We start from the raw sequence: 144179 nt of genomic DNA, 5'->3' as shown, positions 1-144179 counted from the left end.
AATTACCTATATTGATGATGGGCTGTTGTTTTCCTGGCAAGGTAATAGAGAATCTCATTGGGGTGTCTTAACAAGTCACTTCTAGAATACTTTCTGCCTTTGAATTTTTTTCTGTGACAAATTTACCTAAATGGCTTGATACTCATCAACTCCTTTCTTAAATAAGAATGAATTGGAGAGAACACTTGAAAAATATTTGAGGATAAATGTAATTGGGCTAAAGACTTCTATTTTTTAAGAACTCAGAGAAGTTGTTCAGTAATTCAGCAGAAAAACACTAAGGACCTTGTAAGTATCAGTCATAGTAGTCAGATCTTATGAATCATGAGTAAGATGGTTTGTCTGCTGATGGGGGACTTTGAAGTTAAGGTGACAGATATGGGCCCACTTGCATGGAACCCAGTCTAAGACTAAAAAATCATAATGGCAGTAAAAGCTCGTTTTCAGTGGATGCACTAAGCAGCTGAAGGTCTGGCTTAGTCACCGTGGTGAGAGGAAGTGGCCAGCACGTCCAGGTGAGCTCTACCAGGCAGGTTTGACCCTGAAGTACGGGAGCTGTTGCTGTCCCTCAGGAGGATCCATTGCACCAAGGATGCCCACATGCGACCACGTCAGCAAGAGGGGACCACTGTGTCCTGACTGTGCCAGGACAGAGACCCCAAGGCCCACCAGAGGCAGCCTTCAGCAGTAGATACCCCCAGAATGGACCCCACCACATCTCAGAGGCCATCATCCCAGAGCAAGCTCTGATGACCAAAGATCCAGGAATCTATTTTCTCCCAGCTTGAGAAGGTAACCCCTCTCCCACAACTGGCAGTTTCTGTTGAGGGGGAAAAAGTTTGGGGTCTGAGGACTGGAGAAGAGTTTGAAAAATCATCATCTCTATTGGACCACATTAGTTAGCAATGATGTCCAAATTTAGGAATTCATTAAAGATAAGCCCCCCAAAACTGAAATTTGGTAGGTGGAGGCTCATGAGAAGGGTTTACTAAGTAATAGGGAAATGTGAAAGGCTGCATTTTCTTTGCACTCAAAATGAAAGTCAGTCTAGGATGTTTTATGACCCACTCCCTTTGCCATTTTTAGCCCAGCAGTCGTAAAAGCAAATTTCTATTGCCTTGAAAATGGATGGGTCCAGGGAACCAAGATGCCCCAGACCCAGTGCTTTGGGGTCAGTCAAATAGGGGAGCCTCTCTCTGCTTCAATTCCAAACCTCTTTCACAATTTATTTACATTAGCTTTCATTTGAATAATTTGCACACCTTTTGAAGGTCACTGCCTAGTGAAGAATTGACTAAGCATGGTTTAAAATATTGTCTCTTGCCCCATGCACACCCGCACCCATGGGACTGTAGAATCTTTCCTTCTGACATTTGAAAGCATTAAAACAGCTCCAAGACTGAAGGAAACATTTTGCCTGTAATCTCTGAGAAGTTTAGTTGCCAAGGAGACCAAGACCTCAGCAACCAGGTAAGAAAGCTTCTGCAGTACACTCACTGGTTATTCATAAAGGGGTGGGACGCAAGGGGTGATTGGAAGGAAGAAACAGGGTTTCCCAGCATCTTATACCTAGAGGCTCTTTTTTTATGTAATCAGAGGAATCCTAAGCTTCAAAAATGGTACTCTTTTTTGAAAGGATTGCAATCTAGGTTCTGTACCACCCTGACTCGCTGTTATTTTGAGTTGAAATGCAAACATTGTCCTCAGAACAGCTACTTAACCAGAGAAGAAGGGATCTGAGAGGGGTCCGTTTCATATGAGGACGGGATAAGTGACAGCCGCCCGACAAGACTCTCTACTCTCAAGGAAGGATGTCAGGACCATCTTTCTGTAGTGGAGCTCGGAACAAAGCGAAGAGCTGGGGAGATGTGAAGAGAGTGCAATTCTGAGAAAGAAAAAGAGATTGGGGAGTGGATGGAACAAAAATACAAGGCAGTTCAAGTTTTTTCAAGCACCTCTGTCCAATCTTGCTTGTCCACACTCAGCGGCTTCTGCTTGCTCACCTTCCTTTCACTCTACCTTCAAAGAGTTGGTTAGAGTAGGTGAAGGTGCATGAAATCCACCCGCCTACATCCTCACACGCCCGCGAAACACCCCACACTATTCCCAGCTAACTTCTGTTTGGTCAGAGAGGAAAAGAGGGTGGCAAAGGAGCCGAGAAAAGATTCGCTGTGAGGCGACTTCTCAGTCAGCTGAAAGTTTACTCATCCTTTAAGGTGGGGTGAACAAGGCTGGATTATTTATCTATTGAATGTTAGAATGGGGCAGTGAAATAGATAGAATGCTGTATATTCTAGCAGGCTGTTTTCCATCGCAAGGATTAACAGGGCCTTACCATTTTACCCTGGACCTCTGAAATTAGCACATCAAGTTTTGAAGGCAGAAAAGACTCCTCATCTTACCTCGCCTGCCTCAAGTGCTCTCTCTCAACATACTGAATATTTTAAATTCAACAAAACCGAAATGCTAAACTCCCAGGAAAGGAGAATTCTACCTCCTGGCTATAAGTGCATCTAACTGAAAGCCGGAAATGGTTGCCTTTGTAATAGATAGCCTTTGTCCATTTCTTTCCGTTTGACTCCAGCTTTCTTAGATGATCAGCAAAACATCATTCTAGTAAACTGGCTCATGAGGAGATCTGAGGTCATGCAACTACACTTATCAGAAGAAAATGAATTATGCAATTTGAACAAAACTTACTGAATACTAATTTTAGTCCCTTTTTAGGATAAAAATCCAGCCACAATTCATAGGCATGCCACTGTTTTTAAATCAAATTCTTAAGCAGTGGAACCTGTGGTAGATATGATATATATTTTCCTGCCTATCATAATTATTTATTTAATTAGAATTCCAAAAGACATGGTCTTGGGGGCTCTAAGGCTGCAGTTTGTTTTCCTGAAAATTTGTGCTCATGAGTACAGTAGACACAAGGGAATCCTTGTGTTTTTTTTCCTAACAAGAATTAAGAAGTGGCAGTAGGAAATAAAATTATATAATAGTAGACACTTAGTAAATAATTAAGTAATTGATAAATATATAAATGTATAAAACAATACAGTTTTTCCACAACATGATTTTAGCTATTATTTTGCAAGGCTATTTTGAAATTTTTTTTAATGTATTGATATTTTTAAAGAATTTTATTCTGTATCATTAGCCTGAAAACTTATCAATATGTTTTTTGTGTGTGAGATAAATCAGTTATTAATGACATTTTCAGAAAGATTGAGGCTGTGAAAACAGCCATATGTATGCCTATAGGTAAAGGGCCACATGAAGAAGGTAAAATGACACACAAAAGGCTACAGAATGACTAAATGACAGTATTTTATACTTTGTATTAAGAATTGATATAGAGTAATAGTTTTCCACTAGAATAATCCCAGAAGGATACCATTTAAGCAAAAGTTTGAGGTTAAGTGGGTACCTGAAACTGTTTCAATATTTTGACTTATGATCTTTTGACCCTCTTGAAGACTGTGGTCTTTAGAATCTATATTTTTTGAACAAGATGCTAGCCCAATTAGTAGTGCCCCTATAACAAGTCAGGATTCCTTTTTACATAACTTTTGGTTTCCCTCATATAGATCAGAATTTTTCAATTAAACTCCTATTTAATTTTTCTCTTCCCTTTAGAATACTAAACAGAATATTGTTTTCTGATTCTTCTTAATTGTTCTCTTTTTTCTGATCCAAATCAATTGAAACATCATAACAGCCTCAAAATTAATTACACGATTTCCCCTCTGCTTGGATAGATATGTGCACATCTCAGAATGTGATGACTGCATTCATGTTACTAACTACCCATGCGACTGTGTGATGGCTGTGTGTCTGCACCGGCCCAAGTGGAACAGCCTACTTTATTGGTGGTTGTTTTGTTTAAAGGGGGGGAAAAAAAGCACAATAGAAAGGCATCGACAATTTGGGTTTTCTGTGACTGAACAGACTCTACTCAGCCTTTTGCCTTACTAGCTCAAATTTGTGTTTAAAAATAAACAAACAAACAAACAAAACTCTACTTGTGTAAAGAGAAGCCAAACATTTGACTCTAGAGAGTAATAAACTGAAAAATTCTGAAGGAGATGGGGATACCAGACCACCTGACCTGCCTCTTGAGAAACCTGTTTGCAGATCAGGAAGCAACAGTTAGAACTGGACATGGAACAACAGACTGGTTCCAAATAGGAAAAGGAGTACGTCAAGGCTGTATATTGTCACCCTGCTTATTTAACTTATATACAGAGTACATCATGAGAAACACTGGGCTGGATGAAGCACAAGCTGGAATCAAGATTGCCGGGAGAAATATCAATAACCTCAGATATGCAGATGACACCACCCTTATGGCAGAAAGTGAAGAAGAACTGAAGAGCCTCTTGATGAAAGTGAAAGAGGAGAGTGAAGAAGTTGGCTTAAAGCTCAACATTCAGAAAACAAAGATCATGTCATCCGGTCCCATCATATCATGGCAAATAGATGACAAAACAGTGGAAACAGTGACAGACTTTATTTTTCTGGGTTCCAAAATCACTGCAGATGGTGACTGCAGCCATGAAAGGTCCATCTAGTCAAGGCTATGGCTTTTCCAGTAGTCATGTATGGATGTGAGTGTTGGACTATAAAGAAAGCTGAGCGCCAAAGAATTGATGTTTTTGAACTGTGGTGTTGCAGAAGACTCTTGAGAGTCCCTTGGACTGCAAGAAGATCCAACCAGTCCATCCTAAAGGAAATCAGTCCTGAGTGTTCATTGGAAGGACTGATGTTGAAGCTGAAACTCCAATACTTTGGCCACCTGATGGGAAGAGCTAACTCATTTGAAAAGACCCTGATGCTAGAAAAGATTGAGGTCAGGAGAAGAAGGGGATGACAGAGGATGAGAGGGTTGGATGACATCACCGACCCAATGGACATGGGTTTGGGTAAACTCCAGGAGTTAGTGATGGACAGGGAGGCCTGGCATGCTGCGATTCATGGGGTCACAAAGAGTCGGACACGACTGAGCGACGGAACTGAACTGACTGAGGGGGGAAGAAGAGTCCTTGGTACATAAAGCCCATGGTATTGATCAGTTGTTGACTAATTACAAATTTAGTTGAGTCCGAAAGAACTTAAAAGTGAGCTGGAAGGGCTAGTTTAGTCTTCAAACAAATCCCTACCCAACTCCCACCTTGTGCTCCAGCCAGAAGCTCTGTAATCTTCCTTGGGGCTATCAGCTCATCAACTGGTAATTTTCAAATACCTGGGACATCACTTTTCAATTCGTATAAAGGTGAGATTTTTAAGTGTAATTATGCTTTGGAAAAGCATATGGGTTTGTAGGTATACTTCCAATAGCTGGTATTATATTGTTCCCTAAGAATCTTGCATAAAAGACAAGAGGGAGAGAAAATAAAGCAATAGGTGCCTGCTATGAGGGGATGGATGCAAAGAAGTAAAGAAAAGATTCAGGGAAAAAATGAGCCCAGACAAGAAAAATAGCCTTTCTTTTCAGACTGTATTTCACCTGCAGTAAGTCTTCATATCACAGCATGAACTCAAACCTGAAATAAGGCCATACACACACCAAGAAAAAATAAATAAAATAAGCAAGTTTAATTAGACATAAACCATTGGTATTCTACTTCTGCCAAGTATTTGGGTGGTTTCCTGTAGTACTCAGCTGTATCATTGCTATGAAATTGCTAAGTGTAGAAGAAAACCACCATTTTCCATCCCACAACAATACACTCCTTTACAACTCTCCCCAAAATGGGCTCAAGAGTCCTTTGGGTATAAAGATTTTCTAGTTCTTCATCAGACCTATAATTCTTCAGCCTCCAAAATCAAAATTTGTGTTCACTCGTGAAACTTACTGCTCAGCCAAGGAAAAGAATTAATTAAAACAAGCCCAATATATTGTCAATGAATAATATGGTTCAGAAGTCTGGGATAGAGAATCTATTTGTAACAACTGATAACTGAGTTACAAAATTTGATTTTTGTTGTCATCCTCTTAAACTTCTATTTTGGACAACGACTGAGGAAAGTCAAAAAAGCAAAGAGTAACTGAAAGCTTTCACCTACTCAAAAAGACTTTCTGGTTTTACGTCTATATGCTATAAATTACAATGTTATAGTTCATGCTACAAATAGCAGGGGTTCAATATCTGCCAGAATCACTTGTTATTTCACTGAGCCATGCAATCTTAAGAACTCATGACTGATCAGTTCAGTTCAGTCACTCAGTTGTGTCCGACTCTGCGACCCCATGAATCGTGGCACGCCAGGCCTCCCTGTCCATCACCAACTCCTAGAGTTTACTCAAACCCATGTTCATCGAGTCAGTGATGCCATCCAGCCATCTCATCCTCTGTTGTCCCCTTCTCCTCCTGCCCCCAATCCTTCCCAGCATCAGGGTCTTTTCCAATGAGTCAACTCTTCGCATGAGGTGGCCAAAGTATTGGAGTTTCAGCTTCAGCATCAGTCCTTCCAGTGAACACCCAGGACTGATCTCCTTTAGGATGGACTGGCTGGATTTCCTTGCAGTCCAAGGGACTCTCAAGAATCTTCTCCAACACCACAGTTCAAAAGCATCAATTCTTCCGCACTCAGCTTTCTTCACCGTCCAACTCTCACATCCATACATGACCACTGGAAAAACCATAGCCTTGACTAGACGGGCCTTTGTTGGCAAAGTAATGTCTCTGCTTTTTAATCATGACTGATAGGTACCCTAATAAGACGGTCTCCTGATTTCTTCTCTTCCAAGTGTGGTCTTGGAGCCAGCAGCCTCCACACCACCTGGCAGCTTGATACCAAAGCAGATTCCCTGGGTCACAGCCCACTGTCTGTCAATGTAAATTTGAAGAAGAACCCTTAGAGATCAAAGTTTTGCCCAAAAGGGGGTAAAAAGGAACAGCTGTCAAGGGAAAAAACATCCAAAGTTCATGGAAAATTTTCAACTCTGAAGCCCTTCGGGGCCTCTTGCTTTACTCGGGTTGAGTTCTGAGGTAGGATCTTGTCTTCTTCTGCTTGGTTTGGTTGCTTGTTCTGTTTGTTAACTTTTTGTTTTGAATTGGGGTACAATTGCAAAGAGTCAGACACCACTAAGCAACTAACACACACACACAATTAACTAGCGAGGTTGTGTTAGTTTCAGGCGCCCAGCAAAGTGATTCAGTTACACACATACACGTGTCTAGTCTTTTCCAAAGTCTTTTCCCACTTTGGTCATCACATCACATTGAGCAGAGCTCCCTGTGCTCTGCAGGAGGCTCCTGTGTGGAGTTCCCTGGTGGCCTAGTGTTCAGGACTCCGTGCTTTCACTGCTGAAATCCCTAGTGGTGAAACTAAATCCCACAAGATGCATGGTGGGCCCCCTCAATAATAATTTTTATTCAAACAACTTGACCTGGGTTGGGAAGACACCCTGCAGAAGGAAATGGGAGCCCGGTATTCTTGCCTGGGAAATCCCATGGACAGAGGAGCATGGCAGGCTCCAGGCCATGGGGTCGCAGAGAGTCAGACACAGATGGGCAACTGAGCACATACAGCCTGCCCCAGCTCGACTTCTGGCCCAGGGGGAGAATGATGAAGGCCACAGGAGAAACCTGAAAACCTAGTGTGGCCAGCGTCACAGAGCCTGTCACAAGAATTCAAGGAAGGTGAATTCCCAGGAACAACAACAACAAAAAATTTAAGGGCTATGATGCAAGCAAAAAGCATTTTCATTAGAAGATTCATGCTGCATAATAGGTGCTCAATCAATAGTCTCCAATATTCTACTTGCCAGCAATAATATCATACTTCCTGAAAGAAAAGAGGCTAAAAAATAATAAATTTCCAGTATTGAGTGTCTACTGTGTTCCAAATGGGCTTCCCGGGTGGCACAGTAGTAAAAAATTCACCTGTTAATGCAGGAGATGCAGGAGACTCAGGTTCAATCCCTGAGTTGGGAAGATCCCCTGGAGGAGGGCATGGCAACCCACTCCAGTATTCTTGCCTGGCAAATCTCATGGACAGAGGAGCCTGGTGGGCTACAGTCCATGGGGTCGCAAAGAGTCAGACACAACTGAGTGATTAGCATACACACACACATGTTCCAAACACTGTACTGGACGTTTTTAATTCTTTTAAAAATCAAATTTATCTGCAAGAAGTGGCCCTGCTGAATGTTCCTGCCTGATGAGCTCCACTGCACTGCTGCTGTCTTCCTTTGACCAGAATGGGGCAGGTAAGCCCATCTCTGGGCACCTGGAGTGCCTGCCCCTCGGTTTCGTCCTGACCACTGCCTCTACATCTTCCGGGTTTATGTAATCTCTTACCTGCGACTCTCTCCACTTCTAGTGCTAATCATGTGCATTAAAATAAGATAGCAAAACACTGAGAGGAGCACACACTGCAAAATGATACTTGTAATATCAAGCACTTTCCAAGGGGTATACTATTTGCATTGGGTCATCAAACTGCATTCCCTGCTGAGGAAGAGAGCTTTTGTTCTCTGCCTTCACTTAACGTGTCTCGGCTCTCACAAGTGAAAATATCCTTGTCTCTACTAAGGCATTTTTACGGAATCTTCTCCTTGCATCTGTTACTATTCATAGGGGAAAATAATATAATTTTATATGAACAGAGATAAATCCCAAGTAAAAATATATTATAACTGCGCTTGTCTGGAGCAGTGTTCCCTTTAAACATGCGGGTAGAGGGTGCAAGCCTTCAAATACCTTCATTGTTTACAGGTCCAAAACGAGGATTGCTCAAAAGTGCAATTAAACAGCATGCTCCGAGTCTAGCTGGATACCTTCCACCATGTTACTTTAAAGAATATGTTAAAGAGGAGGGGAAGGCAGGTGGTACATTTTTAACTGGCAGCTCAACATTTGCTTGGCTTAAAGCCAAATGAAATAACATAATCCTAACTGACTGGTACACTTTTCCCTGATCCCTTTAAATTCCTCTTTCTTAAATTCTTTATGACATTTAAATATCCTTAGAATTAATCAATGTTATAAAACAATGAGATTGTTATGAATGAAGATGCTTAGCATCAATAATCATGAGATGGCGACCTTTTCCTAAGTATTTAGGATGTTCTTTGACTTTATGTGGATCATCATCCATTCCCCCGAAAACTTTGTAAGAGATGTAGTATTATTCCCATTTTATAGATGAAGAAACTGAGGCGGAGAGAAAAAAAATGATTTGCCCACAATCCCAATAATAGATAGAGGGAAGACAAGATTCAAACTCAGTTTTGTTTGTCCATCTGTCTGTCTGTTTTGCTCCAAAGCTGATGTTCTCTTTACCTTGGTCCCCGAAACCCATGTTGTTGAGAGCCCCTTTCTTTACTTCTCTGTCTGGGTAGAGTGCTACCTAACACTTTCCAGGTTTTCCGGCCGGGAAGAAACGCCAGTGAGAATATCACTAGGAAATGACTGTTTCCAATTCCGCCGTTCCCAGGCTGCCTCCCATGTGGCTGGTGCTCAGTCAACGTTAAATAATAACAGTTCAAACCCAGTAATGATCAAGCAGGAAGTGCCTCCCTCTTTATACTTTTTAATGACTTCATAAGGTTCTTTTTTGTTAATTGTTTAATCACAAATTTCAGTTATTGCTATTTACATGCTCTTTTTCAACTTTTGAATACAGACTTATTTCTATTTTGCCAAGCTTTCGGAAACACCAAATTAGAAACAAGCCTATTGTCTTCCACACAATTTCCACACTGGGAAGAATGAAAAACACAACCAGAGTGCCTGCCTGCCTAAGAGGGACAGAGAAGGAAGGGGAACGCATCCATGTTGTCTGAAGAATGTCACCTCAGATCCAGCGCGTCAAAGGTTGAAAGTCACGGAAAACATGCCCACTGGCACCCCAGGCCGCCTGAAAAGCACTAACAGAAAACCAAGGGCGAAAACCGGGGGACGGGGAGTCGCTGAATGACATAAAACTGGCAGGCTTCCCGCAGGGATGAGTGAGTGACTTGCGCTTTAAAGGAATAAACAGATGTCTTCACTCACTCTCTGGCAGTAAAATATGAGATCACAAAACAAAAATTTCACCTTGCCCTGGAGAGTTAAGAGGAAGGCAAGTACATGAAGTTCAAACCTGGAGTTGTCACTATTTTATTTATTTACTGAATTTTATGGGAATTTAATTGCTTTACAATGTTGTGATAGTTTCTGCTGTCCAACAAAGTGAATCAGCTACATGTATATGATAAACCATCTGTACAAATACAATCGCAACAGTATTAGATGGGCCCCTGACAGAAAGCATTTGAACTGGAAGTTCACCTGTGGGAAGCTCAATGCTTTTTTTTTTAATTTTCATTTTTTTATTGAAGTATAGTGGATTTACAGTGTTTCTGGTATGCAGCAAAGTGATTCAGTTATACGTATACCTATATATCTATTCTTTTTCAGATACTTTTGCTTTATAGGTTATTGCAAGGTGTTGAGTACTGCCCCCTTGGCGATACAGTAGGTCCTTGTCATTTATCTGTTTTACAGACAATAGTATGTGTCTGTTAATCTCAAATTCCAAATTTGTCCCTTCCCATGAAGGTGGATTTTTCAACCACCACCCAAACTGAGAACTGTATTTCCTTCTCACAAAACCTTCTGACATTTCAGGAAAGTCAAACATGGATGACAGGGAGCTCCCTTGCAGGCCAGTGGTTAGGACCTTGCCCTCTATCTGCTGGGAGCCTGGGTCCAATTTCTGATCAGAAAGCTAAGATCCCTAAAGCCTTCCAGCCGAGCCCCCCAAAAAATGACAAATAATTTAGACCCAATGGCTACTAATTATACAAACTTTGCTACCGTTTGCAATGATATAGGTATTCATGGTATGAAAAGGCTTAAAAGAAAGCTTGTGAAAATCCAGCAGAAAGCCTTGAATATGTATTGTCAAAGGTGATTCCATTTGTTTCTGAGGATACCTTTGAGTTCTTAAACCTAGAAATACCCAAGGAGTAAAGGGATTATTAGATGAGCAAGAAAGGAGTAACAGCTATGAATCAGAGGCTTACCGCTGGCCAGGTTCTCTGACAGATTTTATTTGGCTTATATGGTGCTTCTTAACATTTAAGTGTTTTCCCTCAACTTACGGCCATAAAAAGGAATGAAACTGTGCCATTTGCAGAGCCATGGGTGGACCTAGAGACTGTCATACAGTGGTCAGAAAGAGAAAAGCAACTATTGAATATTAATCGTATATACGGAACCTAGAAAAATGGTACAGATGAACTCATTTGCAAAGCAGAAATAGAGACACAGACATAACAAACATATGGATACTAAGGGTGAAAGACCGGGGCAGGATGAATTGAGAGATTGGGGTTGACGTATACACACTATTGATACCACGTGTCAAATAGATACTTACTGAGAATCAACTGAAGAGCACAGGGACCCTACTCAGCGCCCTGTGACGACCTGAACGGGAAGGAAATCCAAGAAAGAGGGGACATATGTATAGCTGACTCACTTTGCTGCACAGTGGAGACTAATACAACATTTTAAAGCAACCATAGTCCAATAAATTTTTTTTAAATAATAAAATTAACATTTTTAAAAATTGGAAACTTCTACATGAAATCCAGATTAGACTTCCTTTAAATAAAAGAATATCTGGGAAATGAGCACATGACCCCACAGGGCAGTAAGCAGCTGGGCTGAGAACAGGTTCCTCTCCCTGTCACCCTTGCATAGAGAAGGCTCCTGTTCTTCAGCTTTGTACAGCTCCCTGGAACCAGCATCCAACCTGGTTGATTGATTTGCATGTCAGTCTGGCTTTTGTGAGCATTTAAGCACTTACAGAGGACTTCCCTGGTGGCTCAGACGGTAAAGCATCTGCCTACAATGTGGGAGACCTGGGTTTGATACTCGGGTTGGGAAGATCCCCTGGAGAAGGAAGTGGCAACCCATTTCTTGCCTGGAAAACTCCATGGATGGAGGAGTCTGGTGGGCTACAGTCCATGGGGTCGCAAAGAGTCAGACATGACTGAGCAACTTCACCTTCACTTTCACTTTCAAGCATTTACAGCCTTTGTTGCAAACATTAGTGAGGGGATACAAGTGGTGTGTATCTGAGAGCTCTTCTGTGTAAGGATTTTAGGATAATTATTTGTATATATTAATATACAATAGATCAAAAAGTTCCCATGTGCTCAGCTGCCAAATCGTGTCCATCTCTTTGCGACCCCACGGATTGTAGCCCACCAAGCTCCTCTGTCCATGGAATTTCCTCAGAAAGAATACTGAAGTGGGTGCCCATGTTCAGAGTTAAATGACATGGCTTTGATTCTACATCTACCCTTAATTAGCTGAGTGCTCTGTAGCAAATTATTTAACCTTTTGCACATGGGTTTCTTCATTAGCAAAACAAAGGTATTGTGTTACCTTTAGGGCCCCTTGTAGGTCTAGAAGGCTGTGCTTTATATGTGGCTAAACCGTAAGAACCATGGGTCAGCCTGAGGTCTACGTCATCTACCCATGTCCTAATGACATATTTACATGCTCAGAGAGAAATTATTTTAACTTCCCCTGAATAGTAAAATTCTAAGGGAAAAGAGTACAGAAGTCACAGTTCCTTTAGAATACCACTGAAAAAATGAGAGAGTGAATTCAATCCTATCCAATCTTATTCAAGAGAGCTTAATTACAAATAATAACAACTCTGTATGACAGAGATCCACCTATCAATGGGTTGAATCATCCCCACCACTCCCAGTAAAAAGATGTAAGTCCAACCACTAGTGTCTCAGAATGATCTAATTTGGCAATTGGGTCTTTATGGAGATAATCAAGTTAAAGTGAGGTCTAGTGGTACAGTGAAAGTGTTAGTCACTCAGTTATGTCCCACTCTTTGTGACCCCATGGACTATAGTCTGCCAGGCTCCTCTGTCTATGGGATTTCCCCAGGCAGGAATACTGGAGTGGGGTGCCATGTCCTCCTCCAGAGGATCTTCCCACCCCAGACATTTTCATAAGGATCCAATATGATTAGCATCCTTATGAAAAGGGGACATATGGACACAGACAGACACACATGCAAATATAGAGAAACATGGAGAACACCATCTGCATGCCAAGGAATGTCCAAGGTTGTTAGAACCTAGGAGAGAGACATGGAGAAAATTCTCTCTCACAGTCCTCAGAGGCAACCAACCCTGCCTTGAGCCTGAACTTTCAGTCTCCAGAACTAAGAGACAATACATTTGCATGTAAGTTTGTGGAACAGGCAGACCTCAGAGATACTGAGGTTCAGCTCTAGACCATTGCAATAAAGCGAGTCACAAACTTTTTTTTGGTTTCCTAGTGTGTATAAAAGTGATGTTTCCACTGTGTGCTTCTGCTGTGCTTAGTAACTCAGTCATGTCTGACTCCGCTGCCTCATGGACTGCAGCCCACCCGGCTCCTGTGTTCATGGGGATTCTCCAGACAAGAATACTCGAGTGGGTTGCCATTACCTCCTCCAGGGGATCTTCCCAACCCAGGGATCGAATCCAGGTCTCCTGCAATGCAGGCAGATTCTTTACCAACTGAGCTACCAGGGAAGCCCTGTTCCCACTATCCTGCAGTCTATTAAGTTTGAAATAGCATTGTATCTAAAAAAAATTTACGTAACTTAATTTTTAAAATGTTATTGATAAAAAAATGCTAACTTTCATCTGAGCCTTCAGTGAATCATAATCTTTTTGTAATAGTAGCATCAAAGATCACAGATGACCATCACATTTATAATAATAAAGAAAATGTTTGAAATATTATGAAACAATGACACAGGCATATGAAGTGATAAAATAGGTTGGAAAACTGACACTAGTGGATTTGCTTGACACCGGCTTCCCACAAACCTTCAATTCATAAAAAACGCAATACCTGCCAAGAGAAATGAAGTGAAGTCCAATGAAAAGGGGTATGCCTGTACTTTGTTACAGGAGCCCTAACAAACTAATATAATACATCACCTTCCATCCATTTTGTTGCTGTTGCTCAATCACTAAGTCATGTCCAGCACTTTACGACCCCATGGACTGCAGCATGCCAGGCTCCCCTGTCCTCCACTAACTACCTCCTAGAGTTTGCTCAAATTCATGTCCAATGTGTCAGTGATGCTATCTAACCATCTCATCCTCTGCTGCCTCCTTCTCCTTTAGCCTTCAGTCCTTCCAGCATCAAGGTCTTTTCCAATGAGTTGTCTCTTTGCATCAGGTGGCCAAAGTATTGGAGCTTCAGCTTCAGCATCAGTCCTTCCAATAAATATTGAAGGTTGATTTTCTTTTGGATTGACTGGTTTGATCTCGTGGTCCAAGAGACTCTCAAGTGTCTTCTCCAGCACCACAATCCAAAAGCATCAATTCTTCAATGCTCAGCCTTCTTTATGGTCCAACTCTCACATCCATACACTCACAAGAGTCATTGGCAACCTCCTCCAGTATTATTGCCTGGGAAATACCACGGACAGAGGAGCCTGACCGGTTACAATCTATGGGGTCGCAAGAGTCAGACATGACTTAGGGACTAAATAACAACAACAACAGACATAGTTGACTGGGGAATGGGGACAGAGGGAGGGGAAGACCCAGGACAGAAAGGAAGCAGAATCCTTGTAACCTCAGCAGGAACAGAATGCAGCCCACCAGTTGTTAGTCTCCAGGTGATGAACGGGGGCTGGTATGTCATGCTTCTTACTAATCCCTCTGAATCTTGAAACTGCTTCTTAAACTGAATCCAAGACCAGCTACATAATAAGCAGAATCCAGATCAAACTGAAAATGCAGGTCCTCTTGTTAGCAAAGTATTAAGAATTTCAAGATGGTGATAGTAATGAATTAACCCATGAATGGGGCACAATGTGATAACACAGATTGCACACTCGGGACCCTACTGGCTCCCACCAGATATCTGAGAAAGTCCTTAGCATCTTCACTCTGCTTTCTTTGGTGGGTAATTGAGGAATGTATCTTGCCTCTTTGTAGAGCATTTTTTACTTTGTTTGTGGTTGGTCAAGTCCAAGTTTTCTAGCAAATTATCATCTCTTTCCACAAGTGCATTTATTTGCCAAATGTGCTGAAACCATTCAAAGTTCCAGTTACTCTGCTAGCTTCTAAAAATGTCACATGGGACCTAGCCTGAAATCATGTATAATTTAGAGGCAGAAATAACCACAGTGTAAGGAAGTGTGTGATTAGTAAGATAAAGAAGACAGACGATTGCACTCTAGATGTTCAAAGAAGAAGAGTTTAGGAACTTCCCTGGTTAAAGAAGTGGTCCAGTGGTTAAGACTCTGAACTTCCTCTGCAAGCAGCACAGGTTTGATCCCTGGTCAGGGAAGAAAGATCAACAAAACAAAACAAACAAAAGAACAAGCAAAATCTGCAAAGAGGAAGACCTTACTTCTAGGTAGGTTGACTTAGAGGAGGCAATATTGGATGGACCCTTAAAAGGATGGATTGTATTTTTTTTCGGCGTTTATGAAGACAATCCAGGTAGAAGAACTAGGATGTACAAACGCACAGAGATAGGGCACAAAGAAATGCATTTGAGGAATAAGAGCATTTCAGAGTGAGTAGAATCATTATGCAGCCATTTGGAGGTAAACCCAGAAAAACAGAGTAGGGGTAGGTCAGGAGCCTCATCCTGTAGAGGAGGCTAATGGTGCAAGGAAGCTGATAAATTAAACTGCAAGTTAGTTTTTGTCTGACAATAGATGGCACTATCCTAGCAGACGTATGTAAATCTATCCTGCCAAATATTGTTGAACACTAGCAACTGTTTTATTCCCATGGGAAGAAAAAAAGAAAAACCTTATAAAAAATCTTGGGTCCTCCCAAAACAGAGGAAATCCCACCATCTTCGGGTTCTTCTGATAAGCTGATACCCACCTTTATATCAGGACATATCATACTTGGTTACAATTACTTGTTTACAAGTCCATCTTCTCTACCAGACTGTGAGTTCCTCAAATGCCTAGACTATGTCTTACAATCCTTCTGCTCCCGCATCTGGCAAAAAGCCTAGTACATGGTGAGTGTTTAGTAAATATTTGTTACATGACTAAGCAGAGATTGCTGCTGCATGTGGTCACCTCCATCTAAGCAATCCCCTTCTACCTGCTCATCAGTGATGGGTATTAAACATGAAGTTGGAAAGAAAAGACGCTCATCCAGCTCTACCTGTGAATGATGGGTCCATTCTGTCTGCCTGACCCCTGAGGCTCTGCCTTCCGGTCCGGTTTCATTGTCCTTCCCTGTCCTTAGTCTCATGGCACATGGTTGCCGAGTGACACGGTACCCTGGTTTCCCTACACTTGGCAGTGGGCACCACCCCTATGGAGATGAAGATGAGGGACTCCAGGCGTGTTTAGCTGGGTTGAGGACAGGCTTCCTGTGAGCATAGTATCCCCTTCCTGTACAAAATGACCCCTTGATGTTCACTTCAAGACTTTACTTTGGGAAGCAGTAAGCTGGAAGGTGATATGCAACAGAGGCGATCTGACCTTACCCTTCTGGCTCAAGAGTGGCTCTGCTGAGTAACCTCTGCTGGGTGACTAAAAAGTCATTTTAATGCATCCTCCTGCCTTCCTGCCTTGCTTGTGGTGCCTTTGTTGATTCATTATTTTTTTCTGAAAGAGCGTCTGATGGCACTTTTAGCTCAGGGCTCATTTCAGATGTGGAAGTAGGGAGAAAATTCCTCTGCTAGATGGCTTTGTTGTTTGGTTTTTGAGCGGAAGGCTCTGTGACATAAAGAGTGCTGTCTGTCTTGATAAAAACTGCCTGCAACACAGGCTGGTAGGCAGGGAGTGTTTCGATGGTGTTGTGATGCGAGACACTTGCCGTGCCATCCAGGGGCCCTGTGGTGTTCCCACACTGCATCCACTTAACAAGGAACAGCTTTAAATCACTTTGACTTTAAAGCAATTGAAAAGCAGGGTGAACGTCAGAGCACAGTTTAATCACTTTGAAAAATGTGTCTGGGGTTCCCCCTGAGTTTGGCAACCAAGGGAGGAGAAGCCTCATCTTTGTAAAGAGAGTGAGGCAGACCCGGGGTGGAGAGGGAAGTCAGGCTCACCAGATGCTGGGCTTAGAGAGGTGCTTCCTTCCCGGGGTTCAGCACCCTCATCGGTGGAACAAGACAGTCCAGATGGCTACCGTGGGCAGACCAACAAAACAGCATTCTTAAATGACTTGCTGCTAAGCACATATTAACTCCTGAGATTATTGTCATAATTAGCCTTGGTTATGGAGTCTGGCATCTTAAGTGGTTTGAATCCTATTTTGCTCAAGATCTATTAATCATATATCCTTGGACATAACGTATCTTTGCCTCAGTTTCCACCTCTATCAAATTGGATAGAAGGTCCTTTTAGAACTGCTGAGCATGAAATGAGTAGGGATCTATGTAAAGTATTTGGCAGGGTGCCTGGTATGCAGTAAGCACTCAATAAATGTAAACTACTGTTGTTATCATTACTGTTGCTGCTACGAGTACTCAAAGGGCAGGATCAGTGTTCTCTCGGAAAAAGGGAAATAGCCCATTGCAGCCATTTTGAAGATTTCCCTGAGAACCAAAAAACAAAGAGTTGACAATTAGATGATACCAAAGGTACAGAACTTCAAAAAATTCCTTAAAAAAAAAAAACACTTTATTTTAAAACAATTTTATATTTACAGATTATTGGCAAAGATAGTATTGAGTTGCCATATATACCTTTCATGAAGTTTAGTTAGCATTTACATAACAATGATACAATGATCTAAAGAAACTGACACTGGTACAATTAACTGCATTAATTAACTGGTACCATTAACTGCATTACAGGTTTTATTCCAGTTTCACCAGTTTTTCAATAACACCCTTTCTTCCATCCCAAGGTCCGATCCAGCATCCACATCGTATTGGACTTTGTGTCTCCTTGGTCTCCTCCAATATGTGACACACCCTCAGTTTATTCTTGTCTTTCATGACCTTGACCACTTGAAAAATACTGGTCAGATGTCTTGAAGGTTGTCCCCAGATTTGGGTTTGTCTGAAGTTTTCTCATGATTGAGTGGGATCATGAAATCTGAGGAAGAACCCCAGAGAGGTGGGGTGCCTCCTCAGGGCATCAGGTCAGAAGGAACCTGGGACCAATGTGCTTTGTTACTGGTAATAGAGTAGCTAGGTCCAGCCCTCACCCAAGTGGAGAAGAAATAATCTCCATCTTGTGGACGGAGGGTTACCAAAGAATTCATGGATATAATAACAACCAGCACAGTAATTAGTACATATTTTGAGGAGAAATCATTGTGGTGATGCTAAAACTCCTTCTTAAACCTTTGCTCATTAATTTTTAGCATTTATCAGCATATGCAGCAACTTTTACTGTAATGTTCTAGCGGTAATTTTTCATGTCCCTCTGTCTGTCATTCTGTCCACATATATTAACTGAAATTTCTCTGAAAGGAAGAAATAATCCATCTTATTTATTTATATAAGCATGGATTCATCAGTGTGTATTTTATTTGGGGGCTATAACCCTATACTATATATATATAGTATTCATTTTATTGGAGAATGGTATTTAGAAACCAAGTTCTGGGTGCTAAATAGGATGTCACTGCTACAAGGCCCTCTCAGGGAATATATGCATCTATCAATCAGTCAGTTCAGTTCAGTCCAGTTCAGTTGCTCAGTCATGTCCGACTCTTTGCGACCCCATGGACTGCAGCATTCCAGGCTTCCCTGTCCATCACCAACTCCCAGAGTTACTCAAGCTCATGTCCATTGAGTTGATGATGTCGTCCAACCACCTCATCCTCTGTCATCCCCTTCTCCTCCCACCTTCAATCTTTCCCAACATCAGGGTCTTTTCCAGTGAGTCAGCTCTTCACACCAGGTGACCAAGGTATTGGAATTTCAGCTTCAGCATCAGTCCTTCCAATGAATACCCAGGATTGATCTTTAGGATGGACTGGTTGGATCTCCTTGCAGTCCAAGGGATTCTCAAGAGTCTTCTCCAACACCACAGTTCAAAGGCATCAATTCTTCAGCACTCAGCTTTCTTTATAGTCCAACTCTCACATCTATACATGACCACTGGAAAAACTATAGCCTTGACTAGACGGACCTTCATTGGTAATGTCTCTGCTTTTTAATATGCTGTCTAGGTTGATCATAACTTTTCTTCTAAGGAGTAGTGTCTTTTAATTTCATGGCTGTAGTCACCATCTGCAGTGATTTTGGAGCCCAAAAACATAAAGTCAGCCACTGTTTCCCCATCTATTTGCCATGAAGTGGTTAGACCAGATGCCATGATCTTGGTTTTTTGAATGTTGAGTTTTAAGCCAACTTTTTCACTCTCCTCTCTCATTTTCATCAAGAGGCTCTTTAGTTCTTCACTGTCTGCCGTAAGGGTGGTTTCATCTACATATCTGAGTTTAGATATTTCTCGTGGCAATCTTAATCCCAGTTTGTGCTTCATCCAGCCCAGTGTTTCTCATGAGGTACTCTGCATATAAGTTAAATAAGCAGGGTAACAGTATACAACCTTGACATTCTCCTTTTCCTATTTGGAACCAGTCTATTGTTCCATGTCCAGTTCTAACTGTTGCTTCCTGACCTGTATAGAGACTTCTCAAGAGGTAGGTCAGGTGAAAAAAATGGGAATATGCATGTATACTAATTAATGAATATACATACACTCATATATGCATCCAACTTTTATTTTCATATCTAACTATATGCCTACTAAGATTTGGGGTAGAAGAGATACACGTATATGTATGGCTGAGTGTCTTCACTGTCCACCTGAAACTATCACAGCATTGTTAATTGACTATACCACAATACAAAATAAAAAACTAAAGTGAAGAAAACCCCTCAAAATCATGAGTTCAAACTGTTATCTCTGAATCTTCTCTAGAAAAATAGAATTCATTGGCCTTCCCCCTATTTGTTTGTAAGCTTCTGTCTCTGGGAGTGAGAAATCTGACATTTGATTTCTATTGATACAATTTATTTGTTAGTTTCAGAATTGCTACCCCATGCCCCTATAAGAAACTCAACTACAGTAAATAAATAATTCATGTACAGTTTTGATCTTCAGGCCTAAGGCATCTAGTTTAAATGTTGTTTTCCAAAGATGCATAGGTCAACTCCTTTCTTCCCTCATCACTTTTAGAATTATATCATGTATTTATTTATCACAGTCTGTATTCCTTCTTGACGTCCACTGACATCCTGGCTATTTTATTCAATTTGCATAAGTAAAATTCATTCTTTGTGATGTCCATTTCTATAATGAATAGAATCATACATCTCCCATCACAATACCACTCAAAACATCACCCACCAAATTCCCTCCTGCTGATCCTTTGAGTCAACCCCTCCCACACTCACCCACCAAAGATCTGCTTTCCATTTCTATAATTTTCTTTTTCTAGAATGTCATATAAATAGAATCACACAACATACATACTTCTATATCTGCCTTCTTTCATTTAAGAAAATTCATTCAAAATTAACTCATGCTGTTGCATGAAACAATAGTTGGTTCCTTTTTATCACTAAGTAGTACTCCATTTTATGGATATACTACAGCTTCTTTCTTCATTCTCCTGTTGAAAGATAACTGGGCTATTTCCATCTTTTAGCAATTATATTTAAAGTTTTTATAAATGTTCACATACATGTTTTTGCATGACTGTAAGTTTTAGATTCACTTGATTAAATACCTGATTAAATACTTGATAAATAAAAGTAGGATTGATTAATCATTTAATAAACTCTTGTTTAACTTCATAAGAAACTGCCCAACTGCTTTCCAAAGTGGCTGTACCATCTTGCATTCCACTAGAGCTAGAGGGTTCACTGTAGTGCATCCTTATCAGCATTTGAAATTGTTGGCTTTGTTTTGTCTTAGCTGTTCTAATGTAATGGTATCTCGTTGTGATCTTAATTTGCATTTCCCTAAAAACTAACTCTGACTTTGAGAACGTCATATGCTTACTTGCCTTCCATGTATCCCCTTTGGTAAAGTGCCAGTTCAGATCTTACCCATTTTTTAAGGGGGTTATTTGATTTTGTATTGCTGAGGTTTAAGATTTTTTGACATATGCTTGTTTTAAGTGTCTTGTCAGTTATGTGTTTTACAAATGGTTTACCCCACACCATGGCCCATCTTTCCATTCCCTTAATGTCACCACACGCAAATTGGTATGCCCAATGCACACTGAGATCAAACAAACTGAAAGGTTGGGATTTGGAGCCGAGAAAGGTTTATTGAAAGGCCAAGTAAGAAGAACAAGTGACTCGTGCTCAAAAAACCCAGAACTCCTCAGAGGTTTTCAGGGAGAAGCTTTTATAGGCAAAATTTTGGGAGGGCCTCGGGATGCATGACTTCCTTCTGACTGGTTGGTGGTGAGTTAACAGGGCCATGTTCTGAGCATCTGGCGCTCAGTCTGCAGTCACCATCCTCCGCCTTGTGAGGAAGGGGGTGACTTGCAGAATAACTCAAAGGAGTTGCTTGTATATTCTTTGAGGAGGAACCTGGACCTCGCCCCGTCTCTGCACTGTGGTTTCTCGACTGCTCCTCCCTTGTTTCTGTAGTTCCCTCCCTTCCCTGATGAGTGACTGTTTAAATCTGCTCCTTGGTATGCAGAAACATCTGGGAGTCTGAAATCATCAGCCTACAAATATGAAACCGGGGTCCTTGGACCCAGAAACGCAGAAGAGGGTCTCTTACTCAGTTTCATCAAAAGTTCCATTCACAAAGTTCAGTTTGGTTCGGTCGCTCAGTCGTGTCTAACTCTTTGCAAGTTTATAATTCTCATAAAGTTCAATTTAACAATTTTTTTTCTCTTTTTGATTCAGTCCCTCAGTCGTGTCCAACTCTTTGCAACCCCGTGGACTGCAGCACACTAGTCTTCCCTGTCCATCAACAACTCCCAGAGTTTCCTCAAACTCATGTCCATAGAGTTGGTGATGCCATCCAACCATCTCATCCTCTGTCGTCCCCTTCTCCTCCTGCCTTCAATCTTTCCCAGCATCAGGGTCTTTTCCAGTGAGTCAGTTCTTTGCATCAGGTGGCCAAAGTATTGAAGTTTCAGCTTCAACATCAGTTCTTCCAATGAATATTCAGTGCTTTTGGTTTCATAACTTAAAAACTCTCCTCCAAACCCAGGGTCACATCAATTTTCTTCTGGGAGTTTCATAGTTTTATATCTTGCATATAAGTCAATGATCCATTTTTGAGTTATTTTCATATAATGTTGGAGGCATGTGTCAGTCTTCCTTTTATTTTATTCTTGCATGGGGCTATCAAGTTTTTCCTCACCATTTGTTGAAAAGACTATCTTCTCTACATAAAATTGCCTTTGCCTATTTGTACAAAAATGTGCTGACTATGTTTATGTGAGTCTACCTCTGAGTTTCCTATTTAAGTCTCCTGGTCTGTTGTGTGTCCTTTTTGCCAATACCACACTGTGTGCGATGCGCCTGCTCCTGGTGACTACCTTCTTTCTCTGGAGTGTCTTTTACTTGCCTATATGTATGTCTCATAATTTTGGATGAAAGTTGTTCATCTAGTGTAAAATAGTAAATACAGAGGTAAATACCCTTTGTGTTTGGAGGTGAGCACAGATTTCATCCTGAGAGGCTTCTAGCATCAGAGATTTGTGTCACCTGTTCAGGAGCTCTGTTATTGCTGTGGTTACTCTCATCCCACCTCAGTCTTCATACATTTGTCCCCAGTGAGTTTGAAACCATGTAGTTCACACTGGGACTTAAACCCATGGTCTGTTACCTGAAATCACATCTGCTCTCAGGATTCATAACTTCTAATGAAGTTCAGGTTTTTGATGTCTCCTTGCAGAAAGAATTCAGTAAGAGAAAAAGTGACAGGTAAGAAATCAATTTATTCAGGGGGAAACACACTCTACACAGGGTGAACCATTTCAGAATGGTTAGCTTTTATGGGCTGGGTAATTTCATAGGCTAATGAAAAAAAGCAGAAAGCAGAGCACTGAAGAATCGATGCTTTCGAACTATGGTGCTGGAGAAGACTCTTGAGAGTCCCCTGGAAAGCAAGGAGATCAAAACAGTCAATCTTAAAGGAAATCAACCCTGAATACTCTTTGGAAGGACTGATGCTGAAGTTGAAGCTCCAATACTTTGGCCACCTGACTTGAAGAACTGACTCATTGGAAAAGACCCTGACTCTGGGAAAGACTGAAGGTGGGAGGAGAAGGGGATGACAGAGATGGTTGGATGGCATCATTGACTCAATGGACATGAACTTGGGCAAACTATGGGGGATGGTGAAGAACAGGGAGCCCTGGGGCAGTCCATGGGGTTGCAAACAGTCAGACATGACTTGGTGACTGAACAACAACAACAACAGTTTCATAAACTGGTGAGCGGGAGGATTATTGCAACTATTCCAGGAACTGGGCCACCACCCACTTGTTGGCCTTTGACCGTCACCCTCAGAACAGTCATGGTGCTAGTGATGAGTCAGGAGGTAGACGGGACCTCCCTAGAGTAAAGCAGCTGGAGATTTATTCCCTAGAGACTGAAACTCCAAGATGAGAATAGCAGGACAATTAAGAGAAGAGGCTGGGAGCTGCCCAGACCACATATTTCTCATTCCCAAAGTCAGGAGACATCCCCAGGAGCACATGCACACAAAGGTTCCTTGGAGGTCAAAGGGGGAACAATGTCAAGGGAGGCTATACCCACACACCTTTGCCTTTGCGCTAGAATGCATCTTGTCTAAGAGATACACGTGTACACATGGAAGGATTCTGAGATATACCAGACATGACTGTGAGCTGGGCAAATCAAAATGACTGGCCAAAGGGAAACTGGAAGAAATGCCCCATAAAAGTAATTCAACCTGAGTGATGCAACTCAGCAACATGGGACCCTCCCTCCTAGTCTGCCCATGTCTTGCCACACAAGCTGTACCCTTTTTCCTCTTAATAAATATATTACTTGCTTCACTACTTTCTATCTTACTGGAAATTCTTATCTGCAAAGCCAAAGGGTCAGGGCCTTTGTCACTGATCGCTGGTCTAGTGGCTACAATCTGGTGATTTCACCTCCCAGACCCAGCCTCAGTCTCCCGTTTGAAATCCAAGGCGGACTCCAAGCCATTGCAGGCCAAGACCACCTGAGATCAGTAGTATTGGTGCATCACGGGCACATTTTATCAGTTCAGTTCAGCTCAGTCACTCAGTTGTTTCCAACTCTTTTCAACCCCATGGACTAAAACAGGCCAGACTTCCCTGTCCATCACCAACACCCAGAGCTTACTCAAACTCATGTCCATCAAGTCAGTGATGCCATCCAACTATCTCACCCTCTGTTGTTCCCTTCTCCTCCTGCCTTCAATCTTTCCCAGCATCAGGGTCTTTTCCATTGAGTCAGTACTTCGCATCAGGTGGCCAAAGTACTGGACTTTCAACTTCAGCATCAGTCCTTCAGATGAATTTTCAGGACTGATTTCCATTAGGATTGACTGGTTTGATCTCCTTACAGTCCAACGGACTCTCAAAAGTCTTCTCCAACATCACAGTTCAAAACCATCAATTCTTTGGTGCTCAGCTTTCTTTATAGTCCAACCCTCATATTCATACATGACTTCTGGAAAAACCATACTTTAACTAGATGGACCTTTGTTGGCAAAGTAACGCCTCTGCTTTTTAATATGCTATCGAGGTTGGCTATAGCTTTTCTCCTAAGGAGCAAGTGTTGTTTAACTTCAAGGCTGCAGTCACCATCTGCAGTGATTTTGGAGCCCAAGAAAATAAAGTCTCTCACTGCTTCCACTGTTTCCCCATCTATTTCCCATGAAGTGATGGGACCAGATGCCATGATCTTAGTTTTCTGAATGTTGAGTTTTAAGTCTACTTTTTCACTCTCTTTCACTTTCATCAACAGGCTCTTTAGTTCTTCTTCACTTTCTGTCATAAGGGTGGTATCATCTGTATATCTGAGGTTATTGATATTGCTCCCAGCAATCTTGATTCCAGCTTGTGCTTCATCCAGCCCAGCGTTTCTCATGATGTACTCTGCATATAAGTTAAATAAGCAGGGTGACAATATACAGCCTTGACGTACTCCTTTTCCTATTTGGAACCAGTCTGTTGTTCCATGTCCACTTCTAACTGTTGCTTCTTGACGTGCATACAGATTTCTCAGGAGGCAGGTCAGGTGGTCTGCTATTCCCATCTCTTGAAGAATTCTCCAGTTTGTCAAATTCCACATAGTCAAAGGCTTTCTCATAGCCAATAAAGCAGAAGTAGATGTTTTTCTGGAAATTTCTTGCTTTTTCGATGATCCAACGGATATTGGCAATTTGATCTCTGGTTCCTCTGCCTTTTCTAAATTCAACTTGAACATCTGAAAGTTCACACTTCATACTGTTGAAGCCGGTCTTGGACAATTTTGAGCATTACTTGCTAGCATGTGAGATGAGTGCAATTGTGCAGTAGTTTGAGCATTCTTTGGGACTGGAATGAAAACTGACTTTTTCCAGTCCTGTGGCCACTACTGTGTTTTCCAAATTTGCTGGCATATTGAGTGCAGCACTTTCACAGCATCATCTTTTAGAATTTGAAATAGCTCAACTGGAACCCCATCACCTCCACTAGCTTTGTTCATAGTGATGCTTCCTAAAGCCCACTTGATTTTGCATTCCAGGATGTCTGGCTCTAGGTGAGTGATCACACCATATTGGTTATCTGGGTCATAAAGATCTTTTTTTGTGTAGTTTTTCTGTGTATTCTTGCCACCTCTTCTTAATATCTTCTGCTTCTGTTAGGTTCATACCATTTCTGTCTTTTATTGTGCCCATCTTTGTATGAAATGTTCCCTTGGTATCTCTGATTTTCTTGAAGAGATCTCTAGTCTTTCCCATTCTATTTTTTTCCCTCTGTTTCTTTGCACTGATCACTGAGGAAGCTTTCTTATCTCTCCTTGCTATTCTTTGGAACTCTGCATTCAAATGGGTGTGTCTTTCCTTTTCTCTTTGCCTTTAGCTTCTCTTATTTTCTCTGTTATTTGTAACGCCTCCTCAGACAACCATTTTGTCTCTTTGCATTTCTTTTTCTTGGGGGTGGCCTTGATCACTGCCTCCTGTACAATGTCATGAACCTCCATTCATAGTTCTTCAGGAACTCTATCTATCAGATCTAATCCCTGGAATCTATTTGTCACTTCCACCGTATAATCATTAAGAGTTTTTATTTAGGTTGTACCTGAAAGGTCTAGTGGTTTTCCCTAATTTCTTCAATTTAAGTCTGAATTTGGCTATAAGGAGTTCATGATCTGAGCCACAGTCAGATCCAAGTCTTTTTTTTTTTTTTTGCTGACTGTATAAAGCTTCTCCATCTTTGGCTGCAAAGAATATGATGTATCTGATTTGGTATTGACCATCTGTTGATGTCCATGTGTAGAGTCTTCTCTTGTGTTGTTGGACGACGGCGTTTGCTATGACCAGCACATTCTCTTGGCAAAACTCTATTAGCCTTTGCCCTGCTTCATTCTGTACTCCAAAGCCAAACTTGCTTGTTAATCCAGGTATCTCTTGACTTCCTACTTTTGCATTCCAGTCCCCTATAATGAAAAGGACATCTTTTTTGGTGTTAGTGCTAAAAGGTCTTTTAGGTCTTCATAGAACCATTCAACTTCAGCTTCTTCAACGATACTGGTTGGGGCATAGACTTGGATTACTGTGATATTGAATGGTTTGCCTTGGAAATCAACAGAGATCATTTTGTCATTTTTGAAATTGCATCTAAATACTGCATTTTGGACTTTTTTGTTGACTATGATGGCTACTCCACTTCTTCTAAGGGATTCTTGCGCACAGTAGTAGATATAATGGTCATCTGAATTAAATTCACCCATCCTAGTCCATTTTAGTTCACTGATTCCTAGAATGTCGATGTTCACTCTTGCCATCTCCTGTTTGACCACTTCCAATTTGCCTTGATTCATGACCTAACATTCCAGGTTCCTACGCAATACTGTTCTTTACAGCTGTGACTCCTGCTCCCCTTTCCCAAACAATCCCATGAAGGAAGCTTTGAAGAACAGAGAGCTGGAAACGTTGGGGAGGTTTTCAACAGATGATCAATGACAAGAGCAAGTGTTCATTTTAGAAACACGTGGAGACTGGTTTGGAGTGAGGTAGGATGTGGAAAGCTCTTGAAGTAGTACAAGGTAGCAGGGTAAAGGGAAAGTTCATTATCTGTAGAGCTGGTATCAAACTTTCTCTTAGGGAGGGAACTGTCTTTGTTCAGAAAACTCTCTTGACAAGTCATCTAGTTGTGAAAAGATAGACACTCAGAAAAGAAGAGAACAGAAAAATAAAATAAAATGCTGAATTTCTCAATGGAATCGGAGGAGCAGAGGTGGACCTATCTTGCTGGAATTGATGAGAGTGGGAATGAGAGATGGGAAAGCTGATCCACACAGGGATTGCAGAGCACCCGGTGGGGAACTGGGAAGACGGGATACCCGTGGGGTGGGGGCGGGGGGGGCTCTATTGTCTCAATGATCCTTAGGGATGAGGATTTCTAAAATGGTCATGGAAGGTGATTGATTTCTATGATGAAAACGCCCCCAATGGCCCTGAATCTTCAATAAAATTAGCCAGTATACAACAAAGGGAGTGTTTTAGGCAGTGGTGATTGGGGTGGGGGTATGAGGGACTCTCCGAAAGAGGTTGCTTCCATCAAGTGCCTAACAGCAGTGGTCTCAGAAGATGGGTCAGAGAAGGCCCCCAAATTAACAGATTCTGGGAAAGTACGCATCCCACTCCTGATACAAGCTCAACAATTGAAGCTCCCAAAGGCAAGCACCAGACTTTACACATGTCAGAGATTTCGGTATTTGAGACAGAGTTATCTCAGCTAACCCTTCCATTCACAGTCAGAACTGCATCCCCATGGCCAGGAGCAGGGCGACGCTTGGGGTCGATGCATCTGTTGTATATATTATCTAATTTAAAGTAATGTTAATATATATGTTTTACATATATACTTTAATAAAGGCACAGTAAACTGAGTGTGTCAAAATAAGCTGTTTTGGTCTCCAACTTCTACCATTAAGAGAAAGCAATAGAGTTAGATCAATGTAGTCAAACCACTTAGAATTCTTTAAGAACATTGCATATCTACAAAAGAGAAAATACAGCTGAGGTTACTGTCAGAGAATGTTACTACAGAAAAACATAATATATAATTAAGAATTATGTTTAGAATGCCATCAGTCTCCTCCAGAAGGAAAACTGGACATTTTCACAGGGATTGAATGAAAGCAGAGATGAAGAGTGGGCACGTCCAGGTAGACTGGGGCCATGGCAGTGCTTGGAACCACTGCTCCCAGTAAGAGTCTTACAGAGACACCTAAGTCCCACTGCACATATCACTTACAAAAGGCAAATTGGGTATAAAATGCCAATTATTTTGCACCTGAGACACAAAAGCAAGACATATTACAAACAAGTGTATTTTGGGAGATTCTTTCAAAACAGTTAATCACTAACTTTGGCTCATAGTCTGTTGTATGAACTTCAGTACCAAACAAGAGGCAGTTGGAGTTACTGTCAACAACAGAAGCACTACATAAGAAAGTCAGAAACTTAAAAGAAAGCCTCCTGCACATTTATATTGTAGGAATATGGCTTATAAACAAGGGAGAAAATGTCACTAAAAACTTACAGCATTATTCTTGGAAATATTCACATTCACATTGTCTTGTTTTGGGGGTTTTTTTCCTCCAAAATATCTCATGCCCTTTACTGAGACTAACATGGAGAATGATATTCCCTGAATTTCCTTGAATCTGGTATGTAACAAGGATGCAACAGCAGTATAAATTCGAGTATGTTGGAAAGTGAACATTTTTTAAATTAATCCTAACAAACTTCATTTCTTTAGTATCTGTGTTGATTTGGTTCCCCCAGAAGCAGACCCTGACATGAGCATTTGAGTGCAAGTAAACTATTTGGACCATAACCTAGGAAACTCTGCTAAAGGAAAGGAGAAGACAGACAAAAAGGAGGAAGGCCCCTGAAGGGCGCATTGCCAAGGAGGCAGTCACCATGGACAGAGACTCCACATGACCGAGAGCCCTGGGAACAGTGTGGAGCCCACCTCTCAGAGTTGTCCCAGCTGAGGGGCCGGGGGCTCACGCTGACTCCTCATATGTCTGCTGAGAAAGGCCTTTAGGGACCCTGGCTGCAAATTGCCCCAAGCCTGAGCCACTTCTCCTCCAGGGACCAGAAGAGCCCTGTGGGGAGAGTTGAGAGTGCTTGCCTGGGAGGCTTTGGGAGCTTGTAGAGGTAAATCCTGGGAGGATGCATGTAGGGCTGCCACAGCATGCTTGACGTCACCGGAGCATCACTCATAAATGAATCGGGAACTGTGGAATGAAAGTGGTGTCAAAATAATGAGGTCAAGTCCTTTCTCCAGATGGTTCTGATGCCATCAACCTGGTATAGGATGCTGTACTTTTGTAGTAAGCACCTTATATTCTTTTAGGAATGGAGAAAAGGAAGAATTATAAGTGTTCCCAGCTGAGCTCATATGAAATGCATGCCGCTGTATCTCATGAAATGAGGGAAGCAGAGTGTGGAATGGCAGTGACTTCTGATAGCAAGGGCGACAGAAGTGAGAAGGGGCAGATACAGTCCATTTGGGGTGTCTCTCCCCAGCCTGGCCCCAAGGGCTCGTGCCCTGCTTGGTGGTTACATGAGGAACTGCCACCCCATGAAGGGCAGTCTTTCTGGCAGGAGCACTGTGTGGTCCCAAGGCTTGAGGACCCCTGGGAGCCCAGCGCTTTCACAGGATGAGTGAGGGCTGGCAGACCTGAGAGCTGGGAGGCAGGCCCCTCAGTGCAAGCATCAGAAACCTGCCAGACGGGGACTCGCACCAGCCTCCAGGCCACAGGAGGGTGTCCACACAAACGGCTTCACGGGTGACCTATCACCAACGGAGGAAATTTCAACATGTGCAAGAAACGTTTGTACACATCAGAAATACTGTCAACCACTCTTGGAAATAACCAGAGAAGCCTTGGAGAGGGTGTGGGAACACACAGGGGCTGACTAGAGAAATGGGCGGGTATCACCAGGGAGGGAAAACCAGACAAGGTTCAGATATGGGTTGAGGATTGAGTGGGGACGTCAGATGAATCAGGTTTGGAGAGAAGTTAGTTCATGGATGGGAGAATCAGGACATGAGTAAGAACCCAGTGGGGCTCTGGAATGGATACAGGCAAAGATGGATCCCTTCAAAGATGTTGACTGGGCTTCTAATACTTGTCAGGCATTATTCCACACATTCAGGATGCACTGCAAAAGAATGTACTTATTTTTATGGAGCTTAGAGTTTAATGCAGCAAATGCAAAGAAATAGAGGAAAACAACAGGTTGAGAAAGACTACAGATTCTTTCAAGAAAATTATGGATACAAAGGGAACATTTCATGCAAAGATGGGCACAATAAAGGACAGAAACACTATGGACCTAATAGAAGGTGAAGATATTAAGAAAAGGTGGCAAAAATAAAGTTCTTCTTCTGTGTAGAAGAACTTTACAAAAAAGATCTTCATGACCCGGATAATCACGATGGTGTGATCACTCACCCAGAGCCAGACATCCTGGAATGTGAAGTCAAGTGGGCCTTAGGAAGCATCACTATGAACAATGTAGTGAAGGTGATGGTTTTCCACTTGAGCTATTTCAAATCCTCAAAGATGATGCTGTGAAAGTGCTGCAATCAATATGCCAGCAAATTTGGAAAACTCAGCAGTGGCCACGGGACTGGAAAAGTCAGTTTTCTTTCCAATCCCAAAGAAAAGCAATGCCAAAGAATGTTCAAATCATCACACAATTACACTCACCTCACATGCTAGCAAAGTAATGCTCAATATTCTCCAAGCCAGGCTTTAATAGTACGTGAACCAAGAACTCACAGATGTTCAAGCTGAATTTACAAAAGCCAGAGGAACCAGAGATCAAATTGAAAACATCCACTAGATCATGGAGAAAGCAAGAGAGTTCCAGAAAAACATCTCAATTCAGTTCAGTAGCTCAGTTGTGTCCAACTTTTTGTGACCCCATGGACTGCATCATGCCAGGCCTCTCTGTTCATCACCAACTCCCAGAGTTTACTCAAACTCATGTTCATTGAGTTGGTGATCCGATTCAACCATCTCATCCTCTGTCATCCCCTTCTCCTCCTGCCTTCAATATTTCCCAGCATCAGGGTCTTTTCTAATGAGTCAGTTCTTTGCATCAGGTGGCCAAAGTATTGGAGTTTCAGCTTCAGCATCAGTCCTTCCAATGAATATTCAGAACTAATTTCCTTTAGGATAGACTGGTTGGATCTCCTTGCAGTCCAAGAGACTCTCAAGAGTCTTCTCCAACACTAGTTCAAAAGCATCAATTCTACAGTGCTCAGTTTTCTTTATAGTCCAACTCTCACATCCATACATGACTACTGGAAAAACCATAGCTTTGACTAGACAGACCTTTGTTGACAAAGTGATGTCTCTGCTTTTTAATATGCTGTCTTGCTTGGTCATAACATTTCTTCCAAGAAGCAAGCATCCTTTAATTTCATGGCTGCAGTCACCATCTGCAGTGATTCTGGAGCCCCAGAAAATAAAGTCTGTCACTGTTTCCACTGTTTCCCCACCTATTTGCTATGAAGTGATGGGACCAGATGCCATGATCTTAGTTTTCTGAATGTTGAGGTTTAAGCCAACTTTTTCACTCTTCTCTTTCACTTTCATCAAGAGGCCCTTTAGTTCTTCACTTTCTGCCATAAGTATGGTGTCTTCTGCCTATGTGAAGTTATTGATATTTCTCCCGGCAATCTTGATTCCAGTTTGTGCTTCATCCAGTCCAGCATTTCTCATGATGTAAAAAGATGGCATTCCCATTTCTTTAAGAATTTTCCAGTTTGTTGTGATCCACACAGTCAAAGGCTTTGGCATGAAAAACTTCTACTTCTGCTTTATTGACTACCCCAAAGCCTTTGACTGTGTGGATCACAACATACTATGGAAAGTTCTTAAAGAGACAGAAATAGAAGACCACCTGACCTGCCTCCTGAGAAATCTGTATGCAGGTCAAGAAGCAACAGTTAGAACCAGACACAGAACACCAGACTGGTTCCAAATCGAGAAAGGATTACATCAAGGCTGTATATTGTCACCCTGCTTATTTAAATTATATGCAGAGTACATCATGTGAAATGCCAGGCTGGATGAATCACACGCAGAAATAAAGATTGCTGGGGGAAATATCAATAACCTCAGATATGCAGATGACACCACCCTTATGGCAGAAAGGGAAGAAGAACCAAAGAGCCCCTTGGTGAAAGTAAAAGGGAAGAGTGAAAAAGTTGGCTTAAAGCTCAACGTTCAGAAAACTAAGATCATGGCATCTGGTCCCATCACTTCATGGCAAATAGACGGGAAAACAACGGAAACAGTGACAGACTTTAATTTTGGGGGCTACAGAATCACTACAGATGGTGACTGCCACCATGAAATTAAAAGACGCTTGCTCCTTGAAAGAAAAGCTACAACCAACCTAGACAGCATATTAAGAAGCAGAGACATTACTTTGCCAGCAAAGGTCCATCTAGCTAAAGGCATGGTTTTTCCAGTAGTCATGTATGAATGTGAGAGTTGGAAAATAAAGAAAGCTGAGCACAGAAGAACTGATGATTTTAACTGCGGTGTTGGAGAAGACTCTTGAGAGTTCCTTGGACTGTGAGTAGATCCAACCAGTCCATCCTAAAGGAAATCAGTCCTGAAAATTCATTGGAAGGATGATGCTGAAGCTGAATCTCTAACACTTTGGCCATCTGATGCGAAGAACTGACTCATTGGAAAAGACCCTGATGCTGGGAAAGATTGAAGGCGGGAGGAGAAGAGGATGACAGAGGATGAGATGGTTGGATGGCATCACCGACTCAATGGACATAAGTTTGAGCAAGCTCCGGGAGTTGGTGTTGGACAGGGAAGCCTCGTGTGCTGCAGTCCATGGGGTTGCAAATAGTTCGACATGACTGATCGACTGAACTGAACTAGGCACGACATGTGCATGCTACCAGACAACTTTTTCTACTTTTTAAAAACATCTTTACTGGTAAACAGTAATTATCTTTTAATGTTATTCTCCTAGGACCAGGAAATATAGATTTTACCTACAGAAATGTCCAAGAATGAAAATTTTTGTGTCAAAATTTAATATGCACCAGGTCTTCATTAGTCTAAGCTATTCTTGGTAGCTGCATTCTTTGTTGGAGAAGGCAATGGCACCCCACTCCAGTACTCTTGCCTGGAAAATCCCATGGACGGAGGAGCCTGACAGGCTGTAGTCCATGGGATCGCAAAGAGTCGGACACGACTGAGTGACTTCACTTTCACTTTTCACTTTCATGCATTGGAGAAGGAAATGGCAACCCACTCCAGTGTTCTTGCTTGGAGAATCCCAGGGACAGAGGAGCCTGGTGGGCTGCCGTCTGTGGGGTCGCACAGAGTCGGACACGACTAAAGCGACTTAGCAGCAGCAGCATTCTTTGTGATGGCATGTGATACAACCCTGGCCATAGTAACTCAAAGGGGAGTCTGCTAAGGAGCTTCTGATAAATAAGCTTCCTTCTTGACAAAAAGACAATTAAGGAGAAAGGTCCTCTTTTCTGTGTCCCCATGGGATTGTATGAGAGCTTGGTGTCCAGGACAACAGAGACCACCTTACTTCTATATGGAAACAAACTGAGAGGAAATGCCAACCACCCGTGGCTGGAGAATGGACAGATAGGAAAACCTGGGTCATTAGTGTCATCTCTGAGCCACTGATTTAGTAAATCCTGGAGTTGCTTCTGTTTTTTGAGCATATAAATTCCCCTCATTGTTTAATCCACTTTTAATGGCACATTCTGTTACTTGCAGCCAAAAGCAGGTTATCTGATGGACTCAGTGAGTTTACCAAAGAGTCAGTCATCTTTCAAACGTTGGTACCAAATGTTCAAAACTGCCGGGCCTTGTATCACTGAAAGCAGCAATGTTGTTTCTTGACCCAAAGTAAATCTGTGCATGTCAAAGTATTCCATAGACTGATTTTACCTGCTTTATTCTCATTCTTCTTGAAATACAAGCCTTATAGTTTTCTCCACCGAGGTAAAAATGTGTAGACTGGATAGGCTAAATATGTCGATTGATTTATTTTAATAATGCAGAAAATAAAAGTAATTCAAGCTCAAATATTTTAGTAGACAGCTATCAGAATTTCCAGAGAAGGCAATGGCAACCCACTCCAGTACTCTTGCCTGGAAAATCCCATGGACGGAGAAGCCTGGTGGGCTGCAGTCCATGGGGTTGCAAAGAGTCAGACATGACTGAGTGACTTCACTTTCACTTTTCACTTTCATGCATTGGAGAAGGAAACGGCAACCCACTCCAGCGTTCTTGCCTGGAGAATCCCAGGGATGGCGGAGCCTGGTGGGCTGCCGTCTATGGGGTCGCACAGAGTCGGACACGACTGAAGCGACTTAGCAGCAGCAGCAGAATTTCCCGTTGGGAATTGTCCTTTGAGTAATTTATTTAGCATCCAGGGCACATCATCCTTCATCACACACTCTTAAGGTGCAGAGAGTACCCTTTACATGGTTGCCGCACCAGCAACTTCCTCTGTGGGGGAAAAAAAACCTGCCAGAGTCACTTAATGTAAGAAGCACCACAAGGCAGTCAGCAAACTTCAATTATACCCTGACTGAACTTCTTTTCCAGTGTCTTTACATTCCCATAAGTAAAAACAGATGCATGCCTAACACCCTCCTTGGAAAGGTGCGTTTAAAAAAAAGAGTTTCTCTCACTGTCAGATTTCATTGTTATCTTGTGAAGACCTTTCAAGACTTTTGCAATGGAAACTGTGTCAGGAGAAATCTCGAGCTCTATCACACGATCTGAATTGCACATGACAAATGGCCTCGGTTTCCCATCATTCCAATGTTGTCAATTTGGCCTTCCTCCTCAGCGACTCAGGACAGACAGTGGGACTCCAGACGCAGGCCTGCATTAAGGATCACGTCTAGTAAATGAACTTATTTCCTTTACCAATATCATTGCATCAGGGAGACTCCGGGGGGAACACTGGCTTGGAAGGACATTCCTGGTAACTGCAGATATTTCCATTTCCTTCCTGAAGTCCCAATAAAGATCAAAAAAAAAAAAAGGAAGAAAGAAACAATGAAGACAGATAGAATGCAACTTGGTCTGTTTTAGAATTCCCCTCCACATCTCATACAAATTCAATGGATGATAAAAACCCAACACTTTAAACGAGTGGGACGGCGTGGAGCTAACGAGCCTCCGCCTGCACACCGCTCTCAGCACCACGAAGCTCTCGGGTGAGACACCCAGGGAGGGGTCTCTGATACTGGGTGCCAGCCCCTCGATCCAATTTACTCCCTTCCTGAAAGATTCCCTCTTCGGATGTGGCAATCACACTTCCTCACCTTCCTCCTCCAGGAGCTTTGTTAACTTTCCGGATTTGCTTCCCCCTGCTTAGATCATCAGAAACGCGCTGCCTCGTCGGAGTACCTCGCGGAAGAACAGATGCGGCCGGGTGCACCTGGGGACTCTGGCCGCCGGCCCGTCAGTTATCACCCCCTCACCGCCCGCCCCTCCGGCACGTCGCCACCTGTGCCTCGCGTGTTCCTGAGATTCCTCGGGAAACAAGTGCAGCGGGCGGCATTCAGGAGGCTCTCTGACTCCTGCACAGTGACAAGTCCTCCCTTCCATCCCTGCGTTTCAACGTGCTAATTGTAAATGCAGATACAAAGAAATGCCTCCAGAAAGCACAGGCTTGAAACTTAACCCAGACAAAGGTGCAGCAGCTGCAGGACTCCACCCCTCTCCGAGCTCAGTCCGAGGCGCGCCTTGGAAGTGTCGGCAGGCTCCCCGTCCCCCTTGTCTTCAAGGGCAGAACTGGCCCCAGTGGGAGGCCGCCACTGAGTCTGAGGGCCCAGCCATGTGAGGTCTCTGAACATCTTACAGTTATTAAAACACCTGTGCTAAATGACCTCCTCCAGGATAAAGTGGCCCTGGATCTCTGAAATGACTCACTTCTTAACGCGGCGGCCTTACTGATGGCGTCCCTCCGTCAGCAGGAGAACAGGAAAGCAGGTTCGGAAAGTCCTGAAGTTTTTTCTCACCTGCGTTGCAAGGCGTGATACATCTGCTTTGAAACTCTTCTTCTCCTGCAGTGTTAGTGAAAACCAACCCAGATTTAAATGGCACCAAAAAGGCAACCGTAGGCAGCCTGAGGAAGCCAGCCCAAGGATGAGAAGGTACTGTTCGTTTGGATTGAAATCTGAATGGAGAGAGAGTTTCTCTCTAACATCAGCTGCTTTGGGGAAAGATAATTCAGGGAGGAACCATGCGGGAATGACAGAAATGCAGTTTTAAGTGAATAAACTTCCTCCTGCTTTTCAAGATGTGATGAGTGCCCGTGTCACATGCTTCGTTTATTTTAAAGCAGCTGGTCACTTAAATGGAAAATCACACAGATGGATGAAAAGTTCTCCCGGGATTAGGAAATGTGTCTCAAAGATCCACGGCCACATGGGCCATCAGCGAGGCTAGGGCTTCAGCCGCTTTGCCCACAAGCCCGCAGACTCCTACTGTCCAAGTAGAGGTCTAGCTGTATGTGTTTTTGATTCTTTCAAAAGCAATTTCTTCTGTGTTCAGGGTTTCTTTCCTAAGCAGTAAGGCTCAATTCAGGCATGGGCATGTTATACAGGAACTGATGGAGGAAACATTCCAGGTTCTAAGGAAATTCAAGTCTTGTTTAATCTCTGAAATTTCCTGAAGCCTTGAAAGAGCCCTGGACCAGCCTCACCACAGGGCTCTCTCTGCCAGGACTTGGGGAGGGTTCTGAGACCAGCGATAGCTGCATCCACACTTGAAATTCCTGAGCACCCCTAAACTTAGGATCAAACCTGACCAAGCCAGATGGAACCCATCAGTGCAGCCCCCGACTCATTGCTACACCAGCGCAATCTAGAAACACACAAGTGGATGCCACTAACGCTTTGGAAATCGGTTCTCAAGCAACCTCTAACCTTCCATCAGTGCTCATGTGTTCCAAGAACTACGCTAAGGCACTTTTATATCAAATATCTTATTATTCCTCACAGCAAGCTGGTTCAGAAGCTACTCTTGGTTTTCTCATTTTATAAATGAAGGAGCTGAAATATAGGGTGTGTAGGTAACTTTCCCAAGGCCACAGAGCTAGTAAATACTAGAGCCAGAAGTGGTCCCACACATTACAACTCCAAAGACTTTACTCTTTTAATTACTACACGATTCACTCAAAAGAAACACACACACACACACACACACACACACACGTTAAAAACCCTATTTAACCTGCTGAATAGTATTAGTGATGTAAAGGAGAATAACAGTGAGAGAGTATGAGAATCTTTTCTTTCTCGGACTAAAATATTTGCAATAATACTATCTCGGCAGAGCTGGGGGATGGGGTTGGTCTCTCATTGCTGCTGAGGGTATATATAGGAACAAATTTTCTGAAAGGTAAAATGGCAATAATATCAAATGCTTGGGGATTTCACCTACTTCTCCAAATCAGCATATTTATTTCCAAGGGCTTATCTTAAGGCAGCAGTCCAGACAAGTGGGAAGAGATGGCCACACCATGACTTCATCAGCGCACTGTTTGCAGTGGAATGGGAAATAGCCCCGGTGCTCAGCAACAGGGAACTGGCTGAACAGACTGGGGTATGTCCACACATTGGAACACTCGCAGTTACTCAAAACTGTGATTTCAATACGTATTAAAAAACTGAAAGTCACTCAGTCGTGTCCGACTCTGTGACCCCATGGACTATACAGTCCATGGAATTCTCCAGGCCAGAATATTGGAGTGAGTAGCCTTTCCCTTCTCCAGGGGATCTTCCCAACCCAGGGATTGAACCCAGGTCTCCCGAATTGCAGGTGGATACTTTACCAGCTGAACCACAAGGGAAGATATGTATTAAGTGGTAAGGAAATATGTTGGAGGTACACTGTTAAACAGATACAAAACTGTACACATTGTATAACTAACTCCATTTTTGGGGGGGGGAATTTACACGTATACTGGGAGCTTTAAAGAAAAGCATTTCTTATTCCTGTTATTTTAATTCTAATTAAAATGGCTACCCACTCCAGTATTCTTGCCTGCGAAATCCCATGGACAGAGGAACCTGGCAGGCTATAGTTCATGGAGTCTCAAAGAGTCAGACATGACAAAATGACTAAGTGTGTATCTTTGGCTTGTGGAATTATATGCAAGTATTTAGTTTTTATCTCTTCTGGATTAATAATGTGTGTTTTTCTGGTAATTAAAAATTTTTAGGGGATTTCTCTGGAAGTCTAGTGGTTAGGACTCTCTGCATCCACTGCAGGGGGCATGGGTTTGATCCCTTCGGGGAACTAATATGCCACCGATAATAAGATGAAATTAGTAAATTGCTTATATAGACTGACAAATCTCAACTGTATTGTTTAGGCAGATAAAGATGTGAAATCGATTATGAAATGTTGATATTTTCTTATTACAGGTAAGACAGAACTAAAAGTAGCAAATGCCTTGTGAATTCAAAGTTGCCCCTTTAATAATGACCCTTTTACTCCCTTGGGTTCCAAGCTGCTCTAGAGCAGAGGGGATGAGTTCCCGTTACCCTGGGGACAGGCATGACATCCGCAGCCGATGAGATCCAAGCAGCAGGCGTTTCCACCAGACAAACCGACCACCTCTGACCTCAGCAAGGGCGGTGGTCACAGCCTGGCTAATGTCCATACGTGAACGACCTTCCATCCTGTGGTCTCTGCAGAAAATACAAGTCAGAGGCACAGCCATGCACGACTCAGACCATCTCCGAACTGTAACGCTGCAAGTTGAGCACTGCCCAGAGTGCTTCACGAGCCAAGCCACACCTCTCCAGCCCTTCACCTTTCACACCACACTCACAAATGAGAGGGTGCTCACAGTAACTCCGGCCCGCCTTTTGCCTCTTTCTTCAGCCGCTTCTCAAGGCTCTCCCAGGTCAGAACACAGAGCTCCCGGGCCCAGGGACACAGGTCTGCGCTCTCAGGGTGTCGACCAGCCTGGCTCTTCTTACTCTCAGCCTCCAAGTCCTGCCGCTCTTCTTTAAAACAAGGTCATTTGGCCGGAGGGTACCCCCCACCCCCAGAAAAAAATGAGTCAGCTAAATTTTTTGCCAGTGTAGCCAAAGATTAAACCACATGCTCAATGAAAGGTAGGCTGCAGACGCTGTGTTGAATGCAAAAACAAGTGACTTTAAACCATCCTGCAACCCACACACTTTTGCCGTTTGTTTATTGCTTCATCCAACAAATGTGCTAACTGATAGTCAAAGGCACACTCTTTGACAAGATTGAATATGCTGACAACATGAGAGCCCAAGTGAGTAATCGTTTCCACCGCTTACAATAGGATTAAGCGTTATCAGATAAGGAGACTGCTGCCATTCAACTGGGGGGGGGGGGGACAGTTCAAATATAAAGCATTTGGAGTATGTTTCTCTATCTGATAAACATCTCCATCCATTTTCTTGGTTTTACATCAATTTTATCTCTATAGAAATCACAGGATTCTGTTTTTAACAGATAGTTATATTTACACTCATTTGGGTACAAATAACTATGTGTGTATATGTGAACCCTGTGGGCATTTGAGTGTCCATACGGATACATACCATAATGTGCTATAATTCACACCGAAGTGATTTTGCATAGCAAACCATCTTTTAATCCCTTTGATAAAAATATTTAGTGAGCCCATTGTACATGCAAAATCTGCTAAGGGCTAGCAAAGGATTCAAAAATGAATAGTAAATTCAATGTGGTCTCAAGAAGCTTACCATTTTTCAGTTAGTCAAAAAGACGAGTAAACAAACAACTATTAGGTAAACTTGACCAAGTGACAATAGAGATGTAAAGAAGGTATTATTGGTATTTCAAAAATTATACACAAATAAACACATAAAGATGGGTATGCATTAGGAGTTGTCAAACTTTTTCCGTAAAGACCCAGATAGTAAGTAAATTAAGTTTTGTATGCCATAATCAATGTTGTCACTACTGGACTCTTCTATTGTAGCCAAAAGTGTCCATCAGTTCAGTTCAGTTCAGTGCATTCACTCAGTCGTGTCTGCCTCTTTGTGACCCCCTGGACTGCAGCACGCCAGGCCTCCCTGTCCATCACCAACTCCCAGAGTTTACTCAAACTCATGTCCATTGAGTTGGTGATGCCATCCAACCATCTCATCCTCTGTCATCCCCTTCTCCTACAACCTTCAATCTTTCCCAGAATCACAGTCTTTTCTAATGAGTCAGCTCTTTGCATCAGGTGGCCAAAGTATTGAAGTTTCAGCTTCAACATCAGTCCCTCTGATGCTTTTGAACTGTGGTGCTGGAGAAGACTCTTGAGAGTCCCTTGGACTGCAAGGAGATCCAACCAGTCCATCCTAAAGGAGATCACTCCTGAGTGTTCATTGGAAGGAGACAGTTTTGGGTAAAGTAGAAAAGAATAGCTTTATTGCTTTGCCAGGCAGAGAGGGACACAGCGGACACAGGCCTTCAAAACTGTGTGTTCCAACCCAGGGGGATTTGGTGAGCCATTTTATAGCAATGGTTCAATGGCACCGTTGCTGATAAGGATCAGGGTGTATGCTGCGTTTGCACTGCTTTCCTCTGGCCTCAGGTGGTCTCTTGACAAATTTCTATTGTTCTGGAGGTTATCAAACCATGACCTCCTCTCTGAAATGAAGAATGTTTCGTCAAGTAGTTCAGTTCAGTTCAGGTGCTCAGTGGTGTCCAACTCTTTGCAACTCCATGCTCTGCAGCACGCCAGGCTTCCCTGTCCATCACCAACTCCTACAGTTTGTTCAAACCCATGTCGATTGAGTCGGTGATGCCATCCAACCATCTCATCCTCTGTCCTCCCCTTCTCCTCGCACCTTCAATCTTTCCCAGCATCAGGATCTTTTCAAATGAGTCAGTTCTTTGCATCAGGTGGCCAAAGTATTGGAGTTTCAGCTTCAGCATCAGTCCTTCCAATGAACACCCAGGACTGATCTCCTTTAGGTTGGACTGGTTGGATCTCCTTGCAGTCCAAGGGACTCTCAAGAGTCTTCGCCAACACCACAGTTCAAAAGCATCAATTCTTCAGCACTCAGCTTTCTTTATCGTCCATCTCTCACATCCATACATGACCACTGGAAAAACCATAGCCTTGCCTAGATGGACCTTTGTTGGTAAAGTGATGTCACATGGTTAGCATCTTCCATTTCGGGTGGAGTGGGGAGGGTTAGTCCCACAGAAGAGCCCCATCAAGGGGGACCTGGAGCAGGACCCCACCCCAGGGCTGTGCTGTGGTTTCTTGGCTGCTCCCCCCTTGTTTCCACCTGCCCTCCCCTCACTGATCAGCAACTGCTTGAATCTGCTGCTTGGAGCTCAGGGAAGGCCGTGGAGGCTGAAGCTGTTCCTTACTAACAGGAAACAAGGAGTGCAGAAAGGCTTCCATGCCCAGAAGCCCACACGTTCTGCTCGGTGTCAGCAACAGGATGGGAAAGGTAATGACTAACGGGGGAGGAAAAGTAACTGAGGTGAAGAATGCCAGGCTAAAGAGTTTGGTGGTGGCATAGAGGAATTCCCGGCCAAGGGACAGGCTTTAAAGAGTCAAGGAAATAGTTTAAATCAGGGGAGAATTATCCCAGCTGGTACCCAGGAAGTAGAAGGAGGGAGGTTTATTGAGGTTTGCAACCCTCCAGCTGAGTTACCATGAGAGACTTGACCTTCCGAAGGGTCCACGGGACTGAGACTGGGAGGCAGGATTCAAGGGATGGCGATGAAGCCATGGAGAGCCCTGATGGCGGAAGGACTGTGACGTGTGAGAAAAGGGGCAGAAGCCAGACTGACTCTGTGGGTCTCATCCGGGGACCTGCAAATGTGATGTCACGAACAGAGACAAAAGGGACAAAAGATTCATTTTTTAGGGAGATTATTGGAAGGACAATGATCATCTTAGGGCACATCAAGGTGAGCACCCAAAGGAGTTGACAGTTCCCTAGTTCCAAAGCAGTTTCCACACACAGCTCATCTTCTCTAGGTGCAGGTCATCCATATCCTACCATGAATAGCTGAGATGACTCAGATCGGTATGGAGGATTACCTCCCAGCAACACATTTTTAAGTACTGTGAAAATCCGGGCTCAGATAGCTGTCATTCATGGTCTATGTCTTGGCAGAAAACCAGTTAAGAACCACTGAGACCAACGGCTTCCAAACTCAAAAGTTTGATGTCTCCTGTCAGTCAAAACCTCTGCAAAACGGAATGCTGAACTTTGTCTTTGCCTTATTTCTTCATCTTCATGCAAACCGTAAGCTTGGAACTCAGAGAGATGTTTGGACTTCATGTGTAGTTTGAGAATTCTCAGTGTACGAGTAACGCTGTCCAGTAGAACACTCTGCAATGAGGACATTGTTCCGATCTGTGCTGTCCAGTATGGGAGCCACTAGCCCATGTGGTTAGTGAGTACTTGGAATGTGTGTAGTGTGACTGAGGAACTAAGGTGTAAATTCACTTTCTTTTGAGTCACCCTTTCTGGCTAAGTGGTTACCTTGTAGGACAGGGCAGGTATGGGTGCTAATCGTAGCTGGGGAGTGATTGCAGCAGTCCAGGGAGTAACGTGAAGAACATACCCAGAACCCCGAGCGAGGTGGCATTTGGGGCTGGCAGGAGGCAAAAGAGCCATAAAGAGGGGCACAAAATGAAGTCCTTGCAAAAACTCCCCCAAAATTGCCTAAGCTAAGGAGCAAAGGAGATTTAGGAGGGAAGACTGGTCACCAGTTTCAGCAGAGGTGTAACAAACATGAGGAAAGACAAAGACATTTTCAAAGAAGGTGGATGTTAGGTGATCACAGGGAACTATAGTCAATATCCTATGATAAACCGCAATGGAAAAGAATACGAAAAAGAATGCATACATACGTATAACTGAATCACTTCGCTGTACAGCAGAAGTTAACACAGCATTGTAAATCAACTATACTTCAATTTTAAAAAGTTTTTTAGAAAAAAAGACATCCTAAAGCACCCTCAGTTCGCTTTTGTCTTCAGACAGGTATTTGCTTATCCTGCCCCCAAGAGCTGCTTATTTATTTTCTCCCTGCAGAACCCTAGGGAGGAAGACGTGACATTCTTCCTTGTGCATTTGCTTCCACATCTCATCCAGGTGTTGCTTCTCCTGAACAGAGACCTGAACATTTGTGGCACAGTGCACCAAGCTCGATGCCGGAACCCCTGTTCCAATGTGGACTGTATTTGAATAAACATGTCTGGGTCACTAAGTTCCTCCCAACAAATGTTTTAACATCTTCCTGTTTCTTTCTCCCATTTGTTCAATTCATTTCAAAAATAATAATCATTGTTCTTTGCCCTTTTGTCCAGTTTCTTACTGTCTTGTGTTTTTTTTTAATTAGAGAAATTTAGTGCAACATGTTATGCGTCTGATTCTAAATGTCGACAGTAAAGCTCTCCAGACCCATGATTTCCATGACAAATGTAACTCTGTCTCATTGCCGAGTCACAGAGGCACAAGCATTAACATTTTATGCTATATGACAAAATACTGCACTTTTGGAAAGGGCTGGAATTGATGTTACTATGACAACTCCAAATTTCTGACTTTGGCATGTAAAATTTGAAGGATACAGTAGCGTTACAACACACGGGTGTTTATAAAATTTTGTCTGAACACTAAGATCTTTATTACAAGTCTTCACTGAGAGCCATAGGAAATGTCCCTCCACTTACAATACACACCAGTGACAGAGACGGGAGGATGTGTGTGGTTGCAAAATATTATGAAATCAATTAAAATCTTATTTCTTTTTGTAGTGGCTACACTTATAAACACATACATACAGTATGCAGCTCTGGATACAAATACAAATAAAACATAAAGAGAAAACATATAAAACCTCATAAATATACAGTATCCTGCCTTATCAATATTCATTTATGCATATCTCTGCACTCACGCATTAATAAAAGCACATATATTGGATTTGAATGTGTGAGGGATGGGTAGGGAAGCTGTAATCAAGATATTCAAGCTCTCTTCTTCATGGAGAAGGATTACATTATCTCTCTCAGCCTATTATGTTTTCTGAAATTTCCAAATGTATGTTTTGGCCTCTTCAACTTTAGTCTTTTGCATTTAAGTAATGAGACAGTTAAGTACAATAAATGGATCACTCAAGGGCATTACAAAGAATGTTTTGATCTATTTAAAGCCTTTAGCTTCAGAGCAAAGGCCTGGTTTACTGTGACCTTAGTGAATTCAGACTGTTTTGTTTCACTAACAAGTGAAACATATATTTCAATAGAGTTAATGTATGACTAGCTTCTTAAAAAGACTCCATTTCAGGGGGTTGGGGGGTGAGGGGAGCTTATTTCTAAACATCAGCCCCAGATGTTTTTAAGAAAACATCTCACACACTGCTATATATAAAATAGGTGAACAGCAAGGACCTACTGTGTAGCACAGGAAACTACACTAAGTATTGTGTAATAACCTATAATGGAAAAGAATCTGAGAAAGAACAGATAAATATATACCTATATATACAGATATATAGTCAGTTGTGTCTTGACTTTTTGTGACCCCATGGACTGTAGCCCGCCAGGCTCCTCTGTCCATGGGATTCTCCAGGCAAAAATACTGGAATGGGTTGCCATGCCCTCCTCCAGGGTATGTGTATATATATGTGTGTGTGTGTGTATATATATATATATATATATATAAGAATGGCTTTACTATATATAGATATATAGAGATATATATAGATATATAAAAGAATCACTTGAAACTAATACAACAGTGTAAATTAACTATATTTCAATTGAAATAAAAAAAGCATCTCAAACATGACGTCAATTGATGAACACTTGGGAAGTCTATGGTCCTGCAGCTCTATTTCGTTTCTGTTAGTAATTAGTGGCACAGATACAGTTCTCTTCACAGCCTCAAAGCCCTGACCCGCTTTGTGAGAGACCTATGCTTTTCCTCAACTGAGGCTTCCCGGCTTCCCCGGGGGCCCAGCGTTCAGGGTCCTTCTGTCTTTTCATTGGGTGACTGTCAATGCTGAGGGCACACCCAGCTCTGAGAGGAGATTTTCTACTGTTTCCTAGGCCTTCCTGTCACTCTTCCTCTTCTATAGCTTTTGTTATTCCTTCGGCAACTCTGAATAATGCGCCAACATCCTTACTAAAGATCAGTTGTTTTATGGAACCAGGATGGATAATTAGCAAATTAATTCATTAGAGTTATTCTTCTATTATTGAACCAATCATCTGTATAAGCAAGATATCCTTAGTTTATAAAAGATATTGGTGGCTATGAGTGAATAATTGTGAGCCAATTTTTCTAGAAAGAGTTTAAAAAGACATTTCATTGTGTTCTTACTGAAAACAACTTATAACGGGGGCCAGAGGCAGCTGAGGGCTCCAGGAGTCAGGGGGTCGGACACAAGAATTACAATCACGCCTCAGAAATGGAGCCTTGATTTCATAATAGCTCACGTTTATTGAGCTCTTACTGAAAGCACGGTGCTAGCTGTAGAACTTTCCAGCTGCATGCTGTAATCCTCACAAAAACCCCGTAAGGATTAGGCAGTGATACGGCAGACTAAGTGACTTGTTCAGATTCATACGACCAGAAAGCGATGAGCCAAGATTTGAATCCAGGCAGCCTGGCTCCAGACCATACGCGACGGTTTTCTTGACTTAATTTGATCAGAGCCCTTAAGGAGAGTCAGTGTTTGGGGCATAGAGTTTTGGACCCTCTTGAGGCACTCCTGTTACCATCTGAGGATGTGATGGGTCTTCCTATGAGTGGAAGCTTTAAAGCAGGTCCTCTCCATTCAATTTTGCCTCTTGCATGTCTGATATTGAAATATGTCCCGTATGTGCCTCACATCAGTGACAGAGGAAAGGCCAAACTTACACCTTAGTGGTAAAATTTTCTCTTTATAATGTCATAGATCTTTTTTCTCTTTATTAAAGTAATAATCTCTTATTACAGAAAATGTTTTAAAAACAAAAGCAACACTCTTAATAGTTATGCCCTCTTCATGACCACTCCTGATAGTAATGTCATGGATATTAGCCCTTTAACATACTCTCCATTCACATTGTTCATATATTTCAATCCTAAAGGAAATCAACACTGAATATTCATTGGAAAGACTGATGCTAAAGCTGAAGCTCCGATACTTTGGCCACCTGATGCGAAGGGCCAAAGCATTGGAAAAGACTCTGATGCTGGGAAAGATTGAGGGCAGGAGGAGAAGGGGGCAATAGAGGATGAAATGGTTGGATGGCCTCACCGACTCAATGAACCCAAGTCTGAGCAAACTCCAGGGATTGAGAAGGACAGGGAAACCTGGCGTGCTGCAGCCCATAGGGTCACAAAGAGTCAGACACACCTGAGCTACTGAACAACAGCAATGAAGTTTCATATGTATCTTGTTTATTTTACTTTAGATCATAAGCCTTATGCCACTTATCTATTACCAAGTCAATGGCTCTATGATATTTCATTGTGTGTAATATCTAATGTGTTTACAATTAAACATTAGTGTTTTCCTTTTTTTTTTTTTTACTATTATAGATAATACTGAAATGAACATGTTTGTGTATTTCTGATTATTTCTAACATGAGTAAGGTAGACTTTTAGACGTGGGATTACTATGGCAATGACATTATCATTTACAAGGCTGTTTCTGGTAGTTACTGTCAAATTGCTTCCTAGAATCTACTACGGAATTCTCTCTAGAAGCCTGAAGCATTTAGTGAAACAACTATTGTTTGGGGAGATTAAGTTAAGGTATGTGCCAGTCCTGTTAGCAAATTAAAGAATCAGAAAGCTCCATGCTTGAAACTCATTAACGTCAGCTTCTCAGAATTGCCTTTCCAAAGTCAGATGTCAGGAGGATGCCCTTGGCTTTCACTGAGGACCATCAAGGCCACAACTGTGTGGGCAAAACCACTGCTGAAAACTTTGTCTCCAGTGTTGGTCCTGATCCCTTAAACAGGAGTAACCAAACTTTGTCTTACTTGATTCACCGGTACACAATTGCTTTTTTCCTTTAGAAAAAAAAACAAAACATAGTTCCATTTTTGCCTGGAAAGTCAGGAAACGTAAACCTTCAGTAAATATCCTACAGTAACCTACAACTGCAAACTTTTCAGGAGCAAAAGTTTCTGCCCACTGTCTTGTCCCAACATGGCATTCCAATCACATCTTCTATTACTGCTGCAAGCAAACTCTCTGCCCTGGACAATTGAAGTCTCACTTTTTGATGACTCTTCCATTGTCTTCAGCATCCTCATTACATGCACAGTTCCCTTATTGCAACACCTCAATTGAATCGTGAGTCCATATTCTTTACTTGCCTTTTATGTCCAATTTGGTGACTGGGTCATAGACCCCCAGAGAGTCTCTGTCCTGTCCTCATCCAGGAGGAATTCTTAGAGGAGAGGATCTTATATCTCAGGTTTATGTAGTGATCTCTATGGAATCTATTGTGTATTCCCCCAAGAAATACAGTGGAGTGAGAAGAATCCATTATTACCCCTTATAACGTTTAAGGACTTAAAATCCTTTTATATCATAGTAACCTCTAATAAAGGCAGAGTCACTTAAGCTTGGAAGTCATTCTCCTGAACAGTAGAAGCATAAACTGCTAAACAGATCCATTTTCATTGCTGGTACTACAGCATAGGGTAAGGTCTCAGCTAAGAGACTCCTGAGTGGTCAGCAAAACATACATGTTGACTCAGTACCCATTATATGTACCAAACCTCTCTCTGAGAAAAGGGGATGTTTCTGAAAACTCTCTTTCAGTTTGCTTAGGGTCTAGAAATTTCTTTCTGTACCCCTGCACCAGATACTGTTTCTCCACAGCACTCCTTAAGCCAGAATAAGTATGTTTTGCAGAAACATCTCTGGAGGGTGCTGTGCTCTCTGGAAAGCCACTCTTTTACAGTATGAAAGCTCAACAAACCAGCTCACATCCTTTTGTAGCCCCTAATTATTCCCATTCAAGTTTCCAGAATTACTTGAGAACTATTCAGTCGGCAGACCTCTCCTTTTGTGAAGTCAGAATTTGACCTGTATGCCTTAGTCAGGAATAGAGTCATGAAATGTGACTGAAGAAGGTTCTTGAGGAAAGAAATCCAGGGTCAATGTTCACATTAGCCTGGCAAAGGAACCAATTCACTGAGGAAAGCCACCAGGTGATGAGTAAGTTGGAGGTAATTGAATTTTTTATCTGGAGAAGTCTTCGAGTCTCAGGAGGGCAGGATAAGGAAAACAGACTTCTTGATCCAAGAGGATCTTCAAGTCTCTCATGTCTGAAGTGTGGAAACATCCAAAACTAGCCATTGAAATAAGATGAGCAGCTTTGAAACAGGCAGTGACAGCTTCCCCTAATTCTATCCCAACCCTACAGCAGAGAAAATGCAGAAAACATCACCCCACTCCCAGAGACCGGGAAGTGGCTAATGGAGCCATAGATTCATCATATTGATTGGTCCATTGATTTTTTCCCCATTTTTAAGCACCCTTTCCTTGGTCCTGTGCCAGAGATGCTTTAAAGAACTTAAACAAGACTCACACCAAATCGCCAATGGTCTCCAGGGAATCGACAAAGTAACTTTCTCTGTTGTCACAAGTGCAGCTGCGCAGGTGAGTCCCCTTCAGAAGAACCTGCAGAATTCTGGATCCAAACAGTTGCTCAATCTATCAAATTAAGAACTCCCACTGGGCGGGGAGGTAAGGAAAACCCAAGGGGTGAGCCTGGACAGTTAGGCTAAGAGGATACAGAGAAAGAAATTTGCTCTGGTCGCCCTGCTAGTAAAAGCTGAAAGATTCTTATCTCAGCAACAGGGGTATGGATGGAGCATATTCACTCTCACAGGAGCAACCCCAGAAATTCCGACACCCCTATTCCTTAATTCATTAGTGTCCTAGCTCCACTGTGTTTGAGAATCATCTGGAACGTAGTTTAAAGAGCAGATCCCGGGATACACCCTCATCCGTCTGATTCAGTAGGGAGAGGGCCTAGGAACCTGCATCACAACAAGCAGATTTTTAGCTGAAGTGGTTCTTTGGATTCAACTTCTCCAACTCGACAAACAAGTTCACCACAAAACCTTCAGTTCAGTTCAGTACAGTCGCTCAGTCGTGTCCGACTCTTTGCGAACCCATGAATCGCAGCACACCAGGCCTCTCTGTCCATCACCAACTCCCGGAGTCTACCCAAACCCACGTCTATCGAGTTGGTGATGCCATCCAACCATCTCATCCTCTGTCGTCCCCTTCTCCTCCTGCCCCCAATCCTTCCCAGCATTAGGGTCTTTTCCAATGAGTCAACCCTTCGCATGAGATGGCCAAAGTATTGGAGTTTCAGCTTCAACATCAGACCTTCCAATGAACACCCAGGATTGATCTCTTTTAGGATGGACTGATTGGATCTCCTTGCAGTCCAAGGGACTCTCAAGAGTCTTCTCCAACACCACAGTTCAAAAGCATCACTTCTTCGGTGCTCAGCTTTCTTCACCGTCCAACTCTCACATCCATACATGACCAATGGAAAAACCATAGCCTTGACTAGACGGACTTTTGTTGGCAAAGTAATGTCTCTGCTTTTAAATATGCTATCTAGGTTGGCCATAACCTTCCTTCCAAGGAGTAAGTGTCTTTTAATTTCATGGCTGCAGTCACCATCAGCAGTGATTCTGGAGCCCAAAAAAATAAAGTCTGACACTGTTTCCACTGTTTCCCCATCTATTTGCCATGAAGTGATGGGACCAGATGCCATGATCTTAGTTTTCTGAACGTTGAGCTTTAAGCCAACTTTTTCACTCTCCTCTTTCACCTTCATTAAAAGGCTCTTTAGTTCTTCTTCACTTTCTGCTATAAGGGTGGTGTCAACCGCATATCTGAGGTTATTGATATTTCTCCCGGCAATCTTGATTCCAGCTTGTGCTTCCTCCAGCCCAGCGTTTCTCATGATGTACTCTGCATATAAGTTAAATAAGCAGGGTGACAATATACAGCCTTGACGTACTCCTTTTCCTATTTGGAACCAGTCTGTTGTTCCATGTCCAGTTCTAACTGTTGCTTCCTGACCTGCATACAGGTTTCTCAAGAGACAGGTCAGATGGTCTGGTTGATAATTATCCTTTAATTGTTGGCCATTCTTCCTCATCTAGAGAACCCCTGGCCCACCTGTGAGTAGCAAAAATATGCAAAGATCGGTGTTAACTAGGAATTTTTGACTCCAAGTGGCAGAAACTGGCTTACTGATTTCAGTCAATTCAAGCAAACCAGGACTGATGCTGTAGCTGAAGCTCCAATACTTTGGCAACCTGATGCAAAGTGCTGACTCACGGAAAAGACCCTGATGCTGGGAAAGATTGAATGTGAGAGGAGAAGGGGAGGACAGAGGATGAGATGGTTGGATGGCATCACGGACTCGATGGACACGAACTTGGGCATACTCCAGGAGATGGTGAGGGACGGGGAAGCCTTGCTTGCTACAGTCCATGGGGTCACAAAGAGTCTGACACAACTTGGTGACTGAATAGCAAAAGCAAACCAGTGAGGCTACAGTGGTGGTCCCTGGAGTTTGATGACCTGAGATGTGGAACGAGAAATTCACAAGACTCTGCCTCTCTAATTTCTGCTAATCTCTCTCTCTCTCTCGAAACATTCCCTCCCTCCTTTTCTATTTACAAGGCAGGACGCGGATGCCCCAGGTAACCTAATTAAACAGATTGGAGCTCTACACACTGAGACTAAATTCCAACTCTAACTTGGGTTTGTTGCTACTTACAGTACAACTCTGCATAGAAGGTAAATAAGCAGGGTGACAATATACAGCCTTGACGTACTCCTTTTCCTATTTGGAACTAGTCTGTTGTTCCATGTCCAGTTCTAACTGTTGCTTCCTGACCTGCATACAGGTTTCTCAAGAGACAGGTCAGGTGGTCTGGTATTCCCATCTCTTTCAGAATTTTCCACAGTTTATTGGGATCCACACAGTCAAAGGCTTTGGCATACTCAATAAAGCAGAAATAGATGTTTTTCCAGAACTCTCTTGCTTTTTCAATGATCCAGTGGATGTTGGCAATTTGATCTCTGGCTCCTCTGCCTTTTCTAAAATCAGCTTTTCTAAAACAAGCTGGAATCAAGATTTCTGGGAGAAATATCAATAACCTCGGATATGCAGATGACACAACCCTTATGGCAGAAAGTGAAGAAGAACTAAAAAGCCTCTTGATGAAAGTGAGAGAGGAGAGTGAAAAAGCTAGCTTAAAGCTCAACATTCAGAAAACTAAGATCATGGCATCTGGTCCCATCACATCATGGGAAATAGATGGGGAAACAGTGGAAACAGTGTCAGACTTTATTTTGGGGGGCTCCAAAATCACTGCAGATAGTGATTGCAGCCATGAAATTAAAAGATGCTTACTCCTTGGAAGGAAAGTTATGGCCAACCTAGATAGCATATTAAAAAGCAGACACATTACTTTGCCAACAAAGGTCCATCTAGTCAAGGCTATGGTTTTTCCAGTAGTCATGTATGGATGTGAGAGTTGGATGGTGAAGAAAGCTGAGCACCACAGAATTGATGCTTTTGAACTGTGGTGTTGGAGAAGACTCTTGAGAGTCCCTTGGACTGCAAGGAGATCCAACCAGTCCATCCTAAAAGAGATCAATCCTGGGTGTTCATTGGAAGGACTGATGTTGAAGCTGAAACTCCAATACTTTGGCCACCTCATGCGAAGTATTGACTCATTGGAAAAGACCCTGATGCTGGGAAGGATTGGGGGCAGGAGGATAAGGGGGCGACAGAGGATAAGATGGCTGGATGGCATCACCCACTCAATGGACATGAGTTTGGGTAAACTCTGGGAGTTGGTGATGGACAGGGAGGCCTGGAGTGCTGTGGTTCATGGGGTCGCTAAGAGTCGGACACAGCTGAGCAACTGAACTGAACTGACTGGCAGTACAACTGATACAAATCCAAGATCATCTAGAGGTCAGGTGCCCACAAGAAGGTGGAAGGTAATCTTGAACAGGGAGTGGTAATGAATTAAAGTTTCAATCATACTCTTTCTGGGCTTTCCATTTATCTCAAATCCTCACACTCCGAAGAGAGGGGTATCTCATAGCTAATCATGCCTTTATAGCAAGGAACAAATGGCTCTTTCTTAGAAGGAAAATAAAATATTATTATATGGACCAGATTTAGTCTCAGCAGCATGTCAGCTCAAGGCATAACTGTCAAATGGAGGAAAAACAATTTGTTTCCCTTTATGTTCTCTGTCCAAGTCTTTACACTCCAAGTACGTCTACTCATCCTCTTTAATCCACAGAGTATTATTTAATCATTTGCACCCAGTGTGCATGGGTTAAGCTGATCTGTCCCTTATTCCAGGGGAAAAGATGCCCATGATAAGCTGAAGAACACCCATGTGAGTGACGGAGCATTAATTTTATTTACCCTGAAGGGGTCTCTCTCCTGGAGCACAGGGTGTATGAGTTAGTTCTTGTGCTAGGATTTTGTGCCTCTCACATTTGAGCAATAAAGCAAATCAAAACGGACAGAGTATGATCAGGAGTCCTGATCTCAAAAGCAGATGTATTCTCAGATATATCTTTTGGCACTTCCTGACCTATTTGCCTGTATCAGGAGGATTTTCTGTTTTTAAATATTTAAACAGGGTGAAAGAGTTCATTTCAGCCTCAGCGACAGGCAAACCCCCTGGTACTTGGCAGCTTGCACAGAATTTTCTTTCTGAAAAACATTCATCCTCGGAAGGTTGAAGGTGGAGGTGCTGGGGGTGGGGGGTTGGGGCGAGTTCGATCACAGTTTAGCAAACCAGACTCTGTCGTGTGGTGCCTGGGGGCGTCTTCACCTGCCCAGGTGTTCTCTGCTGGCAGCTACTCGGGGTGTGGGTATGTGCACGTGTGTGTGTTGGTTTTAATCACGTCCCAAACTTCTTTGCTTGAAATTTTACAAGTTCTTTCTGGGTTTAATTTGCGCGTTTGAAGGAATAATTGGTAATAAGCATCTGGTCTCTTGAGAACAGACACTCACCAAGTAGCCCATCAGACATCTGAGTCAGCTTCAAACGAGTCTCCCTTTGCGTCCAGGGAGCACAGTCTTACCCTTTCAGGCAGGCTGCGGCTCTTCTTTAAGAAGCGATGAGCCCCCCCGCCAGTGAATCCAGCAGGACAGGAAGCAGCAATTTGTTCCCACAGCTCCTCTACCTTTTGGGAATTCACGCTGGAGCGGGGGTGGGGCGTGGAGTCACACTGAGCCACCTGGTGGTCGCGTGGAGAACAACAGGCAGAGACACAGGCTCTGGGCGAGGAAAACAAAGCTCTGGGGGGCGTAGGGGGCAGGGATGGGGACAAAGCAGACCTCCGGAGGGGTACTCACGGGGAGAGCGTGCTAGTGATTCGGTGCGGGCCTGAAGGGAAGGAAGCATTGGACAGCAGAGCTTGTTTCTGCTACTCAGTCTGTCTTCTGTAACCACTCTTCAGGGAGATGGATATCACAATATGTTCAGTTCAGTTGCTCAGTCGTGTCCGACTCTGCGACCCCATGAACCGCAGCACGCCAGGCCTCCCTGTCCATCGCCAACTCCCAGAGTTTACTCAAACTCATGTCCATCGAGTGGGTGATGCCATCCAACCATCTCATCCTCTGCTGTCCCCTTCTCCTCCTGCCCTCAATCTTTCCCAGCATCAGGGTCTTTTCCAATGAGTCAGCTCTTCTCATCAGGTGGCCAAAGTATTGGAGTTTCAGCTTCAACATCAGTCCTTCCAAGGAATATTCAGGACTGATCTCCTTTAGGATGGACTGGTTGAATCTCCTTGCAGTCCAAGGGACTCTCAAGAGTCTTCTCCAACACCACAGTTCAAAAGCATCAATTCTTCGGCACTCAGCTTTCTTTATGGTCCAACTCTCACATCCATACATGACTGCTGGAAAAACTGAGCTTTGACTAGACGGACCTTTGTAGGCAAAGTAATGTCTCTGCTTTTTAATATGTAGTGATTCAGAAAGGAAATTTGGAGACGCAGAAAAGTGAGGCAATCCTCACTTCACTGGTTGCTGGCCTCATAACCCGGAACAAGTTATTCAGCCCTTTGAGCTGGTGAAAAATGAGAATGATAGTGGTACCAACCTCACATGTTTGTTGTGAGAATTAAATGAGATGATACAGGATGCACAGAAGGTCTGGCATAAAGAAAGTGCTCCAAAGGTTTTACGTGGATAGCAAGCAAACGCAGTGCTGTCACCTTGTCTGGGAAACTCTGTTTCTCCTTTGAAATGAGATCCATGCTTTTGTTGCAAGGTCAAAGATCTGATGACAGAGCTGCCTTTGAGAAGAGAGGAAGAATCTTTTTAGAAGCGCTGTTAAGTCAGTGTATTCCTTTTATGATGGTCAACTTCAATTAGTCAAGTAGAAGGGACTTGCTTCAATGTCCATTCAGATGAAAGTTGAGAGTTGGTGATGTTTACACGACCATTCCATTTATCTGATTGAATCCTTACAGCAAACAAATGAGGTTGTGACTATGCAGAGTGATTCTGTCTTAAACCACATCTCACCCCAAACCAGAGGGGATATTTCCTGTCCTGTTTCCTGTCTGTCTGCTTTCTTGTTTCTTTTATTGAGTATTTTAACATCAAGAGATTCTTTCTTAAATATTGATCTTCTGGATACATCTGAGAACCTTGCCCATACCACAGATGCTTTCCCTCTGCCCAAATACAATGGGCAATCTGTTAAGGGAAAAACAGTTATAGACAAACACTATCCAAACCCAATCGACTTCAATTTTGATTGATTTGTGTGTGTGTGGGTAGTACCTCAATAAGAAAAACCTAAATAGAATCAAAGTATGTAGAGGATGAAATCTCCTATTATTAGTGGAAAGTGAAAGTGAAGTCGCTCAGTCATGTCGGACTCTTTGCGACCCCATGGACTGCAGCCTACCAGGCTCCTCTGTCCATGGGATTTTCTAGGCAAGATTACTGGAGTGGGTTGCCATTTCCTTCTCCAGGAGACCTTCCCCACCCAGGTATTGAACCTGGGTCTCCTGCATTGTAGGCAGACGCTTTACCATCTGAGCCACCAGGGACATTATTAGTGGAAGGCACCAGATACTCAGATTCTTCTCACCCCATTTTTCAGGCTAGCTCACTGAGATACAAGTCTTCCTAAAAAGGATTCAGAGCACAGGAAGGGTAGTGGGGTAAGGCTATTATAGCCTTATTAATTTGAGATACAGTTGAGATGGCATGGAAATTAGTGTCAAGGAAGTCAAAGAATGTCCAAGTGTAGGGACATCGATACTTTAAGTTTAATGACAAGAAGGCATGCTTTTGACTCTCTTCCGTCGTATTGTGCAGGAGAAGGTAATAAGAATAAGGAGAAGGCCAGTGGTTTTCCATCTCTTCCAAGGTGTCTGATGTACTTTGTTGATTGTATTTTATTTTGAGAGGTGCTACATGAACAGGAATTATGTCTAATATCACAGGAGCTTATCATTCTGCAATGCTTCACCGTTTGAACATTCCTTTTAAGTGGATTGTTCGGTTTGATCTTCACAGCGATGAAATGAATTCCACAGATTATTATTAGAATTCAAATTTGACAAATGAGGTTCCAAGAGATTAAGTGACTTGTTCAGGTACATTCTGCTAGTTAATATTCACACTGAAGATAAAAAGATGATGTTGCTGGGAGCTTAAATGGGATACCAAGGAAAGTTTAGAACTTCCTCCCCTGCAAATCTTGTAGAAACCAAGTGTTTTCCTTTCTGAATGAGGCATTTTGACAGGCAGTTCTGATGGAAGGTTAGGGAAGAGACCAAGAGACCTCTCCTAAGTATTCCGCTAGCCCTGTAATCGCGACCGTTTCTTGCTCTCTACATGGAAGGGCGGTGATGATAATAATGAAGCTTTAGGCTTCCGTACTTCCTTTCATCTGAGCTTTTCAGCCAGACAGGAAGGAACCACCCCCTGCGCACCGTGTGGCTCTCTTTTCAAGCTGGTCCATGCCCGTTAACTCGCTAGACTTTAACTGGGCGGGAAAGACAAACGTCTGAAGGAAACCTCAGGAATCTGCAGCCCCAAACGTGTGGTCAGGGCTGCTTTTTATAGAGCCGGATGTCACCGTTTTAGAAAACTTTCTGAACAAATCAAGTTGTCGCTTTCCTACATAAAAATGAAGTTAAGGAAGAGTCAAAGTCTCTAGTCAGCAACATCTGCAAGTTCAGTGGGAGTCTGAAGGCAGAGCGCGAACAGAGACGTGAACACTCCCCAGCTCTGTGCCCGCCTCCTCCCAGCCTTCCACCTGCAGTAGACCGCGTTGATGTCTCCCAGAGGAAATATGCTGTTACTGATAATATGATCGCTGAAACACCGGGAGTGGTTAGATACCGAGCTCTGGCAGTGGGTTAATAAAAGGCCTAATGAAGAACAAAAAATCCTGCCAGTCGCTGTAAAAAAATATTGCCCTTGGGAAATTATAAATCAGACACCATACTGTGAAGTTAAAAATATACATACATATATATGTATATATGTACACACACACACACACACACACACATTGCACGGGTTTGCTGATAAATGCAGGAGTGGGCAGACTGGTGACGAAACAAACATGTCACTGGATGCCCTTGAAGCTCCAGTCCACCTCGTATGATGCAGCTGGACGTCTCCGCAGTGCAAAGCCAAAACCGCATTTACTGCGGCTTGTCAGACCACGCTGCACCGCGCGGCGGAAACAGCAAGACCAGTCCACAGATTACTTCTAATCCCCAGCGCCTCACTCGCCTTCCCTCCCTTTATGTTTGTCTCGCCTTTTTACTTGTTGGTTTGCCTAATTTCCCACTATTCATCTCAATAGACTCTTAAATGCTGCCTCTGGACAGAGACCCGTGTTAAGGGTTTTCTTCACAGAGTCCCCCTGATCTGTTCTGGAAAGAACCCAGTGCAAAGATGTTTTATGGGCAGCCTCACCCCAATGCCCTCAGACCAACAGGAACACACGCAGGGGGCGGCCCTGCCCAATGGCTCACCTTACCTTCCACCTAAATTGTCAGTGATCTAGAAAAGGGCTTCCCTGGTGGCTCAGCTGGTAAAGAATCCGCCTGCAATGCGGGAGACCTGGGTTTGATCCGTGGGTTGGGAAGATCCCCCGGAGAAGGGAACGGCTACCCACTCCAGTGTTCTGGCCTGGAGAGTTCCATGAATTCTGTGGGGTCGCAAAGAGTCGGACACGACTGAGCTACTTTCACTAACAACTAGAAAAGGAATCGCCCTTTCCAAGAGCGGGGACACGCCCACACTTGCTTCAGGAGCCTGCTGGCTGCCTGATGAGACCCCACCGAGCAGCCGCAGCCCCTCTGCTTGGCTTCGCTCCTTTCCTGGGCCACTTTTGCCCGTGACCACCTTCTCACCTGCCCCCCTCCAATGGGCCAGTTCCTCCCCCAGGGCGACTTCTGCTGGCTTTCCATCCGGTTGATGGCATGCCGACTGCTGGCTCCTCATCAGGCAGGTCCCACAGACTCGGGGAGGGGGCTGAATGGTGCCACGGGCTCGGTGCCAAGGAGGGGCCCTCTGCCCACCCCTCCCCAGCTGGACCAGTTCTACTTGCCTACACTGGTGTCTCTCCCCTGGAGGAAATGCAGAGACGCTGAGACGTTTCGGGAACTCCTTTCCGTGTTTTCGGGTGTGAGGACAGACTAGGATGTCTCCCATTCTCCTTTCATTCTTTCAAGAACTCCAAAAGGCCATTCCAGAAACATGAGGAAGTTCTGTTAGAGAAACCCCCAGTGCCCATGAGGAAATTGAAACGCAAACTTCCAGTAGATAATGCAGGGTGAGAACTCGAATGTGAGGACCATCTGGACATTTATCCCAAGTCCTCTTTCCTGAAGTTCACGTTTTTCTGGAGATTGCTAGCACATTAGCATAGTACTGACACTGCCCTGCTTTCAGAGAGCTCATTGGCCCCGCAGATGGATTCAATTTTTTTTTTTTTTTAACTGAGATGTTATGAGAATATGTAAACCAAAACTTCCCATGGATTCAAGGATGGGGGGAAAACAGGAAAATAGTAAAAAGAATATACGATTTGGTAATCTGATTCATATTTGACAGATTTAGAAAGCTGTCTGATGGAGCTTTGGTTCCCATATGCTGGAGGAAACCTCTGATGGGGCTTTCATCGGTGCACAGTGCGGCAAAATGCAGAATAACCAACTGCAACGGAGCTTTCATACGCTATATTAAATAAAAACATACAGGATATATAAGATTACATACCATACAATATATATGGTGAATTATGCTTATTTTATTTATTCTGAGATTGTTCCTCCCTCTCATTTCATGAACAGTCCTCTCTTTTAATAGCAGGTTATATATTGCTTTTTCAGGGTCTTAATTCGGTAAAATAAAAAGTCATCTTTCTGTGTTGCCCTCCCACTTTTTAAATTTTACTGCTCTCAGAAACGCAAAATTCTGGAACCCACCAAAACAAAGGGATGTCTCCTTGCCTTGTTCCCCATCTGTCTCAACCCGACAGACCTTCCCCAGTAACTACATAACCAATCACTCCAAACATAACCGGCGTTCTTAAAGTACAAGCCCAAGGCAACAAAGTTTCCCCACCTAAATGTATGAGTTGCCTTTCAAGTCCAACCTCAAAATGTCAACTGAAATTTTTTCTTCTGAGGCCTTTCCTCTGTATGTACAGCTTGGAGAGAGAATTGTTCCTAAAGGGTGTTGCTGAGATGACATCTACCACATGAGACAAAAATGAGACAGTGGGTCTCCTATGCTTGCACTGCCCCCCTCCAGAGCTAAGCCAAAGACCAGTCTCCCTTCCATATATACTTAACAGTGATATTGTACATATTTGGTCATGCATATTATCAGAGGGAGCTTCATCATGTTACCAAATGTGCGGCCACCAGATTTATTTGTCAAATAAAGTCCTTGATGGAATTTAGTTATTTAGTCATTTTAGTTCATAAGTTCCAACTTCTAATAAGCATCACTCAATACCAACTGTATAACCCAACCAAGTTGGGTTAACTAATACTTAACTCGGTAGGTTCTACTTAAATAGCTCTTGGTCACTTGCAACAATAAAGGCTATGAACAGGCATGCTGTTCAATTTTAACTTCTAGGTACCAAAGAAATAACTTGCTTCCAAAGGAGACCCTGATGGGCAACCAGGGGACCACAGACCATTCCTTTAAGAATCAGAACTCTAGGAACCCTAAGCTGCAAATGAACAAGCCAAGCCTCTGAACCAAAATGTTGGCTTGATAGATTCTGTCTGAGTTCATTTTTTGGGCTTTGTGATTCCTGAGTTTTTACTTCACCTATTTTTTTTTAACATGTTCCAGCTGTGCTGAAAGATCTTAAGAGTCTTCCATCTACAGCTGAATTAGGAATATTGAGAGATATCACCAGAGAAGCCTTGAGTCCACATCTGGATGTGGAGTTAGGAAAGAGATGGACCAGAGGGTGTGATGCGATGTGGCTTCCCAAGGACACAGGCATCTTAGGAACAGAGGAAAAATGAGAGAAAAGATGAAGGGTCTCCCATCGGAAAGTTCTTCCTCTTGCCCAGTTTTAGAGAACCAGGTGCTATTTTACTAAAGATACCATGAAATGCTGTTAGGTAATCATTAAAGATAAGGACAGAAAATCAGTCTTTGAAACTCATCCATGAAGCTTCTTGGTGGTTTTAGCCAAAGCAATTGTAGTGGATTGGCAGGGGTGGGAGCCATTCTAGAGTTTGTTAAAGGGTGAATTCCCATCACTTCATGGCAAATAGATGGGGGAACAGTGGAAACAGTGACAGCTTTGTTTTTTTGGACTCCAAAATCAATGCAGATGGTGACTGCAGCCATGAAATTAAAAGATGCTTGCTTCTTGGAAGAAAAGTTATGACCAACCTAGATAGTGTATTAAAAAGCAGAGACATTACTTTGCCAACAAAGGTCCTTCTAGTCAAAGCTATGGTTTTTCCAATAGTCATGTATGGATGTGAGAGTTGGACTCTAAAGAAAGCTGAGCCCTGAAGAATTGATGCTTTTGAACTGTGGTGTTGGAGAAGACTCTTGAGAGTCCCTTGGCCAGCAAGGAGATCCAATCAGTCCATCCTGGAGGAAATCAGTTCTGAATATTCATTGGAAGGACTGATGCTGAAGCTGAAACTCCAATACTTTGGTCACCTGATGCAAAGAGCTGACTCATTTGAAAAGACCTTGATGCTGGGAAAGATTGAAGGTGGGAGGAGAAGGGGATGACAGAGGATGAGATGGTTGGATGGCATCACCGACTCAATGGACATGAGTTTGAGTAAACTCTGGGAGTTGGTGATGGACAGGGAGGCCTGGCGTGCTGTAGTTCATGGGGTCACAAAGAGCTGGACATGACTGAGCGACTGAACTGAATTCAATGAAAATGCGGAAGTAAACTTTGCAGACCAATCTCAGGAAGTTGAGCTATGAAAATGTGTATGGGCGTGGGGCAGTTGATGAAGAGGTGACAGGATGGAGGAAATGTGGACGTGGGGGATAAGATGGCATGCTGGTATTATGGGAAAAATCACTTAGTAAGAGAAAGATTGATGACACACGAGAGACAGAGAAGGGCCAGGAGAGCAAAAATCTTGACAAAGAGAGAGGAGATGAGCTCAGAAAGATATACAGAGGTACAAACATTTGAAAGAGGAGTATGCACTTCATTTTAACAGTAAGAAAGGAGAGGACGGCACTGCTGTGGATGGATTTTGACAACCCATTTTGAAAAATGACAGAATTCTGTATCTTGTGGTTTCTACTTACATGACAAGAGTAGCTTATTAGCTGAAAAGGGAGGGAAAGAAGAGGGAGTAGGATGGATCTTTAAATGGTGCTTATTGTTTTTTTAACTGTAGAATTGTTGAACCGTGAGTATTAAGAAGTCATTGAGGTCTGATATCTTGATTTTTTTCCCTTCAGCTATGTCGTACTCCTTCATGTGCAGACATGGAAAAGTCAAGAAAAGTTGAACCAGGACTGGTAGTTTACAAAATTCACACAACAGAGGGAGAGAGGACAAGAGTATTGGCATATTTGCAAGGGAGAACTTTTCATCACAAATCTAGCCAAGAAGTGAAGGGAAGTGATGGCAGACATGTCAGTTCAGTTGCTCAGTTGTGTCTGACTCTTTGTGACCCCATGGACTGCAGCACATCAGGTCTCCCTGTCCATCACCAATTCCTGGAGCTTGTTCAAACTCATGTCCATCAAGTCGATGATGCGGTCCAACCATCTCATCCTCTGCTGTCCCCTTCTCCTCCTGCCCTCAATCTTTCCCAACATCAGGGTCCTTTCCAATGAGTCGGCTCTTCACATCAGGTGGCCAAAGTATTGGAGCTTCAGCTTCAACATCAGTCCTTCCAATGAACACTTGGAACTGATCTCCTTTAGGAGGGACTGGTTGGATCTCCTTCATGTTTGAGGGACTCTCAAGAGTCTTCTCCCACACCACAGTTCAAAAACATCAATTCTTCGGCGCTCAGCTTTCTTCACCGTCCAACTCTCACATACATATATGACTACTGGAAAAACCATAGCTTTGATTAGACGGAATTTTGTTGGCAAAATAATCTCTCTGGTTTTCAATATGCTGTCTAGGGTGATCATAGCTTTTCTTCCAAGGAGTAAGCGTCTTTTAATTTCATGGCTGCAGTCACCATCTGCAGTGATTTTGGAGCCCAAGAATATAAAGTCTCTCACTGTTTCCATTGTTTCCCCATCTATTTGTCATGAAGTGATGGGACCAGATGCCATGATCTTAGTTTTCTGAATGTTGAGTTTTAAGTCTACTTTTTCACTCTCTTTCACTTTCATCAAGAGGCTCTTTAGTTCTTCTTCACTTTCTGCCATAAGGGTGGTGTCATCTGCATATCTGAGGTTATTGATATTTCTCCTGGCAATTTTGATTCCAGCTTGTGCTTCATCCAGCCCAACATTTCACATGATGTACTCTGCATATAAATTAACTAAGCAGGGTGACAATATACAGCCTTGATGTACTCCTTTTCCTATTTGGAACCAGTCTGTTGTTCCATGTCCAGTTCTAACTATTGCTTCTTGACCTGCATACAGGTTTCTCAAGATGCAGGTAAGGTCTTCTGCTATTCCCATCTCTTTAAGAATTTTCCACAGTTTGTTGTGATTCACACAGTCAAATATTCCAATAATCACACCACCTGATGCGAAGAACTGACTCATTTGAAAAGACCCTGATGTTGGGAAAGATTGAAGGCAGGAGGAGAAGGGGACGACAGATTATGAGATGATTGGATGGCATCACCGACTCAATGGACATGAGTTTGAGTAAACTCCGGGAGTAGGTGATGGACAGGAAAGCCTGGTGTGCTGCAGTCGATGGTCCACGGGGTCACAAAAAGTCAGACACAACTGAGCGACTGAACTGACACAGTCAAAGTCTTTGGTGTAGTCAATAAAGCAGAAGTAGATGTTTTTCTGGATCTCTCTTGCTTCTTCGATGATCCAACGGATGTTGGCAATTTGATCTCTGGTTCCTACGTCTTTTCTAAATCCAGCTTGAACATCTTGAAGTTCACAGTTCATGTACTGTTGAAGCCTGGCTTGGAGAATTTTGAGCATTATTTTGCTAGCATGTGAGATGAGTGCAATTGTGCAATGGTTTGAACATTCTTTAGCATTGCCTTTCTTTGGGATTGGAATGAAAACTAATCTTTTCCAGTCCTATGACCACTGCTGAGTTTTCCAAATTTGCTGGCATATTGAGTGCAATATGCACTCAATTTCACAGCATTATCTTTCAGGATTTGAAATAGCTCAACCGGAATTCCATCACCTACACTAACTTTGTTCGTAGTGATGCTTCCTAAGGCCAACTCGACTTGGCGTTCCAGGATGTTTGACTCTAGATTAGTGATCACACCATCATGGTTATCTGGGTCGTGAAGATCTTTTTTGCATAGTTCTTCTGTGTATTCTTGCCACCTCTTCCTAATATCTTCTTCTTCTGTTAGGTTCATACCATTTCTGTCCTTTATTGTGCCCATCTTTGCATGAAATATTCCTTTGGTATCTCTAATTTTCTTGCAGAGATCTCTAGTCTTTCCCATTCTATTATCTTCATCTATTTCTTTGTATTGATCACTGAAGAAGGCTTTCTTTTCTCTCCTTTCTATTCTTTGGAACTCTACATTCAAATGGGTATATCTTTCCATTTCTCCTTTGCCTTTAGCATCTCTTCTTTTCTCAGCTATTTGTAAGGTTTCCTTAGACAACCATTATGCCTTTTTGCATTTCTTTTTCTTGGAGATGGTATGGATCACTGCCTCTTTTACAATGTCATGAACCTCCATCCATAGTTCCTCAGGAACTCTATCAGATCTAATGCCTTGAGTCTATTTGTCACTTCCACTGTATAATTGCAGGTAGCAGACATAAGCTCAAGGATGTTGAGTTAGGCAATGAGATCAGTGTAATGAATGTCATGAAGTAGAAAATACCATAATGATGTGATTTCATGGTCCAAGAAAGAGAGATACGCATCTGAGATTCTGGAGTGGGTGGAAAGGGCAAGGTCACTTCAAAGAGAAGGAGAGGAACTGCAAGGCCAGGTTCCCAAGAATGATAAAAAGAGTGTAGAAGGAAATTAAGATCCTAAAGCTACAATTGAGTTTAACAAAAGAAGAGAAGTGGCTAGGAGGAAGTCTGTAAACAATGGTCATGAGAAGGAGATGATGGTCTGTCTTCAAGAACTGAGCCTCAAAGCTACAGGGGGTGTAGGGGGGGGGGGGATCCCTGGTCTAAAAGCAGCCTCGTGCAGTGGAGGACAATTACATCTCTTTCTGGTCCTGGAAGGGGGAAGAAACTTCTCCAAGATAGAGGACTGCTGAGGAGTCAGGTCTTCAGAGGATAGTCTGATGTCAGTCGAAGTGGTGAAGAGGACATTTATCAGAGAGTCTGTGTCTCTTGGGTGGTTTCTCTCCCACGGGGAGTGTCAGGATTTGAAAGTGAGAGGAGAATAGAGGGTAGTGACAGGTGTCCAGTGATGCAAGTTCACAGAATAGGGAAGGAGAAGGGGACAGGCGGGATTGTGAAGCGTGATGGACTATCCTCAGGTTCTGCTTTTTCTATGAGCGTAGCCACAATTATGAGCATTATTGAGTAGGTGCCATGGAGGAAGTGTGCCATGGATGAGGTATGCAGTTTACATGCATTATCTCATTGGAACTTCATAGCAATTTATGAGCAAGTTGTCCCTCTGCTCGTTTTAAAAAAGATGAGATCAAGACTTGGATAGGTCGTGTAACTTGCCCCCAAACACACACCTTTTAAAAGACAGAGCCTAACCACTCTTCTCCATTGTCTAACATTTAGTGACAGATGCATTCCTGAAGAAGCTGATCATCATTTGAATTTTTGTTATTCAAACCGCAGTTGAAATGCACTATTTCTGCGAATACACTTTATGAATCCTTTGTCAATGCAAAAATAATTTCCCCAAATGGATGTCTCCTCAGTAATTTGTTTGACCAACTCCAGTTTTCTTGAAGGAAGATAATTTTTATTAAATGGTGTAGTTACATAGTATTCTAGATCAGAGATGATCAAAGCATTTTATAGACAATAAATGGTCTCTCTGATTTAAAAAAAAAAATGACCCAATAAGGTCAGTGGCAAAAGCAAGAATTATACCAAGGCACTATGATTCTACTCACTATAAAACACTGCAATTCCTTACTCATTAGCAGAGCTTTATTTTCCATGGGATGTATTTCAAATGAGGATGTGCTATAAGTAGAAAACAATACATACGGGTTCATTAGTCTTGCTCTTTTAAAGATAAATGCTGTATGTGGGATAAATGCTGTGAGCAAGAAATTATAAGCAGGTTCCCATATGCTAGATATCTATTTCCACAGCTCCTATCATCATGGTTTCTGGGCACTTTGACAGATAGATGAGGCTAATTCAGGCAACGCAGTACATGCAGAAGAGTAGGTGAAAATCCTCTTTCTCCTTAGCTCCCTGCTTCAAAAAACAATAATTCATCAGAAAGTGAAAGAAGAAAAGATCTTCTGGAATGGAAACCTGAGAGAAAAGCCACACAGAATGGGCAAGTTTCAATCTTTTGGTTTCAAGTAACAATGTTGACTGCATTACTCTTTGATCAAGATGTTTGGGAATCAATACCAGGCAAATAATTCTAAGTGGGGAAAATGTTGTATGTTAATCATCATAACCTTAGATAAGGAAAAATTCAAAAGTAAACAAGAAACTGAAGTGTTCAAAAGTAGACACTTCAAGTAATTCATAACGTATATTTCTCTGAATATTATGTAACTTTTAAAATCATATTTATAAATACTGTTAAATTATTGGGAAAATTCTTATATGACAAAAGCAGTAATCTGTTCAATGTAATATGTCAAGTGTTAAAGAATATGATTACAAGTATGAAAAAGAAGGGGTTTCCCAGGTGGCTCAGTGGTAAACAATCTTCCCACCAATGCAGGAGATACATGTTCAATCCCTGGGTTGGAAAGATCCCCTGGAGAAGAAAATGGCAACTCACTCCAGTATTCTAAAGGGCTTCCCTGGTGGCTCAGAGGCAAAGAATCTGCCTGCAATGCAGGAGATCTGGGTTTGATCCCTGTGTCTGGAAGATCCCCCAGAGAAGGAAATGGTAACCCACTCCAGTATTCTTGCCCAGAAAATTCCATGGACAGAGGAGACTGGCAGATACAATCCACAGGGTCACAAAAGTGTTGGACATAACTTAGCAACTAAACAACAATGACGAAAAAGAAAGACACAAAGCACAGAAGAAAGGCTGGGTTTAAGCATTGAGACAAGAACCCATTTCTTTTGGTTGTTTTAACTTTTCTGTATTTTTCAAATTTCTATTAAACAAAATGTCTTATTTTAAAATATAAATGATAATGTCATGATCTGGAGGTTTAACAGTTGGAATTTCTACCAATAATTATCACATCTTAAAAATTAGTCAGTGTGTGTTTCCACTAAATATATTATTATTATTGGCTAACTTTTTGGTATTTTGTTTTACCGTCTTTGAGCAAATGCTTTTGATTTTACTTACCTTAAAGCACAGTTAAGTATGGACAGTTGATGCATTTTGACAAGCACACACACCCATACAACCACACCACAGTCAAGATACAGAACATTTCCATCACCACTCCAAAAAGTTCCCTCATGCATATTCTCAGACAAATCCTTTCTTACTCCAGGAGGCAATCACTGATAGGTTTTCTATCACTATGGATTAATTCCAGACTGTCACATAAATGTTTGCATGCTTTTGTTTCTGTCTCTTTTGGCTCTGCATAATGTTTCAAGGTTAATCCATCCTGCTGCATGTATCAATAGTAATTCCTTTTCATTGTTGTGTATGCATAAACCACATGTCTGTATATACCACACCTTTTTATCCATTCACCCTTTGGTGGTCATTTGATTTGTTTCAATTCAGGGATACTATAGACATTTGTGTTCAGGTTTTTCTATGAACATGTTTTCATTTCTCTTGGGTAAATACCTACCAGGAATTCCTGGGCTGTATGGTAAGGGTATGTGTAATTTCATAAAAGTTAAACCAATCTCCCATGTGGTTTCACTCGTAAATCTTCTAGAAGACAATCTTTTCAATCTTAGAATATGAAAAAAACATGAGATAGGACACAGAAAGCACAAAACAACATAGAGTTTCTTATATGCAAAACTTCATCAAAATTAAAATTTTCTGCTCTTCTAAAGGCAGCACTAAGGAAATGAAAAGGCAAGCAACAGACTGGGAGAAAATATTTACAATACATATACGTGAAAAGGGACTTGCATCAGAATGTATAAATAACTCTTACAACTCAACGATAAGAACTCAAACACCCCATGAAAACATGGGCAAGAGATTTGAACAGACATTTCTGTAAAGAAGATAAACAGATGGCAAAAAAAAAAAGCACACGAATAAATGTTCAATATCATTAGTCATCAGGGAAATGCAAATTAAAGCCATGATAAGATGCCATTCTACTTCTCCCAGAATGTCTAAAATTACAAAGACTGACAATACCAAATGCTGGTCAGGGTGTGGAGCACCTGGAACTCTCACACAGTGTGTTTCCTGCTGGTATGATTCATCTCACATCGGCATCTTAAATAAGTGGCAGATCCGTCCCTTGAGTCAGGCCTGAGATTTAATCAACGTTCATATTTGTTCTCTATCTCATTATGCCCTCAGACTTTGCTAATTTCCATGGTGGGCTTACTGTACATGCGTCATTAAATATCAAATACTCTACATCAGAAAAGAAATAATTAATATTGGCCTAATAATTTATTTTAGGATATCACTTCTGAAACACCATCTCTTACATTTAACATCTTATTCAAACTTTGCTCTATTTGAATACTCATACATTATTTAAGAGATCATATTGCCTCTCCTTCTTAACATGTAAATCTTGTGATGTTTTTGGTCAAAGTGAAAGTGAGTAAAAGTGGCTCAGTCATGTGCAACTCTTTGCAACCCCATGGACTACACAGTCCATGGAATTCTCCAGGCAAGAATACTGGAGTGGGTAGCGCTTCCCTTCTCCAGGGGATCTTCCCAACCCAAGGAAAAACCCTGGTCTTCCAAACCCAGGTCTCCCTCATTGCAGGCGGATTCTTTACCAGCTGAGCCAGAGAGGAAGCCCCTTTGGTCAAAATGAATAAAAATTCAGGCCAGAAACAATCAGCAAATTCTTTAGTTATCTTTAAGTTTGTGTGTCAGTTTCAAAGGTCAAATTCACCTTTAACTCAAGTCAAGCTTTATGGGGACAGGGAAGGTTGGCGCATTGCAGTCCATGGGGTGGCAAAGAATCAGACACTACTCAGTGGCTGAAGAACAGCAGGCTTTATGGACTCAATTAGAGCATTAACTGTGCTAAAGTACAGAGTTTGAACCATCAGATTGAGGAAATTCAACGACAGTTTCATTTACTGTAGACTTTTGCTTTCCTATCATCTTCTCACAATCTATAATAAAACAGTTCTGTTGTCTTCCTGAAGTGAACATAGATCACTCTTGAATTTTACTGATCAACCTTCTCTGCAAGTCTTACTTGGTCTTCTTTGTGTTATTCTAATTTTCCAAATCCCAAATCAGATATCTTAGAGGCAGCTGGAAGGCAAACAATTTGAGATATGCTGTTTCTTTGCCAAAATAATGGAATTTTCACATATTTTGATGATTTGTGGAAATAATGGAACAGATATTTTAAATTCAATTTTTCCAAGACCCAGATCCTACATTTACTGGAGCTATAACCACATCAAACATTTTCATCACACCAAGGCAGAAATATGTTCTCATGATACACTACTGAGACTTCCAAGTTTAGATATCACATGTATCTGATGGTTTTATAAATTTTCTGTGGATTCTGTGGTCCACAACTTGCCCTTTTTCAGTACCACTGCTGATAAGTTTTACTTCATTATTTATTTCTTCCTAAGTTTCTTGAAAATATTGACACATACAGATTAAATCAGCTGGCAAGATTGTTCACGGTACAGCCTGTACCTTCTTGGAGAAACATATTTAATGAAATAAGAAAAACTAATAGCATTCTGCAGAAAAAGCTAAAAAAAAAAAGAAGAAAATGTAAGATCAAAACTCCAGCTAAACTCTTTAAGCCATTATGAGTGACCTCTAAACCACAAACAATGTTGAAGTTCTTGGGAAAACTTTGCTTCCCTGGCACTCACAATGCATATTAACTTGGAAGCAGAACTCTGCCAAAAATGTAAACCAGTCACTGTTTATTAATGTGAAAAGAAAATTAGCACATGAGCGAAAGGAAAAACACATCTTTGGTGTCAACCTTTCTGTGAACTTCTCTATGGTGATTACAGTTGCATTTGCTGGTTTTTGCAGGGGTGTGAGGGACAAAGGGAAATGCACACCTGGAGTGAGCCGTGCAGCTGTTTGTGGCTGCACGCTGCAACCATGTCAGGTACAACTGTGTTCACTGTTCACGAGTCCTGAGTTACAGAGCCTCTTAAAGTCACTGCACAAAGGAAGATTTGCAAAGGCCCCCACTTCTGGCTGCACATAAACTCACTAGAGTGTTTGCAAAAACAAGCAAACATCCCTCCAATGGCTGGCTCCTTCACCAAGCTCGCTAAGTAAGAACCTCTGAACATGAGCACTGGAGAACAATCAGGACTACCTGATAACCCCTGGTGATGTACAGTTAGATCTGAAAAACTCTGTATTAAAATGAACTTTAGCAACTGTGTCCAACCCAGTCTCCTAAAATGACAGGAGTGGTAGCGACAGGACTGAAGGTCCGAGGAGCTATTTCCAATTTCTCAGAAAGTCCGGGAGAAAACATGCATGCAACTTCCAACATCCAAGGTAAGGAAGAGTTGTTTGCTTTTTGTTTGTTTATTGGTGTTTTGCCTATAATGATATTGGCTCAATATTGTGTCATGAAAGGCAGGTTGATTTATTTGAGGAATAGTAAATGGGCTCCATTTTGGAAAAACTAAAAAGAGAATCTCTTGTAGATAGCTGCAGCTTTTGCATATACAGCATTCATTCTCCTTTTGAAGACAGTGCTCTAATTTTGAGGGGAAAGATTCCTCCCCTAGAGTCAGTCTGAGTCTAGTTGAGCCCATCACCTGGTCTTAGGATGAGCATATGACCCAGACCTGGATAGTTCCAATATCACATTCAGGTCCTTGACAATGACCTTGGTCAGACTATTACAACAATTAGGTGTCAGCCCTGAGCCTTTCCTAAAGGGATAAGAAGGAGCCACCAGGACCCCTGTGAGTGAAAACTCTGTGTTAATATGAAGGTATTGCAGAGGAAAGCAGAGAACATCAAGAGAGACAGAGCTGATCTGGTTGACATAATTGGGCTCCTGAGATACAGATCAAATCAAAAAGATCTTGGGTTTGTCAGTTATGTGAGTAAATAAATTTAGTTTTATTAAATTCATTCATTCATTTTGTAAAAGCCGATATAAATAAAGTTCAGTTACCAGCAGCCAAACAAGTGCGATGAATACAAGATCCTTGTCAATGAAATTATCAGAACCATTAGGAAACCTGGAGAGGTTTTACCACTTCACACACAGTTTTTGTTCATTTGTTGTATGAGGCAAACTGAAAATTTCACTTCCTAGAATCAGGACCTCAGGGAAATTTCTAGTCAATCACTCGGTCCATTAACAAGTGTTCAGTGAGCTCCTTCTCTGGGCACGTCACTCTACTAGGCATGATGAGAAAGCTGAAGATCTGGTCCCTGCCTTCAGAAAACTCACAATCTACTCAGCGAGACAAAGCAAATACATTAGAAATAACTCAGGGAAGAAAATCAAGTCAACTTCAGCAGAAAGTATTAATTAACATGCCCAAAGTGCTTTTCGTGAATCAAATGTCATAGGACACATTGTAAATACTACAATTGCTGACTTGAAGGAGCTTATCATCAAGAACATAAAGCACAGATTCCAAAGATGATCTGAGTGCATGAAAAAGCAACATGCCGTGATTCAACAACAAAAACAATACCTCAGAACTAAAGACACAAGCAACCTGGGAATTACTTGACTAATTTACTCCAAAAGCTGAGAGGCTTCTCCTGTGACTCCCAAGGGTCACCCACTTCAGTTTCAGAGGCTAATCTCATTTAAATGCTGAATCTCTAGGGGCTGAGGTCTTCTCCACAGTTACTATGACTTCCCTGGGGGAACATGCCATCCTCTGAAGACAGCTTCCACTGCTCCCAGCGCTCGATCATTCTCCAGGTTCTCATTGTCCTCTAATTCCTCGTCATCCTCAGATTTCTCTCTTTCTCTAGCCCCCTCCCAGTCTCCAGCGCTCCAAGCTGTCTCCAGCACAGTGTCCAGAGCTTTTCAAGTACATAGTAACCGAGGTCTCACACTAAAGACAGAGAAGGAGGTGATGGAAAGATGGACTCAGGTGAGGAGACATTGGATCCCCATTAATATGAACCTCTATTTTGCTTTTGTTCCTCTGATTTTCTTCTTCCCTTCAACATCCAAATCCAAACTTCTCTGAAAACAAACTGCTATTGAGTAAAGAATTGCCTTTGTACTTTAAAAGAGTACTTTATTAATGCAAATAACTCTCCAGCATATGTGTGCCTGGTCTACGTGTATGTATATACATGTACGTGTGTGTGTATCTGTATTAAGGGTTGATATTTCAGAGCTTTGGAAGAGAGGGTAGACCAGGAGAGGTTGAGAAAAATAAACGCCAAGCAAGGAACCTTATTTCCTTTATATACTGCTGATCATTTCTTCAGAGGATGTGGGTGACAGGTTAGATTAGTACTGCAACTATTCACATATCAAGAACACAAAGAATGCCTCAATAACAGAATCAGAGAAAACCCCAGGAATTAAAGTTTCTCTCGTATCTATTCTGCTACTTTACTGCCTTAATTTTCCTTTTGAATTCTCACTAACCTTTCTGTTAAGTCATGGAGAGCATGAAGCAGTGAAAGGGGAAATTACACTACTTGACAACTCAGAACTCTTATTTCTAAATGAAAGGTTGACATTTCACTGAATGATGGAATAATAATGTTAAAATATTAGCCAGCCTGATCGCACCCACACACCCTGAGTGGTCTCTCCCACGGTCTCTGGCTTGCCCGCTGTTCGGTCAGCTATGCTGTTCTTATCTAATTGTTTTAGAAAGGGGATGTGACAGCAGAAAATGACAACAAAGAAAGGAGTAGCTTCTTCGTTTTGGAGTTCAGAAACCTCAACAATGAAGGAGAGGAATAGTAAGGAGTTACAGTCTAGCCAAAGACTGAGGATAAAACATCATGACAAAGCACACAGCTTTCTCTAAGTCTTTAAGGCTTCTCCGGTGGCTCAGGCAGCAAAGCACCTGCCTGCAGTGCAGGAGACCCAGGTTCGATCCCTGGGTCGGGAAGATCCCCTGGAGAAGGGAATGGCAACCCACTCCAGGATTCTCACCTGGAGAACCCCATGGACAGAGGAGCCTGGCGGGCTACAGTCCAGGGGGTCACAAAGAGTCAGACACAGCTGAAGCAGCTAACACTTTCACGTCACTTTCGCATCAGGCCAGTTTAGGAAACAAAATTCCCTGAATGTCACAGAAGTAGGAGCAAAGAAAATGGGATAGAGGCAACAGATGTTCTCCCAAGGGAGGGTCACCATGCATGCTCCTGGGGCAAGTCAAAAGCAGAGGACAAAACCCCTGAGAAGTTGATGAAATATAGGTTGACCCAAACAAAGGAGGCAGCAAATGCTGAGAGAAAGAATGACCGCTGCGTCCACTGAGGCCGGTAAAACTTTAGACAATGTCAGAATTTCCCACTTTGCAGTGCGGCGGAGGAGAAGGAAGATAATTGACTTTGGCCAACTGGCTCAGAGGCATCAGGAGAACCAGCGGGCCTGTGATTGGGCACACCGGAAGAAGGCTGGTCTCCATGGTGACACAACTGGACCGACATGAGCTCCAGATAAGACAAGCAGTGCGGCCACTGTGGACAGAGAACACCGCGGATGGGATAAGGCAATAGTGAAGTCGCTCAGTCGTGTCTGACTCTTTGTCCTACCAGGCTCCTCCATCCATGGGATTTTCCGGGCAAGAATACTGGAGTGGGTTACCATTTCCTTCTCCATAAGGCAGTAGATATCCTCAGGGATAAGGCAATGGATGTCCTCAAAAATGCCTACCTTGGCAGATGACATGGAGGATCAGATTTTGCCTGTCTCTGTCCCTGCCACACATAGTCACCCATAATGCGAGATCTTGAACATTAAATAATTTATCAAGGCAGACGTGATATCTGTTAAACTCTTTAAAACACTGACATATTTAGGCAATCAAAATCTATTATCCAGCTGAATCATAATCTTCAGATAGCTGTTTCTAACGTGAAAACTTCCCTTTCATATGGATGATCACAAAATTCTGTGTGTAATCTCCGAAAATGAAGCTGATCAAAATTTTACAACTGACAAGTATGATCAACAGTCACTGCATAACCTTAGAGCAATAAAAGCTGGACCAGTCACACTTCACTCCCTTGAAAACAGACATGACTGAAATATTTGCAAGCCAACAGGCACCAAAGGCATAGCTTCAAACCAGGCTCAATAAAAGCACCATTTGCCCTGTTCTCAGAGCAGTGAGTGGGTGGCTTGAGACCAGAGCAGAGTAAACCTCTGAGCTTTTATGTTGGGAGTAAATGAAAAAGTATTTATAAAGTCACTCATTTGATGCCTCCACCCTCTTGTACCATTTACATCGTATTATAGTATGCTGCTTTTAAATGCCTTGTAACTTTCCAAGGTCTGTGCTTTGTGCTGTCAACAAAAGCTCTTAAGGACAGAGATTGAGTCAAATCCAATGGATGCCTCTTTATTTTAGCTTTTTCTCCAGTATTTGACATTGTTGCCCATTAACTCTTATTAAATCTCTCTTTGCACTTTGTTCCTTGACTTGGAGCATTGAACACTCAATAAATAATTACTGACCACCACAGCAGGTACCACCCTACATCCTGGAATACTTACGTAAACAAAGCAGGACAAGGTTCTAGCGCTCACAAAGTCAACATTCCATTTCAGGGAAGAAAAACAACTAGGAAAAAGAAACACATGAATGACATAACATTAGCTTGCAGTGTGTGCAAGCTCATTTAGGATTATCAGGAAAGACTTCTCTGAAGAGGTGACTTATGAACCGAGACAATGATTTGAATGAATCAGACTTTCAAATATCTGAGAGGAGAGTGAATAGCAAGTGCAAAGGCTCGGAGACAAAATGAGCCAAGCCTCATAGTAAGAAGACCACATGTCTTAGGCTGAGGCCACTCGAGGGAAGGTGCTGGAAGGGCCTGGAGGGGCAGGGAGGGGCAGCTCTGCCGTGCCCTGGGGGCCGTGTCCCCCTCTCCCTGTTTCTCTCCTTCTGTTCTGATCATTCCATCTGAGTCTCCTTCATAAGCTCTTCCTGTTCTCCTAGGCTCTCAAATAGTGGGATTCCCCAGATCTCAGTTTGGCCTCTATTCTTTCTCTTCTACACTTTGCCCAAGTTATCACCCACCATTTGATGAAAACACAAAAATCACTATTTCCAGTTGTAGAATATGTTCATTGTGACTCTTACTGGTGGCCACAGATGCTTATCAGTGTCACACGGGAGAGTTGTCTGAGTGGCTTATCTTTATAACTTATAGTCAGGTGAGTGAGAGAGCAAAGGTGACTTGTGCGGTAATCACGTCCAGGGTCAACATTCAAGAGTGGTATGCAGCATGTCATAACAGGGCTCAGGATAGCATCAGCCACACAGAAACCAGTTGTGGAAAGAGCTATTGCATCTCTAGTGCTTCTCCCGGCCCAGGGTGTCCCCTGCCCCTCTTCTCCTCTAACCTGCTTGAAAGTCAGGCTCCTAGGGACAGAGACATTTATCCCTACAAGATGTCTGGTGGACTACTGGAGGTACTTATTCACTGGATGGGCTTCCCCACTACCCCATAAAACTCCTTCCCATCCAACCATAACAATACCTCTAGCTCCAGGCAACCACCGATCTGCCTTCTTTCCTTTTAAATTAGATTTGTCTTTTGTAGTTCACATAAGTGGAGTCATTCAGTATGTAATCATTTAGACCCAATTAACTTTGCACAACCTAACGTTTCTGAAATTCACCCATACTGTCGCTTATATCAATATTTCATTCTTTTATTGCTAATAGTCCATTTCATCCATATACCATAATTTGTTTACCCATTCATCACTGGATGGACAATGGTTATTTCCAATTTGGGAAAATTGTGAACAAAGCTGCCATCGGCATTTGCATGTAAGTCTTTGGTAGATAACTGTTTTCATTTCTCTTGAATAAATATTTAGAAGTGGAAATGTTGGGTCATACAGTAAGTGCATGTTTAATTTAATAAAGAAACTGCCAAACTATTTCCCAATATGACTGCACTATTTTGCAGTCCCCCCAGCAAAGGATTAGAATTTCAGTTGCTTTGCACCCTCGCCAACACTTAGTATTGTCATTTTTATTTTTATCAGTCTGTTTCTTATATTTCAGGGCAGACTAATGTCTTGGTAATTAGGGCAAAGTTTGAGAATACACAGTTCTTGTAGAACAAGAACCAATCTGCAGATATATTCTCATAAACAACTTGGTGAAACTCTGTATACTGGAGCCTGGTACAAAGACAGCAGCCAAGATTTTCTGAGCTCCAGGAGATGAAAGTTGGCAACTAAAGTGAAAAGACTTTTAGGTTTCAGAAGATAAAGATGCAAAGTATAAGAATGCAACTAGAAATCTTGGTTGGGCCACAGCTTTAGGAGGGAAATACAGGGCTAGCTAGCTTCCTGGAAGCCTCTGGGCACATTTTCATCAACCAATCAAAAGGTAACTGTGTTTTATGTATAATTTCTGTTTAAAAGCAATTATTTAATGTATGCTGTTGATTCATTAACATTAAACTCACAGCCAACAGCATGATGACTCGAATGAAGCTTACCTTAACTGCATAACTTTCTTCATAAAGCACATGACAGCTTTTTTGATCTTGGGGCCAATAGATAGCACTTCAGGGCTTGAGCACTGTGTTTGGGGAGCATTTTAAACAGAAAAATCACCAAAGGCTCGAACTTGCAAAAAATGTGATACTAGATAGACCACACAAAGGGTGCGTGTTTACACTAAGAAAGCTGAAACAACAAAACAGTGTTGCCTTTTTCAGCTTTCACTTGGAAAGTGCACATTTGGTGACAAGAGAATGCATGTCCACAGATGACTATGAAAGAGCCACAAGGACGGATTTGGGGGGTACAGGGGAATTTTACAAAGGAGGCATATTTGCACAGTGGAATCTGAGGATACGCTGTGCATATGTGTGTGTGAGTGCGTGTGTGAGAGTGCATATGTCTGTGTATATGCACAGTAGATAGTACGCTCTGTGAAGACATGAATATTGCTGATATGACTTTAGAAAGAAAATCAGCTCTCTGTAGGGCCTCAAAATATACTGAATAATCAGTCATTTTTTGATCCAACATCAGTAAATCAAAGGAATTTATTCAAAGCTTCATTTCTCTCCAGAGGTGTTAATAAATTATAATTATTTAAACTCAAACATTCTCTCGATTAAAGTGCTTTGTATTCAGTTTAGTTCACTTCAGTTCAGTCACTCAGTCATGTCCGACTCTTTGCGACCCCATGAATCACAGCATGCCAGGCCTCCTTGTCCATCATCAACTCCCAGAGTTTACCCAAACCCATGTCCATCGAGTCGGTGATGCCATCCAGCCATCTCATCCTCTGTCGTCCCCTTCTCCTCCTGCCCCCAATCCTTCCCAGCATCAGGGTCTTTTCCAATGAGTCAACTCTTCGCATCAGGTGGCCAAAGTATTGGAGTTTCAGCTTCAGCATCAGTCCTTCCAATGAACATCCAGGACTGATCTCCTTTAGGATGGACTGGTTGGATCTCCTTGCAGTCCAAGGGACTCTCAAGAGTCTTTTCCAACACTACAGTTCAAAAGCATCAATTCTTCGGCGCTCAGCTTTCTTTACAGTCCAACTCTCATATCCGTACATGACTACTGGAAAAACCATAGCCTTGACTAGATGGACCTTTGTTGGCAAAGTAATGTCTCTGCTTTTTAATATGCTATCTAGGTGGTCATAACTTGCCTTCCAAGGAGTAAACGTCCTTTAATTTCATGGCTGCAATCATAATCAGCAGTGATTTTGGAGCCCAAAAACATAAAGTCAGCCACTGTCTCCACTGTTTCCCCATCTATTTCCCATGAAGTGATGGGACCAGATGCCATGATCTTAGTTTTCTGAATGTTTAGCTTTAAGCCAAGTTTTTCACTCACCTCTCTCATTTTTATCAAGAGGCTTTTTAGTTCCTCTTCACTTTCTGCCATAAGGGTAATGTCATCTGCATATCTGAGGTTATTGATATTTCTCCCAGAATTCTTGATTACAGCTTGTGCTTCTTCCAGCCCGGCGTTTCTCAGAATGTACTCTGCATATAAGTTAAATAAGCAGGGTAATAATATACAGCCTTGACATACTCCTTTTCCTATTTGGAACCAGTCTGTTGTTCCATGTCCAGTTCTAACTGTTGCTTCCTGACCTGCACACAGGTGTCTCAAGAGGCAGGTCAGGTGGTTTGGAATTCCCATCTCTTTCAGAATTTTCCACAGTTTATTGTGATCCACACGGTCAAAGGCTTTGGCATAGTCAATAAAGCAGAAATAGATGTTTTTCTGGAACTCTCTTGCTTTTTCGATGATCCAGTGGATGTTGGCAATTTGACATCTTGTTCCTCTGCCTTTTCTAAAACCATTTTGAACATCTGGAAGTTCACGGTTCATGTATTGCTGAAGCCTGGCTTGGAGAATTTTGAGCATTACTTTACTAGCATGTGAGATGAGTGCAATTGTGCAGTAGTTTGAGGATTCTTTAGCATTGCCTTTCTTTGGGACTGGAATGAAAACTGACCTTTTCCAGTCCTCTGGCCACTGCTGAGTTTTCCAAATTTGCTGGCATATTGAGTGCAGCACTTTGACAGCATCATCTTTCAGGATTTGAAATAGCTCAACTGGAATTCCATCACCTCCACTAGCTTTGTTCATAGTGATGCTTCCTAAGGCCCACTTGACTTCACATTCCAGGATGTCTGGCTCTAGGTGAGTGATCACACCATCGTGATTATCTGGGTCCTGAAGATCTTTTTTGTACAGTTCTTCTGTGTATTCTTGCCGCCTCTTAATATCTTCTGCTTCTGTTAGGTCCGTACCATTTCTGTCCTTTATCGAGCCCATCTTTGCATGAAATGTTCCCTTGGTATCTTTAATTTTCTTGAAGAGATCTCTAGTCTTTCCCATTCTGATGTTTTCCTCTATTTCTTTGCACTGATCACTGAGGAAGGCTTTCTTATATCTCCTTGCTATTCTTTGGAACTCTGCATTTAAATGGGAATATCTTTCCTTTTCTCCTTTGCTTTTTGCTTCTCTTCTTTTCACAGCTATTTGTAAGGCCTCCTCAGACACCCATTTTGCTTTTTTGCATTTCTTTTCCATGAGGATGGTCTTGATCCCTGTCTCCTGTACAATGTCACGAACCTCTGTCCATAGTTCATCAGGCACTCTGTCTATCAGATCTAGCCCCTTAAATTTATTTCTCACTTCTACTGTATAGTCATAAGGGATTTGATTTAGATCATACCTGAATGGTCTAGTGGTTTTCCCTACTTTCTTCAATTTCAGTCTGAATTTGGCAATAAGGAGCTCATGATCTGAGCCACAGTCTGCTCCCAGTCTTGTTTTTGCTGACTGCATAGAGCTTCTCCATCTTTGGCTGAAAAGAATATAATCAATCTGATTTCGGTGTTGACCATCTGGTGATGTCCATATGTAGAGTCTTCTCTTGTGTTGTTGGAAGAGGGTGTTTGCTATGACCAGTGCATTCTCTTGGCAAAACTCTATTAGCCTTTGCCCTGCTTCATTCTGTACTCCAAGACCAAATTTGCCTGTTACGCCAGGTGTTTCCTGACTTCCTACTTTTGCATTCCAGTCCCCTATAATGAAAAGGACATCTTTCTTGGGTGTTAGTTCTAAAAGGTCCTGTAGATCTTCATAGAACTGTTCAACTTCAGCTTCTTCGCCATTACTGTTTGGGGCATAGGCTTGGATTACCGTGATATTGAATGGTTTGCCTTGGAAATCAACAGAGATCATTCTGTTGTTTTTGAGATTGCATCCAAGTACTGCATTTCGGACTCCTTTGTTGACCATGATGGCTACTCCATTTCTTCTAAGGGATTCCTGCCCACAGTAGTAGATATAATGGTCATCTGAGTTAAATTTACCCATTCCAGTCCATTTTAGTTTGCTGATTCCTAGAATGTCAATGTTCACTCTTGCCATCTCCTGTTTGACCGCTTCCAATTTGCCTTGATTCATGACCTAACATTCCAGGTTCCTATGCAGTATGGCTCTTTACAGATTCAGATCTTGTTTCTATCACAAGTCACATCCACAGCTGGGTATTGTTTTTGCTTTGGCTCCATCCCTTCATTCTTTCTGGAGTTATTTCTCCACTGATCTCCAGTAGCATATTGGGCACCTACCGACCTGGGGAGTTCATATTTCAGTGTCCTATCTTTTTGCCTTTTGATACTGTTCGTGGGGTTCTCAAGGCAAGAATACTGAAGTGGTTTGCCATGCCCTTCTCCAATGGACCACATTCTGTCAGACCACTCCACTGTGACCCGTCCGTCTTAGGTGGCCCCACATGGCATGGCTTAGTTTCATTGAGTTAGACAAGGCTGTGGTCCATGTGAGCAGATTAGCTAGTTTTCTGTGATTATAGTTTCAGTGTGTCTGCCCTCTGATGCCCTCTTGCAACACCTATTGTCTTAATTGGGTTTCTCTTACCTTGGACGTGGGGTATCTCTTCACGGCTGCTCCAGCAAAGCGCAGCCGCTGCTCTTTACCTTGGACGAGGGGTATCTCCTCATGGTCACCCCTCCTGATCTTGAACATGGAGTAGCACCTCTTGATCCTCCTGCGCCCGCGTAGCCGCCGCTTCTTGGGCATGGGGTTGCTCCTCTTGGCTGCCGCCCCTGACCTTGGACTTTGCATTGGTGATGCTTTAATGTGTGAAATGGCATTTTTATCCAAAAATATTAATTTCCCACAGTTTGAAAACTAGTCACCTTATTGTTGGACATCTAGTTCCCCAGGCTTAAAACCCTTGTTGCTCAAGATTGGGTCTTGGTGGTCATTCCTCATAGAACCTCGGAATTTAGATTTGTGAGAACATAAATTAGCACTCTAATCTTCTCTTTCACTCTCTAACTCTCTTCAACCCCTTCTGGAAGGAGTCAATACAAGACCTTCCATATCACATTATACTCAATGTAGACTGCTCCTTCCATATTTTTAATACTTTTCCTTATTGGCCATTCATTCACTTATTTTTAAAAGTCATTCAAGAAATGATGACTGAGTGACTCTTGTGTCCTAAATCATCACCATGCTCTCTATGGGATGCCATCATCTAATCAAATGCCACCCAATGGCACCCCACTCCAGTATTCTTGCCTGGAAAATCCCATGGACAGAGGAGCTGGTAGGCTGCAGTCCATGGGGTCGCTAAGAGTAGGACACGAATGAGCGACTTCACTTTCACTTTTCACTTTCATGCATTGGAGAAGGAAATGGCAACCCACTCTAGTGTTCTTGCCTGGAGAATCCCAGGGGCGGGGGAGCCTGGTGGGCTGCCGTCTATGGGGTCGCACAGAGTCAGACACGACTGAGCAGCAGCAGACAGCTCTCTGCTGGGTCTAATAGCTTTGATTTGTATTTTCTAAAACCTTCAGTCACCTTCATGCCTATCTTCTGCTATCTCTTCTTGTTCTAAAGAGCTTCTTCCGGTTGAAAAGACCAAAACTGAACCCAAAAAATATCTGACCAGTGCAGATGAAACCATCAAACAACAGCAAAACAGAATCCTGGGATTTGAAACAGAGAAAATCTAAGCTTTTCTAATTATAAAATGAATGGGTTTTTTTGTTCCAAAGTGTTTAAAATAGTAAACATACATCCAATCCCAGCATCCAGAGATAATATTCTTCACAATTTGTTGTCTTTATTTCCTATGCATATTGTTTTAAATAGTGCAAATTGACAATGTATGCATTTTCTTGCCTTTTCCACTTCCCATAGTTTAAAGTCTTTATAAATATAATAATAGTCTTTTGTATAATGATATCATAATTTAATTAGTCAAATTCATGCTGTTAAACAAATAGATTCCTTGCAATTAAATAACATTTCAAAGGATTAGTTTTCTGTCCAAGTGAAGTCTTAGTCATCTTTGACATGGTTAAATATGGCCCATTATTTCTGACTGGAATACACAGTGTTAAATTTATTTCTGGAGAATATAATGCTCTGTGGTTTTTGACTTCCATTTGTGTTTACCAAGGTCACTTCAGATTTATTCCTACTAAAGGTGTGAATTTAGCAGTGGAAATTTAAGTGGCTTTATTATAAATAAGTGACACTTGAACAGAAAACATTTATAAGGACATCTCGACTATAAACAAATAGAACAAAAATACTATTTTAAAAATAATAAATGTTAGAACTTACAGGTTTAAAATAAATAAGTCACAAGGATGTAATGTACAGCATGGTGACTATAATCAATAATACTCTGAAACTTGTCAAGAGAGTAAATTTAAAGTTTTCATCACAAGAAAAGAAAGTTTGCTGTAACTTTGTATGATAACGGAAGGCAGCTAGACTTACTATGGTGATTATTTTGCAGTGCATACAAAAAGCAATCTTTACCTTGTATGCCTGAAACTAATAGAATGGGGTAGGTCAATTTTACCTCAATTTTTAAAAAGGAAAATAAGTAAATAAACCAACCAACAACAAAATAATAAAAACAAAAGTAAAGAATGTTAGAAAAACTCCAAAGATGAGCATAGAGCTTGTATCTGCTACAGTTCAAACTTGGCTATAAAAATAACAACATGGCCTATTTGAAGCAGTCCATTTCACAATTAATTATATATTTTGTGTCATACACAATAACTAAAAGAAATCAGAGCTCTTATTATTCAGAACTTGTGAAACAAAATCCTCTTTTTCAAATGTAAGCATTTACTTTATAATTTTAATCATTCCATTCTCACTACTCAATATTTATTGTACTGTGTCCCGATCGCCCCACACTCACCCAGGGAACATGACAATATACCACTTTGCTTTTTTGTATTTGCTGAAAATAGCAACTAAACGTCCAGAGAATCTTTATTTTAAAGAAAATTGTTAAGTCACTAGTAGGTAGCATGTGCTCTCTTTACATTCCCAAGGTGAAGAAACCAACAGAATCTCAAGTGTGATCGCCTCTGAGGAGTGAGATTCACTTGCGCTGTGATCGCCCGCTATATTATACGGTGAGAATCAGAAGTGAGAAACTAGCTGAACGGTAGCCTGGCTGTGGGCCGGCTCTCTCTCTCCTTCTCTGTGAGTATGAAGTGAGAGGAAGCATTGTTCTAGGAAACCGTCTGTGGTCAAAGGCTTCAGATACAGGCATAAGCATCTTCAACAGAAGAGTCCAAGCTGGGATGCTGAAAAGTAAGTCTGCGTGGACGAGTTCGCATGGAGATAAATCCCACCCACCGCTTCTCAGAACTGGCAAGGGTGAACCCGCACATCCCTGCCCGCTGGTGTGAGGTGCGGTCGCGCGGCCCGCGGGGGCTGAAGGGTAGGCCGCGCTCACCTTCCGGGGGCTTGAGGAACCGGCGCACGGTGTGCCGGGATGCCACGTTCTTCACGCTGTCATGGCGGATTCGCAGTTTGAGAGGCAGCTCCACCTACCTGGATTCCTGACTGACTGTAAGGAACACAGTCCCACTGCTAATGTGCTTTGGAAATGTCACATGCACAGGAAGTATATATGGACGGTTCTAAGCCCCCGAAAGTTTTGACTTGTTAGTATAACTTAACCCCACTTTATCCTGACAGCCACCCTCGTGAAAAAATCTAGAGTAACAAAACAAAATGTTTCTCCTCAGAATAACTTGAGTCACAAAGGACCAAATAGAATTGGGATAGAGACTGGGGTGTTGTGATTGAATTAATTCTTCAAAACCAATGGAGCTGGCAGTATTTGAAATTCACCCCTATCCGACACAGAAGACTTGCTGAGTATTTCTTACTCTATAAGGCAAAATCTCCTTAATTCACTTTGATTTTTCCTTTTCATATTAGCTCACTCCACAAACATTTATTTGTTACCTAATATGAACAAATCACTTCAAATCATCTTCGAAGATGACATGAACCTTATATTTGAGGACTTCCTTGTCTGAGGATTGAGAATAAAAGACTTCCAAATATTAGGGTATAAAATAGGAAGTGTACTTCCCTCCCATAACTCAGTACTTTGAAAACAATTATTTAAATTGCTGTATAGCTGTCAGGATCTTGATGCACATTAAAAGATTTTCTTTTCCATAACAGGATATAGTCTCTACATGGTTTTCTGGAACCTGAATTACTCACATTTCCAGAGCATCTTTTCATATGAGTACACAAAGACCAACCTCATTACTTTTTTAAGTTAATACTTTTTTTCTCACTGAAGCATAATAAATTTGCAGCGTTGTCTTAGTTTCAAGTGTACAGAAAAGTGATTCCTATCACTTTGATGGCTGCCTCTTCTTTTCCAGATTCTTTTCCTCTGTAGGCTGTCACAAGATATTGACTATAGTTCCCTGTGCTATAGAGTAGGTCCTTGTTGTTACCGATTTTACATATATTAGTGTGTATATGTTAATTCCAAACTCCTGATTTCTCTCCCCCTGTCTTACCCCTGTTATTCCTGTTGGTAACCATAAGTTTGTTTTCTATGTCTGTTCTGTTTGGTCAATAAGTTCATTTGTATAATTTTCTTTTTTAGATTCCACATATAAGTGATATTGTATGGTACTTGTCTTTCTCCATCTGACTTACTTCACCTTGTATGATAACTTCTTGGTTCAGGCATGTTGTTGCAAATGACATTATTTCATTCTTTTTCATGACTGAGTAGAATTCCACTGTACATACCTACCACATCACCTTTTTCCATTCATCTGTCGATGGACATTTAGGTTGCTTCCCTGTCTTGGGTGCTGTAAACAGCATGTACCTTTTTGAATTAGAGTTTTCATCTTTCCTGGCTATATGCCCAGGAGTGGTATTGCTAGATTATATGATAGCTCTATACTGTTCTTTATAATGGCTGTACCAATTTACATTCCCATCAACAGTGTAGGAAATGTCCTCATTATTTTTTTAAGAGCTGTTCTGCATTACAGTTAGAAATATCTCGCTTTATATAAGCAAGCCCCCGATTGTGCTTATCTTTTAAAATATAAAATGAATAGAGACTTATTATTTATAAAATATATTTCACTACAAAAGTGACATGTTTATTCAATCTGAATGGAAGGGTATTGAAAGAAAGAGAAAGAACCCCTCTCAGCTCCATCCTAATTCAAAGTTGCTTAAGGAGAATAAAAGTGGCTTGTTTATTTATGTATGTATAGATTCATTTGTTTCTTGTTTAACTGAAATGTCCATGGATCTAACCCTGAACATATGAGCTCTGCTTCTTCCTCATGCTTTATTTCATCTTTCATAATACTCAGACGTTGCAATAGTTTGAGCATAGATTTTTGCAGACTCACATCAAGAAAAAAAAGTTTATATTCTTGTTGTATAATCTTGGGCCAATCCCAAGATTGGCCCTGATTGGACCAGCATGCAACTCTTAACATTCGTGACTAATCACTGTGGTTCATGGGACTGGATAGACTGTGTGACCAGGCTTGGGTTTTATGCTCCACCTCTGGAGTCATGATGATGAAGCACCCACCCAAAGAGTATGGTTTGAGAGAGAGGAAAGGATATAATTTGACACAAAGAAGGAAGAATAAATATTCTTGGCCAAAAAATAAATAATGTCCACTCTAGATCCTGTTTCCCTCTCTGGATCCCTATTAGCCTGCTCACATATTTTCACTCTTAAAAATCGTATTCTTTTACGAACATTCAGTACGTATACAAGACATACACAAATGGGATCACACCATAGATTTTTCTGCTATTCTACATTTCATTAATAGTCCATCCTAGACCCTCCATATGAGCCCCAGAAGTCTACTTCATGCTGTTCAATGACTACATGATACTCCATTAAAAGTATGTACTATAATTCATTTAACAAATTCCCTATTTATAGACAATCAGTTTTGGGGGAGTTTGTTGTTGTTCAGCCGCTCAGTCATGTCTGACTCTTTGTGACCCCATGGACTGCAGCACTCCAGGCCTCCCTGTCCATCACCAGCTCCCGGAGTCTACTCAAACTCATGTCCATTGAGTCGGTGATGCCATCCAACCATCTCGTCCTCTGTCATCCCCTTCTCCTCCTGCCTTCAATCTTTCCCAGTGTCAGAGTCTTTTCTAATGAGTCAGTTCTTTGCATCAGGTGGCCAAAGTATTGGAGTTTCAGCTTCAGCATCAGTCCTTCCAGTGAATATTCAGGATTTGATTTCCTTTAGGAATGATTGGATCTCCTTGAAGTCCAAGGGACTCTCAAGAGTCTTCTCCAACACCACAGTTCAAAAGCATCAATTCTTCAGTGCTCAGCCTTCTTTATGGTCCAACTCTCACATCCATACATGGGGGGTAGTGTTGTAATAACAAATAATGTTCCACTGAACGTATTTGTACATAAATCCAACACATTTGCTCAAGTTTATCTCTAGAGCCCAAGACATAAGATTAGTAAGGTCGAAGAGGATGTGCATTTAAAATGTTAATAGACATGTTCAAAAATACAAATAAAACTTGAGGTTGAATCTCTTTGTACTCCTATCCATAGGATATGAGAATGCCTAAGTTTCACTGTACCTTTGAACTTTTGCTCCAGGTAATGACTAAAAAGCAGTATTTTTATTTTATTTTGTACGTCATATGTTTACAGGCCACATAAAGGCCGTTATCTGTGAACTGCCTTTTTCCATGCTTCTTTTTCTTCTAGGTACTGAATTTCTCTTACTTACTTCTTAGTATATTAAGAAAATTAGCGTCCATTCTGCCAAGTTAACACTTTTTTTTTAGACTTTTGACTCTCTATTTTTCTGTGGTATATTTGTCACATCAAAATTTTTCAATTTTTTTTGCTGTTCAAATTTGTCAGTCTCTTTCCCTTGTGGTTTCTGTGCTTTGCATGTTAGTTAAAAATTACTTTAAATGTGAACAAACCTCACTCATGGTTTTTTCTGCCCCATTAATGCCACTTTGGCATTTAGGTCATCGATTCATCTGAAGTTATTGTTAGTCTTGGGATGTGGTAGTCCTTAATCACTTGTTTCTCTCTTCTTCCAGTTACATGGTAGAGGGCATGTACACAGCTCACGGTGGACTGAACTATGAAACTAACCCTGCGTGCCCAACCGTGAGTCAGGGTGGCATGAGTAGGGCTTCCGTGGTGGCTCAGCTGGCAAAGAATCCGCCCTCCATGCAGAGAGGCACGAGTCACTGCAGGTCAAACCATGTGATTGCCAAGGCAAAGCCTCCCTTTTCCCTCTGACACGCAATCTGCTGAGCTTGATGCAGTGGCGTTTCTACCATCTTGGGTCTTTGAGTGAATGCAATTGCCCATAGGCCCCTGGGCAACCATGAGTGAAAAATGAACTTTTGGGGCATTGAACCACTATGAGTCAGATGCTTTTTAACTGCAGCATAACCAACCCTATTCCAGGTGACATGGGAGATCATGTGTTATTTTTGCATCTTTGTTTAGTAGAAACTCATTTGTCCAGGATGTTCCGTCTTGTCTCTCGGGTACAGTTTTACAGCAGATGGTGCCCATGCCCCTCCCGCATCACCTCCCTGTTAGCATTTGTTTGCACTTGCTCCTACTTCCAGCTCCTGGACCCAGCAGGTTTCATTGGGGTGTCCTCTCTCTGATGGAACTCACTTTGCCACCTGTTCAACAAATTGTAAGTTTCTGGAATGCATGCCTCCAGGAGCAACTCTCAAGCAATATCTGAGGAATGTTGAAGGATAAAAACTGTAGTTCCCTTATCCCTTGGGTGAGACACTCTAAAGTGGAATAACTTAGAGGGGCTTCCCATGCTTCTCCAGTGGGATTGTACTTCATAACCCTGCTCAGTATTTATCTGATTACAACCTTGGTAACTCCATTCTCATAACAACTCAGGGTGTCACCCCACAAAGGAGACACAGAGGAGGCAACATGACATCATCCATTAGAGCTTAATGCGAATTAAGACCTGAAAGCTCTCAAGTCTCAGAAGATAGGATTGACTTCCAAAAATGTGATAAACCAGTCAATTATTCCATGTTTATTCACATTTAGTGTTTATTGTTCACGATTACTGTTTAGATTTGGTTAAACCTACTTGAAATCCTAGTTTAAATTCTTTTTTAACAAAGATTTTTCAACTTACAACTGAATTTGTTGAGTATTAAATCTGCTTGCAATGCAGGAGACCCAGGTTTGATTCCTAGCTTGGGAAGAGCCACTGGAGAAGGGAATGGCAAGCCACTTTGGTATTTTTGCCTGGAGAATCCCATGGCTTGATTATCTTGGTGGACTACAGTCCATGGGGTCACAAAGAGTCAAACATAACTGAGCAACTAACATATTTGAGTGAATTAAGAACATAAGCTCTTATGGAGAACAGTATGGAAGTTCCTTAAAAAACTAACAATAGAGCTACCATATAACCCAGGAATCTCACTCCTGGGCATGTATCTGGAAAAGGCAAAACTCTGATATGAAAAAATATATTTGCACCCTAATGTTCATAGCACTGTATATAATAGCCAAGGCATATCAATAAATGTCCATCAATAATGCGTGAATAAAAAAGATGCAGCATGTATATGCCATGGGATACTACTCAGCCATAAAAAAGAGTGAATAGTGCCATTTGTAACAACACAAATGGGCCTAGAGAGTATCATACTAAGTGAAGTAAGTCAGACAGAGAAAGGCAAATACCATATGTTATCACTCATGTTTGGAATCTAGAAAAAAAAAATAGTACAAATGAACTTATGTACAAAGCAGAAAAAAGCTCACAGACATAGAAAACAAACTTATGGTCACCAAGGGGAAAGATGGGCAGGAAGGAGGAAGGAATTATTAGGAGTTTGGAATTACACACTACTATCTATATTAAAGGGGGGGGGCTTTCCTGGTGACCCAAATGGTAAAAAATCTGCCTGCAATTCAGGATACCCAGGTTCGATCCCTGGGTCAGAAAGATTCCCTGGAGAAGGGCATGACCACCCACTCCAGTATTCTTGCCTGAAGAACCCCATGGACAGAGGAGTCTGGTGGGCTACGGTCCATGGGGTCACAAAGAGTCAGATATGACTGAACATGCGCTCACTAGGCACCAGGCTGTACATCAGGAAAAACAAAAAAGAACAAGCAGTAAACAGACCAGAAAAGCACGGATATCATTCTGTGCTTTATAGTAATTCTTGAGAAGATATTAATTAAAATAAATTTAATAAAATTTTACTGGTGATAAAGTTCAAGTGACAAGACATTTTCTGAGTGAAAGGGAATATGTTATTATCCAAAGGATTGGATATTTATTTATCTCAATTAATTACAGACTTATCTTATGTCTCCCATGCAAGGGCATTTCAAGAATGTAGAGGTCTGAGTTGTGAAGTTGATACCTTTCCACCGTGAGTTAACCAGCATCCTCAGAGTTGAACACGTGTCAGATGAGAAAGTTCAAGCTTTACTTGCCTAAGGCAACAGGAAACCAATGAAATAAAGCCACTTTAATCTACCAGCCGACCCAAAACCAAAAATCTCTTTCAAACAATAGTTTTTTTACTGTTTTGTCATAAGCCAATACTACTCTCTATTACAGAAAAGGTGGTTTAAGGAACTCAGAGAGAAAAACTCATTTGTGCAGTTTACGTGAGATCACGGCTGTGGGAGGAATTTTTCTACTACCAGCAAAGCAAGGGGAAAAAAATCTTTGTTTTGTTTTTTTGTTTTTTGCACAACTTGCAGAAATAATAACTTTAAATCAGCCCTCCCGATCTACCACAGGCTCTGGGTAATTATCCCCAATAGGTCCCTTTAGTGAGTCAGTTTCTATTTTTTTCTTCAAAAGTAGTTTCTTTTTGACATTTTTATGCAGTCTTTCTGTTTGCTAAAATAACAGAAGTCTCCTATTACGAAAGCATGAACAACTCTCAGGGATTTTGTTTCTCCAGAGTGCAGCTCTCAAGTCTTCTGACACAGTGGCCAACAGGGCAATCTGAGTTTCAAGTTTTGTATAAATTCCTTTTTCTTTAGCAGATAAATGAAGCTGAATTTGAGACTGGCCCGCTGCTCTATTTCATTGTCAAACACATCGATGCTGCATACCTGAAGTCTTTTCATGAGTTTTTTGAAATATCTTTTTCTTCTTTTTGTTTTTTAAACTTTATTCTGATCTTAAAGAATCCAGTGGAAGCCAAAAAGAAAAATCAAATAATGAGAACTCTTGCCTCTGGCAAGGATGGAGGAAAAAAAAGAACTGGTTTACTCCCGCCTAAAACAACCAAAAATTAGACAAAAATATATGAGGCAATAGTTTTCAAGACACTGGATCTTCAAGTGATGAAGGGTGCTGGTCCCTGAGATATGAGGAAGAAATCAGGTGACCTCTATGCTGCTCCACCTTGCTATCTTAAAAGAGCTTCCAGGTCACGTCTAGAGAGTGAGAGTCCAGGTGGAATGCAGCCAACTCCTTGAGTTGCGGAAAGCAAAGCAACACAGTTCACAGGACAGTATACCAGAGAGGAAAGAGCTGCACAGAAAAAGTTCTGCAGAGTGCCCACCTTGAATACCCAGGTCAGTACAGATCAGCATATGCATGTGAGGGAATTAGCTAAAGCCAGACAAAGAATCAGCGAAAAGTGCCCAGTGAACACTCAGGAGTAAGAATAGTGTCTGTATGCATCAGGCAGATTGGAAACCTGAAGATTTACAGGGCATTGAGTACAATATTCAAAAGCATCTTTTGCTGATGGGGAATAATTAGCCCATGAGTAAACACTACACTGATTCTGTTTAACAGTTAGTAAAAGCAAGACTAGAAAAGACCAAACTATTTCCAAGTAATTTAACTGTGTCCCGGAACAAAGCTCAAGAGTATTTATAGAAACACACAAATATTCAACATCCCTCAAGGTATAATTTACAATGTCTGGCATTCAGTCAAAAAGTTCCAGACAAACAAAGAAACAGGAAAATATGATCCATAATAAGGAGATAAATCAATCAATTGAATTTGATTAAGAACTAACCACAGATGTTAGAGTTAGAAGAGGATATTAAAATGGTTATTATAACTGTATTCCATATGTTCAAAAAATTAAGCAAAAATATGGAAGATATTTAAAAATATCCAAATCAAACTTCTAGTGCTGAAAACTGCAGTGTGTGAAGTAAAAAATACACTTTCTAAGACTAACAGTAGGTTAGACGTTGTGAGAGAAAAGACTAGTGAACTTGAAGACATTGCAATAGAAACAATCCAAAATGAAACACAGAGAACTGTTGAAACTTGGACAGAGTGTCAGTGAGGTATGGGACAACCTCAAGCAGCCTAATGTATGAAGTCACAATGGGGAGAGAGGCAAAAAAATTTTTTGAAGAAATAATGGATGAACATTTTCCAAATTTGCTGAAAACTATAAACACCTGAAGCTGAGAACCTACAGAAACATAAAGAAAATGATGCAAAGGCACAGTATAGTCAACTGATTAAAACCAGTGATAAACAGAAAACCTAAAAGAAAATGATGCAAAGGCACAGTATAGTCAACTGATTAAAACCAGCGATAAACAGAAAACCCTGAGAGCAGTCAGAAAAAGGTGTGTACAAAGGGACAAAGAAAAGAATAATAGTAGATTTCTTGTTGCAAACAAGGCAAAAGGAAAAAAAAAAACAGTGGAGCAACATTTTTCAGGTATTGAAAAGAAAAAAATCTGTCTTTCTAGAATGCAGTACTTAGTGACAACGTCTTTCAAAAATGAAAGCAAGATGAAGACGTTATTAGTTGTATGAACACTGAAAGAATCCGTCTACTTCTTGAGAAGTTGAGTAAAATTGATAAATCTGTATATTAGTCAGGGAAAAAGAAAGTATAAATTGTCACTATCAGAAAAGAGAGAGGTGATATCACCAGAGACTTCACAAATATTAAAATGATACTATACACACAAATTTATACCAATAAACTCTGCAACAAGAAGGCAATGGACAAATTCCTTGAAACACACAGACCATCAAACCTCACGCAAGAAAAAGTTAGATATCATAAATAGCCCTCCATCTATTAAAGAAGCTAACTTTGTAGTTTAGTTTCCCACAAAGAAATACTGAAACACAGGTAGCGTCACTGGAATATTATCCTGAAGATTTAAGGAAAAATAATATCAGTTCTATAAAAATACTTCCCCACAATTGAAAGGGAGAAGATACTCCCCAAGTCAGGCTATGAGGCCAGAAATGCTGTGATATCAAAAATGATGGCGATATTAAAAGGAAAAAATTGCAGACAAATATCCTTCATGATCATAAATAAAATTTTTCTTAATGAAATGTGAAAAAAATTAAACTGACACTATATAAAAAGATAACACATCATGAACAAGTGTGAAAGCTTGTGCAAAGTCAGTTTAATAGTAGAAAATTTCCAATGACCATTATAATAACAAAGAAACAAAGAAACAAATTGAATAAAAAATTATATTAACAGCTCAATAGATGTAGAAGAATGTACTTAACAAAATTCAACAAAAATTCCTGATAAAAACTCTTCAAAAACTAGAAATACAAGAGACCTTCCTCAATTTTATAAAGGACATATATAAAAATACAGCTAAAAAACGGTAAATATAGCTTTACCTAAGATCAGGAACAAAGCAGATAGTCCATTCTATCACTTCTCTTCAATATTGTAAGGAATTTCTTGTCAAAGCAATAAGACAAGAAAAGAAAATAAAAGCATCCAAATTGGAAAGGCATAAATAAAAGTGCCTTTACTCAAAAATGATGTAATTCTTTATGCATAATCTCCATTGGAATCTAAAAATAAAAAAAACTACCAGACACGAGTTTAAGAAATATTTCAGGATAAAATATCAATATATAAAATCTGGGTCTTTTTTCTGTATTAACAATAAAAAATCAGATGTTTAAATTTTTTAAAAAATGCCAGAAGAAAGAATTCTTCCTAAATCATTCTATAAGGTCAGGATTATCTTGTCACCAAAGCCAGTTTAGTTCAGCTCAGTCGCTCAGTCATGTTCAACTCTTTATGACCATATGGATTGCAGCACACCAGACTTCCGATTCCATCACTAACTGCTCCAGCTTGCTCAAACCCATGTCCATCAAGCCCGTGATGCCATTCAACCATCTCATCCTCTGCCATCCCCTTCTCCTCCCACCTTCAATCTTTCCCAGCATCAGGGTCTTTTCAAATGAGTCGGTTCTTCACATCAGGTGGCCAAAGTATTGGAGTTTCAGGTTCAATACCAGTCCTTCCAATGAATATTCAGGACTGATGTCCTTTAGGATGGACTAGTTGGATCTCCTTGCAGTCCAAGGGACTCTCAAAAGTCTTCTCTAACACCACAGTTCACAAGCATCAATTCTTCGGCACTCAGCTTTCTTTATGGTCCAACTCTCACATTTATACATGACTGCCAGAAAAACCATAGCTTTGACTAAATGGACCTTTGTTGGCAAAGCAATGTCTCTGCTTCTTAATATGCTGTCTAGGTTGGTCACAGCTTTTCTTCCAAGGAACAAGCATCTTTTTAATTTCATGGCTGCAGTCACTGTCTGCAGTGATTTTGGAGCCCAAGAAAATAAAGTCAGCCACTGTTTCCACTGTTTCCCCATCTATTTGCCATGAAGAGATGGGACCAGATGCCATGATCTTAGTTTTCTGAATGTTGAGTTTTAAGCCAAATTTTTCACTCTCTTCCTTCCCTTTCATCAAGAGGCTCTTTAGTTCTTCACTTTCTGCCATAAGGGCAGGGTCAACTGTGTATATGAAGTTACTGATATTTCTCCCAGCAATCTTGATTCCAGCTTGTGCTTCATCCAGCACAGGATTTTGCATGATGTACTCTGCATATAAGTTAAATAAGCAAGGTTACAATATACATCCTTGATGGACCCCTTTCCCAATTCGGAAATAGTCTGTTGTTCCATGTCCAATTCTAACTGTTGCTTCTTGACCTTCATACAGGTTTCTCAGGAAGCAGGTAAGGCAGTCTGCTATTTCTATCACTTGAAGATTTTTCCACAGTTTGTTGTGAGCCACACAGTCAGTCTTTGGTGTAGTCAATAAAACAGAAGTAATGTTTTTCTGAAACTCTTCTGCTTTTTCCATGATCCAACAGCTGTTGGCAATTTGATCTCTTGTTCCTCTGCCTTTTCTAAATCCAACTTGAACATCTGGAAGTTCACGGTTCACATACTGTTGAATCCTGGCTTGGAGAATTTTGAGAATTACTTTGCTAGCATTGAAATGAGTACAATTGTGCAGTAGTTCGAACATTCTTTGACATTGTCTTTCTTTGGTATTGGAATGAAAACTGACCTTTTCCAGTCCTGTGGCCACTGCTGAGTTTTCCAAATTTGCTGACATATTGAGTGTAGCACTTTCACTGCATCATCTTTTAGGGTTTGAAATAGCTCAACTGGAATTCCATCACCTCCACTAGCTTTGTTTGTAGTGATGTTTCCTAAGGCCTATGGACTTCCCTTGTGGCTCAGCTGGTAAACAATCTGCCTGCAATGCAGGAGACCTGAGTTCGATCCCTGGAGAAGGGAAAGACTACCCACTCCAGTATTCTGGCCTGGAAAATTCTGTGGACTGCATAGTCCATGGGTTCACGATGAGTTGAACACGACTGAGCGACTTTCACTTCACTTTCTTAAGGCCCACTTGACTTCACATTCCAGGATGTCTGGCTCTAGGTGAGTGATCACACCATCGTGGTTATCTGCATCCTGAAGATCTTTCTTGTACAGTTCTTCTCTGTATTCTTGCCACCTCTTCTTAATATCTTCTTCTGTTAGGTCCATAACATTTCTGTCCTTTATTGTGCCCATCTTTGCATGAAATATTCCCTTGGTATCTTTAATTTTCTTGCCGAGATCTCTAGTCTTTCCCCTTCTATTGTTTTCCTCTATTTCTTTGCACTGATCACTGAGGAAGGCTTTCTTATCTCTCCTTGATATTCTTTGGAACTCTGCATTCAAATGGGCATATCTTTCCTTTTTTCCTTTGCTGTTAACCTCTTTTCTTTTCTCGGTTATTTGTAAGGCCGCTCAGACAACCATTTGCCTTTTTGCATTTTTTTCTTGGGGATGGCCTTGATCACTGCCTCCTGTACAATGTAACAAACCTCCACCCATAGTCCTTCAGGCACTCTATCTATCAGATCTAATCCCTGAAATCTGTTTGCCACTTTCACTGTATAATCATAAGGGATTTGATTTAGGTCATACCTGAATGGTCTAGTGGTTTTCCCTACTTCCTTCAGTTTAAGTCTGAATTTGGCAATAAGGAGTTCATGATCTGAGCCACAGTCAGCTCCCGGTCTTTTTTTTTGCTGACTGTATAGAGCTTCTCCATACTTGGCTGCAAAGACTATAATCAATCTGATTTCAGTGTTGACCATCTGGTGATGTCCATGTGTAGAGTCTTCACTTATGTTGTTGGAAGAGGTGTTTGCTATGACCAATGCGTTCTCTTGGCAAAACTCTGTTAGCTTTTGCCCTGCTTCACTTTGTACTCCAAGGCCAAATTTGCCTGTTACTCCAGGTGTCTCTTGACTTCCTACTTTTGCATTCCAGCCCCCTATAACGAAAAGGACATCTCTTTTTGATGTTAGTTCTAGAAGGTCTTGTAAGTCTTCATATAACCATTCAACTTCAGCTTCTTCAGCATTACTGCTCAGGGCATAGACTAGGATTACCGTGATATTGAATAGTTGCCTTGGAAACGAACAGAGGTCATTCTGTCATTTTTGAGATTGCACCCAAGTACTGCATTTCAGACTCTTTTGTTGACTATAAGGGCTACTCCTTTTCTTCTAAGAGATTCTTGCCCACAGTAGTAGATATAATGGGCATTTGAGTTAAATTCACCCATTCCAGTCCATTTTGGTGCACTGATTCCTAAAATGTTGATGTTCACTCTTCCCATCTCCTGTTTGGCCACTTCCAATTTACCTTCATTCATGGGCCTAACATTCCAGGTTCCTATGCAGTATTGTTCTTTACAGCATTGGACCTTGCATCCATCACCAGTCACATCGACAACTGGGCATTGTTTTTGCTTTGGTTCGGCCTCTTCATTCTTTCTGGAGCTATTTCTCCTCTCTTCTCCAGTAGCATATTGGGCACCTACTAGCTGGGGAGTTCATCTTTCAGTGTCATATCTTTTTGCTTTTCATACTGTTTATGGGGTTCTCATGGAAAGAATACTGAAGTGGTTTGCCATTCCCTTCTCCAATGGACTACATTTTGTCAGAACTCTCTACCATGACCAGTCCATCTTGGGTGGTCCTACATGGCATGGCTCATAGTTTCATTGAGTTAGACAAGGCTGTGGTCCATGTGATCAGTTTGATTATTTTCCTGTGATTGTGGTTTTCCTTCTGTTTCCCATTGGATGGATAAGAATAGGAGGCTTATGGAAGCTTCCTGATGGGAGAGACTGACTGTGAGGGAAACTGGGTCTTGTTCTGATGGGCAGAGCCATGCTCAGTAAATCTTTAAACCAATTTTTGTTGATGGGCGGGGCTGTGTTCCCTCCCAGTTGTTTGACCTGAGACCACACTATGGTGGAGGTAATGAAAATAATGGCGACCTCCTTCAAAAGATCCCATACACCCAACCCTGTGGCAGGCCACTGGAGACCTACACCTCCACTGGAGATTCCTGGACCCCAACAGGCAAGTTTCGGTCAGTCTCTTGTGGGGTCAGTACTCCTTTCTCCTGGGTCCTGGTGTGCACAAGGTTTTGTTTGTGCTCTCCAAGAGGCTGTTTCCCCAGTTCTGTGTAAGTTCTGGCAGCTCTGTGGTGGGGTTAATGGCGACCTCCTCCAAAGCCAGACAAAACAGTACCAAAAACAAAGAAAGAGAATACAGGCAGTTATTCCCGATGAACACAGATGCAACAATTTTCAACAATGTGTTAGCAAACTGAATTCAACAGTACCTTAAAAGGGTCATATGTGATGAAGTGGGGTTTATCCTAGGGATGCAAAGATGTTTCAGATTTGCAAATCAATCAATATGATACACCACATTAACAAAATTAAGGATTAAAATTATATGATTATCTGTGTAGATGCAGCAAAAGCTTTCAGTAAAATTCAACATTCATTTATGATAAAAATTCTCAGCAAAGTCTCAATATTTCAAGATTTTTGAAGAAAATATGAAACTATTTTTAACATCAAGATAGGTATAGATTTTGTCAACAAGACACAAAAATAATAACCTAAAAAAAAAAAAGCCAAGATTCTATTGCATTAAAATAAAGAACATCTATTCGTATTACTGACCAGAGATAGTTACTACTACTAAGAAAAGCCATTATAATGGACTGAATGTTTGTGTCTTCTCAAAACTCATATGTTGAGATCCTAACCCCAGTGGGATGATGTTAGGATGTGGAACCTTTATAGGGTAATTAGGTCATGAGGGTGGAGCCCTCATGAATTGGATTAGTGTCCTTACAAGAAAGGAAAAAGAGAAGCTGATTTAAGGATAAGATACCTGTCTGCAAACCAGGAAAAGTGACCTCACTGAAGAATAGATCTGCTAGAACCCAAATCATGGACTTCCTAATATCCATAACAGTGAGATATAAATCTCTTCTGTTTAAGCAAAAAAAGAAAAAGAAAAAAGCTCTCAAAAGTAACGATAACCCTATATGTGAGACAGAATAAGAGACACAGATGCATAGAACAATTTTATGGACTCTGAGGGAGAAGGTGAGGGTGGGACGTTCTGGGAGAATAGCATTGAAACATGTATATTATCATATGTGAAACAGAACACCATTCCATGTTCGATGCATGAGACAAGGGCTCAGGGCCGGGGCAATGGGATGACCCAGAGGGATGGGATGGGGAGGGAGGTGGGTGGGGGGTCCAGGAAGGGGAACACATGTAAACCCATGGCTGATTCATGTCTATGTATGGCAAAAACTATTACAATATTGTAAAGTAATTAGCCCCCAACTAAAATAAATAAATTTATTTAAAAAAAATAAAATAAAATAAATAAAAAATAAAAACTAAAAAAAAAAAGTGACATTAAAAATGTGAAATAATTAGGGATAAATATGACAAAAGACTTGAAAGACGTGAACACTGAAAATTATAAAATATGACAGAATAATTAAATGTGTAAATTAGTGGTGAGAGATACCATGTACATCAATCAGAAGACTCAATAATGTTAAGAAATCCACTCTCCCCAAATCAAGCTATAGATTTTAAAACATCAGTTAAAACCCTTGCAGGCTTTTCTGTAGAAATTAACTGACTGATTCTAAAATTGATACAAAAATCCAAAGGATCTAGAGTAGCCAAAACAGTGTGGAAAGGGGTGATCAATTTAGAGGACTAACGGTAATGAAGCCACAATATTTAAGACAGTTAGGTGTAGGTGTAAAGATAGACAAATAGATGAATGGAATAGGATAGAGTCTATAGATTCAGACATGTTCAGACAACTGATTTTGACAAAGTTTCAAGGCAATTCAGTAAAGAAAATTTTGCTCTTTTCAACAAATGGTGCTGAGATAATTGAATATTATATATAGTTTTAATAGTACAAGATATGGATACATATACTCTCTCTATATATATGGATGATACATCTCTTGTACCATGAAATAAACTCAGCATGAATCACAGACCTAAATGTAAATTTTAAATTTATAAAAATTCTAGAAGAAAACTTTTTTAACTTTGTATTACTTTAAGATATGATGCCAAAAGCACAGTCTTTAAAAGAAAATATTAACAAACTGAGCACCAAATTTTAATCAAAATTTAAAACTTCTTCTTTTTGAAATGCACTGAAAACAGGATGAAAAAATATTCTACAGACTTAGAAAGACATTTGCAAATTACATATCTGATTAAGAACTTGTATCTAAAGTATACATTCGAAACTCAGTAATAAGAAAACAAACAGTTGGCAATAGACTTGTAAAAAATATTTCACCAAAGAAGATATACTGATGGAAGATAAGCAAATGAAACAATCCTCAGTAACATTAAATTAAGACCACAATGAAAAAAAAGACCTATTAAGATAACTAAAATTTTCTTTAAAACATTTTCCATACCTGGTGTTACCAAGGATTTTGGAACAACTGAACTTTCATCACACTAGTGAGAATGATTGTAAAAGGGCTCAACTCCTTTGGGAAAAAACATTTAATAATTTTCTTAAAAAGTAAAATATATCTATGTGTAATCCAGGCAATCCAATTCCAGATATTTATCCAGGAAATTTAATGTCAGAACAAAGACTAATGCACAAATGTTCTTGGTAAATTTATTTGTATTAGTTCCAAACTGGAAACAGCACCGAGAAAATATATAAAGAAACTGTGGTATAGTAACATATACTATAAAAGTCACTTGCTCCTGGGAAGAAAAGCTATGACAAACCTAGACAGCATATTAAAAAGCAGAGACATCACTTTGCCAACAAATGTCCGTATAGTCAAAGTTATCATTTTTCCATCAGTCATGTATGAATGTAAGAGTTGGACCATAAAGAAGGCTGAGTGTCGAAGAATTGGTGCTTTCAAACTGTGGTGCTAGAGGAGACTCTTGAGAATCCCTTGGGCTGCAAGGAGATCCAACCAGTCCATCCTAAAGGAGATCAGTCCTGAATATTCATTGGAAGGACTGATGTTGAAGCTGAAACTCCAATACTCTGGCCACTTGATGCGAAGAGCCAACTCTTTGGAAAAGCCCTGATGCTGGGAGAGACTGAGGGCAGGAGGAGAAGGGGACAACGGAGGATGAGATGGCTGGATGGCATCACCGACTCAATGGACATGAGTTTGAGCAGCTCCAGGAGACAGTGAAGGACGGGGAAGCCAGAGTCAGACATGACTTCGTGAATAAACAATGACAACAGTAACATAATGGAACTCAGTCATAAAAACATGGGAATTATTGTTGCAAGCAATGGCAGGGGTGAATCTCGAAATAATTATGCTGAGTGAAAGAAGCCAGACACTCCCCCCACCAACAAAAATACAGTCAGCGGGACTCTGTTTGTCTGTGTTTCCAGAAAACACAAACAAACCTGTTGTGACAGAAAACAGACTAGAGGCTGACTGGGGCTGGGAGGGGGAGAGGCGAGAGGAAGCGATCAGGGCGAAGTATGAAGAAACCTTGGCTGTGATGGGTGCTTCCATTATTTGACTATGTTTATAGTTTTGTGGGTGTAAACGTGTCAAGACTTACCAAACAGTACAGGTTAAATAAGCACTGCTTGTTTGATGGCAACTATTCCTCAATAAAGCTGATACATGTTGAAATATAAAAAAAAGTAGACTGGATCTTTCCTTTCATGCAGAATCCAGAAGCCCTTTCAAGGAAAGTTTGAACTGAAAAGTGTGGTGGCCCCACAAGTGGTTATCAGGCTGTGACCTTGGGAGGTATAAGAATTCAACTAAATGGTAAAGCAATTGCTTTCACCTAAAGCTCGCAGTTCCCTGAGAGCTCAGACAGTAAAGCGTCTGCCTACAATGTGGGAGACCTGGGTTCGATCCCTAGGTCAAGAAGATCCTCTGGAGAAGGAGATAGCAACCCACTCCAGTCCTCTTGCCTGGAAAATCCCATGGACAGAGGAGCCTGGTAGGCTGCAGTCCATGGGGTCACAAAGAATCGGACACAACTGAGGGACTTCACTTTCACTTTCAAAGCTTGAACATATCAAGGTCAGGCCCAAGTGTTTAGGCTTTAAAGAATGTTAAATTGAGAATGTCAATTAAAGAAAAGAAATATAAATTTTAAAAATTAAATTAGGTTCAGAAATTGTTATTAATACAAAACCATTGCTGTGTTTCAGTCACTCAGTTATGTCCTACTCTTTGCGACCCCATGGACTGCAGCACGCCAGGCTTCACTGTCCTTCACCATCTCCCGGAGCTTGTTCAAACTCATGTCCATCGAGTCAGTGACGCCATCCAACCATCTCATCCTCTGTCGTCCCCTTTTCTTCCTGCCTTCAATCTTTCCCAGTAACAGGATCTTTTCTAATGAGTTGGCTCTTCACATCAAGTGGACAAAGTATTGAAGTTTCAGCTTCAGCATCAGTCCTTCCAATGAATACTCAGGACTGATTTCCTTTAGGATGGACTGGTTGGATCTCTTTGCTGTCCAAGGGACTCTCAAGAGACGTCTCCAACACCATAGTTTGAAAGTATCAATTCCTCTACACTCAGCCTTCTTTATGGTTCAACGCTCACATCTATACATGACTACTGGAATAGCCATAGCTTTGACTATAAGAACCTTTGTCTGCAAAGTAACGTCTCTGCTTTTTAATATGCTGTCTAAGTTTGTCATAGCTTTTCTTCCAAGTTAGATATTACCTGGAATATCCTACTCGGAGTTAGATATTGCTGTACTCATTTGACAGACAAGAAAATTAAAACAAATTAGCTACCTTACCCATGACCACCTGGCTGAGAAAATAAGGAGATTGGGAGTTTTTTTATACACAGTAAGAAACTAGAAAATCTACCTAATTTTAAAAAGCTGACACAATCCTCAACTGCACAAAATTCAAAATGATGTATATATTTATTAATTCACCACTTATACTTCTAACACATTTTTGTGCAAAATCTTTGTTCATCTATTTTAGGACAATTTTATAACATTGTCTATAAGAGGACAAAAAGATAATTCATTATTTCCTCTAGAGACATGTGTATACCATGAGTCATTGTACATGCATCATTATTTATTATATTTCTGATCAGAGCACATTTTCTAGTTTGACTTCATATTGGAAGAACTGAATCTTCCATTGGCAATTTTACATGTCTAATACTTGGAAGAATTCCCATAGATTCATTTCTGTTTCTGTGCATTTCAACCGTTTCTCCTCATTACCTACATACTTCTAGAGCTGGACACCTTAGCACCCATTCATTTCGTGATCAAATATATGACCTTGTAGGTTCTTTTCTCAGTGCTGGGAACACTGGCCCAGGTGATGAAATGAATATTTCTGGCAGGCAGCTCTAGTTGGGATGGACGGCTGAAAAACAGTGAACGTGAAGTCCCTTAGTCGTGCCTGACTCTTTGCAACCCTATGGACTGTGGCCCGCCAGGCTCCTCCGTCTACGGGATTTTCCAGGCAAGAATACTGGAGTGGGTTGCCATTCTCTTCTCCAGGGGATCTTCCTGAACCAGGGATCAAACTCAGGTCCCCCTCATTGTGGGCAGACTCTTTACCCTCTGAGCCACAGGGGAATCCCGGGATGGATGGCTAGCAATACCGTAACTGAATATGGGTCTGTGGCCCACATAAATGCATCCCTCTTGAATTGAATCTTCTAGAATTACTGGAGTCACTCCAGTGCTACCTAATCCAAGCAAATATAATGGGGCAGGGAGCATTCGAGGAGAGAAAAGACAATTGTCTTAATGAATTTCAGTTAAAATATCTAGCTCTCGAAAATTTTGAAAGCTCCTGTGACTATGTGAACACATGATAGAATCCCTCCTGCAAACTTAGAAGGGCCCTGAAAGTAAGGGAATCTGCTGATTAAAACTGATACTTCCCCATGGAATAACCTCTGAAATTAGCCTCTGTTTCTTCCTCCACTCTCCTGTTTTCTCTTGACTGTTTCTTCCCTCACAGCGTTCCCCATCCTCTGTCAGTTCCTCAGTTTAGAAGACAGCAGCAGGCACTTGGCTTCACCTGCAGTCTGTAAACCCCTTGAGAACTACAACTCCTATCCTTATCACATGTTGGGGAAGCTACCATCATGATACCTTCAGCAAAATGAGCAACTATCAAGATAAAGAGTAATACACTTTCCTGAGATATATTAATATATTGCCTCAGATCAGAAACCAATGTATACTCACATTTTTTAAATTAAGCATATGTAAAAAATTGGAGAATTTTACTCCTCAAACTTAAACCAGACCCCAGCTTTTATTATTCCTATGGAATTAAAACTCAGATTAATTAGACTTATCAGAGAATGACATCATTTACTTAATTTTTTTCTGCCTAATTTAAATTCCTCAACAAAAACATTCTTTATTTTCATTCTGTATTGCTCAGAATCTTTGTAAAATTTAAGTGGACAATTTTGTCACTTAGTGAGAATAGCCTGTGAAGCGAAAGTGGAAGTCACTTAGTGCTGTCTGACTCTTTGTGACCCCAGGGACTGTACCGTCCATGGAGTTCTCCAGGCCTGAACACTGGAAGGGGTAGTCTTTCCCTTCTCCAGGGGATCTTCCCAACCCAGGGATAGAACCCAGGTCTCCCGCATTGCAGGAGGATTCTTTACCAATTGAGCTATCAGCTATCAGCTATTCAGGAGACTAGCCTGAATGTAATTTAATTTGATTAATTAGGTTTCTGAATTGTTTCAGGAATGTGATTCATACCAGGGTATCTGTGTCACTTACAACTCTTTATGGTGAAAGTGGCACAGAACCTATTGAGTGACTAAAACTACAAATAGTAGTTTGAGCAAATGTTTGTAATTATTCTAGGAGCAGGTCTTACTTTAGGTAAGGCTTGATCCAGGAGCTCAGTGAGTGACAGTATGAGCCTGAATTCTGTCTCTGACCTCTGTCTTCTGACCTAGTGGCTTCAAACTTAGATTCTGCATAATACATACCCCAGCAGAGACATGCTGTATCCTGTAGGTAAGAAATTGTTGCTACCATTTCAGAACTCACTTCCTGATATAACCTAGTTAAAGAAGGGAACTACTCATTTCCAGAAGACCAGCAAACATCTCATTCTATTTCACTGACTCTGAATTATACTCATATTCAGGAATATACCTATTCGTGTTTGTACCAGACAATATGGCAGGGGAAATGGCAAAGAGGAATAGAATCTAGTGCTTGGCTTAAATCAATCTAAACTCACATCTAACACAGACATGGTGTCAATTCTGCACAAATCAAATGGCTGTGATGTGTTCTAGGGGACAGGAAATGAAGGTAGATATGCCAGAAAAAAATAATGATAAGGGTGAATAATGATCAGGGATGCAACCAAGAAATAAATGCCCACTACAACATCTATGAAATGATTAGGCTTTGATGTCAGGCAATCTGGAGCTCTAATTCCATTAAATTTCATCAAGTATTATGTATAGGACTTCAGACAAGTTGACTTTTTAAAGACAGTTACCTCTTCTATAAAATGGTGAAAATAATACCCCTCAAAGTTAGTATGAAAGTTACATAAGATAATATACATACAGTGAATGATAGCGTGTCTGATGCATAGTAGATGCTCAATAATAATTGTCACTCTTGTACAAATTCTTCATTCCTATGAATGGCTGCTATTAAACTGGAAGTCGGGGAATCCTCTTTTGCAGAGAACAATCACCACTCTGGAGTTCCCTGGTGGCCTACAGGTTAGGATTCTGGGCTTTCACTGTCCTAGTTCAGGTTCAATCCCTGGTCTGGGAACTGAGATTCCACAAACCAAGCAGTGCAGAAACAAACACACACATCACTACCACTCTGGCCAGAGGAAGACCAGCCCTGAACTTCAAGAGACAACTGACTTTTCACTTCTGGCCTCACCCCGTGCGTAGAAAACCCCCTTGCGAGCCTCCTCTGAAGGGTATTTTAGGACGGAAACAGTCCTGGGGTCCCACATCCAAACAGGAATTAAGTTTTCTGGGGAAATAACGATCTGAACAGTGATCAAATTCCTACACTAGCTCCGAAGTATCCATTTAAGTCCACGTGTATGCACGTGTGCATGCTTGGTCGCTTCAGACATGTCTAACTTTTTGCGACTCTCTGGACTATAGCCCACCAGGCTCCTCTGTTCATGAGATTCTCCAGGCAAGAATACTGGAGTGGGTTGCCATGGCCTCCTCCGGGGATCTTCCCAACCCAAGGATTGAACCCATGTCTCTTATGCCTCCTGCATTGGCAAGCAGGTTCTTTACCACTAGCACCAGCTGGGAAACCCCAAGTGCACCTTGTAGCTAAAAAACTAGGGCCTTCAAAGGTATGCTGGGTGTGATTGCCATGGATTTTTCCCCCAAACACAAGTCCATCCACATCAGAGTTGCTTTGGGAAAGATATATTCGTAAGTGATTCCTGAATTAATTTTCAGCACAGTCCCTATTAGAAAATAGTGAGTAGTTTAGTGTGGCAGCAACCACATCATTGGGGACATACATTTTTAATGTTTAACAATCATCGTAGAGTGTATACATTTTTTAACATTTGAGAAATCTAAACGGAGCCATATTACAGAGAAAATCCCTAGGGGAGGTGGCAGCGGATGGACAGAGAGCAGCCAAACAGCAGACTCTTCAAAGACACGTCCCACCTCCCAGCGCCCATCCCCTCTCCTCTCCAAGCAGTCAGGGGCTCCAGGCCACGCTGCAGCTTCGACACACGTTCTTTCTCTCTATTTCTCTGTAAAAATGTTCTTCACGTGTATGCCGCAGCATTTGTGATCTTTTCTTCAAGGGAGAAAGGACAAAAGTGAAAACAAGGGTTCTCACGGGGAAGCGAGTTGCCGGCGCAGACGGTACCAGCCTTTCTCCAGCGCAGACAGTGGGATGGCTTCTGGCGGGCCGTCCCCAGCTCCACTGACGTTCACTGCTGCTTTTTTGTTTTGTGTTTGGATTCACAGCTCCCACTCTGTGGAAGGTTGCAGGTGTGAAGCAGCTGCCTTCAAGGTAGCATCTCACGCATTTTCACAGGGTGGCAGGCTAGGCTCACATCTGTGTGTTTTTCCTTTTTCTTTTCTTTTCCTTCTCGTTTGAGTTTGTAGGGCTTCAATCTGGTGCTCAATAGCATTACGTCCAGTGAGCACTTCCTATAATTCCACATAGAATCCTCCTGCTATAATAGCAAGGAGGTTGCTTCTTTATTCTGCTCTGTTGATATTTGAGCACAGCTGGTCAATCTATTCTGTGTTAAAACCGCTCATGGACTTAAAGATATTATTAGATTTCTTCCCCTCTCCTGGTCATAGAATGATCCCTACTCATTTGCTATAGTATTTCTTGCTTACAAATTATTTTATCAGCTCACCCCCAATTTCCCCATGCCTTCCTGAACAGAACCTCTCACTTTGGTTATGGAATATAACCAAATGAATATTGGAATATAGTAAAAGGAGAGAAAAGTAAGGAATGTAATAAGAGGAGAGGAATAGAGAATATAATCAGTGTCCAGGAAAAAAAAATTTCCTATGGGACTTGCCTGGTGGTCCAGCGGTTAAGACTCCATGCTTCCAATGGGGTTTGACACCAGGATTTGATCCCTGGTATCTAGGGACTGAGACCCCACATGCCAGGCAGTGAGGCCGAAATCTAAGAGATCAGAAAGGAATGTAATCAGAGGAAACGAAGTTAACTGTGGACTTGGTCTTTAGGTAGAACTGGAGTTGAGTCTACCTGTGGTCTTTCACTGAATATTCTGGAACATTCTTATAGATTACTTAACTCTTCAGTCCTCACTATGTAAAATAGGGATAATTCATAGGGTTATTGTAAGAAGTAAATGGTGCACTACATGAAGAAACAGCTGTCTTGGTACCAAAAGCCTCACTAACTGTTTATGCCAACGTGGCAGGCATTGTGATTGCCCACCCAGATGCCCTTGAGTTCCTTTAACCGTTTCAGTGATTTTCTCCTGCTCCTTCCTCCTGTTTACTTCCAGTGGCCCCATGCACAACCCTCTTTGGGAGGATGATCCCAGGAGTGCTGGAGAAGTCCCTGGGAATTTACATGGCCCTGGGGCGGGCCTCCAGTGACTGGCGATGTGGGTGTCTGGAGGCCCAGGTGACTCGTGGGGGATGGTCACCTCCCACCCAGGCCCCCTTGGAGGATGAGACCAAACGTCCCACGTGGGACTTAGCCTGGAGTGCACGTGTAGCTTGGTGTCTTCCCTTTTCCTGTCCTGACACCTAGCCTCTCACTGGTGTCTCCCAGGAGCGCTTCCTTAATAAATCAGTTACATGCACATCCTCATCTCGGGACCTGTCTCTGGGGATCCTGACCTAAGACAATTACCAATGCAATGATCATTCTCACTTACTCACAGTGTTCAGATACCTAAGTGGAAGAAACATAATACTGATTTTTCACTCAGATGAGACAATATTCTGAAACAACTCCCAAACAGGACCACTTCCTTAACTCATCAAACTGTGACGATGTTATACCAAACTATGGGACATCATGAACTATTTAGTAAATTGCCAGAAGAAAAGGAGGCTTTAAGTGGGTGGCATGAACATTCCAGAATAATCCACAACAATTCATTCATTAGAAATGGCCTTGCCAGTCCTCACCCTGTTTCTGTACTACAGAGCCAACAAGGTATAAAGCCCTTCCCAGACCAGGGGTGCCGTTCTGCTCAGAATTAAGAAAACGTGGTTTCTACGTGCCTCATTTCCTCCCTTTCTTTGCAGGAGAGGCTGGAGACAGGGCCTTGAGAATTTGGAAGAAGGCCTCTTCTCTAAGTCACCCTGCAGAAGGAGACACGAGAATCAAACCTCTGAGAGCGAAGCATAGGTACCTGAAGCTGTATGGGAGGAGAGGAGGCTGAGGTCTTATGGAGATGGGCTCAGGACAACAACAATGACGAACACTCAGGAAGCATCCCATGGGATGGCCAACCGGGTCCATGGGTCATTGCACCTAAGGTGTGGGAATGTGTCAGGCTGGCTTAAAAGTGCAGATGCAGGGGCTTTCCTGGTGGTCCAGTAACCAAGACCCTGCACTCCCAGTACAGGGCGCCTAGGTTCAACCCCTGGTCTCCCATGAGACCTGGTGAAGCCGAAGGAATAAATAAATAAATACTTTTCTATTTAATAAAAAGATTTTAGAGCTGAAGACTACAGAGGGTGGGAGTTTATTGCATCTCACTGTCAAGTCACCACTCCTGAAGGGGGCATTTAAGACACTTAAATTTATTTACTCCTTCTGTGGATCATCTCTGATCTTTCTTTTCACCTTTGCCATTGCACACAACTCCAGGATTGGTCAGCAATTAGTCAGTAAATCTGCTGCCCCTAATTTAAGTGGAAATCAGGTAACCCATAGGAAGCGGTATGTTTAGGGTTCGTTTCCACCCTCCAGGGCAGGGCCATGTGTGGCTTATGCCATGAGCTTTGTGCCAGTTTTAAGACTCTATTTCAGTTAGCTGAGGCTGCAAAGAATGCAACCCCAAATATGCAAAACAGTGTGATCATTATTTTTCATGTGCTTTTAGCTTTTCTGAGTCTTATTGGGCAAAGGTCAACATTTTTTAATTTTAAAATTACTATAAAATCAACTACACTAAAGATCTAAACGTAAGACCAGAAACTATAAAACTCCTAGAGGAAAACAGAGGCAAAACACTCTCCGACATAAATCACAGCAGGATCCTCCATGACCCACCTCCCAGAATACTGGAAATAAAAGCAAAAATAAACAAATGGGACCTAACTAAAATTAAAAGCTTTTGTGCAACAAAGGAAACTATAAGCAAGGTGAAAAGATAGCCTTCAGAATGGGAGAAAACAATAGCAAATGAAGCAACAGACAAACAATTAATCTCAAAAATATACAAGCAACTCCTGCAGCTGAATTCCAGAAAAATAAATGACCCAATCAAAAAATGGGCCAAAGAACTAAACAGACATTTCTCCAAAGAAGACATACAGATGGCTAACAAACACATGAAAAGATGCTCAACATCACTCATTATTAGAGAAATGCAACTCAAAACCACAATGAAGTACCATTTCACACCAGTCAGAATGACTGCTATCCAAAAGTCTACAAGCAATAAATGCTGGAGAGGGTGTGGAGAAAAGGGAACCCTCTCACACTGCTGGTGGGAATGCAAACTAGTACAGCCACATGGAGAACAGTGTGGAGATTCCTTAAAAAACTGGGAATAGAACTGCCATATGACCCAGCAATCCCACTGCTGGGCATACACACCGAGGAAACCAGAATTGAAAGAGACGCGTGTACCCCAATGTTCATCGCAGCACTGTTTACAATAGCCAGGACATGGAAGCAACCTAGATGTCCATCAGCAGACGAACGGATAAGGAAGCTGTGGTACATATACACAATGGAATATTACTCAGCCATTAAAAAGAATACATTTGAATCAGTTCTATTGAGATGGGTGAAACTGGAGCCCATTATACAGAGTGAAGTAAGCCAGAAAGAAAAACACCAATACAGTATACTAATGCATATATATGGAATTTGAAAGATGGTAATGATAACCTATATGCGAGACAGAATAAGAGACACAGATGCATAGAACAGTCTTATGGACTCTGAGGGAGAAGGTGAGGGTGGGACGTTCTGAGAGAATAGCATTGAAACATGTATATTATCATATGTGAAACAGAACACCATTCCAGTTTCGATGCATGAGACAAATGCTCAGGGCTGGGGCAATGGGATGACCCAGAGGGATGGGATGGGGAGGGAGGTGGGAGGGGGGTTCAGGATGGGGAACACATGTAAACCCATGGCTGATTCATGTCAATGTATGGCAAAAACCACTACAATATTGTAAAGTAATTAGCCCCCAACTAAAATAAATAAATTTATTTTAAAAAAAAATTACAACCACAAAAATAAATAAATAAATAAATAAATAAATAAACAATTTGTGACTTTCTGTTTTAACAAGTTCATATTTGGTCCACTCACCTTGAATCTAAGAATGTGACTATATGGTGTGTTTATGGAATAAAATACTTTATGCTTTATCATAGATAAATGTATATAAGCAAATAAGTGAACAGTCTGTATATATACAGGCATATATATATATATATATATATATGTATGTATACATATATATATCTGGCCACAATATAATTATGTATCAATCATAAAATCTCACCAATTAATATTAACACATTAATATTAAGTCATATACTTGTAAAAACTAAATTAAATTAAATTAAGCTGATCTGATCAATCCTGCCCATCTCTCTTCCCCTTTTACCAGTTTTCATTTTACTTAGGTTGAGTTTGAGGCTTTCTAAAAATCAAAGGGATATGTTTTTATTTTGGTCTAGATTACCTTCCACCCTTGCAAAGTAATTAGACTTCCTACCAAATCCACCCACATGACTGTAACCTTATTCATTTTTTGAAACTGAATTTTTACATTTAAATTGATAACATAGAGATGATATGTAACCAGCTACATTAGTCCAGTTTGTTTTTTTCCAAAAGGTAAGAAATCGTTATTTATCTTTCCCTAGCTTTTGCTCTTGACAAGGCCACAGCAAGGTAAACACATTGAGAAAGCAAAGCATGCACACACACACACACACACACACAGACACACACACACTCACTCACAAAGTTTCTACAAGGCCCCTTTTCCCGTTGCCATGGTTGCCATTGAAGTCTAGTACCTATGGTGATCCTATTTGGATGCTGTTCTCATTTTTGTTTGGTTGCTTATTTGCTTGTTTTAAGTATCACATCGTCTCCATACTTCATATTATAGACTAGTACTGGGGAGGAATTTAAAATTCTCTTCCTCAGTACCTTGTCCTCTCACCCCAGTCTGCTTTCGCAGAAGTGGTTTACATCCAAATCCATTTCCTTACTTAATTGATAAAGATGGATGAGATGTCTTGCATTATTTAGACCTTGAGCCCAACAGAAATAAGTTCTTCTCAAAGTTACAAATGAGAAAATGAGTTTGAGATTGTATACAACTATACACATAACTGATAAACAGCAAGGACCTACTGTGTAGCACAAGGAACTGTATTCAATATCTTATAATAATCTATAATGAAAAAGAATCTGAAAAAGAATAGCATATGTAAATATGTAAAACTGAATCCCTTTGTTACACACCAGAGACTAACACAAAGTTGTAAATTGACTGTGTGTTCTCAGTCGCTCAGTCATTTCCGACTCTTTGCAACCCTGTGGACTGTAGTCTGCCAGGCTCCTCTGTCCATGGGATTCTCCAGGCAAGAGTACTGGAGTGGGTTGCCATGCCCTCCTCTGGGGCATCTTCCTGACCCAGGGATGGAACCTGTGTCTCTTCTCTTCCCTGTATAGGCAGGCAGGTTCTTTACCAATAGTGCCACCTGGGAAGCCTGTAAATTAACTATACTTCAATTTTTAAAAAATGTTTTAAGTTACTGATGAACTCTGTATTATCAAATGTAATGACTAAATCCCATTAAATGATTCTCATCTTATTAGACCTTTCAGCAACATCTGCAATAACAAAATCACTGTTTCTGCCTTAAAACATATTCTTCACTTGTTTTCCAAAAAATCACACTCTTTTTGACCCCTCCTTCTCAGCTTCATAGGCTGATACCTCCTTATCCCTCTGAGCCCCAAGTTTTAATCCATAGACCACTTCTCTAAGAAGTGGCCAAAGTGATCTCGCCCCATCTCATGACTTAAATCACCTAACTGCTGCTGATCCTCAAATTTCTACCCCCAACTTGAAACTCTGTCTCATCTCCAGACTCATATATTCCAGTGCTTACTTGGTAACTTCACTTGGATATCTAATAAATACATCACTTTTAACATATTCAAATGAGGATCTTTACATGCACAAACATACAGACCCTCCTTCTCCAATCTTCCCCATCTTAACTGAAACTCCACTCAGCTTGTTAATTCAATACCTGTTTACATCAATATTTTGAGGAATCAATAGCTCTACCTATACCCTAAGAGCCATCATCAACTCCTATTGTCTCTACCTTCAAAATATATCCAGAACCAGACTGCTTACTGCCCCCGTTACCAACACCCTGATCCAGTGCCACCCAGCATCATCCTAACTGACATCCCTCTGTCCTTGCACTTCATCCATCTAGTCTCAGTCAACATAGCATTCAGAACCATCCTGTTAAAAGGTAACTGTGATCATCTCAGACTTTGGCACAAAACCCTCCAGTGGCTTCCCATGGGACTCAGAGCAAAAGCCAAGGTCCTTTCTGTTTTACCAGGTCCTATGTCTAGTCTTCATCACCTCTGTGCTGTCACCTCATAACTCTCTCCCTCGTTTGCTCCAATCTAGTAATCCCAGCCTCTTTGCTTTTCCCTACAAAAATGTCAGGCTTGCCCCAGTCCCATGGCCTTTGCACTTGCTGTTCTTGAGAAAGCAAAACAGAGCTAATGGAGCTGGCAGAATCATGCTCCCTGGCTTCAGACTATACTACCAAGCTACAGTAATCAAGACAGTATGGTACTGGCACAAAAACAGAAATACAGATCAATGGAACAAGATGGAAAGCCCAGAGATAAATCCAAGAACCTATGGTCACTTAATCTGTGACAAAGGAGGTAGGAATATGGAATAGAGAAAAGACAGTCTCTTCAATAAGTGGCCCAAGGAAAACTGGGCGGCTACATGTAAAAGAATAAAATTAGAACATAACACCATACATAAAAATAAAGTCAAAATGGATTAAAGACCTAAATGTAAGGCTACACATTGTAAAACTTTTAGAGGAAAACATAGGATGCATACTCTGTGACATAAATCCCAGCAATTTCTTTTGTGACCCACTTCCTAGAGTACTGAAAATAAAAACAAAAATAAACACCTAATTAAACTTAAAAGCTTTTGCACAGCAAAGGAAACCTTAAACAAGATGAATAGACAACCCCCAGCACAGGAGAAAATATTTGCAAATGAAACAGGGATTAATCTCCAAAGTATTCAAACAGTTCATGCAGCTCCATATCTGTTTTGTTCTTTACTGAATCCCTGGCTCCCAGTGCTGTAAGTAAGTAGATACTTAATGAATATTGGCCGAATGAATGAGTCAATTCAGTTCATTTGCTCAGTTGTGTCCAACTCTTTGTGACCCCATGGACTGCAGCACACCAGGCCTCCCTGTCCATCACCAACTCCTGGAGTTTACTCAAACTCATGTCCATTGGTGATGATGATTGGTTGGTGATGCCATCCAACCATCTCATCCTCTGTCTTCCCCTTCTCCTCCCACCTTCAATCTTTCCCAGCATCAGGGTCCTTTCCAATGAGTCAGTTCTTCACATCAGGTGGCCAAACTATTGGAGTTTCAGCTTCAGCATTAGTCCTTCCAATGAATATTCAGGACTGATCTCCTTTAGAATGGACTGGTTGGCTCTCCTTGCAGTCCAAGGGACTCTCAAGAGTCTTCTCCAACACCACAGTTCAAAAGCATCAATTCTTCAGGGCTCAGCTTTCTTTATGGTGCAACTCTCACATCCATACATGACCACTGGAAAAACCATAGTTTTGACCAGACAGAACTTTTTGGCAAAGTAATGTCTCTGCTTTTTAATATGCTGTCTAGGTTTGTCATAACTTTTCTTCCAAGGAGCAAGTATCTTTTAATTTCATGGCTGCAGTCACCATCTGCAGGGATTTGGGAGCCCAGAAAAATAAAGTCTGTCACTGTTTCCATTGTTTCCCCATCTATTTGCCATGAAGTGAATGGACCAGATGCCATGATCTTAGTTTTCTGAATGTTGAATTTTAAACCAACTGGCTTCCGTGATAGCTCAGTTGGTACAGAATCCATCTGCAATGCAGGAGACCCCGGTTCAATTTCTGGGTTGGGAAGATCCGCTGGCGAAGTGGAAAAGCTACCCTCTCCAGTAATCTGGCCTCGAGAACTAGTCCATGGGCTTAGTTCTCAAAAAGTCAGACAGGACTGAGCGACTTTCACTTTCACTGGGGCTTCCCTGATAGCTCAGTTGGTAAAGAATGAATGAGTAATGCTTAGTAAATACAGAGATAGTTTTATCGAATATCCAAATCAAAAGAAGATGCTCTGGGAATGGATACAAGAATAGTCGCAGGAGACCACATCCGATCATTACTAAATCAATAGAAGGTATCAAACGAAAACGTATGACCTTCCAACTTTAACACGCTGCCATATGCATTAGTCGCTGGGTGCCCCTGGTTGGGAAGAAGTGGATTGCGCCCAGCTCGTCCAATAGCTTAGGCTGTTGAGCACTTACATTGTATTAGATGACTTGCTGCAGCCTCACGAAGTCCTCAGCTTTTCCCCACTGGGTGAGGGTAGCAAATCTACCATCCCTTAGTGTCACACTTATAGGACTACATCACGTGCCCCTCTTTGAGGTGTGTGTAAACATAAAGTTTCTTAAGCTTGATATATCAGAGAATTATGTGGGGTTTTGTTCAAAAATGGAGTTTTCTTAAATTGATGACATGGTAGCTCCCCCAGCATGGCCATTCAAACCCTCTGCCTGATTCCACTGCCTTTGTTTTCCTGATGTTTTCCATTCTCCTCTTTGCAAAATTCTTGTTTTCCTTTTGCTCTTATTATTATTTTTTAAATCTGAAGGTGCCTAGCAGGGATTCTGCACAGCTCACCTGAAAGCAGCAGAGAATCAGTCAAGGAGTGAAAAAGTACCTGCAATTTTATTACTCAGCGGAGACCCATTTAGACAACTTTTCAGAATTGTGGTAAGTCTTCCAATTTTGTTTGTTTGTTTGTCTTTCTGTGTCTCAGATTCCATCGTACCTAAGACAAGGGGGGTTTCCCTTCCCATATTGTCTCACCTGCAGGCTTGAAGTTACCTACAGACACTCGTGTGCATTAGCTGTTCATTTGGGGATTGGGGATATTACTATTAGGGTGTGGAAGATTTGTTTCATACAGGGAGTTATGTAGCATCTTCAGGGGATCTGAGACCTAGAAAACAGCAGTCCTCTTCAAGGAAGACCATGTTACCAGGGAGTCCAGATATCCATCAATGTACCACAAAAATTAAACTGTCTCTTATAACAGCAGTGGAAGCACTGTGGGCAATGAATTCTTCGGGGGTGGCAAAGCAGATGAAATCCAGTCATCACATTTTACAACAGATCTGCTGCTTGATAAAGTACAACTGGAGAGCAGGCTGTTAGCAATAAGGCCATTTCTAAGAATAAAATGAAAGTTTGTAAAAGATCCGTTTGAATTATTAGCTCCAAAAAAAGTGGCTGGAGAAGGAAACGGTTGCGCGCATCACTGGCTGTTCTCCTCACGTGCGTGATCAGAACCAAGGGAGGCCCAGAAAAGCAGGGGGAGCAGGCAAAGCAAACCTCCCTCCTACAGAAGGAGGCACGGGCGTGGAGAGGTCCCCCGCCAGGTAAGGAAGACCGCCGCGGCCACTGTGCAAGCACGCAGATGCGCAGGCAGGGGGAAGCACGCTCGTTTCCATCCAACGCGGTTTCTTCTTTTGCTTACAAAAGCATTTTGTTTTAATACCAAGAAGACACCTTTAGCCTTTACTTTATTCTGCACCCTGTGGAGATCCCCTCCCTGCTCCAGACCACCCCAATCCAGATTCCACTTCAAATGCAAGGCATTTGGAAGTCACAAGGAAGCAGCCAAGGAGACCATTATGATCTTCGCTTTGTTTTATTTTTGGCTGCACTGGGTCTTCCTTGCTGCGCGGGGCCTTCCTCCGGTTGCGGGGTTCGGGGGTTACTGTCGAGTTGCTGTGCACGGGCTTCTCACTGGGGCGGCTTCTCTCGTTGGGAGCAGAAGCTCGAGGGTGCTCGGGCTCAGCCGTGGCACCCGGGCTTCGTTGCTCCGCGGCATGCACAATCTTCCTGGACCAGGGATCAAACTCACATCCCCTGCTTTGGCAGGTGGACTTTTTAACCCCCGGATCACCAGGGAAGCCCTTCTCTCCGGTTCTGATGGTGGATGAATCGACATGGAGAGACAGTATTCGTGTTTTCCAAGTCAGTATCTGTCACCACGTTAATCATGAGATGTGCAATCTTTCATCCAAAGAGAAGCAGAGAACCCTGTTCACAGGTCACAGTGGCCAACACCCTCCTTTCATTTCATGAACATATTTCTCCCATGTTGTATGGAGACAAACAGACGCATCCTGACTCCAGAAAATAAGTTGCTTCGTTATGGAATCCAGTCCAGTGAAGGAAAATGAGAGCCATACTTTTTCCTGACACTGGAGATCCTGGCATGTAAATTGATCTTTCCCTCTTCTGGGAGGTGCTCTCAGGACCCTTCTGAGCCCTCTTTTTCAAACCTTTTGAGTAGAAAATGCCAAAATTTTCTTTAAAGAATGTGTAACAGGACCCTTCAGAATGTGTAGGTTCTATCAATGGCAAATAGTATCAATAAATCATGCCAGTGATTTCTGTTTTCCTCATTGTTAAAGATGCATGCCTTTCTTATATAAAGTAAGTGGATGCAAGATAAGTTTAATAATATCGAAGACCATTAGAACTAATTATCTTTCTATTCAAAAGATGGGGGAATAGAGTTTATAGATCAAATATTGCAGATCTGATACGGGCCCTTCAAAAGACAATATAAGCCCAAGATAAAGGAAAAAAATTCTCCTGACTTGCTCAGTCTAAATACCTGGAGGCTGAACGTCATGTGATCAAAGGTTATAAAATCTCCACAGGTAACTATACTTGTTTACTGCATTCTTAAATAACAGGATTAAAGTATTCGAAAGAAGTAGTTTGGGGCTGAATTATCACAATTGTTGGTGTTGGGTTTTGGGGTTTTTTCCATATCACAGGATGAATATAGATTTAGTAAGCAGTATTTTCTCTAACGTTGTATTTAAGATCCAAAGAAGTTTTGGGTTCATTTTATTTGTATTTGTTTTGTTTTAGACACTTTTCTACAATTTTGGGGTTTCCCTGGTAGCTCAGCTGGTAAAGAATCCACCTGCAATGCGGGAGACTCCGGTTTGATTCCTGGGTCAAGAAGATCCCCTGGAGAAGGGATCTTGGGCTTCCCTGGTGGCCCAGATGGTAAAGAATCTGCCAGCAATGTGGGAGACCTGAATTCAATCCCTGGGTTGAGAAGTTGTGTCAGACTCTTTGCAACCCCATGGACTATAGCCTGCCAGGCTCCTCTGTCCATGGGGATTCTCCAGGCAAGAATACTGGAGTGGGTTGCCATGCCCTCCTCCAGGGGATCTTCCCAACCCAGGGATGGAACCTGAGTCTCCTGCAGGGAAACCAAGCACAGCACAGCACTATGCAGTTTTAAAAAAATTAACTTATGAATCCCCCCTTCATGTGCAGTAAAGTAGGTATTCTTATTATCATCATTTTTCAGGTAGGAACTGAGGCTCAGAGAGGGTAAATAACCATCTTGACATCACATAGCCCATAGGTACTAGAGTCTAGCCCCAGATCTGTGCTGCCAACGATACCGTCCACCTCTTACTCAATTACACATTCAGTGACTGTTCAGTGAGCACCTCGGAGGGGAAAGGGACTGTGTTAAGGTATTAATAAAGTAAATAATGTCCTTTCTTCAAAAGGAAGAAATCCTTTCTTCACAATTAAGGAGAGAGATGAGACATGAACACAAAAGCCAACATCCTGAAGAGACGTGTGACAAGCTAACTGACAACGGGAATATAGCAAGCAACCTTGTGATTCCTACAAGTGGCCCAGGGAGAGAGGGAGGGACATGGCCAAAGCAATAAGAGGGAGATTCAGGAGAAGGGGACCGGCCGTCACCCTGGGGATCATCAGAGAGGAAGCCCTCAGTAAATACCAATTCAGTGTTGAGAAAAGAGAGTTCCTTGTGGGAGAACAATCAGTTCTTACAAAGGGCGGGGTTTTGCCAGTTTGAATGTGCTGTTGACTCAGCGAGGCCAGATCTCTGGGAGCACAACTTGGCTCTTGCCTTTCTTCCCACTTGAACAGTAAGGAAACTGACCAAGTGTTTGCACACTTAAAATATATAATTTAGCTACAACATATTCATGAGGAGTAAATTTTTTTCTTTTTTTTTTTCTTTTATTTATTTATTTATTTTTATTTATTTCAGTTGGGGGCTAATTACTTTACAATATTGTAGTGGTTTTTGCCATACATTGACATGAGTCAGCCATGGGTTCACATGTGTTCCCCATCCTGAACCCCCCTCCCACCTCCCTGTCCATCCTAACAGTGCTGACAATACCAGGTGTTGCCAAGAATGAGAGGCAGATGAGACTCTCATAGATTGAAGGTATGAGGGTAGAAAGTGTTACATCTCTTTGGAAAAAGGTTGAACCATTTCCTATAAAACTCAACATATACCTACTCTATAACTCAATAATTCTATCCCTAGGTATTTACCCAAAAGAAGTAAAGATGTCCACAAAAAGGCTTGTACAAGAAACCCAATAACATAGTTGAATCTTGAAAACATTAAGCTGCGTAAAAGTAGCCAGACACGAGACTACAGACTCTCTGATTCCATTTATATGAAGTTCTAGACTTGGTAAAACAATTACTAGGTGTTCGAATCAGAACACTGACCGGGGAGGTCAGTGCAGGCATTATTGTGAAGGAACATGAGGGAACTTCCTGGGTGACTGCGATGGTCTACATTCTGATTGGAGCTTGGGTGGCACAGATATATGCAACTGTCAAGACTAATTAGTGTCACTTAAGATTGATATATTCCATTGCATATAAATTTTACCGTGAAAGACATAAAAAGAAGTCTAAAAGATATTGAGTTCTAGTTAAGGATCTGCATGATGTAATATTTAGAAGTGAAATGTCCTGATGTTTGCTACTTACATTAAAATGTATCAAAAAATAAGATGGACTGATAGATTGATAAATAGATAATGTGACATATCTATCTTTCCATTATTCAATATAGCAAGCATATTAAAATGTTAATTATAGCATCTAACTATAGATCTATGAGTGTTTAATATTCTTTCGATCTTTCTAGATGTTTAAAATCTTTCATAATAAAATATTGGGGAAATACAACTCAAGGATATATTAATGCATGCATATTTTTAAAAGAACTTGGAATATTTGAATAACGTACAAATTAAAGGTAAAGTACTCTGCAATGAGGAAAACTTAGGTCCCCTCGTTTCTTGAAGTGTGGTATAGAAGGAAATAACCAGAGAAGTAACACCACTAACTAAGGAGCAGGACTGAAGGTCCCCAGTTTCATGACACAAGATACATGACTTTTGTGTTTCAGAAATAATTCAACTTCAGACTTCAAATGGACTTGTAATTTAAAAAACTGAGTAGCTAGACCAAGAATATTGGAATATAAATATAGTCTCTGGATACTTGAGAATTTGTTAAAGACATTTTTTGCTTTTGTGCAGGAAATTTGGAAAAGCTCATAAGTGCACAGTGAAAAGAAAGAAGCCACCCACAAGCCTATCCTCCCACCAAAAGAAAATCACTGTTAATAGTTTGAGAAATTTATTTCTACTGATTTTCCTTTCCACATGTTAACAGTCAGAATAGCAAATATAAGATTCTAATATAATGTAAATATATTTCATGTAAATAAAAAATTCATAAATAATTGTAAAGACTACATAATGTAATTTTAAATAGGTACGTTATATATATATTTATTTATTAAGCACACATGTTGTATTATACTATGGAAATGTGGGCATATATGTTATTTTATTTTATTTTGCTATAATAATGTTGAAAAAACATCTGAGTAACAAGTTCTTTGCATATTAATTGTTCTTAGGCAGAGAATTCCTGGAAACATGCGTTTAACAGGGCATGTCAGTCGGCCTGTAGGTTAAGAATGGCCCCCACGGATTCAGGACAAAGTGTCCCCTTGCTGTATGTGCTAAGTCGCTCAGTCGTGTCTGACTCTCTGTGACCCCATGGACTGTGGCCCGCCAGGCTCCTCTGTCCATGGGATTCTCCAGGCAAGAGTACTGGAGTGGGTTGCCGTGCCCTCCTCCAGGGGATCTTCCCGACCCAGGGATCGAACCCACGTCTCTTATGTCCCCTGCACTGGCAGGCAGGGTGAATAATGGGTTCTTCCACTAGTGCCACCTGGAAGTCCTGTCGCTGTGACAGCTCAATGGGATTAAGTGTAAGAGGAACCTCATCCTATGGGTTTGTCAACACCCTAGGAGCTCATGGAAAGAGGACTGTGATCCAGCTGTAACTCCATTTCATGCAAACACAGATGTATGCACTGGCCAGGGGATGGGATGGGAAGGGGGAGACGATGAGCTGTCCGAAGTGTTCCTTCCAATCCAGCAAGGAGAGAAACATAATCTCAGCAGGGCAGGAGCCCGGTGCTAGAAGATGGACTAAAAGTGGGGGATGGGGTCTGCTTGACCTCCTCCCAGGCTGAGGACTCCTTCCCTGGACGGAGCAACCTCTGTAAAATCCATCAAAGGATAAAGAAACCATATCATGGCAACAGGAGCACGGATAAACCACAGTGCCCGAGGCCATCTGTAAGGAAGTAGACATGAGGTGGTTAGGTTTTCCACTTTACTGCAGAGGACGGTAAGAAGCGTGGCGAGGTGCCCAGGAGTGGGGATTCACAGCAAAAGAACGGAAACCCAGTGTATCCTAGGCAAGAGGACCCCACGCAAGGTGAGCCAAGCTCTCTCTCTCCTTCTCTGGCTCAGCCAGTGCCGCAAAGCTAGTAGTGCAGTGAAGCCAGCAGGTACCAGCTGGAGGGAAAGCTAAACAGGAAGTAATCAGGAATTCTGCAAACTGGTTTGGTAACCTGAAACAGACCGTGTTGGGAGTATTTACAGTGTGGAAATCAGCAAATGACACATATCACAGCCTTTCCCCCAGCCTCCCTGGAAAATCTGATTTACCTTCATCATAGCTCAAATCCAAAGCTCCTTTTCTGATTTCCCTCCCAAATCCCAGACCCACTGTTGCCAACTACATTCAGAGCATCGCTACTCAGATTCATTAGATTTGAGAGAGAACACATCATACTGTCTCCCAGGTATGACCTTACTTCTGTTAACAAGTTTTCATCTTAATGTCAAAATTCAAAACCTCACAATCGTATTGGACCCTCTGCTCAGTAATAACAAGAAGGGGAAAAGGGAGAATTATTTGAGTGGCATTAATTTGTTAACATATATGTGAGCTTTGTGATAAACTCTTTACAAATATTCTCACAACATCTCTTGAAAGAAGCTAATATTGCATTCTGCAAAGGGAAGACTGAGGTTCAGGGAAGTTACATTATTCACCAAAACTTTCACAGCTAATAAGTTTCAGAACTGAGATTTGAAAGCAAGGCCCCCTAAGAGCAAAATCCACTCCAAACACATGTGACATATTTCTAACCAATCAGTTGCTAAATTCAGCCCTTGAGGACTTTTTTCATTGTTTTTATGGAAGTCTCTCTTTCAATTTTTTAAAAAAGATTTATTTTCTTACTTTATTATTTATTTTCGACTGTGCTGAGTCTTCCGTGCACAAGCTTTCTCTAGTTGCAGAATCTGGGGGCTACTCTCTAGTTGAAGTGCACAGGCTTCCCACTGAGGTGGCTTCTCTTGTTACAAAGCACCAGGTCTAGGGCGCACTGGCTTCCGTAGTTGCAGCTCTCAGGCTTAGTTGTCCTGCAGGATATGAAATCCTGCCAGACCAGGGATCAAAACTGTGTCCCCAGCATTAGCAGGTGAACTCTCAACCTCTGGATCACCAGAGAAGTCCTGGAAGTATCATTCACATAGAATGAAATGCACAGATCTTAATGTGCTTTCACTGTGTTGACAAATTCAAAGACACCTGTGTCAACTTACACTCTTATCAAAATACAGAATATTTCTATCACCCCAGAAGATTTCTTACTTCCTTATTTTAGTTACTCCCCATAGAGAGTAACCACTGCTTTGATTTATTTCATCAGAAGTAAGATTTATCTGTTTTAGAACTTCATATAAATGAAATCATACAGTATGTGCTCTTTTGTGGAAGGCATCTTTGGCTCAGCAGTTTGAGAATTTATCCATATTATTCATGCATATCAGTATCTTTGTGTTACTATAGGTGATGTGCCATGATATCCACTGGAGGAGGAAATGGCAATCCACTTAGGTATTCTTGCCTAAAAAATCCCATGGATGGAAGAGCCTGGTGGGCTACAGTCCATGGGTCACAAAGAGTCAGACACGACTGAGCAACTAACAACGACAGTGCCGTGATACGGAGAAACCAATGTTTTCTTAATTGTCTTTTATTGAACATCTCAATAATTGGCTATTATGTTTAAGGATGCTATGAACAATCTTACACAAATCTTTTTGTTGACATATGTGTTCATTTTCTTTGGGGTAAAACCTAAAATTATGAATTAAAATTCATTTTCTTTTGGGGTAAAACCTAAAATTATCTCAGCACCACCTCAGACACACAACAGCAGACTTGACGCCATAGGTTAGGTGCATTTTTATCTATATGAGAAGTTGTCAGACTGATTTCCAAAGTGATTCCATCATTTTATATTCTAACCAGCAGTAGATGATGATTCTGGTTGTTCCACATAATTGTCAACACTTAGTATTGTCAGTCTTTTTAACTTTAGCCATCCAGTGAGTGTGTGGTCATTATTCATTGGCTTTAATTTGCATTTCCCTGATGACATTTCCTTAATAACTTACAATGTAGACCTGGAGATCGAAGAAAACACAGGATTATCAGAAATATATCTTTGTGACTTTAAAGCAGACAAAAATTCCTTTGACAGGACCCAGAAAACACTAACTGTAAAAGAAAAAATATATACATACATATATATATATGACTTCATCAAAATTAAAACCTTAAAAAAATGGATAAACAAGCCATACTCTGGAATAAATACATACACACAAAGGACTTAGATATATAAACAACTCTTTCAAACTCATTTTCTTTTTTTTCAATACAATAAGAAATTATGGGCAAAAGACTGCCAGGGCCTTCACAAAGGAAGATATACAATAGCTAAAAAGTACATGAGAAAATTTCTCATAACAATTCATCTTTACTTTTTGGGGAGCCAATCATTTTGTATCTTGTACTACAATTTGCCTAAGTACAACTCACAACCCGAACTGTAAACCACTTGAAAGTAAGATGCATATTTAAGACGTCTTTATACCCCGAGGTATATATACATGTGGAGACGGAACAGGCTCATAAACATTCTTGAATGGTTGACCAAATGATTTAACAAAGTCTGTCTTAAGTCATTTTAGCTGGCTACTAATATTGTAAGCAAATGAAGCAGTCATATTAGTGCAGAGCCAAAAGAGAAGAAATAAAACAGATCACGAGAAGACTAAGCCGACGAGGAGGAATAAAGGATTTCCCACAGGCGACTGAAATGACATTTCAAGGGTTAGTGTAAAATGTAAGAGGAAATAGCGTTAGTAAAATGAAACGACACAGATAATGTGAAACAAGTCTTTCCAAAAATAAGACACCTACTCTTTTGCCTGGGCAACTCATCTCCGCGTGGGTAATTTTGCATCTATGAAAGCCCAGGGGAAGCTATCAGACCAAAACAGGAAGCTGTGCATGCGCGTCAGGCGGAAGTCTCCAAGACATGCCCCTGTGTACTCTGATGTGCGTCCTGCTGGCCTGAAAATGCAGATTCCTTGTCGAAAAACAGACCCAGAAAATGCCCACGGCATCAGCACTGCATTGAAGCAGTGTTCTCAGATCCTGGCAACACCTTGGAATTCCCAGCAGGCGTAACTCCTCTAGGGTATGCCCTCCCTGAAATAAAATTCGTTCACTGGGACCCTTGTAACTGACTTGTGTGAAACTTGCTCATACCCAGACTTCGTGAACTATTGTTCAATATTTACAGTAACTCTGGAAGGAATTTTCTAGAAATAGGGTTACTCGAATCACATTCATAATTATTTTAAAATAAGAATGTACCCTCTGTTCCAAATGATGACCTCAAGAATCAGTTCTTTTCAGGGGAAAAAAAAAAATCCCTGAATATATTCCAAGGATCTTATTTCAGTCCTAGATTTCAAACTAATTTGTATAGATCATTCAGTTCCAAGGTATTGGTTTTGGGGTTTTTTTCTCCCTTTCCTGATCATAACTTTGACACATGGGGACATTCTGACCAATAGTAGCAATTTTCGTGACTCTTCCTTTTTGAGATTCTCAGGAGAAAAAAAAAGGAAACTTACTGAATAAATTAAACTACATTTCATGGCTAGAGCAGTAAACAGAGGATTAGAGGGACACTCTGGGTGGGGTTCATACAGGTCCTGGAAAAGAAGGACAAAATAGAAGGTTTTTTCCTAAAAAGAGAGAAGAATTAAAGGATTCAGAAGCCCCTAAAAAATAACATTCCAGAAATATGAATTGTGTGTGTGTGTTTATGGATGTGGAGAAAAAAGCTGTATGAGAGTCAGAGAAAAGAAGACCTTAAGTGAAAAATACAGTTTTGTCAGGAAAAAACTTGGAGTAAATGTATTTATCTCTAGTCAAGCAAAACACACCCAGACAACTTTGCAGAACTTCCTAAATAATATGACCTCACCCGAGATACCACCTCAGAAACATAACTCTCCAATTGAATAGAGCCATCTAAAACACACACACACACACACACACACACACACACACACACACACACACACACACACACACACACACACAGCAGACTTGACGCCATAGTAATAAGCATCAGTAATATATAGGAGAGGAGGAAGATGATGAAATAGCAAAGTGGCAGAATCGTCTTAAACGCACTGGGTGGACATACTTAACCTTCAAGCCACTCTTGATATCACACTACTTTCCCAAGTTTTCTCAATGAAAAGCTAAAAAGAAAACAAAGTACTGGCAGCCAGGATTGGGAGAGAACAAAAAAAAAAAAATGGTTCACAACTCTACAATGACATCAAGGTGAAGGCACATTCATTCCAGTTATTCCATTCTTTGTCCTTCCAAATGACAAATAGACAGAGGGTACATGCTCAGATCTCGGTTCTCTCCCTTTCTTAGAGCAACATTGGATTAGATTTCTCAGCAAACTTGGTGCATTCCTATTAAAGACATATGCATACATTTCTTAGATCTGTCATATATTTTAAATGCTCATGGAGATCCTACTATGTAAAGGATCCCCCTAGTGTGTAAAGATCCAAGTTCCAACTCTGGTTTTTCAGACTCTGCTAAAATGCAGCTTGTCAGAATGGTAGTCCATCTCAGAAGCACTGAATGGGTCTGTTACACCCTAACGTCAGGCTTCAGAGTGTCATTTTTGTATTTTAATTTGCATCCCTTGTGTGCCTACCTATCCATTTGTAAGCTGAATTTTGCTGGGTGGTTTAAAGCATTTATATTGCTTTGCATTTCTTCTTCAAGATGCTTAGTTTAGCACCTAACACTTCCCAGCAGGGATTTCTTTGTGCATAATTCTTTGGCACCCCAGGCGGCAGGCTCTGAAAGAGTTGCTGGGCTTTCTGCGGCCCCCAAACTTTTCCAAGGAATATGGGCAACCTGGGAGCCTCCTGAAGGATGTGGTGCCTGAGGTAATGCGTGCTCTTTGTTTGGTGAATTAGCACCTCAGAAAAAGATGTAAAGAAGGTTTTCCTGGTGGCCGGGAGAGCAGAGGCAGGAAGCCTCATCAGTCTGCTCTGGGACTCCATCAGCACTAACCATGTTTTAGACTCTGGTTTGAAATTGATAACCTAGGTGTTTTTAGCCAGAGTTGACACTGTTTGAAGTTATGATTTACGAGATGTCAGTCGGAATCCATGATCCATTTGGTTTATTTTGTCGTGGAAGATTCTAATGCCTGTCTTGCTTCTTTATGCGCCCTTGTAGAGATTGGAGCAAAAATTTTAGGGACTTCAGTCCTGATGTAGGTTTTTTAAAAACTGTGTGCTATGGCAATAAATCTATAATGACTATTTTAAGGTCTAAATCTGTGAGACATAAGTGATGAAAAAGACACCTGCATTAAGGTAGTACCAATAATAGCTAACAGCTATGTGATGCCAACGAGGGTGCAGCCACAAACTAAGCTATTTACATATACCTAATCTTTAGAATAATGCCACAAGTTAGGTACTATTACTTATATTTTAAATATATATAAATTATAAAGAAGTATATTGCCTTGTCTCCAAAGCCTAGGTTGTTGGCTAGCACCCCACACCGTCACTCTCTGTAGTACATTTAGGTTCACTTTGAAAACGGGTCACACTCTGTAAGCATCAGGTGGTGCTATCATGGTTGTTGGAGACGAGTCTTAATCTCACACTATTCTTATGGCTGCTCTCAAGAGGAAGAAATGCCTTAAAGTAGTTTGAATGGTGTAGCCATCCTGTGAGTCATCTGAGTGAGTGTAGTTAGACCTTTTGGAATCAGGTACAGGAATACTTTAAAACTAGTGTTTTACCATTTCAAGAACTCAAGATATGGGCCCATGTCATCAGAAGCTGCTGTTACCCACTCCTGAGTGTGGAGAAGGAAAAGCCTCTGCCAGAAAATGACAAACAGAACAACTACTTCCAGGCCGACGGTGGTCTAAGATTCCTATGTTTTCCTGCTGCGGAGGCAAAGAAAATGTTTGCATTCCGAGAGCACTTCAAAATGAGTTTAGTTATCTGCTTCTAGGAAGGTACCTATATGTTAAAGTCTCTAAGATTTTGTTTCTGGAACAATGCAAGTAAAAGACATCTGTTTTCATCATCTATCGCTGTTATTTTGAAGTGAGATATTGATTGAAGGTCAAAGGTCCAGACTCCGGAAGCACTAACCTCAAACAATGTGTTTAGTATTTCCTTAACACCTCTCCAGCTTGTGTGGATGTGACATTTCATAGTTTAACAGTTATGGTTTCCTGATATATCTCTATGGGAGAAATATTACATGTCAGCATTCCATAAAGTAGAAATACACATCACTGTTGAGACAGGAGACTGCTTTTGCTAATAAATTGATAATTTGGGCGGCAATAAGCAATTGCAAGTTATCAATAGTTGCTTTATTAAGCAAACAGATTTCAGCAATATCTCTCCAGTAAAATGTTGCTTTCATGACATCAATCTTTTTTTTTTAATTTCTTTATTGAAGTATAGTTGATTTACAATATTGTGTTAGTTTCTGGTGTACAGCAAAGTGATTCAGTTTTATATATGTTCTTTTTCAGATTGTTATCCATTATGGGTTATTACAAGATAGTGAATATAGTTCACTGTGCTATACAATAGGTCCTTGTTGTTCATTTATTTTGTATATAGTAACGTGTATCTGCTAATTCCAAGCTACTAAGTTATGGCTCTCCCTCCCTTTCCGCTATGGTAACCATAAGTTTGTTTTCTATGCATGACATCAATCCTTTAGCTGAAAAGAGAAATTAATCTACTGTTGAGACAACTAAAGGGATCGTAACTGTCGTTGTGAATTGGTAGATCTTAATTGTAGTTGGTCTCATCCACAGATTGGAGAAACTACTTTTTTGATTTCAATGGATTCCCGAATTTGCAAGGATCTGTTTTCTCCCTCTCTCACTCTCTCTCTCTCAGTTAGAGTCCTTTACCTGTCACAGCATCATCCCCAGGCTTGCAAATCAGAAGGAACTTCCCTTGCTGTGACATTATATTTAATTTGTGAGAAAAAATGTAGGATGAAAACAATCTATAACACAGAGCAAATTCTGAAGTCATCCACCCAGTTGTTCATGTAAAGATCATAGAGCTATTAATACTTTGGGTTGTCACAAACAGCAAAAATGCTGCAATATAAATGATTAAAAGGAGTGGAAGAATGATCTTTGAAAATTTTGCTTAATGAAATGTTTAAAAACTTGAGACAAAATATCAAAGAAAGTAAAATAAGGATGAAAAATGTATAAAAAGTACATGTCATTTAATTTGATTTTTTAAAAATGTATTGAATCATAAATAAAAAACCTTAAAAAAATAATTTTATTTATTTTTGGCTGCACGGCATCCTCACATTGATTTGAGCGGGCTTTCTCTAGTTGCGGAGAGCTTCTCTTCATGGCAGAGTGCAGGCTCTTCCCTGTGCGGGCTTCTCTTGTTGCTGAGCACAGGCTCCGTGCGCAGGCTTCGGTGGTTGTGGCCCTTGGGCTCAGGAGTTGTGGGCCCTGGGCTCTGAAGCACAAGCTCGATAGTTGTGGCCCACAGGCACGTGGGGGTCTTCCCAGACCAGGAATCGAACCCCTGTCTCCTGCGTTGGCAGGCAGATTCTTTATCACTGAGCCGCCAGGGAAGCCCTAAATTTGATGTTTATTCATATACTCCTTGACATTATAAAAGAAATTGTTCCTTTTGTAAGACATTATTAAGTGTCTCATTAAAATTAAAAAAATAAAATAAAATAAATGACTCCTCAGGCCTGAGCTGATACAATAAATGTCTATCATTGCATTCATATGTCTATCCCAACTACGGAGCTCTGGAGCCAGCGCAATTATAGACAGCCTTTGCCACCTGAGAGGGATGTCAATACATCCTCTTGATCAGGTAAGATACCTGTGGGCACACACCCTAAGGACAGAGCAGACGGGGCGCGTTTGGGTGCAAAAGATGACTGAGCCACCTTGGGCACTGTCCAAGTCAAGACTAGCTCAGGAGGTGGAATTGAACCATGGAGCAGAGCTAGGGTGCATAACTGGCTTCTATCCCCTCCTGATTTTTAAATTCTGATGAAAACAGCAAGCAGAGAAGCACGTCCACGGTCCTCTCTGAGCGCTTTTTTCCTCTGCCCTAAGGATGTCTCACTGTTGCACACAATTCTAGCTTGCTTTGTGTCATTATAGATTTATCCCACTTTGTGTCAAATTCTACTCTCTTCTGTTCTGGAGGGGAAACCTTGACAATTCCAGCCTTCCCAAGGACAGTGTGACGAGAATCCTCAGCGGGTTATGTAATTCTTATCAGCCTCCATCTAGAGACAGAGTTCGAAAGTTGTGTGAAGTTTTATTCCTCAGTTAATGAGACAAGGGCTTTGACCAATTAACACATACTTCTCAGCCTTTAAAACAATGTGGGAACATCCTTAAGAGATTTCTGACAGAAACAGCTAAGACATTGTGTGTGTGTGCCTGTGTTTGGGCATGGGTACACAAGCATGCACATCCCTTCGGAAGCTAGAAGGAGAGTTAAAAATTAAAAATAATAGGCGAAGTCCTGAAAGTCTAAGTATTGTTTTCAGGTTGAATCTTAAAGAAGGGTTTGAGTGGTTCATAGTCTATCTAAAATGGTTTGTTCATGAATAATGAATGCTAGAAAGGCAGAATGCCGAAAGCCCCTTTACATCCAAAAGGAAATTTATGATCCCTTCAAAATTCTAAATCATTTCAGGCTGTGTAAAAAGAATACCTTTAGGTATTCTTCTTATTTTTTTTTAATTTTCTTTTAACCCATCGAGTGGTAAAACATAATCTGAACTGATAGAAGACTATTGATAGCCTTTATTTACTCCCTTCTTAGGGTGAATGTACATTTTTCTGCATAAATATTTTTTTTGTGACCTAAGTCCTACTCTGCAAACTTGACAGAATTATATTCCGTATAAGGCAGAGTTAATCAACCTCAGCACGACCGATATTTTGGACCCGGTGCTTCTTTGCTGTCCGGGGCTGTCCTGTGAATGACAGGATATTTAATAACGTTTCTGGCCTCCACCCACGAGATTCTAATAGCAATCCCACCATCAGTTATGAGAACCAAAAACATCTCCAGACAGTGCCAAATGTCCCCTGGGAAATGGAGATGTTTTTGATTTTCACAGCTGATGGTGGGAGGGTTCTATGGATCACTTGTCAACTTGGCTAGGCGGGAAGGATTTTCCCAGAATATCCGTCCACTTATAGGGCTAGATGGAAGTTGACCAAAAGTTTGCATGAGGTTTTTGAAAGGCGTAGAGGAAGCTATAGCCATCACGCCCTGCAGGTTTCCATAGTTAGATGCGGCAAGAGACAGATGCAGAGATGCCAAAGGTTTCTGCCATGTCCCGGCTTCATCCAGCACCCTGCATCCAACTTTTCTTCCCAGCAGCTGGTCCTGCTGACCGACAGCTACCCCAGGCTGGACCCTCTGGTTCTTCTTAGTAATGTAACTTCAGCATCTGGACGTGCTTAGCTTCCAGATTTTCCAGTAAGTTATCCCTCCTCCTCATGTACATCAGAAGGGCTGGCTGGTGGAAGGATCTATCTGATCCTTCAACTCTTCCTTTTGGACGTCTCTCCAACTTCTCCCCATTTGTGCAATGTCTTCCTGATGACAGATTCTTTATTCATATTCTTTATCATCACTATGATACTCATAGGGGATTTGACTTCCTAGTGGAATCCTGGAAGACAGGATAGCGCAAACAGTTCAGAGAGAGGAAATGCTTGGAATAGATTTTGCTCTGGCATTTTCTATGTGATCACAGTTAATTTTGAGGAACCCAGTTGGTTTGATTTCCTCGCATCTGTGATACTGGAAAGTATCCCTATGTTATCATGTACACATAGACCCCTCGTTCTTCACTTAGTCTTGGAGAAGCAGCGGATGGAAGAAAACATTAAGATCACTCCTGCTGAGGACTTTCCCAGCGGTCCAGAGGTTAAGACTCCATGCTCCCACTGTAGAGGGCCCAGTTCCGATCCCTGTTCAGGGAAGTAAGATCCCACGTGCCGTGCAGCGTGGCCAAAAAAAAATCACTCCTGTTTCTTAGTTGTTGCAATTGTAAATCCAGGAGGATGCAAGAGGTAGCAAAGGGGATTAATAAATTGTCTAGAGAGATAAAGATCTCATGGGATAAAACTGTATTAAGGGACAATAATCAGAGCACTTCTTAAATCAAAAGTAGAGAAAAAGTAACACTGAGTATTTAGTGAGATGAGATGATGTTTAAGGCATTTGAAGGGAGATGTAGATCAGAAATAGCTTAGATAGGTTTCAGTGCCTGCCATAAATACCAAAATACCAAAAGAAAAATCTGTAGGCAAATGTAACCTTGAGAGGTATAAATTGGTAAAGAATAAAAAATTTTTCTAAGACAGACTGAAGTGTGTCAGGGAGAAATAAATGCTACAGGCTCCACACTTAGTAAAATTGAGTGTTGGACTTCAGAAAGTATTGTATAAGCAAAAAAGTTACAATGTTCATGGTGTATTCCACAATGGATGTAAGGAATTTCAAAATTATAAAGATTGAAAAAAAAATGAGGCTGCGAGACTAGAATCCTGAACTGTAGATTTTTTTAAGCTCAGTGGTCAAGTCAAATATGTGCTACCTGTCTTCATTTATGTGTGGCTCTAAATATTTAACTCTGGACCAGACTGAATGGAGGATGACAGAGACTCGAGCAGACATCAGGTATCACCTGGAGGCGTGCTAAACAGTGTGCCCTGGGACCACAGCCAGAGATCCGACTCATTAGATCCTAAGTGGAATCAGGAAATGTTTACGTTTTGAAATGATCCAGATGATTCTGACCTAGAAAGTCCAAGGTCATACCTTGAAAACCAGTTATCTGGACCCAATAGAATGAGTTCCCAGACTCTGTGCTGAGTATACCAAGTGAAAATATCTAAATATTTTTTTAATTTGTTTTATACTCCAATTAGAAGTACAGTTGTCTTTTGATGCTGCGTTGGTTTCTCCGGCGCAACAGCAGGAATCAGTCATAAGTATACATGTAACCCCCGTCTGGAGCCTCCCTCCCCCCACCCCACCCCTCACCCCATCCCTCTAGGCCGTGCTCCGTGCTACTGTATCTACATCAGTGCTACTCTCCCAATTCGCCCCCCATGCCCCTTCCCCTCCTGTGTCCACACATCCATTCTTTATGTTTGTGTCTCTCTTCCTGCCCTGCAAATAAGTTCATCAGTACAATTTTTTCTAGATTCCATAAATGTTATTATTAAACTATAAAAGTACCACATTATGTCAGATACGACACTTTCCTGAAGAGAGCATACCATTTGCTTTCTTTCAAAGTAAGATGCATGAAGCTAATTGTATGTGTGTATGTGTGTGTGTGTGCAAGTGTGTGTGAACATCCTGCACTGATACTCCCGAGGCTGTTGGCAGCTCTGTCTCAGATGTAAAGCCACAAGCGTCTCAAATTTGCTAGCAGACCCAAGAAGATGGCCCCAGGACAAAGTAGAATTTTTCTCCCATTAGAGTACTCCTAATTCCACAGAAATGTATAAAATTACCTGTGTGAATGTGTTGATCATGGAAAATCTATATTTTCTTTCAAATAAAGTATATTTAGGAAAATCAAGGACAACTTCAGTTCACTATGAAGAGATGACTTTTGGCAAAAGGGGAAAAATGTTGAAACATACAGCTTTTAAAAATGGTAAAGGAGTTCACATTTTGTATTTAAGAATTTTGCAATAATTCAGATATGGAATGGGATCAGCCATTCACATGTGGCGCCTCCATTTGTTCTATTTTTTCGCGATCGGAAATGTCATTGTATTCAGCGAAGGTGAGAGTTTCTAAAGTTCCCTCTCGAACCCTGGCTTGGTAGACTGTTCTCTCTGAAATGCCTTTCCTGCGTCCTGCTTTTGCCAGAGCGTCAGCTCAGCCTCATCTCCCTCCGGGGCTTTCCCGGAAATGCCCCCCACCCTCCCCGCAGTCAGTACCGGGCTTTCTCCTCACTGCCCTGTCACTCTGGGGTCTGCGATGCTTCTGCCTCCACCTGAGAGTTCAATGAGATCAAAAGCTATTTCTAAGAACATTGTAGGGTTAAAAATATGCATGGGAAGTGGATATTAACAACTGAAATTCTTAACATTTGGTAAATTCTAACGAATCCTAATGGCATCCCTGACTCAATGGACAAGAGTTTGAACAAACTTCGGAAGAGAGTGAAGGACGGGGAAGCCTGGCGTGCTGCAGTCCACCAGGTCTCAAAGATCGGACACAACTGAGCAGCTGAACAACAGCAACAATGGAACGTAACATTAGTGCCTGAGTGTTAGTTGCAGGTATAAAAAACCAGGAGGTCATTTGCTGCAAGACATGTATCTACATCAAAAGAGTTGGACATAATAACATGCTGCACGCCCACGGCAGGAAACAGGGACGTGGACACTTTACAAGAAGTGTGACCTATGGCCTGCTATGTTGAACTGCTACAAAGTGTGATCAGAATTTGTTTTCCCTATTACACTGCAAAATACACACACACACACACACACACACACACACACACACACACACAAAGGCAACACAATTCTCTGACCCTTTTGTTTGCTCTGTCTAGCACTCAGCACAGAGCTCAGCGAACATCCACGTTCCCATTTCCTTTGCTCTTCTTAACAGGAACAGTTTAGTACCATTCTTTGAGATAAGTACAGATTCTCTGATCCAAAAATAAGAAAACAAGTAAGTACTTGATTTTCAAAGAAAGGGCATAGGATATTTCCTTCCTTTGATTTACTTATTTAAAACACAACTTTATCACTTAATTAGTGCTGTTTATTTGGGAACAATTTCACATTTGATTTTACTGTTCAAAACTTTGTAAAATTGCAGATTACTTATTTTTTTTGTCTTCTGCTACCATGAGTTGAGCTGTGCAAGGCCAAACTATGATTAAGAAAATGAGTTTTGCTTTTAATCAATTAAACTTAGAAGTTGTCATACGAAGCTCATAGCTACTTAAAACAATGACTAAAGAAGTAGTTTAATATATAGACAGTGAGACAATAATCAGAAAATAATGAAAACAGATAACTTTAGATAACGTGACAATCCTATATAATGCATAGGGTTTATTCCAATAACTTCCAAAATTAATATCTCATGAATGAGTGCAAATCACCTTATTCAGTGCAATCAGACTGAACCTGCTGTCTGACTATAAAGCTGTCATTGCTGAGGTATTTATATCCTAGCAAACAAATATTGTTCAGGTAGGAAGATGAACACATGTGGGAAAAGAAATATGTACACATTTCAAATGAAAAACTGTTCACTGAATTAAAAATATAAAGAAGACATTAAATATTTTGAACCCTACATTCACCCCCAAGCCCCATATCACTTTATTCTTAATCTTAATTCTTAATTCTTAATCTTCTATCTTACTTCTTAACCTTATATCAAAAATTTATTTTTGTCAATACAAATATTCTTGAGATTTCTGTACATTGTATTATAGAAACTATTTTTTGCCTCATAGTTTATAGACCTAGAGATATGCATACGGAGAAAGTCATTTTTACAAGAACGTCTTAACAAAATACATGACTGATGAAACTATGTTTACTTCAGAAATTTTAAATCTGAAATCTCTGCCATAAATTTTACATTAAGAAACTTTTTTCTTTTTTCCCAGTTTTATTAAGGTATAATTGCTACATAGCATTATATAAGTTTAAGGTATATAGTATAATGATTTGACATATATATTATGAAATGAAGAGACTTCCCTGGAGGCTCAGATGGTAAAGAGTCTGTCTACAATGCGGGAGACCAGGGTTCGATCCCTGGGTGGGGAAGATCCCCTGGAGAAGGAAATGGCAACCCACTCCAGTATTCTTGCCTGGAAAATCCCATGGACGGAGGAGCCTGGTGGCTACAGTCCATGGGGTCACAAAGAGTCGGACACGAATGAGTGACTTCATTTTCACTTTCAGTTTTTATGAAATAACCTTATTATGAAATGATAACTTATATTTTATAAAATGAATTTAATTATCCATCATCTCACAATCATACAAAAAAAAGAAAAGAAAAAGATTTTTCCCTGTGATGAGAACTGTTAGGATTTACTAGGAGAGTAAACTTCAAATATACGGTACACCAGTGCTAAGCACGTCATCATGTTGTACATTATATCACCAGCTCCCACTCCCGGTCATCACCAGTCTGATCTCTTTTCTATGGGTTTGTTTGTTTAGACTCTGTGTATAAGTGAGATGATGCAGTGTTTGTCCATCTCTGACTTACTTCACTTAACATAATGTCTTCAGGTTCCATACACACAGGTTCCATATTGCAGATGGCAGAATTTCATTCTGTAACACTCCAAAATCACGGGCTCCAAAATCGCCGTGAACAGTGACTGCAGCCATGAAATTAAATATGCATGCTCCTCGGAAGAAAAGCTATGACCAACCTAGACAGCATATTAAAAAGCAGAGACATTACTTTGCCAACAAAGGTCCGTCTAGTCAAGGCTATGTTTTTCCAGTGGTCATGTATGGATGTGAGAGCTGAACCACAAAGCCTGAGCAGCGAAGAATCAATGCTTTCAAACTGTGGTGCTGGAGAAGACTCTGAAGAGTCCCTCGCAAGGAGATCAAACCAATCAATCCAAAAGGAAATCAGCCCTAAATATTCATTGGAAGGACTGATGCTGAAGCTGAAGCTCCAATACTTTGGCCACCTGATGCAAAGAACTGACTCAGTGGAAAAGACCCTGATGCTGGGAAAGATTGAAGGCGGGAGGAGAAGGGGACGACAGAGGATGAAATGGTTGGATGGCATCACCGACTCGATGGACATGAGTTTGGGTAAACTCCGGGAGTTGGTGATGGACAGGGAAGCCTGGTGGGCTGCAGTCCATGGGGTCGCAAAGAGTCGGACACGACTGAGCGACTAAACAACAATATATTCCAGAACTTCTTTATCCATTCTTCTGTCAACACAGGTTTTTTCTTCCCACATCTTCGTTATTGTCAATATGCTGTAAGCAACATGGGGGTTCAGATATCTTTTTGAGTTAATGTTTTCACACATTATTTCAGACACTGTTTTGAAAGAAGCAAGTGAAAGACACATTTTCTTGATTCACTGTCATGTACCCATTTCCTCGATGAGCCACCCACCAATCACTGATCTATTGCATCCATACTGCTAACTCGTCCATTTAAATTTCAGTACCTGTTCCACATCTGTCTTGCCAGGATGACCTCAGTGCTTCACCATACATAGCACTCTTGAGCACACCAAGTGTTTTTATTACTTTTATTATTACACTTTTATAAATTTTCCCAGTTTGATCTTTCTAGTCAGAGAAATGGGACTTTGTCTATAAATTCTACTACCGTAGTAATGGGGACATCCTTCACCTTTAGGTCAAATTCGTCCCAGGAACATGGTGTTTGACTACCCAGCACAAATTTCAGAAAGAACTTAAAAGTTCACCTTGGAATTTAGGGTTGAAATGTCTCACCCTTTCAATATCACACCTGGCTATTTGAGTTCACGATTTGAAATGGACCATGATTCCACACCAGCAGTATTCAAGGAACCACACAAACCTAATATAGCTTTGTCTTCTAGGAGCCCCGTGAGTCATCTATTACACAAGAAACAGGTGATCTGACTCCATGCAACATATTAAAGTTACAGAAATTTACTAGCACACAGTGTGGGTAAGAAAGAGGCAACAAAGCAATACCAAAAGGTGACCACTGTGGTTGTTGGCCAATGGGGTAGCTCTTTAGTGGGATCTCAGGCCATTTTTAATAAAAGTGCAAATGGGGAAAGTATTGGGCCAGGTACATGCCCCTCTTTCTGTCTGATGTCAATGCAAAAGTTCAGGTGATAATGATCAGTCATCTCCTAAATGACTTTCCCTTTCCCAGCCTGCCTTTTTCCTTATATCCTCCATAAATAATGTTGACAAAAATATCTTCCTAAAAACTTGTAATCCCTTGCTAGCTCCCTACTGCATATAAAGTCCTAACTCCTTTGGAAAGTATACAGAACAAAACATTAATAACGTAACCCCAACTTGTTCAGACCACGCCTCCGCTGTCTCCGCTGTCTCCTATGTACCCCAGAGGCAGATGCTTACTGCAGGAGATGGTCATGATATTCCACCTGACTAGGAGCTCCGTGGATCTGCTTTGTCCATCCAGGGACTAACATGGAACCGACACATCAGCTCAGTTCAGTCGCTCAGTTGTGTCTGACTCTGCACGACCCCATGGACCGCAGCACGCCAGGCCTCCCTGTCCATCACCAACTCCCGGAGTCTACTCAAACTCATGTCCATTGAGTCGGTGATGCCATCCAACTATCTCATCCTCTGTCATCCCCTTCTGCTCCCACCTTCAGTCTTTCCCAGCATCAGGGTCTTTTCAAATGAGTCAGCTCTTTGCATCAGGTGGCCAAAGTATTGGAGCTTCAGCTTCAGCATCAGTCCTTCCAACGAATATTCAGGACTGAGCTCCTTCAGGATGGACTGGTTGGATCTCCTTGCAGTCCAAGGGACTCTCCAGAGTCTTCTTCAACACCACAGTTCAAAAGCATCAATTCCACGGTGCTCAGCTTTCTTTATAGTCCAACTCTCACATCCATACATGACTACTGGAAAAACCATAGCTTTGACTAGACAGACTTTTGTTGGTAAAGTAATGCCTCTGCTTTTTAATATGCTGTCTAGGTTGGTCATACCTTTTCTTCCAAGGAGCAAGTGTCTTTTAAGTTCACGGCTGCAGTCACCATCTGCAGTGATTTTGGAGCCCAAAATAATTAAGTCCCTCACTGTTTCCATTGTTTCCCCATCTATCTGCCATGAAGTGATGGGACCAGATGCCATGATCTGTTTTCTGAATGCTGAGCTTTAAGCCAGCTTTTTCACTCTCCTCTTTCGCTTTCATCAAGAGGCTCTTTAGTTCTTCTTTGCTTTCTGCCGTAAGGGTGGTGTCATCTGCGTATCTGAGGTTATTGATATTTCTCCTGACAGATATTGGACATTAAAAAACAGAGTCCAGATGCAGGATGGTTGATGAAAACTTTTAACTTCCTTTCCACTCCAAATTACAGAGGGAAAAATGGAGGTAAAATGTGCCCACGGCAGCACTGGAAACGCAGGAAGAGCCCACACAGTGAACGGGCTCAGGCAGGACCGGAGGGGAGAGCAACAGTGGCCAGCAACGCCCAGCATGGCCGAGGAGTCTGCGACCCTGGTATGTTTTTAAAAGGCTCTTATAAATGTTCATGATTTCCAGTTATTTAGGAAAATCTATTTTTAGTATGGATACAAGTGGTGAACAAATCAGTGACCTAGAAGACCAAGCAGAATAATTCTCTCACAAAGTGCTGAACAGATAGAGCTATTGAAGAAGGGAATAGCAACTCACTCCAGTATTCTTGCCTGGAGAATCCCATGGGCAGAGGAGCCTGGCGGCTACAGTCGGACATGACTTAACACCTAAACCACCAGCACTATGGAAGGTGTGGGTGTGTATTTCTACTCGGAGAAATAAGATTAGATTAGAAAGAATAGATTCAGAAAGTCCAATTCCCATTTAATAGGGATTGCAATTCCAGCGGAAGAAGAAGATGCCAGGTCGGAGTAATTGAAACATAATAGAAGAAAATTTCTCTGAGCTGCACAAGAAAAAAAAAAAAAAAAAGATGTAAATCTTTGGTTTGAAAGGGTTGATATTGCCAAGCTGGAAAGTTCTCAATTTGGTGAAAATTCAGCTTCAAAGGTAAAGAGAAAAATCATAACGCTGAAATTGCAATAATGTGAAAGGAATTTCCTTCAGGTTCAAAGGAGCAGAGTTAGAATGGGAATGCAGATGCGTCGTATGCAAATCTGGATGCTGGAGTGGGAAAAAATTCCTCCTGGGTCCTGAGATAGAATTATTTTGAACCTAGAATTCCATATCCAGGAAAATTATGAACCAAGTATAAGAGCAAAGGAAAAATATTTAGGGGCCAAGGAAGACTCAGACGGCTTAAAATCCACAAATTCTTTCTGTAAGAGTTACTCAGAGCACTACTGAAACAGGCCAACCAGTAATGTATATAATAAAGGGAAAAGCACAGGTAAAAAGAAAAAAAGTAAAAAAGATAGCACTTAAATTCCTTATTTCATTTAAATAGCTATGATTATGGTTGACTAAGATATTGAAGAAAATTCTATAATTCCTGTGCTTTAGAAATTCCTAAGTGAAAAAGCAAAAATTTGAAAAGAGCAAGTGGAAAAAAATCAGAGAATATTATATATTTCTTTATATCAACATTTTGGTAAATTTAGAAATCTAGATTCGAAAAGCATAGATTCTAGATTCCAGAGGGCCTATCATCTTGGATTATAAAAGAAGCTATATCTTTATCTCCACTTGCCTCTAACTGAAATTTAGCATGATCTTCAATCAGGAGCTTTGGCAACAGACATAGTGGTATAAGCAACACCTGTGACTTTCATCTGTACAAATCACAGAAACGTCTATATCACCTTTCTGCTGGTGCAGGTACATGAAAATATCATCAATAAGAGTCATTGGATCCGCTGTAGATTACACAAAATCTCCAAGTTCCCGTGCACAGATGATCGTGCAAATGGGCTGTCCACCCGCCCACTCCCCACACCCTGGCAAACATGCAGTTACCCGCTCGGTGACTGTCACCTGATTTACTCTCTGATATTCTTATCTCCCTCTGTTCAATGATTGAAAGGGGTGAGCTTTTCCCCTCACTTGGTAAAGTTTTGTAAAACTGGACAGCTGGCCAGTTTAACTCTCCATAAGGCAGGATGGTGTTTTGTAATACAGATAACTGGTGAGCTACCAGTGTAAGCCTTACAAGTTCAAACACATCATATGACTGAGATAACTACTGAAGTATTATTTAAAGTAACTTATTAGTAGTCACAGATTGTGCAGTGATACAGGCCATGCATGCTACAAGTTCTGAGAAGCAAAGATTCTTTTCTTTATTTGGATTCCTCTTCAATTCCCATTTTGTACCCTGTTAGGAAGCTAGGCTCTTACTATATCATAAGTTAGCCTCTTAATATACAAGCAGGTTTTGTGCATTTTTCCATTAAAATACTGCGCATGTTGAGAATAACACTGTGAGAACATCCTAAACATAATCAGGAAAAAAGCCCTCATGCATTATTTGTAGGAAGGCACAGAAAGTCATGTGATTCCACTCACAATAAAAATCAAATTCCAGAAAGAATAGTTTTTAAAATGATATTAAGAAGTGGTCTGTATATTTCATCAACTGCCAAAGGGGTTTGAGGCATTTAAAAAAAGAAAAAGGCAAAGGCTCCCTGATCCAGATCAAGTTGATGTTTTGTATTAAGATAAAAATTTATCAAAACTAAATCAAGAAACAAAGGAGATGGGCTAGAGCAAAAATTATAGGAAAACCTGAAGGGTAAGCAAAGATTTACATATAGACCTCTCATCACCCTTACCACCCTCATAACTATCAAAGACTTGTGCCAAAATGCTGCTGCCAAACTTGCAAAGAAAGGATCATTTCTCTCCCTATATATTCTCCTAAAAAGAAGATCTATACATATTCAGATTCATATGCATTCAGATATATATTTCAGATTCTTTTCCATTTTAGGTAATTACAAGATATTGAGTGGAGTTCCCTACGCTAGTCAGTAGGACCTTGCTCCTCTATTTTAAATATAATAGTGTGTATATCTGTTACTCCCAAACTCCAAATTTCTCCCTCCCCTGCCCCACTATTCCCTGTGATAACCATAAGTTTATTTTCTATGTCTGTGAGTCTATCTCTGCTTTATAAATAAGTTCATTTGTATGATTTTATTAGATTCCACATATAAGTGATATCCTGTGATATTTGTCTTTCTTGCACTGACTTACTTCACTTAGTATGACAGTCCCCAGGCCCATCCGTGTAAACGGCATTAGTTCATTCTTTTTGATGATTGAATAATATTCCATTTTACACATGTATCACTTCTTCTTTATTCATTCCTCTGTGGGTTGCTTCCAATTTTGAGCTATTATAAATAATGCTGCAATGATCATTGGGTACATGTATCTTTTTGAATTATGTTTTTCTCTGAAAATATGCCCAGGAGTGAGATTGCAGGATTATATGGTTAGAATTCTTAGAAAAAGGAAAAAAATATATAAGGTACCCTAATTCATTGTACAAATCAAGTTAAACAACATTGATATTAAGACTAACAAAAGGATATATATTTAATACAAATGAAAACCATTAAAGCAATATTATTTATAAATATGTATAAAATTCTTAGGCATTGAGAGTTGCGATTTTGCAGATAAGAGAAAAAAGAGAAAGTCTAATGAAATAATAACTATTTAAACTGGAAACAAGATGTGAAGAGGAGAGTAAATGATCAATAACCTAGAAATTCTGCTGTTGGAATACAAAGGTCCATTTGCAAAGAGTTGATGGGAAAGATTGTTACATATTTCTATTGTGGGACACAAGGCAGCAATTTAAAAGAATAAAGTAGATATTTACCCACTAAAAAGTAAAACTCCCCAAGATGTAGTGTTGAATGCTCTGAATAAAATCAAGATGTGTGTGTGTGTTCTACCAAACGATGCCTTTGCAAGCTAAAGGGCTTGCAAATTTTTATTAGTTTTTATTTTACTTTTCAATGGTTTGATTTCTACACCTAGTACACATTTTAATTTTAAAAATGTTTTTAAAAGCTACTTCCATGTTGGAAAATGGAGTACATAAGTCCATTATGTAGAGACACTACTGTTCATATTTCTATATATTTTTATCCAGTATTTTTTGATGCAAACATCTTTTTCTGTGAAAGCGAATCACATTTGTGTACTGTTTATAACCAGCTTTTCCCACCTTTTCATAGCATTAAATATTTCTATAGTATCATTTTTAAGGGCTAAATAAAGACTTGTTGTTAAATATTTATGCTTCATTCAGTTCTTGTTTCCATAAAAATCTTGTAGCTCTAATTTTGCAAATATCGATGACTATTTTCTTAGTATGAATCCCCTAAAGTAAAAATGCTGGTTTAAAGGTTTTAATGCAAAATTCTGAGGCATTCAATAGCTATGGCCAAACTGCCTTCCAAAAAGATTTTTAAAATTTACACTCTCAGCAACAGCATATGACAGTGTCTCTTCTCATGCCATTTTGCCAGCACTGAAAATACGATATTTTTCATCTGTTTTTAATCTGAGGTCCGTAAAACTAGATTTATCATAAAATTAAGAATTTTTCTACTCTAACTCTATATTAAATTGTATTTTCAAACTCAAATATCATAGTGATAATGGTCTGAAAGCAGCTTGACTGTGATATAGAAATTAGAACAACATTTATGTACCTCTTACAGACTTTTTTTCCTAAGCTTCCCTCCTTTGTCTATCAGTTTTACTAAAAGATTGAAGATTAGATTTTGAGAGTTTGCTTTTAACTACCTCCAATGAGTAAAAGTATTAAAATTTAAATATGACTTTAAAAACCATGCATTGGACCTTTGTGCCACTGAAGAAGGTCAAGTTCAAGCCCCTTATTTAAAAAGACCTCTCCCTGAGAGATCACAGAAGGAAGTCTATTAACATTATGTCTTTTCTTCTGTCTTTTCCTCTTTGTTCGTTTTAAAACAAGGCTGATACTGACTGAAAGCTAAAACTGCAGGAAACTGTCATGACTTATATACTGTGTTGATATGGCATCAAAACTGAGCCTGCTTTCACTGAAATCACTGTACACAGTCATTAGGGCAAATCCTTGACGAATTATCCATCTAAACAAAGCCTAGCTATTTCGTTTTCTAAACAATCCTGGAAAGGACTCATTAAAGATTGCCAACTTGGGCGTTTTATGTTTTTATTTTCAAACAAGCAATTTAGAGTTTGGTATATTTGGAGTTTGGTTACTAAACATTTTCATGTTCCTGTAAGAGACAGTGATGAGTTTTCAAACAGAAATGATGTTTGAAATGCTTTGACACTAAACTTTGAGACTGTGAAATGGTCTAACATTTTAAAATTATCTCTTTTGGAAAGAAAAAGAAGAAATTTGCTTGCTCGGGCTACAGTTGTGCATAGACATGCAAATAAAACAATCTACTGATAAAAGTTGAAGATGATGGTTGCAAGTGATTTTATGTGTAGATGCAGCCATATTCTTCAATTAGTTATAACGACAGTGTTAACTTTTATTGTTCATTCTCAAATAAAAATAGCAAAAAAAAAATGCTACAATGCTGAAAAAAAGAGTAGTTGAGGGAGATCAAAGCAGATCAAAAACAGTCAAAACCTCTGTTGTCTTAGCAGTTATCAAAGGAAATCACACAGCTCTGAAGACATCTAGTACTTATTTATTTCATTAAAACCCGTACAGTTGAAGTCGAAAGAGAAAAAGAAAAAACAACCAAGATAGCACAATAAAACATGATTTTTTTCTGTAGCTTCACCCAGGATCTTTTCAAATATTTGAAGGAAAGGCCTGCATATCTCATTTAGAAAATAATTACAAACCCTAAAACCTAAACTTCTGCTTTATATGCTACTTACCTGGACATGGAACTATTTCTTTCATTGCCAGGCTCTAGTGATAAAAGGTCCATATTAACCATCTCAGTTTTATTTATTCCCAGCTCAACTTTTTGTACTATATCAGCTCAATGAAAACATTAAGTTTGTAGTTTCAAATGAGTCACCACATTAGAACGAGGTCACGTGACAAAGGAGGTGCTAGACCATAGGAAATTTACAAAAGAGATGTGCTGACACTTGGTTACATGTTTCCTGGAACCCCTGCCTTCCTCAAGCTTGTAAAGGGGGTCAGGGGTGGGAGGTGAAAGAGGAATTTTGAGGGGAGTAACTTGGAAGAGAACTCTAGAGTCTAGCTCACAAAGGGGAGAGAGAGTCCCCACCACTACCCACTACCCCAAACCTAATGAGAGGGGCTTCGGTGAGACCATTTAGGCTGTTTAGGCTGTTTCTTGATGGGTGTTCTTTGTAGCTGGGGAACTCAGAGGTCCTCTGCTGAACTCCTACTGGGGAAAGCTAAAGGATCTGTGGATGGCCAGGGGGAGATCCACTGCTGATCTGGAGATAAACTGCACTTCCTGCAGACAACGGGCTCAGCTCAGTTCAGTGGCTCAGTCGTGTCTGACTCTTTGCGACCACATGAACCGCAGCACGCCAGGCCTCCCTGTCCATCCCCAACTCCCGGAGTTTACTCAAACTCATGTCCATTGAGTCAGTGATGCCATCCAACCATCTCATCCTCTGTCGTCCCCTTCTCCTCCTGCCCCCAATCCTTCCCAGCATCAGGGTCTTTTCCAATGAGTCAGCTCTTCGCATGAGGTGGCCAAAGTATTGGAGTTTCAGCTTCAGTATCAGTCCTTCCAATGAACACCCAGGACTGATCTCCTTTAGGATGGACTGGTTGGCTCTCCTTGCAGTCCAAGGGACTCTCAAGAGTCTTCTCCAACACCACAGTTCAAAAGCATCAATTCTTCGGCACTCAGCTTTCTTTATAGTCCAACTCTCACATCCATACATGACCACTGGAAAACCATGGCTTTGACTAGACGGACCTTTGTTGGCAAAGTAATGTCTCTGCTTTTTAATATGCTGTCTAGGTTGGTCATAACTTTCCTTCCAAGGAGCAAGTGTCTTTTAATTTCATGGCTGCCGTCACCATCTGCAGGGATTTTGGACAACAGGTTGAAAGTGCACAAGTCCCAGAGCAGGTGATCAGACTGGAGTCATTCAAGCTTCTTCCCAAGACGACCAGACAGAGGATGTGGAGCAGACTGAGGGAGCCGGGGGTGGAGGGGGTGAGGGGCCGGGATGCTGCTGAAGGAAACCTCCCGCGTCAGCGGGGCAGCAGTCAGAAAGGCCTAGCAAAGGGAACTGCAGACCTCGCCAAGTGTCTGACACGCAAAGGTCAGGGGTGAATGCCTCCCAGGCCCGCGAGGGTCCCGGCGTCCCAAGTCGTACCATATACGTGCACTTCCTGCTTCTCCTTCTGTCTGTCTGCCCCATTCCTGGGGGCTCAATAACTGCATAGCCATCTGGAAGAAGAAGAGGGGGAAAGAGTTAACTTTCAACTCAGTTGGATTCATATCAGGACTGGATGTTCTACTTTCTGAGATGAGACTGTGGCTACCGCTGACCAGAGGGCTTCTGGTTCTATGAGAAGGACCAGCAGGGCCAGGAAGCCTCTCCAGGTTTCCACCCAGGAGCAAGGAAAGGCCACCACTTGCCCAAAAAGGGTGAGAGGGCTTGAGCAAAACAAACGGAGCTGGTTTACTGTCATTTCTCCCTACGAGCCCCAAGGGTTCTTCTGCTCTTAGAAACCACTTCTCCAAAATTGTCGATAATCCTTAAAAGGCAATATAGTATCATCAGAAAACAAACGGACCTGTAATCCTGAGATTTGAAGTCAAATTCTGAATTCCCAGGCAAA

General features: G+C 41.3%; 1 long non-coding RNA gene and 1 other non-coding gene across 3 annotated transcripts; one reads left to right on the top strand and one right to left on the bottom strand.

Moving 5' to 3' along the window:
* Positions 1-55259: 55259 nt before the first annotated feature.
* On the bottom strand, positions 55260-55331 carry TRNAC-ACA (transfer RNA cysteine (anticodon ACA)). Its single transcript has one exon. It is a non-coding gene; the product is annotated as a tRNA-Cys (tRNA).
* Positions 55332-69352: 14021 nt separating this feature from the next.
* Positions 69353-115409, top strand: LOC145539381 (uncharacterized). Of its 2 annotated transcripts, XR_014077754.1 has the most exons (7): positions 69353-69703; positions 71156-71277; positions 82226-82309; positions 106688-106790; positions 113600-113721; positions 114226-114389; positions 114895-115409. It is a non-coding gene; the product is annotated as an uncharacterized LOC145539381 (long non-coding RNA). The 2 variants fall into 2 exon arrangements; XR_014077753.1 differs by lacking the exons at positions 106688-106790; positions 113600-113721; positions 114226-114389; positions 114895-115409 and having other exon boundaries at positions 69394-69703; positions 82226-83528.
* Positions 115410-144179: the final 28770 nt, after the last annotated feature.

This window comes from Giraffa tippelskirchi, chromosome 2 (genome assembly GCF_054371585.1).
Source record: "Giraffa tippelskirchi isolate mGirTip1 chromosome 2, T2T-mGirTip1v1.2.pri, whole genome shotgun sequence".
NCBI classification, from domain to species: Eukaryota; Metazoa; Chordata; class Mammalia; order Artiodactyla; family Giraffidae; genus Giraffa; species Giraffa tippelskirchi.
Note: the sequence above shows the minus strand (reverse complement) of the source record. Positions and strands in the feature narration are given on the sequence as shown.